The following is a 140,125-nucleotide window of genomic DNA, read 5'->3' on the forward strand; positions in this document are numbered from 1 at the left end:
TCAGAGAAGTTAACCAATCATTGATAGCTAAATTAACATGGAGAATTCTCACATCTCCACAAGCAATATGGGTAAAGTTATTAGAGGCTAAGTACCTTAAAGGAACAAGCTTCTGGTTAGCTAATGCTAATCAGAGGTCCTCCCCTTTTTGGAAGGCTATCAATACTTCTAAATTTACAATGAGAAAGAATGTTATTTGGCTAATAGGTGATGGTAGATCGATTAACATTCTTGCGGACCCTTGGGTCCCCAATTTAATCGACAATGTCCCAATGTTAGTTATGAATATGCCTACTAATATTTGTTGGGTCTCTGATTTAATAAACCAGGAAACAGGACAATGGAAGATGGAGCTAATTCAAAGGTATTTTACAACAGAGTCCATAAATGCAATTACAAATACAGAGATTGGTAATGGAGTTCAAAGGGACACCCTCATTTGGTGTCCGAAAGACAATGGCAAAATTTCCCCAAAATCCTACTATACTGAGATTAAGAATATCCCTATATTGTCCACTCAAGTTCAAGCTTTTCAATGGAAAAGGTTTTGGAATATACCAGAGATGAATCCGAAAGTACAGCTCTTCATATGGAGAATAATACATGAGGGTTTACCAACCCTAAACAACATAGGAAGAAGAGTTCAACATATACCTCAACTCTGCCTAATGTGTAGTGAAAACGAACAGGAAACTTCGATTCATCTTTTTGCCAAATGTTCGAAATACAAGGAACTTATTCAAATAGCAGGGTTGCAACACCTACAGTACATTCATGAAGATCCGGTAAGAACACTGAATAAATTATTGGAACAAAAAAATAATGGAAGAGAAAACTGGTTCAAGCTTACGTATCTTATGTGGGAGTGGTGGAAGATTCGAAACAATCGCCATTTTAGAAATGATATTGCTGATTTGAATAGATGTTGGTGGTCGGCCAAAGAGAACCTAAGGTATGTTACAGACCTAAATATTCCTTCAACTACTAACCCTTTCTTGCAGATAATCAACTGGATCCCTCCTCCGATGGGAAAAATCAAAGTAAACTTTGATGGATCTTATAGAGGAAATCTAGCGTCATGTGTTGCCTTAGCCAGAAACCATGAAGGGACGGTGATTGGAACGAAAAAATGGAGGTTGAACCCTAGTTCGGCTCTTCATGCTGAGATGAAGGGGCTAGAATGTGGAATGGAGCTGGCTCAAGATTTAGGGTTGCTAGGATTAATATTAGAAGGAGATTGTAGGGTCTTGATAGACCTAATATCAACGGATGAGATCGATCCGCCATGGAGACTTATAAGAGAGATCGACGGTTTAAGAAGGAGGGCTAATAGACAACAGCTGTCTCTTAGTTATTGCCCGAGATTCCAGAATGAGGACGCACATCTTCTGGCCATTTCGGTTTACCCCCCTCAAGCTTAAAGTTTATTATTTAACACCTTCAGCTGGTAATTCTGTTACGTTTAGATCCCATAGGTTACTTTCTTGATGTATTATTTCCTTTGGGGTGTTCGGATGTAACATTACTGTTTGTTTTAGTAAGGTTTTGACTCAAAAAAGAAATTTATCTTAAAGCCAACTTCACGTGAAGCATCTGATAGAACTGTCCGTGCTCGACGGACACGGGTTGTACCCTCGTTTATTAATATATTAGAGGAGGATAAAGACTTTAAAAGTTATGCATTTTTAGTGCTTCGAGAATATTTTATTAATGGCAAGTGATAGATTTTTTATCCATCACATATGTGAAACATGGTAAAACTAGGTTAAAGCTATCCAAGTCTAATACCTACTATGAATGAATTAACTTTCTCAACCTCTTTCAAATTTATTATCTTTAGATTTTGAGAATATCAATATGAAATTGAAGTTGACAAGTTAGCGATAGTTGTGTCGGTTGAAAATATCACTATAATCGTTTGAATGTAACATCGATACTTTGAGACAATTTACAATTGTTTATTATAACATTCCCCCACAAACAAATTAGGGAAATTTTATAGGCAATACCCTTTATTGTTAAAGGCAATGTATTTTGCAAAATTGACTTAGTCAATTCATAATGACCAATTTTGGTTAAAGGCAATGCTATTTTTAGGGGCTGCTTTTTTTTTCTCTCTTCTTCCTTCTTCATCTTCCTTCATCTTTTTCGTTCCTCCTTCATCTTCTTCTCCTCATCTTCCTTCTTCTTGTTCCCTCGCATCTCTATCTATTAGAAAACTAAACTCCAAAGAATGAACAACATGGAGAGAGAAATTGTATTTGAGGTACACACCATATTCGTATTTGTTGTAAATACAAACTAGATTAAATGAAAGAAAAGTTTAACAAAAGCATATTAGAAAACTAATAAGTACAACAAAGCATATTTAGACATGGAAAGAGAACTTTCTGAACTTTAATTGTTGACCTTTTTATTAGCTTATCAACGTGAACAACAATATCATTGATATGTGGGTGAAGTGTGGCTTGAGGTTGGAGATCCAATTTAACAATACCTTGTCGTCAGGCGATTAGAGAAAGATGTGAACAAAAAAAAAGATGAAGAAAGAATAAATAAACAGTCAGATTGGTGGTCGGACGATGAGGTTGTTAGGTCAAACATTTGTTGAGGCATTGCTTTTTAAACACGCATTGTCTTTAACCAAACTCGATATTGCCTTTAACAGCTTTGGACATTGCCTATAAAATCTCCCAACAAATTATTATGCGTCCACCAGCTAAGGAAAGTTCACCAAGGTACCCAAGGAAGAGCATCGAGATCATCGATCGAGGGTAGAGTAAAAGACCGGTTAGAAACTTAGAATCATTGGAAGTGTTTGTTTGCAATGGAGATTGCTTCTGTAACAACTAGGGTTTTAGTGGATTTTGGTGGGAGTGTTTGTTGCTCAGGTGATTGAGTTTTGGGGGTAAAATGGGTGCTAATGTTGGGTTCATAATCTCTGATTGAGAACAGAGCTAAAGTGGTATTTCCTTTTTTACTGAAATTTCTGGGGTTTCAGTGTCAACTTATATTACTTGCTTCAGTGAATCTTCTCTCTATTATAACACTTCCGATCAGCTGATCCGTTTGGGCATCTTAGGCCCCGGATCAGCTGATCCGTTAGGGCTTGGGCTGGTTCAATCCGTCCGATAAATTTTGTTTGATTTTGTGATAAACAGATGAAGGGTTAGGGTTAAGTTGGTTTTGACCGGTGGCTACATAGTTGTACGGTGCTAACAGAGAAATGAGCAGTTGGGTCTGGTGCTAATAGAGATGGATGCTAACAGTCTTTTGGCCCGGTGCCTTTAGAAGCACCCAACAATCTATGGGTGTTCTTCCTTTGGATTGTCCGGTCGAGATCTCCCGGGCATGTATGAATCCGAGACCATTTAGAATTTGCACATCAAATAAACTCAACACTACTTAGAGATCACTTAAAAACTACTCGAGATCAACCTAAAACTTATGATAAACTAGTATTCCCTTGTTTATTAGTTTGTATTAGATTTAGTTTCGATTAAATCCTCGTCAGATTGACCACCTAATACGTTCATTAGGAGGATTGCACCTAACCTCTGGAAAATAACTTAATCGCGGTAACAATTTGTTGAGCAAGAATATAGTTACTAAACTTTCAAATTTAAAAATAGATCATCTCGGTTAAGCTTAAAAAGTGTCTTAAACAAATAGTTGTGTAAGTTCGTATAAACCATGAAAACTATGCAAGGAGCCACATCATTATAACTCGCTTCGGACCACCAAAATGTTAATACTGCCCCAACATAAGGCTTGTCCTATCTACTTGAAAATCAATTTTCGTTCTAAACATTTATCTACTTTACAAATTCTAATTAATACAGACCGCACCGACCGTAAAGACATTTGGATAATATGACAATGAGTTCTAGTAAAAGAAAATTTATGTTTTGTGGAATCTAAGAGTCTACTTTTTTTTGTTGAACTATCCAAGAGTCTACTTGGTACTGGAACATGGGAGGGTAAGATAATCCTGTAAACTTATAATTATTTTACTAAAAAATTGGAGTAACATGAATATCTAAAAGCCAGCCAATTTGTTCAAGTAAAAAAATTACAACAATGTCAACTTAGACTTGTTTACTTCTATACTTATCTATTCACCTTTAATTATATTGTAAATAAATTATCGAAAGTAACGAAAGACTAGAAAAAGAAGACCTAATCGAAGTCTTCGTTGTTAATATTAATTAAACACATGATCAACTAATACAATCTAGCTATAAAAAGAGAGAGGTGATGAGATGTTAGTAACCCAAGATCAGTATGTAGATATAGTTATTAGGAATGGGGATAATGGGGGGAGGAAAGGGGGCCAAAATGGCCTCCTTAACCACACTTTTAGTTATACTGATCTTTATGAGTTTGCCATTAGAGGCTAAAGCTGATGGCTTTCATTATTCACCACCACCACCACCACCACTCAGACCAATCTCTCAATATAAATCTGAATCATTTTCATCTTCATCGTCATCTCATTATGTTTATGGAGGAAAATCACAAACATTACAACCTTATCAGTACGAATCTCCATCTCCTGATTCAGTTCTGTTCAACAAATCACTCCTATCTCACCCACCACCTCCTCGTGATCAAAATTTTAGGTCGTCACCTGTACCGAACATTCAGAAGTATTGTCCTCCACGGCTCCCTTGTGTCTCATACCGTATACCGAGGCCCCGCCCTCCACCGGAGCCTCCTCCGCGATCTTGGTCAGAACCGGCGGTTGAAAACAACTCACCAGCACCTTCGACACCGCCTCCTTCACGACCCCATATATGCACATTGCATTCACTTTATACCTCCTCTGGTGTACAAGTACTTTCCAACATTACATGTTGTGAAATAGAAAGTGGTGGATGAGAAGAAGGATGAAAGACACTGCAAGTGCACAAAATATAGGTCATGCATTGTGGCAGGCGGAGTTGATGCAAACTGCAGTAACGTACCTGAACAGAGTTTGAGAATAGCAACCAAGAATATAATGTCTAGGTCCTCTGCACTCATTGTCACCTGGTTTTGAGTTGGATGACCACAGACGTAATAAAGAGTCTATTAGAAAGCAAATCTCTCCTCTGAATTAAGTATTATCGTACTAGCAGAACTGCATGGAGTCTGAATCCCGTAGGAAATGGAGTTTTTTTTTCCTCTAAAGAGCTTAACTCTTAAGAGTTTTTCTCCAACTAATAATACCGGCTTTTTATTTTCTTAGAAGAACAATGGGCATCTATGCTTTGTACTTTTCAAATCTAAATTTGGAAATTGTCAAATAAAATGACTAATCACTATTTGATTTTCAGTCTGAAGTTCACATCTCCATGTTAATGTTAAGTGCAAGATATGAATGAACTATTTTGCTATTTGAGATGCTCTTATATTTGCTAGACTAGAACAATTTTATCAAATAACTTATCTAATTTCTCGTTTTTTTCTTTGTTACAATTTATTATTTTTTACTATTTACAGGCTAGACAAAACATATTAAAAACATATCTATTCACTGGCTTGACTGAGAATTTGGACGGTCGGATTTGAATAAGATCCTTTATACCACAATATCAAAGCTAACATTTTAACGGCAGCAAGGGTGGAGCCAGTTGGAATTAAGTTACCCCGGACTAGTCTGAAATTGTTTAGAAACAAAATTCCATTTCTAACGTATGTGCACTAACAAGTAGTATTTGAAAAACATTTTTTGCCGAATATGTAAAAGTGCATTAATACTTCAAACATAGAAAGATTAAGAAAAATTAACCTTAGCAGTTTATAATGTATGAGATTATTGTAATTTGGAATAAGAAATAACTAAAACATAACTTGGATGCAATTAAATAAAAGGGTTAAACTTGACTTCGCACAAAAAAAATGTAAAAAAAAAAAAAAATTAAGATCCACGTTATAATAGTTATTCTACTTCTCTTATACTTAATCATACCCTGCTGCAGCCAAGGGTCGCCACCCCTGGGCTCCGCCCTTGAACCGCAGTCTATCGAGGTGCACAAATATCAGAGAGAGAATCAGAGAGAAGAAGGGTGTGTGACACAACAACATCACAAGTAATACCGGCTCACTTTATCTAGAAAATGAACCTCCGACGTGGTGGTGGCCCGGCGTGACTGCACGACTCGCATCCCCACCATACGCTACTCTATTTATGCAAAACGTTTTAAACTTGGTACGAAAACCTAGACAGTTCCTTGGTGGAACTTTACAAAGCAATTAACATGTCATCTAGACTCAACTCGTCTAATCTTTCAACAAAAAAAAAAATTATTTTTGGATCAGATTTAATTTTCAGTTGAGGGTCCATTTGGTGTGTTTGAAAATATTTGGTGATAAAAGGGGAAGGAAAACCAAGTATCGATTAGAATTCAATTTTTTGTATTTGATATGCTATGAGAAAATATAAAGAAAACATCTAATGGCACCTGACGGTATTACAGTCAGCGTCTTTTTTTACGCATAAAGGGGTGCCAACTACAAGAAGATCTAGAAGTTCATAGGTTAGCTTCGAAATCTGAAGCAATAGGCACAACACCTTTTTTCAGTTAAGTTATTTATTTTATTGCTATTCTTTGTTGACAGGGTTCGATGGAGGTGTCTATGACAACAATGGCGATACTGATACAACAAACTTAGGGGTTTGTTAAACTGATTACTGAATGAATTTATTAAAGAATGCACCCCTGCAAAAGAACTCATTGGGGTTCGGAGTCTATCTCTGGAAAGTTCAACAATTAAATATGGACACAAATATTACAGGGGTGATGATCACACAATCATGGTTGCGAAGGAATCAGGGATGGTTTGTCGCGTAAAAGTCAAGCAATAGATTTTATCTAGGAAAGAACTTTCAAAACATCGTACATTTGCAATCGAACACAGCCTTAATGTTCTAGGTCAAAATCTGTTTCCACCTACGCACTTTGCCTAACCCAATTGATAAAACTTTGTTATAATCTTGTATCAGAATAAAAGAGAAGAGAGGCCTTTTTAGGGCTCGGTGGGGACATAAAGTGAACATTAAAGTTGGTAATACAGTACTTTTGTACTCGGATTCAAATTCATATCCTTTAAGAAACTAAATATCTTCACTGATAAGAAGTAATACATATCTTGGTTGCTTATTGCTACTGATAATATTGGGGCACTCCATATGATGTCGGCTACGGCAAGGCACCGAGAGGTTATTAAGGATATGAGGTTATGACGGGTAATCCTTCGATGCAAGCTGAAGTTCAAGAAACAGTTGGGAAGAAGTATTCCAGAGCTTTTCAGCAAGTTTTGTGTCATAAGAAAGTGCAGAGGATTTGATGACCCTTCCTCTTCCTCCAAAGAAGTATTGCCCAGATTCTTCCTGAAACCAACCGAAGAGGTCATTCAACTCGATCCAAATATTAGCAAGTTTTTTTTGTATGTCTAACTTCATGCGACTTCACATGCGAATATATTGACACAAAGATAATTGTCTTTCAACTTATTAGGTGGATGAGTAGTATGTCTAAAAACAGTAAGATTAAACAGACGGGCCTTTAAACAAGATAGCAGGAAACACATTTAGATGTAGCTTTATATAATAGTAACTAGTAGAAGCTTGTGAAACTTACTGGAGGGGAAAGAGCTGCATCAATAATAGATTCGACCCCATTATCAGGAGATTGTGAAAGACCCAAAGTCCGCAGGACCATGACAGCTAGATTGGAAATATGTGAAGGAACTTCTCGCATAATGTTGGATTCCACTACCCCAGGATCTGCAGCCCTGTGCAATTAAATAGCAAAGAGAGAGTAGTCAAAATCTGAAAAACTACTCTCATACCTCAAACAATTTAACAGAAAATAGAGTTTTGGTTCAAAATCTCGGGTGCATGCCAACTTGCAAAAAAAGGAGAATTACCGAATCAATTGGCATGAATACTCAACTTGGAAAAGTTCAAAGATACTTCAGTGAGTATAATATGATACTTGTACTGTTATACATGTATGTCATATGTGTAATTGTACATGACCGTGTTAAGACCACAGGAATACCACTTCTTTTAACTTTTTTCTGTGTACTTAAACAGAGATTGATCTAGAGGTAAGAAATTGCAATAAAGAACAATAATAACTTCGTGCAAACATATATAATCTCGTCCGTCTTTAACCAACATAACACTCCATGATAGGGTAAATTACGTTGATACCTATGTAACAAGGATACTGGTAGAACTATTGGTATTGATAATGCTTAGGACACAATTTGAACATACAAACTCCAACATTTTATGCAATTGTGACTATGTGAGTACCCTATTGTTTCGAACAAGTATTCAGCACAGCAAGAGCAAATGAATAACGAGCATACACGTTATATATGTTTGCACCAAAAAATTGTGAAGTATCGTAGAATTCTTGTTCAATGGAGCATTTATAACAATTTTATCAAATCTGAATAACATCAAAAAAACATAAACCAGAGACAGTGTAGCTACGTACATGACAGAGATCCTACGTGATTCATCACCCGAGCAAAATTTTCGATGAAGCTCGTAAGACAACAGCAGTAGTAGAACTGTGATAGGTTTTACATGTGCCAATTAGAACAAAAAGGTACTACAATATATAAACGGATCTTTAAGCTTACTCGTTTCCAACTTTACTTACTTTTGGTGTATTCATAAACTTGAGCATAAGGGTACTGTTTTGACACCGAGTGGTTCCCTAGCAATGTCTCTTTATCAACCTGTATATTAGGTACTGCATGGACAAAATAATGCAATTGAATATTACGTTGGAAATACAGGAAATTAGGCTGAAACCACAAATTTGAGTTGGTCATAGAAAAAAACGACATGCCATTTTTGTTTCGGCCTGTGCCTATGCAAGCTCGTGCAAACAACATAAATTGGAAATTTGTTGCAAATCTTCCTCGTGCGACAAAGGGAGTTGGGGCGAAAAAAAAGATAATTTGATAGGGAGTTTCAACCAATATTTACTTGAATTAGTTAATCAATATGGTCACGCAAAAGAAAATGAATAAAAATTGACAGATAGCTCAACATAAAAGCTGTAGTTTAAAGCTATGGGTAAGCAATTTAACAATAGTAACATAATTTCAACACTAAACCTACGTTTCATGTAGTTGTGCCAATTAGAAACATACCACATCGATGGGTAAAGGATGTAACATTTACTACGCGAGGGGTAGTGCGACTGCTTTTCAGTAGTGGTAAGAGAAGATTGGTCAGACAAAATGCACCGATGTAATTTGTTGCAATCATCCTGGGACAAGGAGTGAGTTATTAGCACATGAACCATGGTTCTAACTTTTAAGTACTTAATATGAGTAATGATTTTTTACTTAAAACAGAGTAGGCTAAAGTCTCGGAAGAAACAAGAACGAAACTAAGAAACCTACTGTAATCCACAGATAAACAGATAGATGCCTCCCAACAATCACAAAGAACATAGATGAAATTCAAATTACTGGAAGAATGCAAGGAGATACAAATTAAAATATCCCAAAAATGTTTTTCAATTATCCGTCTCAGTAATTACTATAAATATTAAATTAAATAAATTTTTAATTTAAAATTTGAAACAAATTTTCTCAGTCTATAAGTCCAAATTCCTTTTAAGTACCGCTTCGAAAATGGCATGTCATGGTTTCTCTAATTATCCAAAGAAATTGGAGATTTTTATTATGCACCGAAATGTTGCTTGTTCAGGAAAGCATTTTTTAAATATCCAGTTAGCGCTATTTTTAAAGAGTTGGTGATAAAAATCACGAGTTGTCCAAACTAACGTACTTGCGGCGAGGTTTCATCAACCACCAAGTACTTCTGTAACACATTCCTACGCATGTAAAGAATTTCACTAACACGTAATTGCAAGAAAAGGCAGAGTGAAGAGAAAGATTTATTAGAATATCGAGGGAAGGATAAATGCATGTAAACCTATTTTTGTTCCAAGATATGAAATGGTTACTGGTCAAAGCCTTCGACTGTGAATCGTTGTGTTGTTGCCAATATCCCAGCATTGTTCACAAGAAGTTGGATAGAGAAATGCATATTTGAATCCGAAAGCCACTGTTGCAGGGATCTTTTGAATAGCAGCATTGACTCAAAGGATGATAAGTCAACTTGAAATGCTTTGAGATGAGCATCTGGATTCCGATTCTTGATCTCTCGGACTGTCTGTTTAGTACCCAGGGAAAAGATACCACATCAAATTAATCAATGAAGGATTCACTAATGATAATATCGTAAACATTCAAATTACCTTATCAAGTTCCTCATAACTACGTCCAGCTGCAAGTATGACGATGAACTTATGTTAAATAGCTACAATCGTGATAGAAGACTTGTGATCCAATATATATATATATATATATATATATATATATATATATATATATCTATTATATAAAGCACAATGGTGTTTTTTGAGCTTGACCGTCGATTTATCTCTTGGATATTCACGTTCGTTAGATTATAATATGGAGTTAACTAATCTGAAGGTTAAGATTCATCCAGAGTTTTTAAACACTAACCGTGCTCAAATTCAGTTTTTCTCACGTCTGAAATCACTCTCACTCAAAGGATCAGTTTCATTTTCTAACTTCCTAACTATCTTTCTTACTTTTATACCCTCATTTTCATTTACAAATAACAATTATATTAACTTCTAAAAGTTTAGCACTTGGGCTATTATTGACATTGCAAAAATTCCTCCCTAATTTCTCTCCCAAAGTTTCTCTCCCACTACTAAATTCAAAATTCATCTCTTTCAAAAGACCCATTTCTCGAAATTCAGGTTGCTTTATCTTCTCTTTAATTTAAAACTGATTTGCTCTCTCTTCTTCTATCTCTTTCTCCCCTCTTATGACCGTTCGATTTGAAACCAGTGTTTCAGGTGTTTGAAGAAATGGCCCACAGGATTTCTTCCTCTCTTAGTAATGTCTTCATTCTTCATGACTATCACAACCATGTTTGTAATCTCTATGTTGTTTTTAAATTTCCTTCACTCTTTATAATGTTTGGTGAATTTCAAACTTGATCTGATCCTTATACTCCTTTCGTTGATTTTACAGTATTAGGATTTGAATTCTCTGTGTGGGGTTTGACTTTTGCAGGCCAACCAAACCAATATCATGGTGGGGAAGGATGAGAAATTTGGGTGGGAAAGATGACTTTGCAGGACATGGTATAATGGTTGTAATGTTTCTAGAAATCTTAATTGCTTGATACCCATGTGTTATTATATTCTCTTCAACCCAACCAACTGAAGTTTCTAATTCTTCTTATCTTTTAATTCTTCTCTTTGTGCTTCAACATGAATATGTTTTTAATTGTACTCTTCTTAATGTATCTTGATACTTTTGCTAATTTTTATTCTGAGTTCTTTCTTATTTTTTCATCTCTTTCTCTCTTAAGTGGTTAAGAGATATCACCGAGTTCTTATCCTTCTCCTTTTATTTGTTTGTTGATTTAGGTCATTCAGTTTGCAAATAACCAGGGAAAATTTGTTATCAATACATGTTCAAGATCTACTACAACAACTGTCATAGGGGGGCTATCATAAGATGGTCGTGAAGAGGAGGTGTTTGAGAGATAAAGGCAACAACACTTTAACAAAACCATTAGTTCTCTAGAAAGAACAATGTACTTTTCTATATATTTTTATTAATGTTTTGTTAGTTTAAGAAATCTCCATTTAGCTCTCTGGAGATATTACAGTCATGTTTATAATAATTGTTGGGTCTTAATCTTCATATGGTTATTGTTTTGGTTCAAAGCAATTGCCTCATTTCTTTGGGTTTAAATATACATGGCTTTAATTCTCTATCAATTTTGTACTTAGAGATTTAAGAGAATTGTTGTTTGATTATTTATATTTTTTAGGAGAATGATAAATTAATGAATGTAGACTGATAGTTTTGTCCAAAATTGAGGTTTTTAGTTACGCATCATCGTCTTCGCCTTAAATATTTGTGCTTTTCTCTTTGTTGTAATATTCTTGAAGTTTAGATGGTATCTTATGAGCTTATAAAACTTTTTAAATTCATAAAGATTTACTAACTGTACATTTTTTAAATTATAATATATTTTTTCGTAATTTTAATGAGCTGGTTATCCCTTCTTTTAACAACTAGGTGTCCACCGCGCCCTACGGGCGCGGTAGATCCCTTTTGGCTACGCCGTTATGAGTGCACAAAGATGAGTTGGATCATTTAGTGCACATACATGTCGCAGTGGAATCTATCTTAGTGGTATGTTTATATCAGGAGCATGTGTATACACCTAGACGTGTATATACCGCAATATTCAGTTCTACACCATCTAGGATCATACAGTGACATGTGATTCGCATAGAAGATGCGAATTACAAGTCCTGTTTAATGTTGGATGTTGTAGAAATAAATATTGAGGTATATACACGTCTAGGTGTATACACATGCTCCTGATATAAACATACCACTAAGATAGATTCCACTGCGACATGTATGTGCACTAAATGATCCAACTCATCTTTGTGCACTCATAACGGCGTAGCCAAAAGGGATCTACCGCGCCCGTAGGGCGCGGTGGACACCTAGTATATATATATATACACACATCATTACATTAAAACAGATATATATTAACTGGCGATTTTGCAATTTCAAGAGATTCTAAGTTGAGGGTACATCGTAGCAGAAGATTGACATATTCTCGCACATTATCATTTACTCAAGCATAGATCATATCTTTGACTAATCGAAACAAAAGATAATTTTAATTCCTGCTAATAACCTCTAGGTGAAACCAAATCACTACCAGAACTTTACCAGGCATCCCATGTGCAGAAATTCTAAGTGCAGTGACAGGAACTGCTTCTAGACATGGGAGCGACTTCATACATACAAATTACAAATCGATCATCTCATCGGTCATGAAGTAAAAAAGAAAAAATACCAACTTACGTAATTCGAAGATTGGTTAGACGATTAGTATGGATGGTGGATTTTGACAATTCGAATAGGTACTATGTGAAGAAGATAGGGTGTACCAATAGCAAAATCACATCCCTCACTACAACCTTTTGACTCCACCACCATAAATACTAAGAAATGTTTGCACATTCAGATAGTTCTTTTAGTAAATAGTAAGTGATTTCCTTTTCAAAATACTTACGAACTATGACTATCTACTTAATTTTTTTCTGCAAAGTTCATTAATCATCTTTATGTTCAAATGACCATTTTGACAACGAATTTCGCCTAATGATAAAAATTTGTCTTCCCACTTCGCTCCAAAAAGGCAAAGTGCCATCTTGACACTTACGTATTGATGCGTAAAAGGCATACACTAGATCTTTCCGAAAGAAGGGATACCACATTTATATAAATGAAAACATAGTGTAGTCTTTTTCACTTTGCGAATTAATATGAAGGTTTAAGTGTTTGACTAACGAGAAATATAAATGTTGTTACTTCTTATGTTGCATAAACTTAGTCAATGCTTGTATATTTTGTTTCTGCGTGTAGAGGCGCATGTCTGAAGGCGTACACATCTAACTGCCTTTAAAACATATTTTATCACATGACAACAAACTAAACTGTATCATTTTCTAGGGTTTAAACTAACAAATCCACAACTACTATGTATCTTCTATAAGTTCAAGCAAGGTCTAAAATTTTTCTGCATTCCTATCAAAATAAACATCCAATCAGCCTAATTTGTGAAATTGGATTTCATCTATTTTAATGTACAATTTCAATCTTCAAAACTGAGAAAAAAAATGACTTGGGTTAAAGGAATACCTAGAACGACGTAAAATCCCTCAAAGGAGAGAGAGAGTGCGGCTGCTGCACCTAAACCAGATGTGGCCTGCCATAATAGAAAACCATTACAGTCAAAATGAAGGGGGAGAGAGAGAGAGAGAGAGAGAGAGAGGTGAGGGTGGAAGAGATTACCCCAGTGACAACAGAGATGGGTAGTTGAGTAGATGGAGCAGAACGAGGGTAGGATTTGGAACTACGGTAGACAATTGTGTCCAACCATAACTGGAAGTAAGAGTAAATTAGAGATAGTGTCCACATGACACCCATTCTCCAGAACTGTACTGAGCAAACGAAATGCAAGCACTCACCAAACTCCATTATCGTCTTCTCCAATCTCTCTATCTGGCTATCTCTCTCTATGTATATATCAAGCCTCCTGGTATGGGAGGTAAGAATTAGTTTTGGGGATCACAGTATAAAATCATTTTTTTTCTTTTGGCCACCACTTTGGGGAAACAAGGATATTTGACTTTGTCATGGTCAACTTTAGTTGCCAATTTATTTTCTATTTTCCCAACTCCACTAATATTTTTTCTCTACTCTGGTAATAGTCGTCGACAAACAACCATTTCTGGCAACTTTTAATGTTTTTCTGAATCTTTCTTGAACTCGTCCACCACTATCACCACCATTATTTGTCTTTCATATTGTATTTTAGATTAAAAGTCCGGAACTAAAGTTAGAGTAGTTTTGAACTCTGCTACCCCCATTAAGTGCCATAGAATATGTACTTGACGGTAAGTTTTTTTCTTCTATCAATTTGAAGTTCATCAACTTCCTCATGAAAATTTTCCTCGATATTTGCCTATTTGGAGCTGCTAGCTAGCTAATTTAAACCTAGTTAAGTAATATCCTATCACTAGTCCTAAGAGGAAAACCAACTGTCAATCAACAATCAAATGAAATATGAATCAATAAAAAATGTCAACAAAACATGAATCATACATCAACAATTGTCAATCAAGAATCAAATAAAATATGAATCAATAAAAAGATGTCAATGGACAATTGGACAATGGACACCAACTAATGAACTAAATTTAAATTTAACTAAGATTTATAACTTATAAGAGAGTAAGAGGAATTTCATCAAACAGTTGGTCTACAAGACTACAACCAACCCGGGTTCTGTCCCGGGCCCGGGCTGGGCCTCTATTTTGGGACCGACGGGCTAGGCCCGGCCCGGCCCGGAAAAACCCGGATTGAGTCCGGCAACTTGTTTTTTTTTCCTTTTTCTTTCTTTAAATATTTATATTCCTCCTAATCATTTATATCCTATTTAGAAAATATAACAAACTTAAGTTGGAGAAGAAATTTTTGGTAAGCTTTAAAAAATCTTATCTAAAAATAAATTTAGGTAAGTTGTTGAGTTAGAAAGAAATATTTATATTTATGTTAAGGATTCATATCCTTATGTAAGTTTAGAAAATCTTTTCCTTTTTAAGTTAGAGAATATAAAAAGAATATAGGTAAGTTTCATTAAACCATTGTTGCGTAAGTTTTAGAAAAAAAAAAAAATTTCGAGTAAGAGAAGAAATTTTTAGTAAATACTATAAATTTTTTTAAGTAAGTTCCATTTTGTTTTAATTTACTTTAGGTAAGTTCGATTTTTTTAGGTAAATAGTCATTACTTTAATACTACGTGATAAGTTTTATTTTCTTTTAAGTAAGTTCTATTACAAATAGTTTTATATTTGTAATATTACTTTTTAATTTACTTTTAGGATTAGTTAAGTTTTAATTGAGTTTCATATTAAAAAACAGGAAAAAAAAAAAAAAACACAGATTAGCCTGGCCAAACCCGGATTTGGCCCGGCCCGGCCCGGATAGGCCTGGCCTGGGTCAAGTCACGGTCCCGGGCTGGGCCATAGGTTTAGCCAACCCGGGACTGGCCCGGCCCGGGGCTATTCCAGCCCGAGTTGCTTGGGCCCGGCCCGCAACCCGGCCTGGACCGTTCTATTTTAGGCCGGCCCGGCCTTTTGAGCACCACTAGCCGGAAAATTTACCTATCGGCGACCCTCTCCGGTGAAGACGATGAGGTGGCGAGAAGATGATGTGGCAGAGAGAGAAGGTGATGACTAGTTAACGGTGTGCTAACGGTTACTGAAAAAAGGGACTATATGGGAATATTTGATAAAGTTAGGGGCTAGGCAGGAAGCTGGTCACAAAGTTAGGGGTTATTTGAGAATTAACCCATATTTTTGTTAGTTTTATTCCTGTCTTCTTTAGGTTATATGAAGTAATGGGTTAAGTTGGTAGATTTGTATATTTCCTTCAATAATTTTGATTATAGAAATTTCATAAAGCTCTTTGATTTTGAATTGATTTTGAATTGATTTCGGATCATAGATCTTACTGTTATTAATTATTGATGTTTATGATCTGGTTTGGAAACAAAACCAGACGAGATCTCGTCTCCTTTCGTCTAGTTTGGGAAAAAAAAATTAATTAAGGTCGTCGGTGGGAGATTGCCCGTCGGCGAATTTCTGTCGGGTAGGTGAAAGCAACTCTCAAATGCAGAATTGTCTTTAACCAAACTTGGTCATAAAAAAATTGACCAAGTCAAACTTGCAAAATACATTGTCTTTAACAACAAAATACCCTCATTGCCCTACTCTCCTAAAAAAAATTTACGAAGCCCGATAATCTGGGTCGGTCTTCACATTACTCCGCTTCATTCAAGGTGAAGTAAAATAAATTTCATAAGGATCAAATCCATTATACGCTTAGAAAGTGCAATCGAAGAAATGTGGACAAGGAGAGATGGATGAGAACAAGGACATGAAGTAAACAAAGCTTAGTAACATGTTTCGGATTTTTTTATTTCCTTTTGACCGAGAAAAATAAATCTTTACGTGACAGCTTACCTTGTTAGCACGAGAACAATGATTGATCTTGTGTTGATTATGCCGGTGAACCTTGGATTTAGCAGGCTGGGTCTTAGAGCATCTCCAGACTCCAATGCAACACTCAATCTTAGAAACTCTAATTTCCACATATGATTTTTAGAATGTTTTTTTAAAAACTCTCTCCAATGCAACACTCTATTTGGAGTTCCAAGATGACGTGTCGAGGGTGGAATAGAGATATCTCAAAAGGATACTCTATTTTGAGAGTATCATCTTGAGATATCTCTAATTATCTAACTCATCAATATTTGATTTTCAACCAATAGAAATCAAGTCTTATATATTTTCTAAATAACTAATTATTTATTTACAAAAAACCTCCAATGCAAGACTCAATCTTAAAATCCTAAGTGTCACATAGGACTTTAGAGTTTTTTATAGAAAAAAACCTCTCCAATGCAAAACTCAATTGAGATCTTAAGATGATGTGGAAGCATTAAATTTTGAGATGTCTCAATTGCAAACTCTATTTTTGAGATCTCTTTTGAGAGTCTTAAGTGTCATAGTCATCAAATTTATATTTTGGACCAATAGAAAGTCTTTCTTTCTCAACCATTTTTTTTCCTATTAAATGTATGTGTGACATGTGTAACTATTAGACTTTTTTTGAGTGTTGCATTGGAGAAGGACTTTAATTAGAGACATTCAATTTAGCCATATAGGAAAGAAAATCTCTATTGAGACTTGACACATAAGCCTATTAGAGTTTTTTTTTTAGTTTTGCATTGGAGATGCTCTTAGATTGGAGACATAGAAAAATTGAGGATCTCTATTTTTGCCACCTAAGAGCATCTCCAATGCAACACTCAATCTTAGAAATTCCGGCCACCTAGGATTTTTAGAGTTTTTTCTTAAACATCATCTCCAATGCAACACTCTATTTGGATCTCTAAGATGACGTGTCGAGAGTAGAATAGAGATATCTCAATAGGACACTCTATTTCTAGAGTGTCCTCTTGAGATATCTCTAATTGTCCAACTCATCTATATTTGATTTTCAACCAATAGAAATCAAATCTTCTATATTTTCTAAAATAACTAATTATTTATTTACAAAAATAACTATGCCACATAAGTAAATAAGATAACTTTAGAGTTTTGCATTGGAGACAAAATTTTTTTGAAGATCTCTGTTAACTCCACGTAGGAGTGACAATCTCAATTGGAACTTGACACGTATGATGAATGGAGATTTTTTTGAGTTTTGCACTGAAGATGCTCTTATCGAGAGTCAAGTGAAAAAATCTCCAACTTGCGAAGGTTGTGCATTGAAAATGTAGGATAAGGTAGCTTAGATCATCTCCCATGCAAAACTCAATCTTAGAAACTCGAAGTTCCACATTGGATTTTTTTTGAGTTTTTTGTAAAAAATCATCTCTAATGCAAAACTCAATTAAGATCTCAAAGATGACGTATCGAGGGTGGAATATAGTGTTGTCTCCTTGGTTCTCTTTTCAGAGAATAGTTCTTAATCTTTCTGGTTTTTAACAAAACAGAGTACACCCACTTTTGTTTGTCTTTCTATTTCTTAAATCAGAGAAAGAGTTATCTTCTAACAATTAAGATAAAAAGAGTGATTATAAAAAAAAAAAAAAAAAAAGTCAAATGTAAAATATCCGAGTCGAGGATACCTCTGTCCTTAAGACAATTTACACCTTGTATATCAGTACCAACAGTAATGGTGTATGTCTCCCAGGATAAAACGGATTACCTATCAAAGTAAAGATGGTATCTCTTAGTTATGATAGTCTGACGAACTTGGTAAGTAATATGAACTTCTGAACAACGATCCTTAAACTCTAATGCTTGAAAATGAATGCTCAGAAATGCAAAAAACTAATTATTTGTTTGCTGAATTCTCATGGTATTTATAGGGGTATTGACACCACTTCGTATGGGTGCCAATAGTGAGTGGATGCTTCCCAACAGTCATATTTGACTGTTGGTTTTCGGGTGCCATGTTGACCGTCAGATCTTAACGGATATATTAAGATCTCGCGCATTGAACGCCCACCGTTAGATCATCAACGGATCTATCTTAAGAGCGCCAAATATCCTGACCGTCAGATCATATTTATGATCGTAAAATCCAAGGCTCCAATCGCTCCTCGCGACGATGCGTACGGGCGCCTCTAAAGCGCCCTAAACGCCCATTCGCCCACGCCGCGCGTGCGCGTGCGTGATGCGTGGTTTGCGTGGTGCAAACCACGCCAACCATCCCATCATCCCAACCAATCTATTATTAGTAACATAAGGAAAAGTCTATATAAGGAAGTAGAACTTTCCTTATTTTTCCAATACGGTACTAATAATAAAACTACACGTTGTAGTTATCCCTATATTTTCCCAAAATAAATCAATGATAACTCATTCATATGAAATCGGATTCTGACAAACTTTATGTCTAAATTCAAGAGCTCGATGAGATGAATCCAATGGTCCATCCTGATCTTGATTTGGACAACGTTTGGTTGCCCAAACTGACAGAAAACAGATCCGGTTTCTACAATCCCCCACATGAATGATTATCATGATTTTACCAAAAATTCAATGCAAACTGACTGACACTACTTAAACACTAATGTAGACAGACAGAAGTTCATATCCGAAATTTCGCTGCATCAGAAGAGGTGGCTTTTGGCTTTGAACCTTTCCTAGTGAATAACTACATGGTTTACAAGGACAACAGTGAACTTTAAGTCTTGAACTGAGTCCTGGTTATTGTAAACCAACATAGCTATCACACAGCTAGTTTCTTACTTACGTAAGTTCTCGGTTTTGTTCTTTTCGGCCATGAACGATCCCGGATTCTTGTGTGTTATTAGAAAATTCAGCCTAAAACGACATTCTCATAGAACCGGCCACAGTTCTCACACATATAGGTTTTCCTACTTAGGTATCCTGCTATACCTTTACTTTAGAATTTAATTTATTCCAAGTCTTTTCGGAAATATTAAAAGCTTTCAAGCTTAGCCTCTTTAATGCAGGCGACACTAATATCATCCTAGGAATGGGAAAGAGATATGCTCTCTTTAAGTGTCACTTTCGAGTCAGGATATAATTTCAGTTTCCCTTTGAACCTAGATCGTGGGATCTCCAGTCTTCTAGGTAGGGTTTCATCATGCCTTTACTCATTTTCTTTAGGCAGCAGTCCCATTCCTCTTGATGCAGCAATTACAAGATCTCTAGATAACCCTTTAGTAAAAGGATCGGCTAAGTTATCTTTCGATTTCACATAGTCAATTATTATGACTCCCTCAGTGAGTAATTGCTTTACGGTGTTATGTCGTCGACGAATGTGTCGTGACTTACCGTTATACATCTTACTATGTGCTTGTGCAATCGCAGCTTGATTATCACAATGTATATTGATTGCAGGAACCGGCTTAGGCCATACCGGTATATCTTCTAAAAATTGTCTTAGCCATTCAGCTTCTTCTGCAGCTTTATCCAATGCACTGAACTCTGAATCCATTATTGATCTAGCAATGCAAGTTTGCTTAGAAGATTTCCAAGAGATGGCAGCTCCTCCAAGTGTGAAGACGTAGCCACTAGTTGACTTTGTATCATCGGTATCTGATATCCAGTTTGCATCACAATATCCTTCAAGTACTTCTGGATACTATACTCCTTTGTATGTCGTAGATACCGTAATAGTCTGGTTATCGCAACCCAATGTGTCTCATCTGGATTACTTGTGAATCTACTCAATTTGCTAACTGAGAGAGCTAAGTCTGGTCGAGTACAATTCATGAGATACATAAGGCTGCCTATAATCCTTGAGTACTCTAATTGTCTGACTCTGGTTTTAGTAATATTCTTCTTAAGATGAATACTTGGATCTAATGGAGTCCTTGCTATCTTGTCGTCATTTTTACTAAACTTTTCCAAAATCTTCTCAACGTAGTGAGATTGGGACAAACCAATCCCTTCAGCTGTTTTGGTAAGTTTTATGCCAAGAATGACTTCAGCTTTTCCCAAATCTTTCATATCAAAGTTCTTGGAAAGCATTTTTTTAGTTGTATTAATGACATCTAAATTATTTCCAATAATTAACATATCATCTACATACAAACATAATATGACACATCCTTTTGTAATGCTCTTAGTGTAGACACATTTGTCTCATTCATTAATTTTGAATCCATTTGATAGTAAAGTATTATCAAATTTCAAGTGCCATTGTTTAGGAGCTTGTTTAAGACAATACAATGATTTTACTAGTCTACACACCTTCTTTTCTTGTCCAGGAACCACAAACCCTTCAGGTTGTTTCATATAGATCTCTTCATCGAGATTTCCGTTTAAGAAGGCTGTTTTTACATCCATTTGGTGAATTTCCAAATTATATAAGGATGCTATAGCTACTAACACTCTTATGGATGTGATTCGACTAACAGGAGAATAAGTATCAAAATAATCTAATCCTTCCTTTTGTCTGAATCCTTGTGCGACGAATCGTGCCTTATACTTTTCGATAGATCCATCTGGTTTTAATTTCTTCTTAAAAATCCATTTACATCCTAAAGGCTTACAACCAGCTGGAAGATCCACTATCTCCCAAGTATGGTTTTGCATGATGGATTCTATCTCACTGTTTACAGCTTCTTTCCAAAATGGAGCTTCTGGAGTAGTCATAGCTTCTATAAATGTTTGAGGTTCTCCTTCAATCATGAAAGTGACAAAATCAGGACCAAAGGTCTTTTGTACCTTTACCCTTTTACTCTTTCGAGGTTCAATTTCTTGTTCCTTGATTTCTATGTCATCTTCTTTAGATGGTTCTGAAATTTGATCACTTTGATCTCGATTTCTTTTCTTAGTTTCAGATTGTATTTCCTGGTTTTGTTTATATGGAAAGATATGCTCAAAAAACTCTGCATCTCTAGATTCCATAATAGTGTTGACATGGATATCTGTTATATCCGATTTGTAAACTAGGAAACGATAGGCACTACTGTTAATTGCTGGTCCTAAGTAAATACAATCTACAGTTTTAGGACCTATCTTAACCTTCTTAGGAGGGGGAACTAATACCTTAGCAAGGCACCCCCACACTTTTGTGTACTTAAAAGATGGTTTTCTTCCTTTCCACAACTCGTAAGGAATGTTTCCTGTTTTCCTATGGGGTAGTTTGTTTAATAAGTGGTTGGTTGTTAAGATAGCCTCCCCCCACAAGTTCTGAGGTAAACCAGAACTCAACAACATTGCATTCATCATCTCTTTCAAAGTTCTGTTTTTACGCTCCGCAATCCCATTTTGTTGAGGGGTGTAAGGAGCGGTTGTTTGATGAATGATTCCATTCTTTGCACATGTTTCCGCAAAAGGAGATTCATATTCTCCTCCTCTATCACTTCTAATTGCCTTAATCTTTTTATTAAGTTGATTTTCCACTTCTGCTTTATAAAGCTCAAATTTTTCAATTGCTTCATCTTTACTTCTTAATAAGTACAGATAACAGAATCTTGTGGAATCATCTATGAAAGTGATGAAATATTTCTTTCCTCCTCTTGTTTGAACCATTTTTAAATCACAAATATCTGTGTGAATTAAATCTAAAGGTTCTGTGTCTCTTTCAACTGATTTAAAAGAAGGCTTAGTCATTTTTGATTCTACACATGTGGGGCACTTCTTTCTGGATTCAATTTCAAATTTGGGTAATAGATCCATATTCATTAATTTCTTTATTGAATTTAAGTTCACATGTCCTAATCTCTTATGCCAAATTTCAGAAGAAGACTCAACAATATAAGCAGAACTCATAGCTTTATTATTATTAATATTTGATGCCTTAGGCATTACAGTGGTTACATTTAGTTTGAATAGACCCCCTGACATGTATCCCTTTCCCACATACATATTATTTTTGGACAGTACAAAGTTATCTGCCACAAATACAAGTTTAAACCCATTTTTACTTAGGAGAGATCCGGATACTAGATTCTTCCTTACATCTGGAGCATGGTACACATCATTCAAGGTTACTTCTTTTCCAGAAGTAAACTTTAACACCACCTTCCCTTTCCCTTGAACTTTGGCGGTTGAGTCATTACCCATAAACAGGTTCTCTTCATTATCTGCTTCTTTGTAAGTAGAGAACATGCTTCGATCAGAACAAATATGACGAGTAGACCCTGTATCTACCCACCATTCTCTCATGTTACCAATGAGATTAACTTCAGAGACAACAGCACATAGGTTCATATTTTCAAATTTCTGAATCACATCAACGACCATATCTTCATTGTCAGTAACAAGAGCACATAAATTCTGAAGTTCTGAATCTTCAATAAGTGAAGTTTGATTCTTCACTTTATTTGGTTTACTGCCTGGTTTAAAAGACCAGCAGTCCTTTGCAAAGTGCCCTGGTTTTCCACAAGTAAAACAACCATTAGCATTTTTCTTCCTTTTGGCCTTACCATTTGATTTGGTTGACCTTTTTCTTTTATTAACCTTGTTTGGTTTTGTTTCAACCACATTAACATTGGAGATTTTTTCATTTCTCCTTTCGGCACTTCGACTATCTTCCTCAATCCTTAATTTGAGGATTAGGTCTTCGAGACCCATATCTTTGTTTTTGTGTCTAAGATAGTTTTTTAAATCCTTCCAACCTAGAGGGAGTTTTTCTATCATAGCACGAACTTGAAAGGCCTCATTAGTAATCATGTTTTCGGCCTTTAACTCCTGTAACAACATTTGGAGTTCTTGTACTTGTAACATAACTGGTTTGGAATCAGTCATTTTATAGTCCAAGAACCTTCCAACAATGAATTTTTTCATACCCGCTGTCTCTGTCTTATATTTGTTGATGAGGGTATTCCATAATTCTTTAGATGTTTCTATAATATAATAAATATTATAAAGACTATCATCAAGAGAATTCAAGATATAGTTCTTACAGAGAAAATCACTATGCTTCCATGCCTCCACGGCAGACACATTCTGAATATCACCATCCTCATTTAGGATAGGTTTTTCTTCAGAAAGATATTTAACCAACCCGAGAGTGGTTAAATAAAACAGCATCTTCTGCTGCCAACGTTTGAAATCAATCCCCTTGAACTTTTCTGGTTTCTCAGCATGGTTCGAGGATGAAGCATTGACACGAACTGTTTCAACGTTTGTTGCCATTCTCTCTCTCTTAACAAAGAAACAAAGTAAGTTAATATTTTAAGAACTAGAAAACTAATTACATTAAATTGTCTTAAGATTGTTGTCTCCCTGGTTCTCTTTTCAGAGAATAGTTCTTAATCTTTCTGGTTTTTAACAAAACAGAGTACACCCACTTTTGTTTGTCTTTCTATTTCTTAAATCAGAGAAAGAGTTATCTTCTAACAATTAAGATAAAAAGAGTGATTATAAAAAAAAAAAAAAAAAAATCAAATGTAAAATATCCGAGTCGAGGATACCTCTGTCCTTGAGACAATTTACACCTTGTATATCAGTACCAACAGTAATGGTGTATGTCTCCCAGGATAAAACGGATTACCTATCAAAGTAAAGATGGTACCTCTTAGTTATGATAGTCTGACGAACTTGGTAAGTAATATGAACTTCTGAACAACGATCCTTAAACTCGAATGCTTGAAAATGAATGCTCAGAAATGCAAAAAACTAATGATTTGTTTGCTGAATTCTCATGGTATTTATAGGGGTATTGACACCACTTCGTATGGGTGCCAATAGTGAGTGGATGCTTCCCAACAGTCATATTTGACTGTTGGTTTTCGGGTGCCATGTTGACCGTCAGATCTTAACGGATATATTAAGATCTCGCGCATTGAACGCCCACCGTTAGATCATCAACGGATCTATCTTAAGAGCGCCAAATATCCTGACCGTCAGATCATATTTATGATCGTAAAATCCAAGGCTCCAATCGCTCCTCGCGACGATGCGTACGGGCGCCTCTAAAGCGCCCACGCCGCGCGTGCGCGTGCGTGATGCGTGGTTTGCGTGGTGCAAACCACGCCAACCATCCCATCATCCCAACCAATCTATTATTAGTAACATAAGGAAAAGTCTATATAAGGAAGTAGAACTTTCCTTATTTTTCCAATACGGTACTAATAATAAAACTACACGTTGTAGTTATCCATATATTTTCCCAAAGTAAATCAATGATAACTCATTCATATGAAATCGGATTCTGACAAACTTTATGTCTAAATTCAAGAGCTCGACGAGACGAATCCAATGGTCCATCCTGATCTTGATTTGGACAACGTTTGGTTGCCCAAACTGAAAGAAAACAGATCCGGTTTCTACATATAGATATCTCGAAATGACACTTTATTTTTAGAGTGTCCTCTTGAGATACCTCTAATTGTTCAACTCATCAATATTTGAGTTTCAACCGGTAAGAGAATGAATCAATTCCAACTGAGATATTCAGGGGTTGTTATCATTATTCCTGCTAATTCGATTTCTTTTGAGGGTTCTTTGTATGTGCCATCTACATAGAAGATGAGATCTGTTGATACGAGTATAGATTCAAATTGATCCTTCCATAAGAGATAGTTTGTAGAATCTAACTTGTGAGACACATAGTTTGTGATATTTGAGATTGGAGGTGATATAACATGAGCTCCATGACTCGAATCGGAGGTATAGGTTTTTTTTTAACAACATAACTTCTATTGATGATTCAAAATAGTTACATTAGAGTTATAATAGAAGAGTAGCAGTTAGGAATACTAGTTGAGGTAGAGGTTCCTATTTCTGGACTTAGACTAAACATTTCAAAATTTGGAAGGAGAGAATAAAAAAAAGACAAAAATAGTGGTAGTGGTAGCCGGAGTTGGTGGTAGGAGTTGAGGAAAAGATGTTTTTTTTTTCTTTTTAAAATTTGGCAACCTAGAATATTTGTCAAAATTCACAGTTTTTTTTTTTTATTTATGAGAATTTTTCATCATAATATTTTCAAACGGACCCTAAGATCAAGTTATGTAATCTTTTTTTTTTTTTTTTTTTTTGTTGAAATCAAGTTATGTAATCAGTAAGTTCAAAAAAAAAAAAAACTTATGTAATCAGTATGGAACCCCTTGAAAAAAGAGGCCAAATTTACAAGTAGAAAATTCAGGGTGGAGAAGAGAGAATAGGTTCATGAAAGAGGGGTCAAATATAATGAAAGCCCATAGAAAAATTCAAAAGGAGGTTTTAACTCGCCCCTCTTAAGTTATAAAAGCGCCATTTTCGCTCACAAACTCCCCCTAAGATTTGCCTCGAGGGAAGCGCTTTTAACACTAATAGTAGGCGTTTTTAAAACTCCCCAAATTTTTTAAAATCGTTTACTCTTTCTCTTTCCCGACTGAGCCAACTTCTCATGCTCAATAATCAGAAGTCAAAATATCCATCAGAATAATATCAAAACCCCAAAGAAGTTATTAGACTTCTTCTTTGAAATTTGGATAACGAAAAGGAAACATTCATCAGAACAAATATTCATACGGTTCGATTCCAACTCTTCTTCTTCTTCTTCATTATAATCTGTTAATAACTTCTCTAATCCTTTTCCAAATTCTGTTTCTATGACCAATGTTTCAACTTTCTGTATTTAATTCATCCAACCCAAACTTCCATATCTAGGGTTTTTCTTTACTACGCTGTTTTTTTCTAGCTATGGCGTCGTCACCACACAGCAATAATCAAACTGAACCTGCTGAAATCGAACAAATTATAACTGAGTTCTTTGCAAAGAGTCGTCACATAATATTAGAATCAAGGTCTCCTTCTTCTGTTTCTTCACGTAATTTTAGTGGAACTCAAATTTTATCTTCTCCTTCATCATCTTCATCTTCATCTTCAAGTTTTAGACCAAGAGATAAATGGTTTAATTTAGCACTTAAAGATTGTCCTTCTGCTTTAGAAAATTTTGATCTTTGGCACCAAAGTAATCTAGAACCAATGGTTATTGATGTAATTCTTATTCAAAAACCGATAAATTTCTTCGATTCAAACCCTAGTTCTCCTAAGAGTGATCATCTTTCATGGAAAGAGAAATTCCCCAATTCTTGGAATTCTGGGGAAGATGAGTTTTATCCAGAGATTAAGAAAGAGAAAATAATTGAGAGATGGGTTGTTCAGTATGAGAGTAAAAAGAGTAAGAATTCTAGTTCAGGAAGCAAGAGAAATCGAGGTAATAATAGTAAAAATTCTAGCTCATTATATCAGAAATCGGTTATATTGTTGAGGTCTTTGTATTTGATTGTGAAACTATTACCTGCATATAAATTGTTTCGAGATCTTAATTCGTCGAGTCAAATACTTTCATTTACACTAGCTCAAAGAGTATCTTCCTTTCTTGAGCCGTTTACTCGCGTAGAAGAAGTAGAAATGCAGACATTTTGTTTCGCTCCATTAGATACTTGTTGTGGAAGACTTTGTTTGTCTGTGTTATATCGTAAAACACTTCCTGATTTAAATTCGGGATTATTGACACCAACTATGTCTACACAGTTCATACCAGATTATGTTGGAAGTCCAACCACAGATCATATTAGAAGCTTTCATTCACTTCCTCTTACAAAATTCCAGTTTGATGAGTCTTTCGAAAGGCGACATAGTTGGAGTTATGATATTCAGAAAGGCTATGAACATTCGGTGTCTCCTTCTCCTCCACCCACATATTCTTATTCACATGATCTTGACATTGTCTCTTCATATATGCGTTCTCCGTCTCCTTCTCTATCCCCACCTAACCAATATAACGATTTTCGTTCACCCAATACTATTTTTCGCTCTGAAAGTGCTCCAGTAAGTATACCTAGGATTCCAGGAGTGATTAGTCATGTCATACCTTCATCTCCTCCAAGAGGCACAAGACTAGGTCCTTCCCAAACCAAAAATCTAAACAATCAGATGAGACTTGGAAATGATCAGACCGGGTTAAGATTAGAGAAGGTATAGTTATTAAACTTCTTTTGTATATTCCTATCTTTGCTGCGAAATATTAGCTTTATTTGTTGTTTAATTTTCTTCCTTCTGCTTTAAGATGAAGCCATCTAGGAGAGATGAGATTGGAAATCCTAATGAAGCAAATAAATCATCCAGCATTTCACCAAAAGTATTTTCATGGAGCCCTAGAAGGTTTTCCTCGCGTGAGACATTCGATTATTCGAAATTTGCTCCTCCGTTTGCTGTTGAAAAAGATTACACAAGTAATCCACACCCAGGGTAAGATTTTAAAAGACTACTTTGTGATTGGTCTACTTATTGCCTGTTTCCTATTCAAATATTTAGTGTTAATACACTCTCATTTGCATTGTTGTCTCGTTAATGCTCCTATTTGTTTTTCATAACGGGAGTTCGCTTATCAGAAGAAACGAAATATTATTATTTGCTCTCACTCTTTTCTAGCAGATATTTGACAAACTACTTGAATTCCAGACCAGAATCTTTTGACGAAAAAGGACATCTTCTCGAGATAGGAGGAGTTCTACCAATTATAAAATCACAAAATGCTGTTGTTGGTGCTCTTGTCGAGTTGTTGAGTACAGCTCCACCACTTCGGCAAGATTTCTCAAGTTCAATCAAGTTGGCAGATTCGGGGGAAGGAGGGATTCATGATTCTGCTTCGAATATCAGCTTAACAGGCTCTGGAGTTCAATTAGTTAAGACGACTGCAGAAGCATTGGAAGAGTTCCAGAGTTACAGAGATATGAAAGAATCATTGCTGAAGAAAGGTATTAGATCTCAGACATCAAAAACCGAAAGGGATTTTGAGCACTAATATTACTTATGAATTTTTATAAGAAGTCTTTTAAAAAGTATTGTGAAAAGTTGTGCAGCTTATTTTATATCGTGTTCGTGCATACAGAGGTCTGCCGTTTATCTCACCCTTTAGTTTCCGTATGCCGTGAGAATGGAAAGGAGGGCAAAAAATAACGGAAATGTATAGATTCGAGTAGAGAAAAAAAACAAAAAATTACTAGAAAGTTTTTTTACTAGAGGTCACCCCATTGTATATGCATAAACTCATGTCAGAATCAGTAATTCTCTATATGTTCCCATGTATAAAGAAATTGTCATACTTTGACTTGTTTTCATTGTACAGAGATTTTTGGAGAACAGATTATCTATTTATGCAGCTATATAATGTTTGTGTGTTTTTCTATTCTAATGGTAAGATTTAAGTTGGAATTGTCCTAATAGTATTTGTTAAGGGAATGACTTCGATATCCAAGTTTTGTCATTTGAAGAGAAAAACATATTTGTGTTCTTCATTTATTGTTCTGCTATGGAAAACTGCACAATATAACTTTTCGGAGGAAGAAATTTGATTCTTTTCTTATTTTTGGATTTTCAAAATTAGGGATGTTTTAAATGAAGTTCAAATGGACGAAATGAAAGGAATATTGAACTTCGATCGAAACCTTTACTGTAGGCTGATTTAAACTTGTTTTGTCGAGAGGAACTAAAGTTACCAGCTACAAGGACTAACATTCAAAATGAAAGTGTAAGAGCCCTAAAGTGTCATGATTAACAAGTTCGTGCAAAAAATGGCCATTGCTTTTGACATAGTTAGGCCTCTTATGTAAAATTGGATGTTGAATTAGCAAGTAATTAAGAAAGCCAAAAACTTCAATAGACTAGACTAGAGTGGGTTGCAAGAGAGTAATTTTTTTGACGTATCTCTCGCAACTATTGTGACACGTTGAAGAAGAACTGAGAGACCAGACAGAAAGTTTGTCACAAATTAGGGAACCAAACTGAGATTAAATTATGGAGAAGAACTAACTAGGAGACCAGGGGGAAACTTGATCACAGACAAACGAGATTAGATTACGAAAAAAGAATATAAATAGTAGTAATAAATTAAAGAATAGATTAAAAGGAAATAAACAAATAAATATAATGAGGATGAGCATACACTGTCATTCATCATTAATCATGCCGCATGCATGTCTCGAATAATATAGCATCTACATGTGCATTCATTCACTCACAAGAAGAGTAAATTAATGGCCTTGCATGTTACATGCATGATGAGAATCAATTCATGCTACCCTCTCATCATCCTTTTTCCATCTTGCAGATAGGTCATTACAACAGAAGACTATTTCTGGATAAAAAGTATGGAATGGGATAATCAGTTGACCAGAAATAACAGTTCCAGTGGATGTGTCTCATATGTAATAGATTGATATGATCAGCACTAACATTTGAGTGGAAAATTTTGGGTGGTGCTGGTGTCATATAAAAATGATGAAGGCGGGCCCTTTCGAGGAAGAAGTAATTCTTTCAGAATATAATGTACAAACTTTTGAAATTGTGAATTTCGTCAAATTTTTTGAAAAAACAAAATATCTCTTCTTCCAAATTCCCTCTCAGTTGTTACCATCGATCATCGATTCCAGCTACCATCGATCATCGATTCCAGCTACCATCGATCATCGATTCCAGCCACCACCTCCGACCTTATTTTAGAGAGAGAGAGAGGGAGCGAGTGAGAGAGAGAGAGAGAGAGAAAGAGAGAGAGAGAGAGAGAGAGAGAGAGAGAGATGAATCATAAAGGTACACAATCTCACACCATTTTTATTTTGGTCGAAGAAATCCTTAACTTTATCCAACCAAATCAGAGAACCCTAACTTTATTGGACCAAAGCAAAACAGATTCTACCACTAATCGAGACCCAGACATAATCATCATCTAAGAAGTGAACTATACCATAAAGAATTTAGGGTTTATACCTCGATTTCGGTTCCTTTCCTTAAGATGTTTAGATTGAGATGGGGAGATGCCACGATCAAGTTACATAGATCTATCTTTCTCTCCTCCATTTCATCACTCCTCTCTTACACTTCATCTCTCCCTCTCTCCATTTCATCTTGTTTGGGCAACCTGCACCTTTAATTTACATTTTTTTCGGCGAAGGGGGCTCCTTCAGAGAGAGGGGCAAGAGAAAGAAGAACAGAGAAAAAAAGAAAAAAAATAAATAAAGTTTAATTTTAAAGGTTGTGGAAAAAAAATGGTCGGATGACGACCTTTGTCAGAGAAGATGGCGAGGTAGAGAGAGATGAAATGGAAAAAAAGTGATGAAGTGAAAAAGATGAGGTGTATTTAAATATCTTAATATTCCTTTAAAATTAATTCTATTTTGATCTGTATTTCGGAAAAATTTGAAAAAAAAAATGGGGCAAAAATAGTCAGGGGGTTAGAAATTGGGGGTATTAACCCGTCTTTTAGTGACTATTTAGAGCAAGTCCAACCTCAGTCTGTCTTTGGCCCTTAAAAACTATTTTTTCACCCAAAATTTTCAGCCTAAGCTCAAACCCAAAAATTCAGCTCCAACTTCAGCCTCTCTTGAGGCTTAAAATTTGTGCATGTGGAAAACGCGTATGTGAAATTTTTGTAGGCATGCGAAAAATATTTGAACTATTTCGAACTATTTTCGAAATAATGTTTTTTTTTGGAAAATAAAAACTAATTAGATTAAAAAAAATCTAATTAGATTTTTAAAAAAAAAAGAACTTATTAGATATAAAAGGAAAAAGCAAAAACTAAATAGATTAAAAGATAATATATTAAAAAAAAGGAAATCCATGAAATCGATTCGATTCCACCTATTTTTAATAACCACCTGTTGGAGCGTTCAACCGGTTGTGACCCAGCCCCAACCGGCTGGGGTTGGACATGGGGGCTGAATTTTCAGCCCAGCCGCCCCCATGTTAGAGTTGCTCTTAGATGATGGGTCAAAACAGGGGCAAATGAGTCATGGTTTACAAAACCAGGGGATGGATATATCGGAATTTGCAGTTGGAGCGTTGGTTGCCTAAGCATTTACTTCCCTATAACATACTCTGGTTTCTGGACAAAATAACCTAACCGAAAAGTCAAAACTTTTCTGCTTTCGGTCTAAAAGTGGAAACTTATTACTATAAATAATCAGATTAAAATAAAAAAAAAGTAGTCCAATTTTCATATTAGGTCTCGTGAAATGAATTTAATGTGGTTTGGTGCCCGCCTGTACTTTTAGATAGATAGAGAAGCAGCAGCAGCAGGTCAAATACCGTGTCTTCACTTTCTGGTTTTCTGCTCTTCAATCTTTGAGTTTGGTTGTTTCTGTGGAGATTTTGGGGGTACAGATTCATTTCTTTGTCAGTATTTCTGCATAATATTTTGTTGTTCAGATCATTGTTGGAACAAGATCTGGATTTGATGTTAGTTGGATATTTCTACTGTTTTTTTTACTGATTTCTTTGTTAAGGTTTTCATACACTGCTAAACCCCATTTTCTCCTCCTTTTAGGGTTACGCTCTGTCTGCTCTTATTGTACAAAGATCGCAATTTTTTGTTGATATTATCTGGCTTTTTCGTTAGTTCAAATACTCACATTTATTTCTATTTTTAGGGTTTCTGCTTAATTTTGATTTTCTGTTGTGCTTCAGGTAGAAAAAATTTGGGGGTTGATTTTCAACATCTCTCTCTTGCTCTCACTCTGATTTTAGTGGAGAAGGTTAGTTCTTTGACATGAAATCTGATAAATGGAAGATTACAGGCAGCTCTTACCTTACGGCTCTAGTTAGGTTTTCTGAAAATTTTCATTTTTTAGTAGCTTTAGGAATTTGGTACCACCACCAGAAAGCTGCAGTTCTATCCTGTCTGTATTTTAGATCTGGTGGTCCTTTTTCTGCAACACTCTTTTGATTGGTTTCATTTGAAGCAATGAGAATTCAAATTTGGGGGTTTCTTAATATCTATTTGGGTTTTCTTAGTACTAATTTTGGTTGTCTAAAAAGTTGATAGCTTGATTAGGGTACATTAAAGTTGATACCTTTCTCTTATTTTAGTCTTTAGTTTGTGTTCTTATCTTCGCGTGTTCTTTTTTCCTTGGGTTGTGAACTTATGCTGTGGGAATTTGATTTATGATTTTTCTTTTTGCAGTTAAAGGTCTCTTACCATTATTAACCTAGGAAAAGAGTTAATATATGCGAACATTTTGAGGGGGAAGTTAGTAAATTGTATTTTAGGTCAAATGTCGTTCAGAAGTATAGTTCGTGATGTTAGAGATAGTTTGGGGAGCTTATCTAGACGTAGCTTTGAGGTGCGGTTGCCTGGAAATCATAGAGGGAAGTCTCAGGGTTCAGTCCACGAGATACATGACCAGCCATTGGTTGTCCAGCATAGCTGTTGGGCTAACCTTCCTCCGGAACTACTCCGAGATGTTATTAAGAGGTTGGAAGCTAGCGAGAGTACTTGGCCTTCTCGCAGGCATGTAGTTGCCTGTGCCGCAGTTTGCAGATCATGGAGAGATATGTGTAAAGAAATTGTCAGAGGCCCAGAGTTATGCGGAAAGCTTACCTTTCCTGTGTCGCTAAAGCAGGTAGAGTTTTTCTGTTATTTGATTTCGTCAGAGATTTTTTACGTTAGTCATTAAAACAATTGTTTAATGAATATGAGAATACCACTTACCGTGCTTTCATTCTTACAAAAATACAGCCGGGACCGCGTGATGGAACAATGCAGTGCTTCATTAAGAGGGATAAATCTAACTTAACTTACCACCTTTTCCTGTGTCTTAGTCCTGGTAAAGGTTTGCTCTTACAACCAATGGTTGAATGCTAAATTTTTCTCAATTTCGTTTTCTATGTTGTAGTAGATGTAGAGAATCAGGTATTCTTAACGGCCTGAAGGTTCGGCTCATATTGCAGAGGCATGATACCTTTGTGTTATGCAACTATAGTTCTGTTGTCTCATTAAACTTGTCGTTCAAAAGAAGTACTTGAAAAGTTTTTCATGTACCGTGTGATTCTTCACACGTTAAAGTTGACCACCAATAAATGAAAAGTCCTCGTGAACAAGTCAAAAAAATATTCGGTTTTCTGATTGATGAGGGCCAAGAATAAACTGTGTGTGCTTGTCAAATAAGGCAATTCCGTTTTAGTTTCCTCATTGCTCTTGGGTTATATTTTAGTGGAAATCAGAGTTACTTCTTGTGGATCCCATTTATTAGACTTCAGGTTACGTTCTGTTTACGATATTGACAGAAAAGTATATGACCATCATTATTATTCCGACAATTTTCTTTCTTTCATGGATAGAGTTATTATTGAAGTACTTCAGTTCGAGGTTTATGCCACCCTCTACGAGAAGTTTTATAGACTCGCGCCTAGTTTTAGTATATTTTATATAAATCAATCATGACTAAAAAAAAATGAGAACTATTAATTGGTTGACGAAGAATGGATTGCTTTTTAAGTTGCCTTGCTGTGGCTTATGGCTGCTTGTTGAGTGGTTCTGATACATTTCTTGAAATCGTGCAGCTTTGCTTGTTGAAAATGGAAAATTTCTTCTCTCTGCAAAAAGAAATCGACGGACTACTTGCACTGAGTATGTTATCTCCATGGACGCTGATACCATATCAAGATCAAGCAGTACTTACATTGGAAAAGTGAGGTAACAAAAGGAGATGAAACTATTTGTTAACTCATCCTGTCTTTCTTTTATTCAGAACAACTAAGTGTAAACCAAGTCTTTGGGTCTTTAGTTCACAAAGTCATGTAGCGTATCGATTGAGACTGACACATTATTAGTTTCTATAAACGATAACCCAAGTCTTCCCATTAACTATCATGTTCTTCGATATTTAATCCCGTTTTCAGAAGTTTTCATTAACTAAAATGGAAACTCGATCACTAACTACTTCTTTTATTACCCATATCTTGTTTTTTTATTCCTTGCGTACATCACTTTAGCTAAGATGTACTACAATACACTCCCAACAGTCCAACTGTTCATCCTCTCAATGTGGAAACCTATGAACAACTCGTTGCCCCTTCTCGGTGTGGATATTTCATAGATTGCAGCGAAGGAACACCTCAAATCAACCTGGGAGGAAGATCTTATGTGGTGAAAAGTATCTTCTGACAACAGCACAATAGTACTTTATGACCAGTTCCTCCAAAATCTATTGACTCAGAAACCTGCAACCTCAATTACAATTTTGTATCTCCTGTCATTTCCAGCTCAAACTTAAACCCTTACCTTGTACAGGTGCTCTGCATATTCTATTTCCTATCAATTTTATATTGACTAAAATTGCAATGAAAACTATAATCTATTCTCAGGTTACCCAGTTCGGTGATTCAGCAAACGCTTACATTGAAGTTGATGATCAATCTCTTCCTTGAGAGAGAAAATGCTAGACCTATGTGAGCGCAACAAAGATTTAGAGTAATACATGATTAAGAGCACACCTGAATTACTAAAACAACGTAAACAAAATCCATGATTAAGAACAAACCTGACTTTTGGATTTGATAGTTGAAATTGGTGGATTTCTAGGGTTATCGAGTTTTCTTGCTGAACAAATTGAAATTGGTGGATTTCTAGGGTTATCGAGTTTTCTTGCTGAACAAATTGAAATTGGTGATTTATCCATGATTAAGAACAAAACCTGAATTTTCGGATTTGATAGATGACATCGGTGAAGTTTCTAGGTTTTCCAGTTTTACCGCTGAACAAATCGAAAAGGGTGGAAGGAATTGGGAGTAAGGATGAGGAAATCTATTTTTCTATTGATTGTTGTCCTTGACTTTTGTTACAATTACAGTCAATAAGTTGGATATACATTGATAGGACTATCTTTTCTTAGATCAAATCTGAATAGCTATTTATAAAAGATTAAAAAAACCAAGCTATTTTATTATATAGATAGTGTTTTTAATATCCAACTCTTTGAACAAGCCTACTCACTCAGTTAATCATGTTCCATGTTTCAGGTCAAACTTCCTTGGCACGAAATTCATAGTCTGTGATACTCAGCCTCCATATACGGGTAAAGTGGTTTCTGAACCAGGAAAGACAAGTCGGAGATTCTACCCAAAGAAGGTCTCGCCAAAAGTTCCTAGCGGCAGCTACAACATTGCTCAAGTAACATATGAACTAAATGTGTTAGGTACTCGTGGCCCACGTAGAATGCACTGTACTATGCACTCAATTCCTACATCTGCACTCGATGCTGGAGGAGTCGTCCCAGGCCAACCTGATATACTTTCAAGATCCATTGAAGATTCGTTTCGTAGCATCTCCATGTCAAAGTCAATTATTGGCAATTCAATGGACTTTAGCAGCTCAAGATTCTCCGACATTATTCACGGTGACGATGACGAAGGCAAAGAGAGGCCATTAGTTCTCCAAAACAAGGCGCCAAGATGGCATGAACAACTGCAGTGTTGGTGCTTGAACTTTCGAGGACGAGTAACGGTTGCTTCTGTTAAGAATTTCCAGTTAATTGCTGCTACACAGCCTTCGGCCGGTGCACCAACACCGTCACAGCCGACACCACCAGAACATGATAAGGTCATATTGCAGTTTGGTAAAGTCGGTAAGGACATGTTCACTATGGATTATCGATATCCTCTTTCTGCATTTCAGGCTTTTGCTATTTGTTTGAGCAGCTTTGATACCAAGCTGGCTTGTGAATAAGAAAGTGTAACAAAACCAACAACAAAATGCAAGAGCTGATAGAAGCCGGAATTCTTAAATTATCAGTATTGTTTTATCTCTGTAGGGATTAGAAGGGGGAAGTCATGAAACTGTAAACTTTATTGTGACATTTCTGTAAGACTGTAACATCAAAGATAACTTCTTGCAGTTGACTGAAGGTAATGTTAGGTCCGTCTTGGTTCTCTATGGAAGTATCATTTGTTAATTGAGTTAGAAAACCTGTTACACTTGTATGTTTTGTTTTTGAAGAAATGAATCTGAAACTTAAATATTAATTTATGTGTACTTTTAGTTGTTTGGAAATTGGAATGCTTTTGCTTTCTAATGGAGTTAGAAATTGAAAAGACTTGTTTTAAGATTTTATTTTACTAGTAGTGAAACAAAACAATGAAACATCACAGGTTAGATCTTTTTTCTTTTATAATATTTAATTTAATATAATGCCCTAGATTTTGTTTATAACATTTGATACAAAGCAATTTTATATGGATAAAAATTATTAGACTCTTCAATGTAATGTGGTGGTTCATATATTCACTCTCACCACTAACTTGAGTAGCTAAAGTTTCTTTTGCTAAAGAATTTGCAACACTATTGTGATTCCTTAAAATGTGATAGAACATCACTTTATCTATGTATCTTGTTTCATACCTGATATCATCAATTTTTTTCAAATTTTCCAAGGTGCATGATTAGATTCGGTTTCACATGCGTGTGTGATTGTCTTTGAGCCTCGTTCTATTATTACTTTCGTCTTTAATAATCTTCTAACAAGTCGCAATCCAATCAAAACAACTTTTGTTTTTTATTTAAGAGCACTACCTGCAATATAGTACTTAGTTTCAGCTGCCATGAATGCCCCTTCAAAATTTCTAGTTACCGCAGCCTGAAGGTTTTCACCATGTTTGAAAGTTCCATCAACATTAATTCGAACTTCATCTTCCAATACATTTATCCCTTGAGCATGTTGTGGTTGTTTGAGAATATTATTTTTATTATCTTCTGTTTCTTTTATGTATTTTTCAGAGGTTATGAACAGGTCAAATGCTTCTTTAATTGTGATTATAGTAACCAAGTGTGTTTTCAAATATCATCATGTTCGTGGCCTTCCATATTGCCCATATGAGGTAAGTACTATGCTTTACTCGCTCATCTTCTTCTTTATTCTTTATCCACTCTTACACAGTATCTTGTATATTTTTACTTCCCTCAAATCGACATCCTAGAGGAGCCCTAAACCATACTTCCTTGGCAAATCGACACTCTTTGACCAAACGATTAACATCTTCCTCGTCCAGATCACACATCAGGCATAATTTAGTTTCTGAGTTAGTAAACATCAAAGCTTTGGCTTTCGCGGGAATTGCGTCATTCAACATTCTCCATATGAAATTTGCACCCTTGGCATCACCTTTAAATTCTTCCAGGGTTTAAGCCATGTGAAATCAGTGTTATTATCTGTATTAGCCTGCGAACTGGAGGGATATTTAATGATTCTCGATTTATATAATGATTTAGTGGTAAGTTAACTCTTCTCATTAAATATCTATATCATCTTATCTGCCGAGTCCCCCAATTGAATTTCAAAATTTCTCTAGCCAAGTATCTATCAAAGACTCTTTCAACTTTCGGTTCCACTTTTTTGCTGTTTTGGTCAATCAACTAGTACACTATAATCAAAGTTGGGCCGTCTTCCTCTTCTTCATTCTTACCTGGTTTAAACCAATTAGTACTAGGAGCCCATGGGTCCTCCCATATTTTAGTAGAAACTCCGTCACCTATGCTAATGCATCTTCCTTATTCAATTTTCTTTCTCATCTCAAGCATGTTTTGTCACGTGTTTGTTGCATTTGATTTGCAAGAATAAGAAAAAAATCACCCCATTTAAAGTATTTTTTCGTTAATAATCTAATCTATAGTGCATCTTTTTTCAGTTAAGAATCGTCATACTAGATTCCCCACTAAGGATATATTCACGATTGTCATATTACGAATGCCCAAGCCTCCGTTTTTCAGATCCTTCTGTAGTTTCTACCAACTTATATAATGCATTTTTTTTTGGCATCCCTATCTCCCCTCCAGTAATAGTTTCTTCTTTAATAAAAGATTTTTGTTTGTTCACGTATTAGTCATTTTTATTTTGAGAAATTTTATAGGCATTGTCCAAACTTGTTAAAGGTAATGTATTTTTCACCTATGACTTTGTCGAAAGGAGTTGATCATGTGTGGTTAAAGGCAATGTCTAAATATGAGGGTGTTTATCATCCACCTCTTTTCCTCGATCTTTTTCCTTCGGCAAGCTGTCAGCGACCTACAACTTTATTTTTTATTAGGTAGTCACCCAACGTCGAACGAACGACATCAAGTTTGGTCATTGCCTGTAAAACCTCCCAAAACCAAATGAGCGTGGGGTTGGTTTGGTTGTTATGTGTCTCCTAAGAAAATCTTTAGGGGCACCCATGAGAATGGGCGTTTTTAGTAAAAAAAATGTGCCGCTTTTTAACGTCCCCTAGAAGCAAAATCCAATCAAGTTAGGAAACCGGGTCAACCTATCAAAGGCATCATCATCATCATCATGTCGACGACGAACCCGTTTTAGTACCATCCTCTTCTTCTCTCTAAGAATAAATTCAAACCGTCCAGCGAAACTCACGCACGAAGCACGGAATAGATTCGATAGTTCGTTTTTCTTTGCAAACGAAAAACTTGAAACCCTAAGAAAGAGAAAGTTTGAACAACTAACCATATCAAGAACCCTAGTAATCGGCAGAAATGGCGTCGTCGAAGGTGATGCCTTCTTCTACTTCGCCCAATTCGGATCTAGCACGTCAATCTTCTACTTATTCATTATCAATCGGTGACCTTCAAGGTGATCAGAGCAAGAATTTCGGTTCAATGAACATGGATGAGTTTATCAAAAACATTTACGGTGATAATTCCACGCCTGAGATTATGTCTGAAGCTAATAATGGCGGAGGAGAATCAAAGGTTATTCCTATTGCTGGAGGAATTTCTTCGTCTCGTCAAGGAAGTTTTTCGATTCCAAAGAACAGTTCTAACAGAACCGCTGAGGAAGTTTGGAAAGATATAACTAGAAATGGCGATCGTGAGAGAATTGGAAGGGAACGAGGTAGAGAAGAAGAAGAAAAAAAATCGTTTGTGGAGATGACTTTGGAAGATTATTTGAATTCACATGGAGCGATGGAAATTGAAGATGTTAAGATTCCTAATGTTATTGGACCAGTTACAGGTTTTGTCATTGATTCACCATTCGATGGTAGATTTCTTCCTCCTAATCCTCCTCCTCAGCAACAACAGCAGCAGCAGCAGATTGAAGGAACGATTTTAGGGTTTGGAAATGGTATGGAAGGAAGAGGTGGAGGAGCTGGAAGGGGAAAGAGACGAGCAATTCAAGAGCCAACTGATAAAGTTGCTCAACAAAGACAAAGAAGAATGATCAAGAATAGAGAATCTGCAGCTAGGTCAAGGGAAAGGAAACAGGTACAAATCTTTCTTTATTTTTCTTTTGGAGTAGAAATCTGATCAGTTTTTTCTCATTCTGTTTTTTCTTCTTTTTTCTCTAGGCATACACAGAGGAGCTTGAGAGTTCAGTCGCTCGACTGGAGGAAGAGCACGCTCGCCTTCTCAAGGAGAAGGTATTCCCATTTCTTTCCTGTTTGTGTCTCTTCAATAGGTCTGATGAGTTCCCATTGTTCAGCTTATTCTAGTTGTTTCTATAAGGGGTTTCTAGTGCATAGGGTATCAGTTTCTTAGACTCTCAGGATCTCTAGGAGTAACACAATTTCGATAGTGATACACTTCGACATATCACTTTGATGTATTATGTATTGATAATTTGCAAATTCATGCATGCGTTTTAGTAACGGATCTCATTAGTTTCTTATCAGAACTCCAATTTTAAGTTTCTTTTGATCTTGAAATTCTCATCTAGATATGTTGGACTAAACAAAATTTAAATTGCAGGAGGAGCGAAAAAGGGCGAGATATAATCAGGTATGGAAAGACATGTCTATCCACTGTTTGTGTATATAGACAATATGTATGTTCTATTTTGTAAATGTATGCTGTTTGTTTGCTTTGTTTAGTGCTCTCGAACTCGCATGTTAATGTCTTGTTCTTCATGGTGTATGCCTCATTCTCTGTAAAAGTGTCCAAATCTGAATCACAAGTTGATTGTCTTCTTTTTTACGGGTTCTCTTCACGCTTCTATACTTTCAACTCTGGACATCTTTCATATCTACATGAACTGTAGTCATAGACTCATAGTAATGCATAGCTCATAAGCTGTATTAGGTTACTTGGTGTAGAAAAGGGTATGTTAGGTTAACTCTGTAGAAACTGTTTTCGGGTGTTTTATAGCTAATATGCACTTTGGCTATTCTTTTATATGCTTGCGAAAGCTTTTTGATGGTTGTAGATAAGGTTCTTCAGATCTCCATGGAAGGATCTCTAAGAGATCCCATTTTAAAAGTCTGGAGTTGAATCATGAGAAAGCAATTATGACTTCACTAAAGGTCTCTTGTATTTCATTTTACTGGTGCCAGCATATTTAAGGCTAATAGTATGGAAGAAACTACTTGATCAATATAGCAAAGTATATATGGATGGATTTGGCAAGAGGGACATAATGTCAATCATTTAAATACTTAGTTACTGGTATGGAACTGTCCTTGGTTGTAATCCGTAGATGCTATTGTATTTAGCGGTTGTATAGCTGAATGTTGTATGGGAAAGACAAATATGTACAACTAGCAGTTGATAATAGTTGAGCTATGTCTTCTTAGCCAGTAGTTCATAGATTTAGAGTTATGATTTGAATACTTAAAGAAGTTTGTAGAATATGTATTAGTTGTTTAGAATTTTGTTACCGATTCTCCTCTTACGTCCGTAAGCGACGTTGTGGAATGTTTGCGGATGATTTGGTTATGGGATGTGTCAAGTTAGAAACTAAAAAAATTTGGTGACTGTACTGGTTAGAAGCTGATCAACGAGGATATACAAAGTAATAGTACAAAGATGAGTTGACACTTGAACAAGGCTAACTTGTATTTAACGGCTTTTCGGCTGAAAACACCATGCCATCACTAGCTTATGTAGTCGTTTAAAGTAAGGAATGCTAAGAAGAATGATAAACATCTAAGGAGTAAGGATTGATTTTACATGCCGCATGCGTCTAACGATCTCTTTGTGAAAACCTTCAGAAAAAAATCATTTCATGTGAATATATAGAAGCACGTAGGTAGGATTAGGGGCGAGGGGTCCGTTGTGAAAGTTCTTTTTATACTTCAACATCATAAGTATTTCCGGCTGGAAGTTAGTACCTATATAAGAATGTGTCAAAACAACAAGCCGTTAACAGCCTTCTAGTTCTAGATGTACACAAACACAAGGAGTATATAGGGGAAGTAGAATATTAGTATAAAACAACAAAATACGTGCATATCTCTGGCCTGTTGTCTAAAATAAATTTGAGTAGGGTTTTATCAAACTAAACACCTGAGAAATGTTTTGTAGTGTAATTATAATGGTGCCATGTCTTGATATTGAAGAGAAAAAATGTTACATTATTTACTCATACTTAATTGGGAAACCGAGTTGGTTCTTATGGTTGTTTTGATAAATGCAGCTAATGGAAATTTTGATTCCAGTAGAAGAGAAACAAAAGTCATCACGTGTTCTTCGAAGGTTTGGTTCTGCCGAGTGGTAGGGGAGGAGTGTTCTTATATGCTGGCAGTGTACATGTTGGGAGAATAGAAAGTCTTATTCTTCCTTACTTGAAGAATCTAGATGTGGAAAAACAAACTCCGGATTTTGTCTTCATCTCGGGCGATGTCTTTATGTACAAAGAAAAAAAAGAAGGTTCGGGTAAGTTCTTTGATCAGATCACATCCATTCTGATAAAGGAGATAGTCACAGGACTGCATTAGTTGGTAGTAGTAGTAGTTTAAAAAAATAAAAACGAAGTAGAAGAACATATAGTAGTAGTATTAGGAAAAGAAATCTTTCGCCATTTCTGCTGATGAGAGGGGAAGAGAAGAATGAAATGAAAGACACTCTTCAGTTATATTCAATTAGTTGTTGACATGACCGATATGGAGTGAGTTCTTGTGCGTTTTTGTGCCCATGCCGTGTATGTATCCATTCACCTCTATTTGTTGGATGTTAAAGTTATTATTAAACTGCTTCCCATATGACAATCTTCTTCGGTTCTTCATTAGTTCCTCTTCTTCTGCTTCTTCTACTGGTAGTGGTGGTAGATCTTCTCTAATATCTTCGGGATAAGAAAGCTGCATTTTGTGTTATTTCTTTTAAATATGTTGAATACCATTGTTAAGTCAAGAGTGCGTAGAAGCTCTTTTGATCTTGTTTTCTCAATATGTAAATAGATCGGCTAATAACAAATCAGATGATGCTAAACATACTAGGAAGAACAAGATCTCTCAAGAATGGCACAGCGAAACTTGATGATGAATTGCCCTTAACATGTATATAAAGTCTTTTGTATAAATCTTCCACGTAGAGGTCAAGGGTTCGAGGCACACGTTGAACAATTCAAAAAAAAAAAAAAAGTCTTTTGTATAAATGGATGCAGGTCTCTGAAAAGACATACCATCCCTCATTGGACTCGGCTCAATTAGGGTTTTCCCTAGTCAAGTTGTTAGCCTTGAATGCTAGTGATGCTAGTGACACCTGAGTGAAGGAGAAAAGCCACCCATTTATATTTTGTATGGTTAAAAATCAAATGCCATGCGAACATTTTTTTTTCAACTCTTTTTGCAACCAATTGTAGTCGTTTTGCATCCCGTTTCAAGTTACCTCTCACTAAATTAAAAAATTTATAGGGTGCTTCGATCAAATTTTCCCAAAAAAATAATGAATTAGTAGTAATAAGAAAACATAGAACAAAGAGAGGAATCTATATAGCAAGGGAGGAGGGTATTTTTCTTTCAATGGGTAAGGTTACACCTCATAAATTTATCTCTAAAAGCGGAGATTATATCTCACCAACTTATTTCAAACCCTCTTTAAGACTAAGATTACACCTCTCAAATTTATCTTTAAATGTAGAGGTTATTATACCTCCCAAATTTATCTTCAAATGTACAAAAGAAGTACATATTCCCTATTGCCCTCTTGTTTGTATGTAATGTCGCCACTCAATCTTTAGACTTCTTTTTCAAATTTTGAACCATTTTTCTCTTTTCTCCCTCGCCTCTTTTCTCATCGTATCTAGCGAAATGAGATATTCATCTAAGATCTTCGACTTATCTTTATACATATCTTCTTCATGTTTTTTTGTTTAGGTTTCGATACCTTCAAATTTATGAAATCTCTATAATCTTTAATATTTGCTATTCATAAAACTGGAGATGGTGTAGTTGATTGTTTTTGTTTCGGGCATGGGAAATGACTAAATTTCGTATGTATCTCTGTTATTGTATGTTACTTGATGATTTCATATGAAAATACATTTTTAAATGCCAAGAGTTCCCAAATTTATTTCATGCCATATTGAAGAATCCCCCTAACCTCAAGTTACACACCATCATTATAAACAATGTCTCTTTAAAAATTGGTAATTAAAACAAGTTTCTTTAAAAAATTCTAAAATATTTCGTTTGGACTCTGAGTTAATTTGTTATTCTTGTACTTCAAAACACAATTCTGTGACCATGCTTTTAAGGTTTATGAAAAGTAAAACTTCTTCGACTACAAAAACAACATCGACTAAAAAACAATATTACTTGAGAGAAGGTTTTTTTTGTTGTTGAAAGACTAAGAAAGTGGGTTAACTGAAACCATTTGAAGGACTACTAAGTATGCCACCTAATATGTTGAATGTGCCACAACTAAATAGTGTGCAGTTGTGGAGATTAATTGCATTTCTTTCAATTTCATTAGAATCATAATTAACCATTTTCAATATAAAAGAAGTGCACGACAACAGACACTTAAAATTTTGCATTTTTGCGTACATGCAATTTTTTGACAGTTTCTTCAAACTCCGCATATTTTCGCAGATAGTGTGCACGTAGTTACGCAAAAAGTTGTTTTTTCTTAGTTTTTCATCATCTATCTCTATTCTCTAGGCCTAATTTTTGTGGCCGACTACGAATGGGTGCCCGACCTCAACTGGTCAAACCATTTCACTCTCCTCACGCCCTGACCAATTGGGGTAGGCTAGGCGGCTGCCCCACTTTTGGCCCTGCAGACCCAAAAAATTGGGCCACTTAACATTTTTGATCTTTGATATGCATTTTCTGACCTGTCTAAACCGAATTTATCTTTACCCCTTTATTTTTTGCCTTTTTACCCACTACCCCTTTTATAATTATCCATCATGCTACCGTGGCAAACCCGCGCCTACGTTCGGCAGTTCTTTCTTGTTCGTTATCCCCATTATTGGAGCTCAAGATTTGCAGAAGACAGGAAGAAGAAGAAGAAGAAGAGAGGCCTGATGGAATTGAATCAGAGGAAAAATAATACGACTCCATGAAATCTACTTTGACCTTCCTCTCACCAAGTTCTCCTTCATGCTACTGTTTTTCTTCTAAGGTTTTTGCTAAAACCAAGAGACTCGATTCATCTTCTAAGGTATCTCTCTCTCTCTCTCTCATTGTTTGATTAGGTCTCACTTAATTGTAGCAATTGAAATTTGAATGGATGAAAGAGATTCCCTAAATTATAATTGGGTAATTTGGAAGTTAAATTCTTAGATAACTTAATTAGAAAAATGAACATTTGAAAATTGAATCAGCTTATCCTCTACTAGGGGCACACAGTAATTGCAACTTCTCTATGAAGTACTTTGTGCTGTTTTTAGCTGAAAAAAGCTAGTAAAAAGAGTCCTCTTTCCTCCTGCCTTTAGAATAAGCTTTTATCTTTTTTTTTTAATATGGAGTACGATCTACGTTAGTCATTACATGACATTGATACATCATGAAGATGTGATAAGCAACAAACTTGTTTTTATACCTTTAAAAAACCCAAATTCAATAACCATGGATTATAGCCGTGCATAGAGAGTCATAGTTCCTAAATTAATATGTGTCTCTGTGATTGACAAGTTAAGAAACCATATTTTTATTATAGATCATAGAAAACATAATGAAGGTTTAAGAAATTATTTTCTTGGTTGTCTAAAGAGGTAATATTAACGGAAATTTAGAATCTATAGCATCGTTGTTATGGATGAGTATGTGTGTGTTTGTTTGCCTGCGAAGGCATCTAATGTATGTGTGTGTGTGTGTGTTCCTATTTGATCTGATCTAAGAAGTTAATTTTGCTAGGATTCTGATCCAACTCCTCCAAGAATTACATCAAATGTCAAGCAAAATTTGCAGTTTCTCAAGTTGTGGAAGGTAGGTTACTAATCTATACTCTATAAACTTATTAAATTGCAACACGACCCAAGAGTTTAACCAATTCTTTTTATTTTCACAATAGCAGTTGATGTGGATAGCACATTTAGGATTTTCATTTGGAAATAATTATGCTTATGACCATAACATCTTATAAGCATGTAAAGTGTGCAGAAATGATTGATAATTGGGCCTAACATCTGCTCACAGTTGTCTGCTATAGTATGTGGTCACAAAGTGTTAAATATTCTAATCAATTTCAGCTGTCACTTGAGTTGACACAGTGTACTGTCAATAGTTTTGGTCATGCTGTTTCGGTGAAATTGATGTGTTTGGGCTTTTAATTTAATATACCACGATTATTTCAGGAATACCAATCAAAAACATCCAGAACACCCAAGCCTGCTACTAGTTACCGCCGAAAGAAGGTGCACAAGGAGGAGCTCCTAGAAGATTTAGAGCTCTATCGAGATCCTACAATGAACCTTTACTAGTAAGTTTTATTTTCTAATGATGAAAGTGTATTATAGTTCTGGTACTCGACCCTGACATTACATGGATGGTTGCGTTATATATGATTCAGTTGACTCACCTTTGTGTTGCAGTACAAACCAGGGCTTGGAAGCTGCAGTTCCTGTCTTGCTTGTGGATGGGTACAACGTGTGTGGCTATTGGGCAAAGCTGAAGAAGCACTTTATGAATGGAAGGCTAGATGTGGCACGCCAGAAGCTCGTTGATGAATTGGTATCCTTCAGTATGCTGAGAGGTTTGTTCTTTTCGGCTTTCTCTTAAAGTCTTATTATGGTTTCTTTCATAAGTTAATATGGTGTAATACGATCGTGCAACTTTACTGGCTCAGAGGTTGTTAACTCAATTCATGAAAGAACCTACTTTGGCTCTTTGCGAGATATATGAAACAGTTGGTGTCAAACATTAACATCTATGGATCACGGAAGTTCTTAGACATGCCTACTAATGAACCATTTCAACTTCTAGAGTCATGGTTAAGCTATGTACATTTACTGCAAAGGATAAATCAACTTTCTGTCTCTTTCTCTTAGCTCTAGACACTCCTGTCCACAGTAGGGCACATTCATTTTGTTCTGCAGGTTCCTTAGTCTATGTACTAATCCTCCCAAACCATTGTAATTAATCAATTATCTTCTTAAACATAAAGTCTATCGATCTCAAACAAACTAACGAAGTAACAAACCCAGAAATGACTTCTCAAAGTTTTAGATCTTGCAAGTGGTTATATAGTTAGTGTACTTAGTTCGTGGCCCTAGTTAATACATATGCGGATTGTTTAGTTATTAGTGAAACTGAATAAATCATGAGGATCATTGTATCTAATAGTTTCCTTCATTTCGTATATTTGTTACATTCACAGTCCAGGGTTTTGACGTAATTCATAAATTCATCTTGGTGATCCATAGTTTAATCAATGATATAAATTGAAGTATGAACGTAGCGTGATATGTGGATTGGATCCTTGAAAACCACATTTAGACTTAAAAACCTTCTATCATACCATCATCTTTATAATATCGTGTATGGATGGTCAAATATTTGTCAGGATATGTGTTTAAGGTTTATATTCATATCCTCATTGCACAATCTTGTTGTCCATTTATTGACATAGCCACCATTCACCATCTATGAAATATTTACAGAGGTAAAAGTGGTGGTGGTGTTTGATGCCATGATGTCAGGACTCCCTACTCACAAGGAAAATTTTGCTGGGTATTTTTTGTGAACTTATTTATCATCACCTTTTCCCTTTATCTGTTGTTTTCATTCAGCTACTTCATGAGATCGTGCGGTTTGGTTCTTTTACAGTTTACTATTACTCGCAACAAAAAACTACATGTTTCTGTTTTGTTGAATTAGAACTTCTGTATATGATCAACATATCAAACATACACGAAACATAAACAAAAAAAAATAGTATTTTCTTAGTTCTTTTTGTTTATTTTATTTTGGTTTTAAGTTTTCTGATGATACACATCCTTGTCGAAGATAGCATGCACTAAAAACTTACTGAAAACTATATAGTCAAAGGTTACAGTCGCTCATTAATAAATTGGCAATGAGTGGAGAGGACCTATACTTTATATTCTTGGTTGCTAGTTACCCATTCTTCCATGTGGGACTATTCTCACACGCCGCCCCCTCACGTGTGCCGTTCTTTGAGCCTAACACGTGTTTTTTTTTCTTTACGGGTGACGTGGAGCACGTGTCGCTTTTAAGCCTATCACGTGTGGGCCTAGCTCTGATACCATGTTAAGTTTGTGGCCATCCAACTCAAAACCAATTGGCAATGAGTGGAGAGGACCTATACTTTATATTCTTGGTTGCTAGTTACCCATTCTTCCATTTGGGGACTATTCTCACAAAGCCATGGATGACATCCAAAAAAAAACAAGTATACCTAGCGAACCTTGATACTTCATATAATTTACAAAAAACTGAACTTAAAATATTACCGTTTGAGAAAAAATATCGAGTCTTACCCCACAGAATCTCAATCAAGGACTAATCTTGAAAGTAATCATAATTGTATACCTGTTGTGTTATATAGGTCTTTCTTTCACACTTTGTTATCTTTTATTTTTCCCACCCTCATGTTATTAAAGGCGAGCAATTTGATATTCCGGCTCTTTACAAATTTTGCCTTTTGCTCAATCTTTTTTGATATATGTACCCTGGGTTTCTATTTTTGCAGAGTTGATTTAGTATTCTCAAGTGATTCATGTGCTGATTCCTGGATTGAAAAAGAAGTAAGAAAAAAGAAGTTGATTGGATGTGTAAACAAAAATATGCTTAAACTTCCTATGCTTAAACTTACATAAGTAGGATCTTGTATCTTAATGAAGTATGTTTCCAAATCTACGTAAAGTGGAGGAAAAGATGGATATCTCAGAGGAAATGTACTAATTCAAATTTTCAAAAAAAAAAAAAATCAGAAAGAAGGAAATAGTGAAGTTAGGAAGGAAAAAGGGTAGAAGGAAAAAATTCTGAGAATGAAATAAAAAACAAAGAAAGGAAAGACCAGTACACATGAAAAAAGAAAAGAATGGAAATAATTTTCTGGAAAGAAAGAAAATAAGAAGAAAGCAAATTGGAGAAGAAAAGAACATAGAGAAAGAAACAGACAAACAAAGAAAGAAAGAGGCAAAATCGCTTTCAGAAAGAATGAGGAGGAAAATAAAAATAAAAACAGAAGGGAAAATTTCAAGAGGGAAAACTAGAAACAATAGAAGAAGTTCAACTCTGACTCGGTGGCTAGGCTAGTCTAGATGACTCAGTACTGGGCCTAGACTCGGCTGATTCAGCCGAGTTACTCGGCCAAACCCTAGACTCAGTGACTTGGCAAGCCCTAGACTCTAAGAAAATGCTTATTTTTCTTAGTCCTTAACATGTATAACTGAAGACTGGTGCAAGTAATCTGTTTTGTTGACCTCTTAAGTTCATTCATGCATTGTTGGAGGTTTTTAAAACTGGCTTTCAGATTCCTTATTGTGTTATGTGCACAGGTTGTGGCCTTGAGAGAAGATGGATGCCCTAAAGTTTGGGTCGTGACATCAGATCATTGTCAGCAGCATGCAGCATATGGAGCAGTAATCTCTCTTAGACTTTTACAATCTCGTCATTTTTGCTTTTAATAATTTTGTCTGAGAATAATCTTTTGATTCCATTTCAAAAGCCTTTTTATCTCCATTGTCTTTTATGTTAATGAATCTTAAGCTGCGAAGCCAATTTGTTAGTCTGCTTAGGTTATTCACCAGATGAGCATACCAAGACGCATCTTGTAATTCAAAACTCAATGCAGGAAATATATCTCTGACGGGGACATAGTTTTAGACAGGCAACTTAATCTAGGCAGCAACTGTACCTTCACTAGTTTCCTCTGTAGCTGATGCTTGCAACCATATGTGTACAGTGTACTAATTCTCAAACTATAATTTGCAGGGGGCTTTTGTTTGGAGTTGCAAGGCTTTGATTTCAGAGGTAAGACATTCATCACATCTCCTCTAAATTCCAAGTTAGCCAGGAGATGGTAATGAATCACATTCGTGGTTTTTTACTTTCCTCGTATTATTCTAGCACCACCATGTTGTTTCCGGATAGAAGTTTAACAAGTTACCTTTTAAATCTCTTATAGCTAAGTATAAAATGCAGCTTCATCCCGTTTTTCCTTGAATAAAAGTGAGAGGGTGAAAATTTTGTTCTCGTTATAATAAGTGCAGTTACACTTCCTCCCCGAGTAACATTGTACTCTTTCCATAGAGATTGCTATTAATAACAATAGTGCCGGTAGGACTCAGGAAACTGAGTTCAACTCGGCTTCTTCCCTTGGGCGGTGACCTGGGTTGGGATACATTAGGTAGTTTCCTAATGCATTCCACTTTGACAAGGATTTTATTTCTATTTCGTGTTTTTCTCTCGCCTTATGTTTATCTCTTTCCTTTACATTTATCTCTTTCCTTTACATTTATCTCTTAAAGATAGTTCCAATTCTTGTGAACTCTTTTAATTGTAAATAGAGATGAGGAGGAATCACAGTATTCACTCCATTACTGCAAAGTTGGTATCAGAGCCAAGAATTCAGTAAGCGGTGTTCATGTTGATTTAATCGTTCTGATTGAAATTTTTTTCAAAACCTCTGATCATCTCTTCCAAACAATTTCGATTTTGAGTTGTTACTCACCCTTATGGATCCTCAATCATCTTTCTTTATCTAAGCTAAATAATTAGATTGAAGTTGAATTCTAAAAAAATTCGTATGTGGAAGCCTCAAACTTTATTACTTCTTCAAAGTCAACAATTAACTTATTACTTCTTCGAAGTCAACAATTAACTTATTACAGTAGTGGATGGTGCTATTTCTCTAAATTGCGGATCAAGTTGTTTAGAAGATGGATTGTATTCTATTGTATGTACTTCTCTCACTCATGAAACCATGATTGAGATGATGGGTACTTCCTCGCCTGCGGAGTTTTGGCATCAATTAATTCAAACCTATGCAAATCCCCGTTCCACCCTTAAATTCCAATGAAAACAAGATCTTTAATCTATTCGTTGAGGAGATTCATCATTACCCGATTATACTCTTGAATTCTTCCAGAATCTTTGGCGTCTATTGGGCAATTGGTATTGGAAGAAGAAAAGGTATATTGGCATCTCAAAGGTCTTGGACCCGATTTCCGTCCTTTCTCGGCCTCCTCTTTTATCGTTCAAAGAGTTATAACCGACCGTTTCAGCTGACGGCGGAATCAAGAGAGGTTGTATCTATCATCATCAACGGTTATAAATTGAGCATACTTGGGCGACTCGAGGACTCGGTCCTCTCGGCCGGGTTCTCATATTCAGTCACTCGAGCGCCGCGACGCTCATTCACCCAACCAGCGCGACTCTCGGCCACGGTCAAGCCGAGAGCCACCAACATGTCAATGATGCAAGCGTACTGGTCACTCCCTTGTCTGATCTTTTGCTTTGACAAAACATCCACAAGCTCAATGAGCTTCAAAAGATCCCTCAAGCCAAAATACAACCTCTTCGTGAAATCAAGAGGTTCATGCTTCGACTGAGATGTCAATTTGATATGCTACCACCACCAATGCTGCTCTAACTGTTAATGATCCTACGAACCCCTCATGGTATGCCAATAGTTGAACATCTAGTAACATGTGTTCCCCTCCTGGTAATTTCTCGAGTATCATTCCCTCTGATGGTTCAAGTAAGGTCTTCATAGGTGATGGTACTCCTATTTCTCATAAGGGTGTTGTCCCTCTTAAAACTTCTTCATGTACTTTAGTATTATCTAATTCTCTTTTAGCCCGTTCTCGTCATAAGAATCTTCATTTTATTAGTAGACTCACTGATGATTTCGGTTGTTTCGTTCTTTTTCCTAAAAGTGGCTTTGTTACTTTTTCGGAAAACGAAAGGATAACGGGAATCGGAAGTAGGCAAGACAATCTTTACGTCCTCGATCAACATCATTCTTCTCTCTGTAGTTCAAATTTTATTTCTCTTAGAGCTCCTCACGAAGTTTGTCACATGTGTCTTGGTCATGTGTTCCTAGAATTTTGGATCTGTTACATCATTCTAGTTTGATTCAGTTAAGTAAGTTGTTTGTTTCAGTTGAATAAGTTGTTTGTGTAGGGCACCTTGGGGTCATCAGCTAGTTCAAGTATGGTAAGACCGCTAGGTGTGGGTTCAAATGTTTTTTGTCCGATCTCGACCTCCTAAGACTCGTCTTGTTCAAGACTTCTGAGATTTTACGAGGCCGATTCCATCTCCTCTGTACACTCGGTTTAAGGACCGACTTGTGGATGCTCCAGCCTCATCTACAGGAACTCTAGTGACTGTTGAACTTGGCTCTGCTACAGACGCCCCTAACGCGGCCCGATCGCTTCCGACTCCTCCCTCTTCGTTTGTCGCCTCGGGGGCGGTTCCTTTAACCCTCACCTCTCGGTCGCATCTAGCAATTTCAGCAACCGCGGGCAGCACCCCCGTGCCCGCGGTTGCTCCTCGGCTCGTTCTGAGTTCCGCTCCAAGCAGGTATCCGCGAGATCATGTTGTTCGTTGTTTATGATGATATATCATTATCAAGGACCCTCATGGATTTAAGACTGCCTCTTCTTTGCCTCACTGGCAACGAGCGACGGAAGAGGAGAGCAATGTTCTTTGTAAGCACGATACTTGGAGTTTAGTTTCCAAGACACCATATGAATGTGGTTGGTTTTAATTGGGTGTATCTAACCAAGTTAAAATCATATGGTTTCGTTGAAACCTATAAAGCTATATTGGTCGCACAGGGATTTAATCAGAAATTGGGTCTCGACTTTGTTGAGACATTGGGGTCCCATTGTCAAGCTCATGACTAATCGTGTTATTTTACTGTGGCAATTTCTGGTGGATGGGTACGTCAATTTGATGCCTTGATGACTAATCATGTTATTTTACCGTGACACCTTCTAAATGGTGCATTGAAGGATGAGGCATTTATGGCTCCACCACTGGGATTTCTTGACCCCTCATACTGAATTTCATTTGGCTCCTCAATAACACATTATATGGTCTTAAGCTAGCCCACCGTGCATGGTGTGATTGTTTTAGCATTTTTGTTTCTCTTTTGGGAGTTATTATGAGTAAGTCAGATACTTCTATTTGCATCTTGTCTGCTAAAGTGGTAGAGGTATTTCTTCTCCCTTATGTGGATGATATTATTATCAGGGGTGCTAATTGTGCAGTTATCTGTAGTATTACTAATCATCTTGCACAAAAGTTTGACATGAAGAACATGGACAATCTTCACTATTTTTTTGGGTATTGAGGCCACTTCTAACAAAGAGGACATGCTTCTAACTCAATCCAAATATGCATCTGACATTCTCACAATTTGAATATGGATTGAGTTTAACCATCCACCACAACTATCGTTTCCGACTCTCATCTCTCAGCTATTGGAAAGGCTCTTAACTATCCCACATTGTATCGAAAAATTGTGGGGTCTCTTCAGTATTTGACATTGACTCTCCCTGACTTGGGGCATTAAATTAATGTTGTTTGAAGTTCACAATACGCCTACTACTGCACATTTTCTGTCCGTTAAGCATATTTTACGATATATCAAGGGCTCTATTCATCTTAGATTACAGTCATATAAGGATTCTTCTTGTTCTTCTATTGCTCCTTATTTAGATGCAGATTGGGCTGGTTGCCCCAATACTAGATGGTCCACTATTAGTTTTTTATATTTTTATAGCCTCTAATTTGATTGGCTGGATTGCTAAGTAGCAACCAACTGTCTCTCGCTCTACTACTAAAGCTGCCTCAGAGCTCTTGCCACCACTGCTGTAGGTATTACTTGGATTTCTTTTGTTTTACGAGAGCTTGGTATCTCACTCTTTACAGCTTTCACGGATTCTTTGTGACAATAAGAGTGCTATATTGATGATTGTGAATCCGGTATTAGATGGTCGGCAGAAGCATATTGCCCTCGATTACCACTTGTTCGGAAAAGGTTGATGATGGTCACCTAAGTGTTCGTTTTGTTCCTTCTTATGTTCAGTGGGGAGATCTTTTTACCAAGTGTTTGCCCCGCATTCGTCTTCACGAGATTCATCCCAAATTCATCTTACGGTAACAAGCGTCGTTCAATTTGCGGGAGGGTAATAATGGTAGTGGCGGTGGGACCCAGGAAACCGAGTCCCACTCGGCTTCTCCCCTCGGGCGTTGACCCAGGTGGGGATACATCAGGAATTTTCCTATTGCATCCGATTTCTACAAGGATTTGATTTCTATTTTGTGTTTATCTTCCCTATTTATCTCTCTCCTTTATGTTTAGCTGTCAGAGGTATTCACTGTTCTTGTAAATTCTTTTGGTTATAAATAGAGATGAGGAATCATAGTATTGGCTCCATTACTTCATAATCTATTAGCTTTATATAGTATCACTGGACAAACCATAGATAACTAAATCTGATGCATATCTATATCTTTGTATTACATGTTCATATTACTCACATGGTCAATTTCCTTTTTTTAATTTAGATAAAAACCTCAGAAAAGGAGTTCGAGAAGATGCTTGACGAACATAGGTAAGCTTCTGTGATGATATATCATCTGATGTTTGGTCAGTAATATTGATGCATGATAAGGACAATTATAAAGCTTTTCATTGATATTTTAAGATTACACAGAGCACACCATTTACAAGTTTTTCAGGGGCAGAATTGGAAAATTAGTAAGATGTCTTTGATATAATATCCTCTTGACATTAGCGCTGAAATGGATAACTATATTGCTACAAGAATAGTGGTGAGCTGGTAAGGAAGGCGTATTCATCACACTCCCTTCAAGCTAATGGCCAAAGTTAGAACGTTAGTTTTCCACGAAACTGCAAGAAAGCAGCAGACCCTAGATCCTCTTTAAAAACCTTAGCAACCTGAAACTGTTAGGAGATAAAAGAAATCACCCTGAGAGACCAGTCCTGGAGGAAGTGGGGGCCTGTATGTATGTGTTTAAATTTCTTGTGTAGAATGTGTTTCCGAGCTAAACACATGTCTAGAGTAAGTAAAACAGCCTATGAACTTTCTTCATAACATGAAACTTGGCCTTATATTTTGCTTCAGAAGAAGACTTAGAAACAGTAGAATGTTTCTTTGAATTCAAGGAGATGAGGCTAGTGTTGAGAAAAATAACCACTCCAAATAAGTGATCAGTCTAGTTAGAGTTTTTCTCTAATGTGGACAACCAGGATCTTAGGATGCAATGGTGAATAAATCCAAGATAACCACGAGGCAAATAAAGAATAATGATACGCAACATTTGTAGAGGTTCGGAGCAAGTCCTACGTCCTCTTTCAGCCGCACCAAGCTCATGCACTATGAACTTGAAGTTACAGCATACCGGAGTTACCGTACACAAAGTTCAGTGCACTCTCCGGTTACAAAATATCTCACTACAACTTTCACCCTCACACTTACAAAGCTCTCTGTTGATATCAAGCTCTCTTTTGCTCACTTATACAAAGGAGACTTGAGAATGGATAATGAATTTGATGAATGGGGAGACTATTTATAGCTCCCAAATTTCATCCGAAGAAGTGAAGAGATTTAAATGCGTTGCCAATAAAGTCTTCACACCTATAACTTCATTTAATGTATAGGAGGCAATTTCTTCCTCAAATCCAGGGAAGAAATTGTTTGTCTTGATTTTCTTCTTCCAATAGCACGAAGAAAGAAACACATGCTTGATTGTTTCAAATTAAAAGTCTTTTGAACCCACCACATGACAGCTAGTATCGTAGTAAGTGCATGATTCAGTTGTAACGCCCCATGCCTTAGCAGTTGCCGATATTGTCCACGCTTTAACCACCTCACACAGGTACGGGGTTTTGTTCTTGGCGAAGGCATCACAAGCCCACCCAAAAGGCCTCGGTACTTACTAAACTTGAGCGTACACCTATAGCCCAGTCTCCGGACACTCTCGTGAGCGATGTGGGACTATCACAATCCCCCACCCTCAACGAAGAGCTGTCCTCAGCTCTGGTACCACTTTGTATCGCCCAAGCCTTAGCAGTTGCTGATAGTGCCCCCGCTTTAACCACCTTACACAGGTACAGGGTTTTGTTCTTGGCGAAGGCATCACAAGCCCACCCAAAAGGCCTCAGTACTTACTAAACTTGAGCGTACACCTATAACCTAGTCTCCGGACACTCTCGTGAGCGATGTGGGACTATCACAGTTGTGGACCTCCAAGTGTCAGGGTAACCAACCTAGTCTGCATCAGAGAATGCAACCAAAGAGAAAATAGGCTTCCTGTGTCCTAGATTTAGAGTCACACCAAGGCAAAGGGACCCTTTGGGATACCTCAAAATGCGTTTAACAGCTTTCCAGTTAAGCAGAGAAGGTTCTGCACGAATTTGCAGACAATTTACTGCATTAGTAATGTCTGGCCATGTGATAGTCAGATACTGCAGAGCGCACACTATGCTGTGATAAAGGGTGACATTGTAGAAGCTTTCACCATCCTCAATAGAGAGACATCAAGAAGAAACAGGGGTATTCATATGGTTACGCAACCGTATTGCACTTTTCACTAAATCATAGGTATACTTGGTTTATGTCAAGAGAAGAGAGTGCACAGAGACATGACAAGCTTTTATTACACAAGAGTTAATGGACAGTGTGGAAGCTTTCATAGCAAATCTAGTGTCTTGTAGAAATGAGTGAGTCAAGCATATTGTCATTCTGTTCTATTAGCAAGATATCATCAACAAGAAGCAATACCATCACACCAGCAAGCGATCTGTGAATAGAGAGGGAGTTATGGACCTTGCTTCTAAGGAACCCATGTTGGAGAAGAAATGTACAAAATGCAACAAACCAAGCCTATGGAGCCTGTTCGAGGCAGCGTACATTGGTATCAAGAGACTTCTCATAAATGAAACTACAGGATTGGGTGATGAAGACTTTTTCTTTCAGAGTGCCATGTAAAATAGCATTTGAAACATCTAATTACTTAACCACAGGACTGAAAGTTTCAGCAGAACCAATATTAGTTCTCTGATCAAAGCCCTCAACAACTGAGCTACCCTTGAAAACCCATTTGCAACCAAGAAGGTTCATGGAAAGGTTATAGCCTTGTAGGGAACTAATATCCAGGTATTTCCTTATGAATAGTTGAGAATTCATATTTCATAGTTGATATTATTCTGGATTAAATGGAGCTTGTTTCACTATTTTTGGTTCAATCATTCAATGGGTATGTTGGCAAGAAATATCGAGTAATCAGAGGGTCTTTGGTTTGACAGAATGTGTTTTAGACTTGCTTCATAGGATGATACTCAGCAGTTGGAACAGGAGAGGGATGCGAATAGAGGATTGGATAGATAGGCAGTGATGCAGGGGAACTAGGGGAAGGCAGATAAAGCAGGAGAGTTGGGAAATAGGGTTCACTGGGAGAGGAATTAGATGAAGAAGGCAGACAGATGGGAAGTCTAACAGTGGTGGAGGAATCATAAATAAGGTACATCAAAGCTGACGTACTTATTGAAATACGTATGCCCAAAGGATGAACCATGACGATTTTGACCATCATAGGATTAATGGTAACCAAGAAAATGCAGGAGATGACTAAGGACAATTTATGACTTCAATAGGGCCCCAAGTAAGGGAAGCATCTACAACCAAATACTTAATGTAAGTAATCAGGACAATGATGTAACATCATTTCAAAGGGAGAAACATTATTTAGGAATGTTATTTAAGACTGAGGATGGCAATCGGTTAATAAGATAAGTGAAAGTTTGAAAAGCTTCAATCCAGATTTAAGGAAGCAGCACATCACGTAAAGGAAGAGCGAAACCAGCTTTTGTTATATGTTTGTGCTTCTTCTCAGTGAAATCAATCAATCAAGTGCTGAAGGGCGTATGGGCAGGAAATATGTAAAGAAATACCAGATTTATCCAAAAATTGTTCAAGGGAACCTTGAATAGAATTTTCATTGATTGATTTAAAAATGGCTGAAATAAAGCATATTATTGATAATTAACTTCTTTAATGTGGAGAAAATAATAAGGCAATAAAGTGAAAATAAAAGCTTAGAGAAAAGAAAGCAAACTCGTAGGTAAAGCCTTTATGGTTCATGCTCGTCTACCTTCGGAATTGTTAAAGAAATATTCAACTATTCTAGTTTGAGTGTCCCAATTACCTGAACTTATTTCATCCTAAACATTGAAAAGAATTCACAAAAAAGATTCTAATGAAACAAGCCAAACACAAACGCACACAAACACCTAAAAACATACATATATGTGTGGGTGTGTGTGTATGTGTCTGTGTGTGTATATATATTGAGATAGTGCCCATTTTTCTTCATAGTGAAATGTCCAAATAAATTTGTCATGTCATAATCATTTAATAATTTTATTTTGTCATGTCATAGTTTTACAAGACTCATCTGGATGAATAAGCCTTCCATATCTGTCCACCACTCTTTGGTGTAGCGGTTGGACACGCCTCTTAAGCCCATGAGGTCGTGGGATCGAGTCTCGGTGGAAGCAGTTTGCCATCAAGATTTATCTCATGTAATTTAGGCAATATATAAAGTAAATAATATAATAAATTTGTCAAGCTTTAGGCCTCTTTCATGTTTTCGGGCTTTAGGCCTCTCTCATTATGGTTTAATTAGGCGGTTATCGTGCTCATCGCATCTTCATGATGTATCAATGCCTTGTAACGACTGAAGTAGATCGTAGTCGATTTCTCAAAAAAAAAAAAAAAGCCTTCCATATCTGGTTGATATAAATGGGCTACAAGGTCATCTAGTATAGTAAGATGCTGCAATTTTGGTTATTAAAATTTCATGAACTAATGTCGGGATTAATGTGATGGGGACATAATCAGCTTTGTCTCCTTCAGTTCGTTTGATTTTTTATCTTTTTTGGCGTGAGTTTGTGTATCAACTTCTTTGTCTAGAATCTTTATTTTGTAAACTTTTTTTTTTAATGTTTGGGTGAAAGTTAGAGGTTTAGGTAATTAGAATGGTAGAAGATCTTTTTCACAATCCCCAAGGCAGACGAGCAAGAATTAAAAAGACTACTACTTTCTTTCTCTAAACTTTTATGCTTACTTTCTTGGTTATTATTTTCTACACATAAGTTCTAGTGGTAAAACTTGTAAAAGAGTGAATAATCAGTATAGTGGCTATGCCGGTCTTGGGTGGAAAATGTATAACAATTCCAAATTTGAGAACTTCATGCCATGATATTTTTGTACATAGGTAGAAATTGGAGGAGCAGTTATTTTCCTTGGCGAAACCTAGCAATAGATAAAAAGTTGGTTCCTATGCTACAAACACAGAGGGGACGACAAAAAAGGAATCTGGTGTGGTGTATAGAGATTAGAAGTACCTTGGTGAGTGATAGGTGTCTAAGACCATTCTTCCTCGATAAGTATACCTGTTTTAAGGCTGAGTTCGCTGCAGCTGAGAGGAGCAGCTAACCATGTGATATGTGCCCCCCCTCCCCAAGTGTCTCACCCAATCCACTTGACGAGGTTGTGGAGTCTACCTGTGAGGAATCCGAACCTTTTTGGTCTGTTCTTCCCGCCGACAGACCTTTCCGGTCTGTCCAGTGGACGAAACAGACCGTAGTGAAGGCATGTTGCATCTGTTGAAGACCTTCAAAGGCATAGGCAGGTGGTGCTTGAGTGTAACTAGACTGAGTATACCCAGAAACAGATGGGGGAGCATAACTTGTGGGAGCAGGAGTGAAGGTTAAACCATAATAAGACAACTGAACTGGTGATGATTGAATTGGTGATGGTTGATGAAGTGGTTATGATGGATGGTTTCTCATAGGGAGTTATAGTACACGTATGCGCGTGACCATGACTTCGGTACTGAAAAGACCTGCGGTTCTCTGACTGACTTGGAGGTTTAAATCGAGCATAATAGTTGTCCCCATAGTGCATGTACATTTTGCAAATTTGGCATCATTCACCATAGGTTGGAGGGGTTGGGATCTTTGGTGCTTGGTAAGAAGTACTGAACTGAGAAGTTCGTGTAAATTGGAGTTACATTTGATTGCTATTTTCTTGTGAGAAGAAGGCAGTAGGATTCGTTCTTCAGCCATCTCTTGAAGAGTCTGATGTTCATGACTCAGAAACATGGATTTTACTTCTATAAAGCTGAGGATATTGGTTCGATTTTGAATAAGAATTATCAGATATATTTAAAACCTCACCAAGTTCCTTTAAGGTATGAATACTTCGGAGACTTTGTGATCGATTGTAGCCAAGCAATCTACAATTGCCTTGATTTTTTGAAGGTAGGTGGTAATGCTATTACTACCCTTTCTGGTACTTTGAAGGTAGAATTGGAAATAAGTAGGATATATGTTTAATGGAGTATCTTCCTAACATGAGGGCCGAGGTGGCTAACTGGATTACTAATTGAATATTCTATCAACAGATGGCTCACATCATTCTTACACCGAAGTTGCACCCATTGTACCTCACTAATCTACAGGAACAATATCAGGCTAACCGTGCAGTAGTATCCCTCAAAACAACTGTTAGTATATAATGTTATATCATGTATGTAACAAGGATTTCTGAATCCAAATCAAGTGGATATAGAGATGATTACAGAGTTGACTCAGATTCACTATTTGACATGCCTTTGTCTCATATGCCATATTTATAAACACGAAGTTGAGTCCGCCTAACCAATTTTACATTCTTGTATATTTGTATTGGTTCCGGATGTTCGAGTTATATTCAATCTACCATTCTTATCCTGCAGTATTTCAAGTTTGATTGTCTTAACCTTACAAATCAACTAGGCAGAGTTGAACATCAATGAGAGTCTTTATCCGATTTTCTTGTATTCTTCGATTAATGAGTTTGATCTGGTTAAACATAAACTGCAGTCATCATGTGTTACGTTTAGAGAACAAGTTGTTGATGAAAATGAATGTGCAAGGTTGTCGTTAATCCTTCCATATTTGGCAGGTCAACTTCAATGCAAGGAAAATTGCTAAAGCATAATCTTGAGCCTGAAGTGGTAAACGCTCTTACAGATCTGAAGAAGAAGCTGCTGCTAGACAACCAATCTACTTAGCTCCTCGACTCTGCACCTTTGTTCCTTTACATATTTACCGTTAATCAAGTACGTGGACATACGAGTGAAAGATGTGTATAACTCTCATTTCTGCTATTGCTACAATTTCACATTTAGTTACAGGACTTCTATTGATTCTCTGTATTATTCATTATGTATTTGAATCACTACATAAAAAAATTTCATCAATGAAACATGTAAATCTATTCGAAAATAAAAAATACTCTGGTCCGATGAAATGGTTGTTGTTATCTGGTAAGTTATCTAATTCTTTTCAAGTTCTCTGAACTTCAATGAAACGTGAGTCAAGGTTTGCATTAGACTGTTGAAACGGTCTGCTGCGCTACTGGTATCTTGGTAAATCCAAAAGTTGTTTTATAAACAATATCGGCCCCATAACAGGAATGAGCTTAACATGACATTGGAACTACCTGTAAGGGTAAACAACTGTTTTGTAGCTCTGTCAGATTTTTCCACTGCCTTGTGTTGCTTTCCAAGAACAAAACTCTCATAGAAACAATTAGAACTATGTAATTCAACCATATTTTTTTGAGATAAGAAATTTAAGATGACCGGAACGGAAAGTCCATAACCAATTTACATCCATTCAATTGCACTACAAGAAAATGCAACGAGATAAAGGGAATCATCTTCTACCGAATTATCATCTTGATTTATAATGACCAAATGCAATGACGACATTTAACTTTAGATTTGTCGTACCTTTCTTTAGTTGCAGATTCTTTACTATGAGTTCCTTCTTTTTTATCGGTAGGTGCTCCACCACTAGAACCACCATTTTCAAAAATAATCACTTTACTTTGAAAAATTTGTTCAATAGACCTTGCAAGAACTCTCTGGTTCATCTAGTGGTGTTTAAATGGAAGGGTCGGGCTACAGGTTTGGCTCAGCCAACCAAGGTTGAAATAGTTCCGGTCAGGTCTCAACCCTAGTTGGGTATACTCTGGCCCAGCCTGGGACCTGACTCGGGCCGCGTTAAGCCAGTCAGTGTTTTTTTTTTAATTATGTTAAATTCTAAAGTAAAAGAATATATATAAAATGTAAATTCATAGTTTAGGAGTGATTTTTTTGAAATATTTTTTCGTAATGTTTTTTTGGAATAATTAATGAGGTCTTGATTTACTTAAATAAAGTGTAGGAATGATTGTTTGGAAATGATTTTGGGAATAATTAATAGGGGATGATTTACATAAAAAAAAGTTTAAGAAGGATTTTTGGGAAAATGATTTTAGGAATGACTTTTTGGGAATAACTGATAGGACATGATTTACTTAAATAAGTTTAGCAGTTTTTTTTGGAAAGAAATCTTAAAGATTTCTTAAATAAATCGTTCCTAAACTTAAGTATCTTTTTTTGAATGATTTAAATTTTAAACTAAAGAAATAATTTCTTTTGGAAAAAAAAAATCTTTGTTCAATTATTCTTAAATTTAAGGATTTCTATTACTTAAATAGAAGGATTTATTAAAATAGTTTTTCAAAAGCCCATGGAATTTAGAAAAGAGCTTTTGCCCGGCCGAACAGGGCCTGGCCCGTCGGACTCAAAACAGAGGCCCAACCTTAGACCTGTTCAGGTTGGCTCCCAACTTTTAAACACCACTAGGTTCATCCTATGTTCTTCGAAACATAATGCACTTATTAAACCTTCAACTGACACAGTCGAAAGGTCTCTTCCTCAATTGCAACAACAACATAGTCAAAATGACCTATTAACGATCTCATAGTTTTCTCAATAATACCACATTACACGGAACTCTAGAGAAATAATTAGAAATGTTTTCAGAGTTAATCATACGAAGAGATTCAAATTCACCACGCAAAGTTTGCAACCTTACATTTTTTACCTTCTCATCACCCTTGTAAGATTTTTACAACAAATGTCAAACTTCTTTAGCTGTTTTAGCTTTCGATTTTTTTTCGAAACAATCTCATCAACAACCTTGATAGGGAAGAAACTATATCTTCATATCCTTTTTACTTCTTTCTCTCAAACCATATTTCTGGATTCCTGAGAAAGCTTTATGTGCTACCTGGTCAATTAATTTACATAATCAAGCTAAATAATGTTTTCATTTGGATACATCATTGATTAAAATCTTTTTGATAAAATTGCGGAAGCTAAAATTAGATTGACCCGTTCGTATTTGCAATTAGGTTAATAATTACAAAAAAAAAAGGATCTTAGCTCAGATATAGATCAAAATTACTGAACTCCAAATAATAAAAGAATAGAAACCACAGACAAAGAAAAATGAATTGAAACAACTAAATTTACTTCATTGACTTGGATTTTTAATTAGACTAATCTCTACGTTCTTATTCGTCATATTCAAATTTTATTCACAATGCTAGCAATTTGAGTCTCATTTAAATTTGTTATTTTTTACAATAGAAAAATGTATTAAATTCTTTTTTCCATTAATTTGTAAAGGAAAATTGCAGTTTGAAGATGCATTATAATCTTAAAATTTAAATAACTCCATGTAAATTTAATGTACAAACGGTTTGCTATATTACGTTAGTCTTGAAAAATAATGGGGAATAAAATATTTACGTCTACCGATAAAGAAAGCACTTGTAAACTGTCTAAATTTTTTAGGAAGCTTTCAGATTTTAAGTTCGTTTTGGGCCCCTGAAAACTCCCGACGGACCATGCTTCTTCAGTACGTTATTTTAAATTACAAATTAATCTTCTAGACAAACCATTTTTTTTAGACAAACCATTTTGATACTTTAAAGAGATATGTCTACTTACTCTTAAAGATTTTTTATCGATAAAAATTCAAACGCTAAATAGTTAATCTTAGATATTTAACAAATGCAAATCTATATTTAGAGCACCGAGTCGCTAAAGTATCCAAACGGTATCCACAATTGGATGTGGTACAGATAGGGTAAGTATATTTTGAATGTATCTTTTCGTTTTATCAAACACGAACGCTTAAAACCCAAGCTAACATTAGGCTCAAAACATGTAGATTTACGTAAAACCTCTCTCACGTTGTATTGTACAATTATAGATTAATTCTGACATTCCTTACACAACATACAGTCGTATGTAAATACTATATATAACTTAATTAGTTCGTAAAATTTATGAGTGATAATATCATTATTACAATCAATCATAAGAGGGATTGGTCTGTTTTCTTTCTCTTTGGCAATTATAGTTTGTCTTCTCTCCTTGCTAATAGTGACTTAGTGAGTAACCACAATATTTTCTAGATTACTCAACCATATAAGTTGTAGTTATAATGAGGTATTAGTATGAAATAAAAGGAAAATTGATAATACTATATCCCAACTTTCTCTCTCTTTAGTAGAAAATTCCTCACAAATATGGGTTTTGATATCTCTAATTTCCTTAATATGGAAATCACATTTATTAATTGATTCATCATATAGTATATCTCATAATTCAATTTGTTTTTGATTTTTAATAAATGATTTTCTCTTATTGTATTTGTTGTTATAGAAATGTAAAATTTTGCATTTAAATTTTTTCTACTTAAGAAGTAAGAAAATCATATATTTTTAAGAATTTTTCAATGCAAATTAATCAAAGCCGTTTTTATAACAACGATATGTATTATGTGATTCCGACCTGGCTTATTTTCTGAGCTGTAATATTTGAACTCGAATAATTAAATCTTAGCGAAAGACTTGAGTTCGGGTTAGATAGCTAATGTTCACCTTGGATGTCTAGTAAAATTAGGTTACTAATATTCATTAACTAGCCTCAGGTAAATGAAAGACAAAGTTGGGGTTGCCAAAGCTAGTTCATCAAGAATATATTTTTGCTTGTGTTTGTGTTCGTTTTTGTGCGAGTTTAACTTTTACTCGCAGGAAATTGTTCCGAGTGTTTAGGATGGAAGGTGGAGGTTTGGACAATCAGAATATTCGAACTCGAACAGTGAAAGATGTTTTTATCAATTTCAGAGGCAGACGAGCAGGAATTATCAAGGCTCTAACTACTGGTTTGCTTTTTTTTTTCTTTTACTTTTACGCTCGCTTTCTCATTTTTATCTTTTCTACATAAGTTTCTAAGCCAAAACCTTATAATGAGTTGATTACAAATATAATGGTTGGTTATGACAGCCTCATGGTTGAAATTATGAAAACTTTTTCATGTAATGATATGCTTGCTTTCTGCAGATGTGAAGCACTTCAGTGAGCAATGCTGTCTTGCAGGTTGGTTGTGTTCCCTAATCTCTCAGCATTTGAATTACAAAATTTGATATAATCAGTGAAGTTTGACTCAAAGTCCTACTTAAGCTAATGATAATATAATTTTTTTTTTTTGTTGAGAGAATGGTAATACAATTTAGTTCTCTTGATTTCAAATCACATAGATTTTGAATAAAATTGTTGGACGTATGTGGTCAAAATGTTTTTTGGTTAACCATTGAATAAAACTGTAAGAGATATTTGTTCTTTTCCTATGGTGATTCAGTATTTAGTGAAAAAAATGCGACAAATCAAAGCCTGCATCAAACGAAAACAACTATCTTTATTTTCAAGTCAATTTGTTTTTTCTCTCATAAATTTTTTTACTCTCTTTATAGACGGTTTATTTCTACATATATGATCTGGATATTTTTGTGGTCTCTTATTATTATTTTTTAAAATTTACATCTTTTCATAAGCATTAAGTTTCCTTGGCATTTACATAATTTTGGAGCCACCTACATTGATTATATTATTTTCAGCATTTTCTTAGAGAAATTTGACCAAAACTCATGAAAAATGATCTGTACTTTTTTAATTTACAACAGCTTTGCAACATTTTGACATAACTTTGCAACACTTTGCGATAGGTTTGCAACACCTTGCGACAACTTTGCAACACCGGTTCCGACACCTTTACAAAAAGCATTGGGTTTTTAACCAAACAAAATACAAAAATTTGGACTTTTAACCAGAAAAGTAAATAAATTTTGGATTTTTTAACCAAAAAAAATGTATAACATGTCTTTTTAACTTAAAAAAGTTTGAAGTTGGATTTTCGGCACAATTTCCTATTTTCATTAACCCTAAGCCACCTAGTCCCAAATTTATTGGCTTTCCAAAACATTTATTTAGTTTCTAAATGACGTTATCTTTGAAATTTACAATCTCATAGACGAAACAAATTATCTTATCCTTGTAAAGTCAACTGGTTTAAGAATAATGAGATAGAATGTTCATTTAAGAAATACCGTTATTTATTTGAACGTGAAGAAAAAAATCTTCTGCATATTGTTGTTTCCAAAAACAAGATCTCATAAATGAAAAAAAAAGGAACTATTTGGTTGTTTGGCGGTATCACCACTATCAACACAAAAACCACCTGCACACGGCCATCACCTCCAAAATGTAACCACCACCTCCTCCACGACATGTGTGGAGAGGTAACTGGAGAATAGCCCTACATAAGAGAAAAACGATCTAACAACTAAGAATATGATGTATAGGTCCTCTCCACTCATTGTTAATTAGTTTTGAGTTAGATGATCACAGACTTAACAGTAACTAGTTTTACGACAGTAGGACTCTAGGTGGACCCTGTGAAAAAGTTTGAAATTGGATGGCATTTTCAATTCATAGATAATCAATTGATTGAATAACATCCTCCCATATGTAATAAGGAGGCAAAGAGTCAAACTCTAGTCTCCATCACCAATGTGATAAATTTGTTCTATCTTTTGTCTTTATTTTGTTGAATTGATAATAATTATCTGAATATTTACATGTTAGAGCTGCCCTTAGACGGGCTATAAGAGATCTAAAAATGGGTGATGATGAAGTGCCATTTCGTGGGCTATAAATAATAAATCTAAAAGTAGTGAAGTACACTTTGATTGAGTTGTAACATGTATATCTCTCTTCTGACATAATAGGGTTCTAATATTCTTATTTCAAAAATTGAATATATAGATACAACTTTAAGAATTTTTATGATTAGGTTTAAATGGATTCGTGTGTAATTGATAGGAAATGATTATTATTGTGTTCAAAACATAATTTAATTTATGATTGCAGGGAAGGAAAGTTTGTGTCTGTTTGGATATCCAAATGAATCATGGCAAGTCAAACCTCCTGGAGAATATGTGCCTGCTCATATCCCTGAGCCAACAGAAGGAATAAACCATATGCTTAGAAATAGGTGGCCAAAGAAGGAGTGGCTAAAAATAGTTGCAACTCATAGTGATGCTTGGTTAGTTAGTGTTGCTTTCTATTATGCTTACAGGATTGGGTTTACCCAATATGAGAGGTACTTTTTTTTTTCTTTCTATTTTTCATATACATAAATAAATAATATGCTTAGAAAAGAAACTCTAAATACGGATTAATTTCAGTCGATCGCCGGAAGGATACAAACTCTTTATAGGCAGATGAATAACTATGTTTGTTAATTAACTTTCCATATTGTTCTTTCCATCGAAACATACGAGTTTCTAATTTGTTATTTTACTTCGTCATATATCTCACAACTTAAAATTCCTTAAATGAGGAATATCAATCAATGGGGAGTGGATAATTAGTAACTTTGTTAATCAATAAGTGATGATTAGAAAACACTTGAATTTGAGCCACTTATAGAGATATTGTGTTGGCCGGACTTCTAGGTTCCCAAGGATATTGTCCGCTCTAGTACTTAGAGCACTCGCTACTGTAAAATGGTTCACTAGGGAAATGTGCTTAATCAGAAGACCACATCATAGCAAAGGTTGTCATGTTGATGAAATATTATAGATTTTTGTGGGTCGACCTCTTAGAATGCTATCGGTATTGTCCGTGATGGAATCAGGATTTTTAATTGAAGGTGCCGATGTATAAATAGAATAACATATTACTTTCATTATAAAAAGATTATGGTTCTAGTGTAATCCTGTACTGACTGATATAGTCTAACTTTTTTCATTTTTGAAAAGTATCTCATCTCCTTGAATTGTTGTAACAAATGTTTTTTCCTTCAATTATGATTACAGAAAGAAACTCTTCGAAATGATCAATAAACTTCCAGATGTAACTCAAATTGTGACTGGTTTTGTCCGGAAGCGTGTTATGAAACCCAAATCAACAAAGAACAAAGTAATGGAACCTTATCCGTCTACCTTGTACTATTACAATGATAATTTAAACAGCAAAATAAAGTCTTAAGTGAAACGATGTGTTTATTTGCAGGAAGTAGAAAAGGAAGTAACCGAAGGACTAGAGATGCGTGAACGAAAAGCTGCCAAAAGTAAAAAGACAACAACATTATGTGGATTATGTGAGAAGAAATACAGGAAAGGTCAGTTCTGGATTCGCTGTGATGTCTGTATGAAGTGGTTTCATGGAAAATGTGTAGACACCACTTTTTCTAGAGCAACTAAAACTGTTGGGTTCGAATGCCCAGCCTGCAAGAAGGCAAGAGTACTTTGAAGAAGCCGACCTAAATGATTTCGTCTAGAGTTTTACTCAGAGACTATTTTAGCATCATATCATGACCTTTATACTTTCATCAATTGTTTTCAGTTTTCTTGAAAATCTGGGTGAGTTGAACGTCAATGGTAAGACTTCAAAAAACAAATTTTCTTTTTCAGTTTGTTGTTATTGATGTTGTGACGATTTCATACCCTTAGCTTGGATATTGAGGATGTTATTTAGTACTATTTCCGTTGAAATATTAGCATTTTAACTATCTGATTAATGGTGTTTCTAAATATTAAATTTATAGGACGAAATTAAACTTGTGGTGGTTGCAATCTTGAATTTATACGAGAGACTAATGTGTCTGAAGTCATTCGGTCGGAACAAATCTTCCATCCTAGGAATGAGATCGATGATTGTAGAAATAGATCTCCAATCATGTTAACTCTACTTTAACAAGTTTCAAAAGGTATGTTTGTGAAGTGCATTGGCATACTGTATTGTCCTGGAGAGTTATCATTCTTGGAGATATTTGATTAGTGATTCCACTTTAGTTGACATAGCTCTTTGCCCTTTTTTTTTTAATCTTCTAATCCCTTGGCCGGACTAGAACTAGTCTTCTTCTCTATTAGCAACAAGAATCCCAAACTGCTGAAATCAATTAGGCTATTGACATTGAGGTGAAGATGATGAAAGTGAATCCCTTGAAAATGGTGGTAGCATATGAGATAGTTGTATGATGGAGGTGTCGAACTCTCAATAAAATATGTAAAAATGAAGTTAAAATCCCCTCCCACACATCTCGGCGTTTGATAAAATCTACGTATATGACATTCCTCTTGGTTTTCTGTGCTTCTTCCCTCTCTATTCCCTTTCACGGCTGATTCTACAGCAAATCCCTGCTCTCCCGCTATTCTTTCTTCCCTCTCAAATACTACACAGTCCACCTTCAACAAACCATTTACAACAGGATCACTTTTGTAACATCCCAAAATTTCGTTTTCACAGTCCTGTTACAACTTCTGGATGTACTCATTTCTGTGAACCAAGAACAGTTAAAATTAGTCTGGTTCACACGTTCGGTACAGTAGATACCTGTTCTGAGTATCTCAATAACCGTTCCGACATTACATTAAAATATTTCTAAAATCCTTTTGGACGTCTCAATCAATTCATTACACCCGTTGTGTGACAGACAATGCAATGATTTTTTTTTCGAAACGATGTATTGATTTACCTGGACGAGAATAAAGATAAAACCCATTTCACCTGAACATAATAGTACCGACAAGAATGAAATTTTTAATTAGGGAAATGTATTTCTTTTTAATGGATTCGAAGAGTTATTACATCCAGTATAGTATGGATCCATCATAAATAAATACATGAATTGAATAAGTCTGATAACTACCATCACCAACAACATCTTGAGCCCTAAAGGAGACCCTCAAGGCAAGGCCATCCTAGGAGCATGAAAGGTCATTCCTACCTTTATTTATATCCTCCAACACAAGTCAATAAATTAACACCTTTAGTGAATCGAATCTTTGACCTCTGCATATTTGGAATGAATGCACAACTAAGTGTGGCCTTGTTAGCAGGAGTATCTTCAACCAAAAGAAAGAGAGAGAAGTATGTTCAATTCTGAAATAGTGAGGGTTCAATTCTCTCTGTTCCCCCAGTAGAAAGGTCACTTGATCTCCCAAGTACATTCTCCAAAACACTACAAATTCTCCGGGTTGGAATCCACCCTGATGAAACAAACTCGTAGGAAGAAAATTCAACATTGGTGAAGAAGGCGTGAATAGCAGCAGAGCTCGTGTTAGTGATCACAACAATACTTTTCCGTCCCACATAAGCTTGGTGCTTGACGCTAAAATAGCAATCACTTGAGTAATGTAGTTTGAGCACATAAATGGAGCCCAAAATGCTGTCCAGATTATTCATTCCTGCAAACTAAGCACTTGCTCTGACACTGCCTGATGTGTACACGTGATGCCAACTAAAAATGCCATTGTTGGGTATATATTTATCTGTCCCGGAATGTGGTCGACTAAGTTGAACTCATGTAGCACTAGGTGTTGTCGGAGTCTAAATTCTCCTTCTCGTTCTTATAGCCACAAGAGAAACTCTACTTTACCAGTAATCTTTACAAGAACATTCCCCATTTTTGAAGTGGTGAAACCTGTTATTGTCTCTCACAACTATTTCCCTCCCTACTATCTTAGATATCATCTTTATCGATCTATGACAATCCTCACAAACCCTTAAATTTTTTACCACTCGAATCACTCCCTTTACATCATTATGACTCACCACAAGAGCAAATCCGATAGCCAACTTCTCACTGTGAGTTCCTACCATCTCTTCCTTCTCTTCCTCCTCAACATCCCTTAAAACACAGCTCTTATCAGCAACATATCCCAAATCTTTCATCCTCCTCACCAGTTCTTTCAAAACCTTGTAAATCTCCTCCGAATATTTGTGAGATCGATCTCCAACTATAAACCGATGAACTTTTCCCTCGAATTCTACCCAACTCCATCCAGTTGCTTTCCTTACTCCTCTTCTGCTCATAAGTTCCCTGATCTTCTCCACATCTTCCCACCTACCCATTGATGCATAGATGTTAGAGAGCAACACATAATTACCGGAGTTTTCTGGTTCGAGCTCAAAAAGATTGTGTGCAGCTACTTCTCCAATCTCAACTTGTTTGTGAACTCGACTTGCATTTAGAAGTGCTCCATAGACTCCTGCATGTGGCTTCATTGGCATTTCATCTACTAACATCTTTGCTTCATCTAATTTACCTGTTCGACCTAACAAATCAACCATACAAGCATAATGGTCTACGGACGGATTTCTAATTGATTTAAAAATCTCTCTACCTTGTTTCAGTAATCCTGCATGACTACATGCTGTCAACACGGCCATGAATGTAATCCGATCAGGGTCAATACCTTCTTCCTTCATCTTCAACATCAATTCAATGGCTTCAGTTCCGTGCCCATGAGAAGCGAAGCCTGCTATGAGCGAATTGTATGAAATTACATCTCTTTTTGGCATATTTTGGAATGTCGCCATTGCGTCTTCCATGCTACCACATCTTGAATACATTGATATCAAAGAATTATATACTGAGATGTTAAAATTAATACGGTTCTCCATAAAGAAATTCGTTGCCCATTTACCCAATTCTAGAGCACCCAAATGTCCACAAGCTGAAATTACACTCACCATCGTAACTTCGTCTGGTTTCAAGTATTTGATCATTGTTGTCATCTCTTTGAAAAGCTCAATTGCTGTAGAGGATTGCCCATTTTGAGCATAACCAGAAATCAAAGAGTTCCATGAAACAACATTCCTTTCAGGCATCTCATCAAAGAGTTTTTTTGCTGATGCGAAATCACCATGCCTTGTATAAGCTGAAATCATTGCATTCCAAGAAACCGCATTCCTTTGCATTCCCATCTCATCAAAAATTCGTTGCGCAATTTCGAGACTCCCACATTTTGCATACATATCAATCAATGCCGTCTTGATAAAGCAATTGAGATTGATTTTCCTTCTATCAATCGAACTCACGAGTAATTTAGCAAGGTCAGGATCACCTTTTGCTGCACAAGAAGAAATAATTGTAACCCAAGTTGTTTCATCTGGTTTAAGATCACCTCTATCCATCATTTCTTCAAATAGTTCCAAACCTTCTTCAACAATTCCATTTTGTGCATAACCCGAAAGCATAGCATTCCAAGAAACAACATTCTTCACAGGCATCTCATCGAACACTTTCCGCGCATTTTCCAAATCACCAACTTTCGAGTAACCACTTACCATAGCAGTCCAAGAAACAACATTCTTCTCAGGCATTAACTCAAATAAATGAGAAGCTTCATTTTGGTAACCCCATTTCCAATACCCAGAAATCATTGAATTCCAATCAGCAATCTGTCTCTTAGGCATTTCATCAAACAACTCCCGGGCAACACTAATCGGCCCATATTTCGCATATACATCCATGATTGCATTACGAACAAACACATCAGAAGCAAAACCCAATTTAAGAACATGACCATGGAATGAAGTAATGAAAGATTTACCAGAAGATTTAATCAAAATTGGATAAATGAAGGCGTCAGGCTTGAGATGGTGGTTTTGATGTTGCATTTGATGAAAGAGAGAGAAAACGTGATGGTGATAGTGAGGACCCAATTGAGAGTAGAATTTGAGCATGGAAGTGAAGAGAAAAACGTTTGGGTTTGTGATAGAGATGAAGATGAGGTGAGTATAAGAAGATGGAGCACGGATTTGAGTGCATTTTTGGATGAGAAGGGAAATCCAGTAGTTTTGGGAATGAAGATAGTTTTGAATGATTTTTGCATGAAGTTGTTTTAGTTGATTTAAATCAGTTAGCTTAGTTTCACGACATAGGATTAGCAATTTAGTAAGAGTATCGGACATGTACGAAAATTCTATCAAAAAAAAGTTACAACTTGTTGTACACTAAATAATAATGAGAGCAGTCCTTCTTTGAGTACAAACCACTCTCAAAATCAAGAGGGATTTGTGTGTGTGTGTCTCTCTTTTTTTTTTTTTTTTTGATGAAATGTCTCTCTCTCTCTCTCTCTCTCTCTCTCTTTATGTTGTTATTACTCATCCATTCTCTAATCAAATGGTGTTATTTGTTTAACCCGATTAAACTCAAACGCATGATTTAGTGGGTGATGTAAGAATTAATGGAGGCGCGATGGGCGGAGGATACGGAGTTATGTGTTTGAGCAAGGGCGGAGCCAGGGTGGGGCAGTCCTGGCTGCAGTAGGGTCAGATTTTCATTACTTGTAGTATACATGTGAACATTTAACGTAATTGAGTGCCAGCTCGAGTGGTCGCTTACTCGGCCTAACACAGAAAAATGAATGTATAAGAAAAATTTAAAGTGAGAAGTGAGAAGGTTTTGTTGCAAAAGTATTGGTCATCATAATGTGGAGTTAAATTTTCTATTAATCATTTAGAGCATGCTAACTTTGTTCATTACGATGTTGGAAAAGGGGAAAACTCTTCTATTAGCTTGTAAAATTGATGAAGATGATCATTCAACAAGAGAAAGGGATACAACTTTTTCATTAGTTTGTAGTGTTAATAGAGAAGATCATTTAGAAAAACGGGTACTTGGATACATAGTACGGTAAGGCAGAAGATAAGATGTAGTGAAGCTTGGCTGAAGTTTTAACCCAGCTCACTTGTTGAGGATGTAATGGTGGTGAGTGAAGCGGATTCCATTGTGCTAGACGAAGAAATGGGTGAGCCCAATACAGAGCTAGTGTTCGGAAAAATAACCTAATTAACTTGTTCAGTAATATGAAGATAAACGATGCGAAAGTAAAAGTAGAGACACCAAGATTATTTAACGTGGCAAAAAACCCCTCCAAACTAAAAGGTAAAAAAACCACGGGACCTAGTCCAGAAATCTTCCACTATAATTAAATAATGGTTTACACAATTCTTCAAGATGTGTAGAAACACTCTTGGACAACTCTTCACCAAACCTATGGTGGATAAACTGAACAAAGAAACAAAGAAATAAAATCTCTTACTCCTTAGGATTTGAACAAATCCTAGATTCCTAAAGGTTGAAGAAGATAACTACAAACTAAATTGCTTCACAAGATTAATAATCTTCTTTTCTTCAAACCAATATTCTGCTCTTTCAATCTCTCTTGAAAGAACCACTTCAGAAATCTCTCTTTCTCTGACTTCTCTTTGTTCTGGAAGTTGTTGTGTAATAATCTCTTCCCTTTCATTCCCTTTTATAATGATCAATAGGGAGGTTTACCAATAGAAATAGGAATTCCTTTTTAGGCTTGAAAAAATAGAAACTTCTATTTTTTCCCCAAACAAGGAATAAGGGAAATCCTATTCCAACTAGGAGTCCTTTAATTATAAGGAGGGACCCCAACAAACTCCCCCTCCCGACTTATGAAGAGGGACCTACCATCCCCAAACCTGCAACACTGCTACATAGCTCATGTTTGCCTTTGGGTAATGGTTTTGTCATCATATCTGAACCATTGTCGTCAGTATGGATTTTCTCGATCTTCAACACCTTTTCTTCAAGAACATCTTGGATCCACTGGTATCTCACATTTATATGCTTGGACTTGGAATGGAAACTAGAATTCTTACTGAGGTGGATGGCACTCTGACTGTCGCAATGAATAACATAATTATCTTGTTTCATACCAAGTTCTTCTAACAGTCTCTTCATCCATAACATCTCCTTGCAACATTCTGTAATGGCAATATATTCTGCCTCTGTAGTAGATAAAGCTACACACTTTTGTAATTTAGATTGCCATGACACTGCTCCCCCTGAAAGTGTAAATAAGTAGCCTGATGTGGACCTTTTAGAGTCTACATCTCCTGCCATGTCTGCATCAGTGTAACCGACTAATACTGGCTTATCATTACCAAAACATATACGAGCTTTAGACGTACCTCTAAGATACTTCAGAATCCACTTCACTGCTAACCAATGCTCTTTGCCTGGATTAGCAAGAAATCTGCTTACTACTCCAACTGCAAATGCAATGTCCGGTCTTGTACACACCATTGCATACATCAAACTTCCTACAGCTGAAGCATAAGGAATTTTCTCCATTTCTTCTTTCTCACTTCTAGTTGATGGACACTGATCACGAGTCAACTTGAAGTGACTGGCTAATGGACAACTTACTGGTTTTGTCTTGTCCATATTGAACCTTTCTAGAACCTTCTCAATGTATCTTTCTTGTGATAGCCAAAGTTTTCCAGCTTTCCTATCACGAGAGATATGCATGCCAAGAATTTGTTTTGCTGGACCCAAGTCTTTCATATCGAAATACTTGTTTAATTCCTTCTTTAACCTGCTAATTTTATTAGCATCCTGACCAACAATCAACATATCATCAACATAAAGTAGAAGTATAATCAAATCTCCATCAGGAAATTTATGAACGAAAACACAATGATCTGAAGCCGTCCTGTGATACCCTTGATCCTTCATGAATGATTCAAACTTTTTGTACCACTGTCTTGGTGCTTGTTTCAGCCCATATAAACTCTTCTCTAACTTACAAACCAAGTGTTCCTTACCTTTAACTTCAAACCCTGTTGGTTGTTCCATATACACATCTTCCTCCAAGTCACCATGAAGGAAAGCGGTCTTGACATCTAGTTGTTCAATTTCTAGGTTCATACTTGCAGCCAATCCCAATACTAACCGTATAGAGGACATCTTCACCACCGGAGAGAAAATCTCATCAAAATCAATACCCTTCTTCTGCCCAAATCCTTTCACCACTAGGCGTGCCTTATACCGTGGTTGTGAATTTCTTTCTTCGGTTTTGATTCTGAAAACCCACTTATTTTTAAGAATTTTCTTATTCTTAGGTTTTTCAACCAACTTAAAAGTGTTGTTCTTATGCAATGATTCAATCTCATCTTGCATAGCTTTCAACCACTCCTTCTTGTGTTCATCATCTATGGCTTCTTCATAACACTGTGGTTCTCCACTATCTGTAACCATCACATACTCGTGTGGAGGATACTTGGTAGATGGTGCTCTATCTCTAGTCGATCTTCTCAATTCAGCTGGTGGTTCATGTTGAACTTCCATTTCCTGCTCAACATCATCACCCATAGGAACATCTTCATGAGCTTCATCTTCATGATTTTGTTCTTCACCTGCATTATCATGCATAACCTTAGAAGAGATATGTGGATCTAGATCAATGAGATCATTACTATGATTCTCATGCTTCTCAACTTTCCCGAAGTCCTCAATAGTTTGATTTTCAAGAAAGACCACATCTCTACTTCTAATAATCTTCTTATCGACTGGATCCCATAACCTGTATCCGAACTTCTCATCTGCATACCCTAAAAAGATGCATTGCTTGGCTTTATCATCAAGCTTTGCTCTTTGATCTTTAGGTATATGCACAAAAGCCCTGCAACCAAACACCCTTAAGTGTTCATAACTGACTTCTTTCCCAGCCCACACTCTCTCAGCTACATCTCCATCTAATGGTGCTGAAGGTGATAAATTAATCAGATAACATGCAGTACGCATTGCTTCACCCCAGAAGCTTTTAGGCAGCTTTGCTTCTGAGAGCATACATCTGATCCTCTCCACGATCGTGCGGTTCATGCGTTCTGCTACACCATTTTGTTGTGGAGTTTTGGGAACTGTCTGTTCATGTCGAATACCATGGGTTTTGCAATACTCTTCAAACGACCCGATGTATTCTCCTCCATTGTCAGTGCGAATGCACTTCAATGATTTTCCTGTCTCCCGTTCTACCATGTTGTGGAAATTCTTGAAAACTGCAAGTACCTGATCTTTGGTCTTTATGGCATATGCCCAAACTTTCCTGGAAGCATCATCTATAAAAGTAACAAAATACAAAGCACCACCAAGTGTTTTGACCTTTAAAGGTCCACAAACGTCAGAATAAACGAGCTCCAAAACACTAGATTTTCTTTCAAAGGGATGCATCTGGTGGACACTGATCACGAGTCAACTTGAAGTGACTGGCTAATGGACAACTCACTGGTTTTGTCTTGTCCATACTGAACCTTTCTAGAACCTTCTCAATGTATCTTTCTTGTGATAGCCAAAGTTTTCCAGCTTTCCTATCACGAGAGATATGCATGCCAAGAATTTGTTTTGCTGGAAAGACCTAGCTGCACCCATTGAAAATCACGGTACAAAACTGATGAAGATAGATGAAGAACACTGGAAGGTATTAGATCGTAAGGTTGTTGGATTTATTCGACAATGGGTAGAACCCAGTGTTTTTCATCATGTATCGACGGAGACTTCCGCTTTTAGTCTATGGAGGAAATTAGAAGAATTGTATGATCAGAAGACAGCTGCCAAAAAGGCTTACTTGTTCAGAAAGCTAGGAAAATTACAATATAAAGAAGGAACCTCAATTGCTCAACACTTGAATGAGATGAAAAGTCTAGTAAATCAGCTTTCTGCAATGAAGTTAGTTTTGGATGATGAGTTGCAGGTTGCAGGCCTTACTTCTTCTAAATTCTTTACCAGATAGTTGGGAGACATTGGTGGTGTCTCTTAGCAATTCTGCTCCTGATGGCATAATGCGTATGAATCACGTAACAGGTAGTTTGTTGAATGAAGAAACAAGAAGGAAATCATCGTCAGATGAGTCTCATTCAGAGGCACTTGTTACAGAAAGACGGGGGAGAAGTAAAAGTAGAAAACCTCATAACCGTGATAAGTCAAGGGGGAGATCAAAACCAAAGAAAGAAGTTAGATGTTTTGGTTGTGGAAAAATGGGTCATTACAAGAGTGATTGCAGGAAACCAAAGAAGGAAAATAAAAAGGATGATGAAAAACAAGATAATGTTGCGGCAGTTGCCTCAAGTGATGACATTATCTTACTCTCAGGTTGTGGAGACACTTGCTTAAGTATGGCTGAGTCAGAACCAGAAACGACATGGTTGGTTGACCCAGGTGCTTCGTATCATGCTATTCCATGTAAGGATTTCTTTAACTCTTACAGAACTGGTGACCTTGGCAAAGTCAGGATGGGAAACTTAGGTTTCTCAAAAATCGTAGGAATTGGAGAAGTGAAAATTGAGACGAGCACAGGGAGTACATTGATTCTTAAGAATGTGAGGCATATACCAGATCTTCGATATAACCTAATCTCTACCGGAGTATTAGATAATGAAGGGTACCACAGTCACTTTGGTGATGGAAAGTGGAAGCTCACAAAAGGGTCAATGGTGATAGCAAGGGGGAAGAAGTGTTGTACTTTATACAGGACTCAAGTAAAACTGTGTAAAGGAGAATTGAATACAGTTGAAAAAGATTCTTCCACTGATCTTTGGCATAGAAGACTCGGGCACATGAGCGAGAAGGGACTTCAAATCCTTGCTAAACGACAAGACTTACCGAACATAAAAGGTATAAATTTAAAAACTTGTTCTCATTGTTTAGTAGGAAAGCAACATAGAGTTTCCTTTCAAAGGAATGCATCAGCTAGCGAAAGCTAAGGTAGAAGATAAGATGGAGTGAGGCGTCTTAGAAGACATGATGTTGCCTTAGTGGTAGAGTGTCAGTTATGTGGGCAATACACTAACTGAGGTAGTCAGGTAAAAGATGACAGAGTTCTTGATGATTTACTAACGTATCTTTGCCTTCATCACAGAGGAGGTACCAAGCATGGACGCCTCCTTGATCTCCCACAAACTAAACTCGAGCAATCTAACAAAAACAAAAGAAACTTTGTCCAAGGGAACACAAGTACGGATATTGCCAAACAATTGGGAAAGCTTCTGGCCTGACGAGTGATCAAAGAAATACACTACCCCCATTAAGGGAACACTAGTACGGATATTACCAAACAATTGGGAAAACTTCTGGCATGATGAGTGATTAAATAAGTGGTCACTAACATTTTATGTCCGAAATCGACTGATCCGATGAAGTTAGAGACCGGTACCGACCGATCCGAACCGATTCCCACCCCTACACTACCCCCATTAGTTGGTCTCATGATTGGTGAGAGATTATCACAAGGCTGGGTAAGTTCAATGGGGTTATTCTCCAAGAAACTAGTTATTCTAGGGGGTTATTTCCATTAACGATTCTATATTATATAGAAGAGGGCAGTCATATATACAAGCCCTCCTCACTCACTGTTTGCTTGTTTGACCCAAATCACAATTCCATATTCTCATCGTTAGAGACAGATAGAGAGAGAAAGAATGGCGAAGCCACTAGGACCAACAGGAGAGTTCTTCAAGAGGAGAGATGAATGGAGGAAGCATCCAATGGTTGGAAACCAAATAAGGCATGCTGCACCTGGTCTCGGCATCGGACTTGTTGCCTTCGGTATTTATCTCATCGGTGAAGCCGCTTACAACAAATTCTACTCCCCTTCTTCTTCTTCTCATTCTTCTCACTAAAGGTTCTCTCTCTTTCTCTCTCTTTCTCGCCGCCAAAAATCATCATCGTCTTTTCCTTTTAATCTTACAACAGATTAGTATTTTGATTTGATTGCATATGATTATTTTCTTATCTGTTGATTACCTAGGGTTTTACTTTTGGGTACAGAAATCAAAATTGATTAGATCTATATTTTTATGTTTAGTTTCGAAAATCTGATCTGGGTAAGTAAATATTGTGCTTCATGGAAGTTAAACAATTAGGGTTTTCCATTTCGCATTTGTGGCGATTGGTAACGCCAATCATTTTGTTGGACAAAGGTTATCCTGTTATCATCCTTTGTAGGCTTGCAATAAAACCAGGTGGTTATGAGCAGATTAGCTCTAGGATCTCATATAATTCGTTAATAGCTGATTTTAGCTTGTACCCAATTTTAGATTTCTAGCCTATAAGTATTGATCAAAATGGAGTTATTTTTTATTGGTTCTTTATTTACTAGTGAACATTATAGATAAGTGATACTGTGATAGTGATCCTATAGTAGGCAATAAAGTTAAAAACTCCTGTTACCGATTAATGATAAGCAATTTGATGTGGAAATGTTATCGAGGATTTATATTTGATATCAGACCCAGTTACTTGTTTCTGCAAGGACGGAACTCATGGCTTGAGAATCCTTAATCCACTCTTCTCCCTCGACTCCCATCTGAGTAAACTTGCTAGATGAATTGAGTTCACGGGCAACATCTATTTTATCTTGTCGCTCTGTTCTGTTTAATGTCTGGATTGGGAACCAAATTCTGGATGAGATTTAAGATCCTTGCCTGGTTAGTTATGGACACTGAAGCCTCATCACTCCTCAGATTATAGGTGAACATAAATCGGAAGCCAAAATTGTGTACTCCCTAAGCTGTTTTTGACTATGTCTAAAGAAAACTCTAGTGTCCTTCTCTCCTTTGTAATGTTGATTGCAACTTCGGGGAAATGTACGCAATGTTAGACTTGTTAGTAGCATGCGATTTATGATAAATTCCTCTTCTTTGCTATGCTCTATGCAATAGTCGTACATCTTTTTTTTTTGTCGCTGGTATTGTGGGCATCTATGTAGTATGTCTCGGCCGAGATGATTGAGACCAACTATATAGGTGGGCATAATTATTCTTTCTTCTTTTTCCGTCTTTTTTCTTCCCTAAAGTCTTCTCTCATTTGATTCATTCTGGAAGTGGAACGTTGTCATCTTAGCAGTTGTCCTGGCACTGTTGTTACCTAGGTCATTCACGATACCTCCAGAAATAATTAGTGACATTACTCTCTTTGTCTCTTTACTGTTGATATTCTCTGCTTCCATAAATAGATCTCCTATTCTCCTTGTTTATATTTCTTAATCATTAATGGTGTAAAATTTTGAGTTAGACTAGTTTATAGCTTTATTGGTCTCAGTCATCTCCTGTCCGATAATTTTTTTCCCCCCTAATATCTTAATTATGCATATCCTGTCCGATAATTGAAATCTAAGTGGTTTATATTGCAGGTGAATGAATGCGTAGAGACAAGAGTTGAAGTTCTTGAGTTACCTTTTCTTTTTTGATATTCCTGTTTCTCAACTATGAATCAAAATCATTTGCTGTTGACCTGAACTGAGCACTCTACTTCTGTTTGTTAAATAAATTGTTTTTGAATTGCTGAATCAGAATTTCGTCAGCAGGAATTATGAAAGATTGTTGCTTCTGTGCTTATGAACTTCCATAATCTCTTGCTGCTTTATGTTCGCCCTTGTTAGCCCCAAAAGAACAAAATAGTAAAATGAACTAGTATTGCAAGATTGTCACAGGTCCCTCGTGTGTTTGGTGTCTTCGCATTACTAGTTAGGTGCCCTGAGTCTTGGGATTATTAATATTATTTAAGATGCGTCAACTAAATCTAGAAACCGCTTGTGCCAAGGAAGTGTGTTTGTTTTAATTCAGATCTGAAATCTGACTCGGAGTCTCGGTTGACAATTTGGTTTAAAAATGTTTGTTTTTGTGTCAATGTCTGCATCGTATGAGGGGCTGATTTAGGTTGATTTTCATTTTATTCTAGTCGAACGATTCAGATGTAGACAGGGAGTAGAGAAGAAAACAAAAGCCACTTTACAAGGGAATCAGATAGTCTTTCCTGTGAGTAGAAAACAATATCTTGCCAGAATAGTTTCAACGTCGCGAGGAATGATTGATGAACTTCTCTTCTCGAATCTGATGTCTAATCTGACGGTGGATATATGGGGTGAGGATGAAGAGAATTAGACGGTCAGATAACCTATGGTGGTTAAGTTTCGTCGGGTGCAGATATGCAACCGAAGTTAACACTCGAAGTGTGCCCGTTGGGCGCAGATAGTTCGCTCCTATTTATACCACAAAGTATGGCAACAAAATACAGAAATAAAATTTTTGTAGAGCATTTCTCATAGAAGCATTAGAGTTCTAAGTAGTCACCCACTACTCCAGAAGTTCATATTACTTACAAGTTTGACAAACTTCCATAAATTAGAAGTATCATCTAACATTTGAAAGGTAATGGCGTTTATCGTGGGAGACATACAATGGATTTGTTGGTACAAGAAACAAGGTATATATTGTCTTAAGTCAGAGACTACTCAGTCTCTCTCTCCTCCCTTCTTATTTTAAAATTATTATTTCTTTTATTTTATATCACAAAACGAATTTAAAAGGCTGTGTCTAAAACATAAATAAACGTTTGTTGAAGTAACGTTGTCGGATTTTAGGCTCTTTGTTGTCAGGCTTTGGCCTTGTTATCATGATGATCGCATTTTAATGACGTATCAATGTCTTGTAACGACTAACGTAGTCGTAGTCGATTTCTCAAAAAAAAAATGTCTGTTGAGAAATGTTTGTTGAACAAACGAATACAAAAGTCTGATTTCAAACAGAAATTTATTCGTCTATCCTTGAATCTTGATAGGGAGTTTTTTTTCGGTCTATTACCAAGTTTTCTAGTTTTAGTATACCACGTAAACTCATTTTTTGTGAAACAGAGTCGCTTAAACCCAACCACACAGGAGCGCTAATAACGTAAAGGGTTATTTCCCAAATAGCCCCCAATTTTGTGACCGGTTTCTTGGCTAGCCCCTACTTTATCAAAAATACCCCGATGACTCCCTTTTAAAGATTCCGTTATAACACCGTTAACTAGTCATCATTTCCCTCTCTTCCATCTCATAACCTCTCTCTGCCACTATTTCATCTTCTCGCCACATCATCGTCTTCACCGGCGAAGGTCGTCGGCCGGTCACTTTTCCGGCCAGCGACCTTCAAACATTAAAAAACAAAACAAAACTTAACTTTTTCCTCTCCTCTCTCTAAATTTTTTTTCTTATCTCTCTCTCTAAAACAGATCTAGAGAGAGATGATGAATAGTTAACGGTGTTACAACGGTCTGAGAAAAGGGGTCATCTGGATATTTTTGATAAAGAAGGGGGCAAGAAGCTGGTCACAAAATTGGGGGTCATTTGCTCAATGTGCACAAGTGTGTGTGAGGAGTAATTTCCCATATGAGCTTTCCAAATGGAAAAGATATAAACAAATTCCTTTTAAGTTTCAACTAGAATATATTGAATCCTCAAAACAAATTTAAAACCTTAGGTTCATCAACTGTTTCCTACTAAACGAAGAACAAAGAAATCTGGTGTAAAAACTAACTTGTAAAACATTAAAAGACTAAAGAAAATATTAGTACTTTCAACAAAAAAAAAAAAAAAAAAATATTAGTATATCATTCTAGTTAGAGCCTTGAGAGATGAGTTTTTGAGCAGCAATAACATCTGGAAGTGCAGGAATTGCTCCCTTTTTAGTTGTACAGATAGCTCCACAAGCATTTGCAAATTTAAGTGCATCTCTCAATTTCTCCTCATCCTGAAAGCATTTGAAATTCAAAGAGTTGGATTAGTATGTCTTGAAACAACTAACATTAAACCACCCGAAAAGTTATCCTAAAAGAATTAGTGGTACAAATCTTCCACCAGAATCAAAAAACATATTGCTTCGGTAGTTATAGTTTTTTTTTCCAAGTCAGTTTGAAATCTGACTCAAGGTCTGTATTGACTCGAGTAGCAATTCTGCATGTTTGTTTTCGGCTGATCTGTGATGTCTGATTCATCTGACTGGTTGGTTTGTGTTGATTTTGGGTCGTTTTGGGTCGTTTTGAGTCAGACGTTCAGATACAGACTAGTAGACATTCACTGAAATCTAACATCACCAGCAAAAGAGAACAGCAAACCTGAAAAAGGGAATTGTCTTTGGCCATTGAGCAAAGAAGTGATCCAACAAAAGCATCACCAGCTCCTGTTGTGTCCACTGTATTCACTGAGAATCCCTTCACACTTCCTTTGAAGCTCTGTCAATAAACATATATACAAAATTAACCTCCAATTTTTTCATTAAAAGCAAACATAAAAAGTATCTAGTACTTAAAAGTGGGGAAAAAACTAAACCTTAGTGAAGTATCTACAGCCCTTCTCTCCATCTGTGACAATAAGAAGCTTCAATCCTTCGTACCAAAGTGATAATACATTCTTTTCATCATCTGGATCTCCTTGTGTAAGGAAAGCTACCTCATCGTCGCTAACCTGAAAAGTTTTACAAAACACAAAGCTCATCAGGCTGTCTTATTCTATAAATCGAAACATACGTAAGTCTCAAAATTTTAGACACTATAGAAACTGCTTAATTGTTCAATTTGTTCCGTTCGATAGCTTTATTGTGTTAAAGCACGATAAAATCATAAAAGATAGATACACAAGCAAAAAAGTAAACGACTAAATAGAGAATAATCAAGAACGGAACTAAGCGGATTGTTCAGGATACTCTGGTGGACAGATTTTTTAGGGTAATTAGCATAAGCCGAAAAGCATTATACCTATTAGGCCCATCTGAGGAGAACCTCTAATCCCCTAGCAACGGTCTCGCTTGGATAGAGTGTGGACTAGCCTACTAAGGGTTCACTTCCCATCTAGAGAGACCATTTAGTTTACTATACCCATAAAGTGACAAGTATCACAAATTAAAGAATGGGAAAAATGAAGTGACCGATAACGAACAAAAGAAGAAGAAATAACTACCTTGATGAAATCAGCTTGGGTCCAGATACTCTTGATTCCTTCCCGAGCAGCTTCAGGTGAAGGCCAAAGAGGTAATCTTACATTAGGGTCATAAGAAAGAAGAACACCTGCATCTTTGGCAGCTTTCATGGCAGCTAAGTGAGCTGAACGAACAGGTTCAGATATCAAACTAATAGAACCATAATGAAAGATGTTAGATTTCTTAATCAGATCGAAATTAAGTTCAGATTCTTTAAGAAGCATATCAGCACTAGGGTTCCTGTAAAACATGAATTCTCTTTCTCCATTCTTCTTCAATGTCACAAATGCTAATGCTGTTCGTGCATCTTTGTCAAAGCAAACACCATCACTGTTCACTCCATTTTCTTTCAGTATATTCACCAACATATGACCAAATTCATCATCTCCTACCTGAAAATTCCCAAAAATTAAAGATTAGTTAATGTTCTGTTTGGATGAAAAATTCATGAATCCCAAGACTTTTATCTTGCCACTTTTGTATGAAAAAAAATAGATAGGCAGTTTTAAAAGCGCCCCTATAAAGTGTTACTAGCGCCCCGATGTATTTCATGCATCATAGATCTATACGTGTAACAAATACCCTCAGATGGTATTTTAATCACCGTTGGATTTTGACATTATTGAATCTCTATGGGTTTTGAAGAAACAAAAATTGAGCAATCTGAACAATGCCGGTAAATCCTACGGTCAGAAATCACCACTTAGTTTTGTTTTAATATAGATATCTTGTTTACGGGTACGCTACATCATCTCATAGTAAAGGAAAATATTTTCTTCGGATCCAAGATTTTGGCGCAAGTTAGCAAAAAATTTGATCGTCGTAAAGCAGAAAAGAACTTTTTCAGACTCATCATCCGTACTACTACTACTGTTACAGGACGAACCCTAGCGGAGAATAAAGATCTAGAGAGAGAGAGAGAGAGAAAGAGAGAGTAGTAATAATAATACCTTGCCGATGAAGGCACATGAACCACCAAGCTTAGTAATGGCGCACGCTACATTAGCAGGAGCACCACCAGGAGCTTTGAGAAAACCAGTAGATTCAGCAAGAGAAACACCAGCAACATCTGGAACAAAATCAATCAACATCTCTCCAAACGATACAATCGATGATGATGATGATAGCTTCGTCATCTTCTTCTTCGATCTACAGAGAGAAAAAATACCAAAAAGAGAAACAAAAATAGAGAAGCGGAGAGAGATGTATGGAGATCTAGAGAGAGAAAGTAAAGTATGAGACAGTAGTAATGGAGAAAACAAACGAGGTAGTAGTGTATTTATGTAGGGAGGGAGAGAGGAAGATAGATTTTGTATTGTACAAGGAAAGTAAACCGGGTAAAGATTAAAAGCGGATAAATAGGTAAGTAATTAGTGTTTATCCAAAATTAGATTGAAATTGCTCTTATCCTAATCAAAATAAGATATTGCGAGGAGTCCTTATAAGTCCTATCTCACTACTAGACTTTCCATCCAACTCTTCTCTCCGTCTATCTTTACTTAGGGGGGTAGTGGATCAAGACATTGGGGGACATTAGGGGACAATCAGAGACAAAATGTTCCGTGGACATTTCAAGATATTTCGGGACATTTGTCTGTAGACAAAATGTCTTTATAGACATTTCAAGACATTTGATTCGTAGACAAAATGTCTTTATAGACATTTCAAGACATTTGATTCATAGACAAAATGTCTTAAGAGACATTTCAAGACATTTGGTTCACGGACAAAATGTTCCGGGGACATTTCAACATACTGAATCCATGGACCAAATGTGTAGTGGACATTATTATTATTATTATTATTATTATTATTATTATTATTATTATTATTATTATTATTATTATTATTACTATTATTGTTATTATTATTATTATTATTATTATTATTATTATCTCATCATTGAAGGACAATTGGTAGACATTTATTATTTTAATATTGTCTAACCATATGAAATAATATATTTGTACTCATATTTCAAAAATATATTTTTAGACTTTTGTAGACAACCGTGGATATCTGAGGACATTGATGGACAATTAGTGGACATTTATTATTTTAATATTATCATTATTATATAATCATATGAAATGATATATTTGTACCACTAATCTGAAATATATTTTTTGACTTTCGTAGACATCCGTAGATATCTGTGGACATTGATAGACATCTGTAGATATCTGTGGACATTAATATAATAATAATATAATAAAATAAAATAACATAATATAATAATAAAATAACATAATATAATAATAATATAATAATAATATAATAATATAATATATCAGAATAATACAATATAATATAATATGATAATAAAATATAATATAATAAAATATTAATATAATAATAAAATATAATATAATAATATTATATTACTATAATAATAAAATATAGTAATATAATAATAAAGTAATATTATAATAATATAATAATAGTACAATATAGTAATATGATAATAATATCATTATTACTATAATAGAATAATAATATTATAATATAATACTATATAATAATACAATAATATAATAAGAGAATATAATAATAATATAATATAGTAATATAATAATAAGATAATATTATAATAATATAATAATAGTATAATTTAATAATATGATAATATTATATATATTATTTAATCTAATTTGATAATAATAATTATTTATTATCTTCCTCACTGAAATGTCCCCAAGTTTCCTCAAATGTCTTCCATATTTTGAGAGACATTTTCTCTCCAAAAGCTCTCCAAATTTACACTAAAATGTCTCCAAATGTCCCCAAAACTAATTTGTCTTGAAATGTCCCCAAATTCGTGTCCCAAACGAATAACACGGACATTTGGAGACATTTAAAATGTCCCCAACCAATAACACGGACATTTCGGGACATTTGAAATGTCTCCAACCAATAACACGGACATTTGGAGACATTTCGGGACATTTGAAATGTCCCGAACCAATAACGCAGACATTTCGGGACATTTAAAATGTCCCCAACCAATAACACGGACATTTGGGGACATTTCAAATGTCCCCAACGAATAACACGGACATTGGGGGACATGAAAATGTCCCCCAATGTCTTGATCCACTACCCCCCCCTTAAACTAGGGTATATCTAGGGCACGGATACTTGTATCAATCAAATGTTACGAAATTTAATTAAGAGAGAGATTTTTATTAGTTATTATATTTTTGTATTACTTTTTTGTTTCTTTTCTCTTAAATTACTTATTATTTTTTTGGTTAACGGAGGCTACTTGCCTACTTAGTTATTATTCTATTGAGAGAGAGAGATTTCAATTTCTTTTTTTAACCCTTGAAATTTATTTTGTTTCTATTTTTCTTAAATTAGTTATTTTATTTCTAAGAAGGAAACGATTAATGTTTTTTAAATACGTAACTTTATTTCTACAAAGGACTATATTTTAAATTTTGAGAAGGGCTTCTAGACAATATGTTTTATTAAAAAAGGATGTTTATCCCAGTCATCGTTTTCCCTTCTGTTTTTATATAGACTTGGGCATATCCCGTCCCTAGGGCACGGACACTTGTATCAATCAAATGTTACGAAATTTATTGTTATATTTTATTGAGAGAAAGAGATTTTTATTAGTTATTATTTTTTTGTTTATTTTCTCTTAAATTAGTTATTATTTTATTGAGAGAGAGATTTTAATTTTTTCTTTTAACCCTTGGAATTTATTTTGTTTCTTTTTTTTCTTAAATTAGTTATTTTATTTCTAAGAAGGAAAGGATTATCGTTTTTTAAATAGGTAATTTTATTTCTACGAAGGACTATATTTTAAATTTTGAGAAGGGCTTCTAAACAATATCTCTTATTAAAAAAGGATGTTTGTCTCAGTCATCGTTTTCCCTTCTGTTTTATTATATAAATAATGTACGTAAGAAATACAGTATATATTTGTTGGGGAGTCTATCGGCGCCCCTAAATTTTGCCCGCCCTCTTTATTAGATTTCCTCGGACGATGCAGTCTGAGGGTGTTCGGATCGGACTTATTTCGTGTTTAGTTTAAACGACTCGGGTTAGTGCGAGTAAGGGTGCACGCGGGAGTGCTAGGAGAGGGGCGGACCAATGACAAAATTTAGGAGTGTCTATAGACTCTTTCACATTTGCTCAATTGATTTTGCAACGTTAACGGTTCAGTTTAAAGTAGAAATATTGACTTGTGTTAATTGAGTATGATAAAAGTATCTTTCAACATTAAAAAAAAAAAAAGAAAAAAAAAAAAAAAAAGAGAGTGATAAAAGTATAGGCTTAGGCCCCACATGATGCATGTAAGGTTATGTTTGGTGCGCGGGAATAGTGTGAGAATGAAATGTGATTCTTGAGAATCACATTCTAGACTAATGTTTCGATCTCGGGAATGTCAAGGGGTAATGTTGTTCATCCGAGAACAGGAGGGGTAATAGCGAACCTAAAGAGGGGATAGGTTTGTGATTCTCATTCAGCTCCACTGGAATGATTTGTTTTAATATTTATAGACAAAATTATCTTTAATAGAATATTATAGTGACTAATAATAAAATCGTCCTTAATACAATATCACAACTAAAAAGATTTCATACTGTTTAAACTTTGTTTCCTTTTCTCTCTCATTTTTTGTTCACTCTAATCGATTTCATATTGTTTTAAAAGATTCTTTTTTTAGTCGTAAGCTTTAGTATGGGCAGATGGAGTTAGAAATCTGTTATGAATCGAATTTGTATTCATGTTCAAACCAAACATCAGACAAAAATAATCTGTTTCTCAAGAACCACGTTACGGGAACATGATTCCCAGGAATCACATTCCATTCGCCCACTACAAATATGGCCTAAGGGATTTTGTATAACCTTATTATTATTATTCCTTTACAAATACTACAAGGAAACTGCAGTTTCTATCACCTCACTATCTTATTATTAAACCCTAGATGGATGAGGAAGATAAAACCCCTCAACTTCACTCAACGATGTTTTTTTGTCGTTTCCATTAGTAAGAATTAATGATATTGATGATGTAAAACTGTAATTTTTATCATTTTATTATCATTTTTGTAGTTTGGAAGAATCGAAAGCGGTTTAATGAGCAAAATTCAAAATGAAAAAGAGTAATGCTACCAGAATTTTGTGAAAAATGAACAAACATTTACTACTATTTGTGGCGCTTTACTACGGAAATATATATCTTGTAGTTTGCCACGGAAACATAGACAGCTTTCTCATAATTTGCCACAAAACACGAGCAGATCTGCTTGTTGTTTTGGTACAAAAAATCAACTTTCTAGGATTTTATTTTTCGATTTCAATGGGTTCTATGGTTCATAAAGAAGACCAGATCTGTCATGGATTTGGTTGGTTTTGTTCAACAGTTCATATTTATGGAAGATTCTTCAAAAGTTTCCTTTGATATGTCTCCAAAGTTTTTCTCCGTACAAATTTTGTTGGTGATGATGAAGAAGAACGAGAAGAAGAAGTATAGGTTTAGGGTTTATGGAAGAAAATAAGACTTAAAATAAAAGCTTCAATTCTTAGAAGACAAGAGTGAAATATAAAAGAACGATGTCCGCTTAAAAACTATTGTTCTTATAAAAATTTTAATTTTTCTAGTTGTTGTAAAATAGTTTTTTATATAAACAATTGTGTGTCCATATCCTGTGTCACCAAAAGATAAAGAAGTAGTCAATTGTTGAAATTGACAAATGAGAAAATACAAAACAGATGGCCAAAATAGAAGTTGGCTTATCTATTGGCCAAACATCTTTATATATTCAAAGTGTTATGGAAATTAGGAACTAAACATATATGAACAAAAGGAGAGTTATTTCAGATGGCTGATATCGTGCTGGTTGAGGTACGGTGGTGGTGAATATACAGTGATGGTGTTGATATGGTGGTGGTGGTGGTGGTAGTGATGGCGGTGTGGAGGTATGGTGGTGATTGTATGGCGCTGATGAAGGAATGATGGCGATGGTGGTGGAAATATGCAGGTATGATGAAAGTGGAAGTATGACGGTGAATTTTTTCTTTTTCGAAAAAAATATCGAAAGTAGATCTTGTTAGAAAGGTAATGAAAAATCCTTTCTGAATTTATAAATTCTAATAGAAATCCGACGTCTCAAGAAAAAGTTATATAGATTTAAAATTTAAAAATTAGTTACACAAAATGCTTATATGTTTCTTTTCTTTTTTATAAGGTTATAGTCAATTTACTTTGAGGGTCCGTTTGATACGTGTGAAAATGTGAGTAAGAAAGTCGTTTTCTCGGAAAAATCAATTTTCTACTGTTTCGTTGGCCACTTCGGGTAAGAAAATCGATTTCCTAAGAACAAAAAATGTGCAAATTATCTGATTTTTTTCCCCACCTTTTAGATGGGAAAGTTGATTTCTCACTCTCTCCCTCTTCCCATAACTCTCTCCTACTGTAAATTTCTCTCTCTATTTCTCACCTATCGTAACTCTCTATTCATCTCTGTCTAATTAATAAATAGAACCGAATGAATAAATAAACAGAAATTCTAAAGACACCCCCCTTAAATTCTCAAGGCACCCCCTGAAGGTTCTCAAGTTCCTATTATTTGTGAAGCCTCTCTTTCTCCCTTTCACTAATTTTGTAGGGTTATTTTACAAAAGGACAAGACTATTTGTTATTTTACAAAGAGGTCATGGACTAGTATAGACCGTTAGATAAATGTGAGTTATTTTGCAAAAGGGACATAAGCATTGGATTTTGCGAAAGACATAACAATTCGTTATTTTACAAAAGGGTAATGGACTAACATCGACCGTTAAATAAATGTGGGTTATTTTGCAAAAAGGTCATCAAGAGTACCGGGTCTTGCGAAATGAGCATGACCTTTTGTTTTTTTTGCAAAGGGGTCGTGGACTAGTTGGCCGGTTAACTTCTAACACTAGTGTTGAGCAGTCGCTTTGCGCCCACAGTCCACCCCTCGGTGTTAATAGTGTAGGGTGTCTAAAGGGATTGACCATAATCAGAGAGGCACTACTAACACAAAGGGAGATGCCAACTAAACACACCACATTTTTTTTGTCATATATTTTGTTTTTATCTCGTCCTAAAACTCTGAAAAATACTCCACTTAAACCCTTGAGTCTGTTACATGGACAAAGTAAGTCCAAGTCCATTAGAATAGGAATTTGGTTTAAGCCCAAAATTCAACATTTCTGAAGACCAGCACTTCTAAATGATTTGATAGATTTTGAAAAGAACAATTCAAACCCTTTTGGGTATTTTCCTCCACTCTTTTGCCTCCATGAAGTATTTTGGTCAGACCCACTTCAACCAAATCTATATATTTATGGAGAAGGGGCTATGTTCATTAATACAAAATTTTCTACTCCCAGTACACCAAGCTGGCAGCTGCATAGTTTTACCGTGTGCAATTTCATCTGGTCGAGTCGTCAGAATGACTGTTATAGAAATTCTAAATGATTCTTTATCAAAACAACAACTTTCGTCCTTGGGCCTTGGTCTAATGGTCAGGACGGGTCGGGTCTAAAATGGTCACTTTGGGTCTCAAGTAGTCAAGGGCCTCATGTGTTTGAGCGTACACTGTCACTTTTGGGAGATGTTAGAGTGTCCAACTCGGTGCCCTAAAGGGTTCCCAGCTGACGTGGAATTCACTAAAAGACAAGGTGTTTCAAAGTTTAACTACGGCAAGGACCGCTTTAGTTTCTAAATGAGGAAATTTGAACATTTTACTGGACATTCTAGCTGGACACTCTATCATTTCCCGTTACTTTATAGATATTTTACTTTCGAGGGAAGCACGTATAATTTTGTATGTAATATGGAGTCTATTTGAGTTTGTATATTGAGTCGACTACATTGCCAATCACACAATTATTCTACTTCCGAATATAATTATAATTTCTCTTAATTATACATTACCAGTTAAATTAATGTTTATGTTCATCCATTAATTTGAATAAACTTGATATACTATGTATATATAGTTAGGCAATGTAGCCAAACAAATAAAATGCATGTTTAATATAAGCATATATTTCTTATGATGATGATGATGATATAATCTTATTACTTTCCATAACCCCAAAAGTCCATCATCTCTCCACGAAGTGAGAGTTGATTTATTTGCTGAACTGATGATGATGAAGCATTTGGTTGTTGATGTTGTTCATTTTCACCAAAACTCACTACCCCTTTTGAGGAAGAAGACTCCTCTTGATGATGACCTCCATCAATCCCAACTCCAAGCTGATGAAGATTATTAGTAGTAGTAGAAGTTGTGTTGTTATTAGTCATGACTAGTCTATCAAGCATAGCCCAATCATTCAGTCCTTGTTGTTCATTATCATCAACTCTTCCACCACCACCACTACCTCCTCCCATCATCTGTTGTGTTGCAACAGCCGGAACTTCACAAGACGATGTCGTTCCGACCAATTCTAGACCCATTTCATTTGCAGATCCACCAGCTTGTTGTGGATAGTCATGTACTTGTCCAGCTCCTGCTAACCCATCACTACCACTTTCACAGTCTCTTTGGTTTGATAAAAGTTGTTTAAGCATTGTTGGATTAGTTGAGTTGTAGTCATGGTAAGTAGATCCCATGGGTTGCATTTGAAGGAGATGGTCATGTTCAGTTTGTTGTGGTGGTGGTTGCAAGTAATGTTGATGATGGTCAGTTGGAGTTGACAGATGAGAGTAATGTAAGGCGAGGTCGGGTGGTTTGTAGAGATCAAAGGCAGTCGTCTGTAATTGTTGGTCTGTGTTTGGTGAGTGTCTACGAAGATATTGATGAATGTTGTTGTTGTTGTCTCTTAGAGAACTCATCATTAGGGATCTATGCTGATTGTTGTTTGAGTTCATGAGTAAATGGTGTTGATGATCCGCCCCACCAATGTTGTTGTTGTTGTTGCTACTGCTTCCTCCGTCTACCTTGAACAAATTCTTCTTCTTAAACACTCGACACACTACCCATCCATCTTCCTGCACACAAAACATGAACAGTTGATGAAAATATGTGATCAGAAATAAAAATATCTCACACCAGCTTGGCCGTCAAACACTGACTATTCTCTTTTAAATATGATTCACATGCATGCAACATTTTACTAAAAACCCTAGCTAGACTCTTAAAAGTAATAGGATGAAGAAGATAATTGTAGACTTCCATTGAATAAATTTAAAGAATGTATATTAAAGAGAGTTGTAGGGTAACTTAAACCCTAAGCCTGAAAAAGTGGGATCTGAATTCAGAAACCCATGACAATAATAACTTGGCAAATACTACTACTACTTGAACCAATATAAAACCAGACATAATTACAAAAGCAGATTCTTGCTTAATTAGTTGTAGAAATATAAGTAGTATGTAACTTCATCTTTACCAAACCTGTTCTAACTTGAAACTTACTAATTCAATTGACTTATCACATGGCTCATATGCATGTGCATGCAATTAATTAAACCCAATTTCTATTCATACCATTAACAACTTCAAATATCAAAAGTCAAATATTTTGCAATTAATAATCAAGTTTAATGAGTCTTTCTTGATCATCTAAATGAGCATTCATGAAATGTACCTAGCACACAATAGAAGGGTAAGATGCTCATTCCGTGATAATAGTCTCAGATGGGAAAAAGGCTATCTAGCAACCAAAAATATAATGTCTAGGTCGTCTCCACTCCTTGCCAATTGGTTTTGAGTTGGATGACCATAAACTTAACACATTAAACCAACTTGTATGTGAAACGTCGAGCCCTTATGTTGTACAACGTTGATAGGGAACTCGCCTAGGTCATTTCCTTATGTTATACGACCTAATTCAATATTGTCAGACTGGTAGACATATTTTTTTCATATGGTTTTTCTTTTCATTAATATTTTGTGAGTATATTGAAAATAAAAAAGGAAACGTGAAAAGTATAGTGAAATTTAAGGGCCATATATTTATTAGATATTTCTTATGATATATAGCACCCTCTAATTACTTACATTGACGTTGCTCTGAGAATCGTCGATGTCTTCAAGACGGTACTCATGCATAATCCAATCAGTTTTTTGGCCGTGTGGAGCTCGACCTCTATAGAAAACTAGGGTTTTTCTCATACCAATCTTCTTGAAGGTGTTTCTGATGCATTTGTCCCTCCCTGTTGCCTTCCAGAATCCAGCATTTGTTGCTCTATTTGTTCTAGATCCGGTTGGGTACTTCCTATCCTTATGGCTGAAGAAGTACCATTCATTCTGTGGTGTTGACCCTATCCTACACCTCTCTGTACACACACAAACATATCAATATATACTCATATCAATGCATATAAAACATGTCTCTTAATATGTTCAAGAAAGGGAAGTTTTTCTTAAATAAAATGCATGATTGCCAAATATTCATGCAAACATAGAAAACTTTATGAACGCTAACTGGAAAACTTTTGCTCAAATCTATATTTCTATCGAACTCCAACAGTACTTATCAGTTTGAGTGGTTAACATATATTATCATTCTTCAAGGCCCGCTTATTCCGTAGAAAAAATCTTTTTTAATCATATCTAAGTGATTCTTTGGTTCAAACTGAAGAGTCAATGGAACCCCATTGTTTAATCAATTGTTGTTTTTTTGTAAGAAATGAACTCATATTGTCTTTTAAATTAGCTAGTATATTAAGTTGTGGCCATTAAATCATTTATCAAATCTTCCACTTATATACTTTAGTAATTGACGAATCCGTCTTATCATATCCATTTGATGTATGTTTTAGAAACCCTAATACAAAAATCACCTAAACTCTTGAAAAGAAAAGGAAACTATCATATATCCAAAGAAAAGTTTTTTTTTAAAAAGACTCTCTATCTGATTTTATCTGCGTTATTGCCCGATCATAGTGAGATGATATAGTCGGGAAAATGTCATTTGGTCTGACAAAAAGTAGCTCAAATGGGCCAAACAAAATAATTTGATGAACCTTGAGGGACCATTGGGACCACTTTTATTTGGGTCAAATAGGATTGTTGTAGAGTCTAGTAAACATAGGATCACTTATCCAAAACTATGCATTGGCCCCACCCTGCTCAAATTGGATACTTGTACATGAAATTGGATAACCGGTTCCCCTAGTACAGGATCTGGTCGGATGACTAGAAATTGAGAAAAACAATATGAAGATAGTGAACTTATGAGTTTGGAACCAACAACTTAACAATTGTAGTTCAACAAAAAAAAAAACAACTTAACAATTGAGAGGCTTCCCAATTTAGAGAGCAATTCCTTTAATTTGGGATATTAAGCTAGTTTACAAATATTAAACAATTAAAATCAAAGTTTTCAAAATCTTAATACTTGAAAACTCAATTTGTTTAGGAAGAATTACCAAATTAACCTTGTAATTTAAACCTAGTAGCCTGCAACTATGAGTTCATTACTTTGTGTTAAGATTTGGGATTCAAGCTTCTTCAATGGTATCCAACATGAAGATTTACCATCCATGCATTTCAATTCTACATGCATGCCATGACATGATGAGAACAAAAAACTACTCCTAAAAGGGTAAAATTAAGAAATGTAGATGAAATTTACCTTGCAAGTCCCATGGCTCCATCTTATTCAAATCAACCTCTCTAATTACTTCCAAATCAAACTTCTCAAATGAAACCTTCTTCTTTAAATAATAATGAAGAAGTTCTTCATCCGTAGGGTGAAACCGAAATCCCGGTGGAACTCCTCCATTGGACGATGCCATTTCTTTATATTGACGATAAAATCAATCAAATTATAGTAGTATCTTCCTCTCTTCGACCTTCTCTATCGATCTTTACGTATATTATTGCACATCCATTTCTCTTTTCCTTATCTCGTTACTCACCAATGATCAATCATTTGTAACTAGTGTTTAGACAGACTTGTTTATATACAAATGTATGTCAAAAGTATATGATGATGTCAAAAAGTTGACAAAGACGGCAACAACGGCGGCGGGTTAGGCTCAAAAAGATATCGTAATAATCAAGTTAAGAAGAATGAGAGACTAAGAAGAAGAAAAATATGTAATCTTTCATGTGTTATACTTGAACTATTTTAATTAGTTAAATGATCCCGATGAAATTAAAAATGATTTTCTTAGGGGATATTTGATTGTTCTCTAAGCAAAAGTGCTTGGGAACAGCTGCATATATAAACCTCTCTTTCTTTCTTCATTGGGATTTCCACCTATGGACGGTCTAAATCATATTTTATTTATTAATCTAATTCTAATTACATTTAAATTTTCAAATTTTTTTTATTGGGTAATTTATCGTTTCTCTTTTTGAATTACACCCTACTTAAAATCAATTAACTAATAAGATCCCTATAAATTTATGAAGTTTCTCATTTCAATTAACAACAAACTAGGGTCCCTGAGTGAGCCCATGAATACCATTTCATTCTTTTGTGTATGTGAAAACTGTAAAGATCCTTAGAGAATATTTTATATATATATTCATATATCTATATATTATATATTATTGTGAAGATATTACATATTATTATGTTGCTGTAATTACTTAGATAATTATATTTTTTATTTTAAGGAATTCTCATATATATATATATATGAGCTATTGTATATTCAAAAAGAGTATGAATAAGAAATAAAAGAAAAGTTATTCATCACCATTTTCAACTTGGTACCAGAGCTATGAGTTCGTTCATAAGAAGATGAGGAAAAGATTTATTTTTCTTCAATTAGTACAGCGGGAAACAAGAAGAAATCTTGTCTTACAATTTTATTTGAGCACTCTGAATTTTCCAGAGCAATAACAAGTCCTGAAATTGGGATTCAAAAGAAAGAGTTGGGTATTGGATTAGAAGTATTACGTCTACAACCTCCATTAAAAGTAGGGTATTTTCTTTCTCTCTCTAAGATTATTAAGCTCCTTTTTTTTTAACCTCTCTCATCTTGTGTATAGGTTCTTTATTTACCCTCTTGTTCTGATTTACTATACAATTCAAATCTGAAGTGTTATAAAAAAAAAAAAAAAAAAATGAGTGGAAAAGGTATTGACTCATCTGGAACAAAATCAGTTCCAATCATGGTGCATTCAGAAAGTATATTTAATGCAGGAATCATTCTTACTGAATCTAATTATGATATGTGGTCCCAATTAATGGAGATGCATCTCGCCGAAAGAGAAAAATTATCATTCATACGAGGAAAGACAAAGCCACCCTCAGAATCAGATGATGGCTATGAGAAATGGTATGCCGAAAATCAGAAAGTGAAGAGATGGTTATTAATGTCTATGACTCCTGAAATCATGAAACGCTACATACGCTTACCCACCGCCCAAGAAATATGGAGTGCATTATCAAGGGCCTTTTATGATGGAAGTGATGAACTCCAAGTATTTAGTCTGAATAAAAGAGCATTTGCTGCAAGACAAAGTGGGAAGTCTCTTTCTGAATACTACGGGGAGATAACTGAGATTTTTCGTGAATTAGATCATCGAGATAAGGTAGTTATGAAAGATCTCGATGACATTGAAGCATATCAAAAATCAACTGAACGACTACGAGTACACATCTTTCTTGCTGGGCTAGATGGTGATTTCGAACAAATTCAAGGAGAAATTCTACGTAAAGATCCAATTCCTGATTTAGAAGATTGTTATGCTTTAGTTCGACGAGAAGCAGTACGTCATGCTACTTTAAAAGGAGATTCTGACACATCAGCCATGGTAGCTCGTCAACGACAAAACTGGCAAGATAGATCCAAGGCTAAGATGAACACTACTGTTGATAAAACCAAATTAAAGTGTCATAACTGTAATAAAATTGGTCATACAAAAGACCGCTGTTTTGAACTTGTAGGATATCCAGAATGGTGGGAGCACACCCGCGATCAGAAGAAGAAGGATCACAAACAGGTCTCAACAGCAGCTGTTGCTAATATAAAGGATGATTTTGCTGAAAACGCTTCCGCTTTAGTGGCTGCTACAGAAAGTGATGGTAAGGTTTTTTCTGCATCTGTTAAAGATAGTACATGGATAATTGATTCTGGTGCAACAAATCATATGACTTATGATTCTAGACAGGTGTCATTAGTTGGACAATCCTCACAAAAACTTGTTTCCACAGCTAACGGTAACACAACCCCAGTTACTGGGGAAGGGTCTTTAAATCTCACCGACACTTTACATTTAGATTCTGTCTTAGTTGTTCCATCATTAGATTATAATCTTTTGTCGGTCTCTCAAATAACTAAAGCTTTATCTTGTGTTGTAATTTTTTGGCCTGATTTTTGTGTGTTTAAGGACATCCAAACCAGACAGACGATTGGTTGTGGTATTAAGCGCGGACAGTTATATTACTTAGACTTGCAGTCTAATGATTGCGACAAATTGCGGCAAGCCCTAGTAGCGCAAGGGTCTGAGGGGGAGAAGAATAAATCAGAAATTTGGTTATGGCATCGGCGTTTGGGACACACTTCTTTTGGTTATTTAGAAAAATTATTTCCGAGTTTATTTATGAAATTCGATGTTTCTAGTTTTCATTGTGAAGTATGTGAACTAGCAAAAAGTCACCGTACTTCGTTTCCATTGAGTTTGAATAAAAGTCCATCTCCTTTCATGGTTATATATTCTGATGTTTGGGGACCATCTAAAGTCTCAACTATGGGTGGATCACGTTGGTTTGTAACATTTATTGACGATTGCACAAGAATGACTTGGTTGTACTTGATGAAGTCGAAAGATGAAGTTGGCTTATTATTTCAAAAATTTCACAAGATGATCAAAACGCAGTATAACAGAACGATACAAGTCCTACATAGTGACAATGGTGGAGAATATAGAAGTAGTGATCTTCAGCGGTACTTGGAAACACATGGCATTGTTCAACGTACTACTTGTTCATACACACCGCAACAAAATGGAGTTGCGGAGCGAAAAAATCGACACTTATTAGAAGTAGTCCGAGCTTCATTAATAACAGCTCAGATGCCACTATCTTATTGGGGAGAAGCAATTACATCTGCTGCCTATTTAATAAATCGGACCCCTTCAAGCTCAATCGAATTTCAAACACCTCTTCAAGCCCTGTCGAATATTGTCGTTGCACCAACTGTCCCAAATCTACCCCCTCATATATTTGGTTGTGTGCCGTTTGTGCACCTACACAAGCATCAATGCAACAAGTTAACTCCCCGTGCTTTACGTTGTGTCTTTGTTGGATATGCTCTACACCAAAAAGGATACCGATGTTATCACCCTCCAACTCGACAAATGTTCGTTACGATGGATGTGGTGTTTCATGAAGACACAATGTATTTTTCATCTGTGTCTGAATGTGGGGGAGAATATCATCAAGAAATTCAGACTCTTGACTATGTTTCTCAAATCTCAAAGGAAGGTGAATCCGAACTCTATGAATTTGAGAATCGAGAAATGGGTGAATTGGATTCGAGTGGTAGAATTTCAGAACCTGGTAGTGATTTACATCCAGAAATTGAAGAAAGAAGAGCGGATGAGATAGAAAATATAAGTCAATCCCCATCAACAAGTGAACAATTTGGGCCTGAAAATACGTGTACTACAATACCAAACCAATCGTCGTCTGCGGAAGGTGTTCTTAATCTAGAGTCTGAACCACCAAAGAGACAACTACCATCTCGTCAAACCAGAGATATTCCTAAACCCACATATGAACCTGGATTGTCTAGTAAAGTTAGGTATCCTATGAGTAATTATGTCTCTAATCATCGTCTGTCTGAATCAAACAAGTCATTTGTAAATCAATTATCTCTTGTAGCTATTCCTAACAGTGTGCAGGAAGCCTTAACGGATCCAAGATGGAAAGCAGCCATGAATGAAGAGTTAGAAGCATTGCAGAAAAACAAGACATGGGATCTAGTGGAATGTCCACCTGGAAAGAAGCCAGTAGGTTGTCGGTGGGTCTATACTGTGAAATATAAAGCAGATGGCAGTGTTGAACGCTTTAAGGCTAGACTAGTAGCAAAAGGGTATACTCAAACTTATGGGATTGACTACACAGAGACATTTGCTCCTGTAGCTAAGATCAATACAGTTCGAGTACTATTATCTTTAGCTGTTAATCTGGATTGGCCACTACAACAGTTCGATGTAAAAAATGCTTTTTTGCATGGTGAGTTGACGGAAGAAATATATATGGAACTTCCATCAGGATGCATGCCATTAGAAAAACAAAGTCATAAGGTGTGCAAACTAAGGAAGTCGTTATATGGGTTGAAGCAGTCCCCAAGAGCATGGTTTGGGAGGTTCACAAAGTCCATGAAGTCTTTTGGCTACCACCAAAGTAATTCAGATCATACTTTGTTCCTAAAAAGGAAACATGATAAAATTACAGCACTCATTGTATATGTGGATGACATGGTTGTTACAGGAAATGATCCTGAAGAACAAAAAGCTTTGAAGAATTATTTGTCTAGTGAATTTGAAATGAAAGATCTAGGCCCCTTGAAATACTTTCTTGGAATTGAAGTTTCCCGATCAAGTAAAGGGATCTTTCTATCTCAAAGAAAGTATGCCTTAGATCTTTTGCAGGAAACTGGAATGTCAGGTTGTCAGCCTATTGATACACCACTAGAAGAAGGATTGAAGTTGTGTGCCCAACCCAATCAAATACCAGCCGATAAAGGGAGATATCAAAGACTGGTCGGAAGACTGATGTACTTAGCTCATACAAGGCCCGATCTGGCATATGCATTAAGTGTGGTGAGTCAATACATGCATAATCCAGGTGAACAACATATGAATACGGTAATGCACATTTTAAGGTATTTAAAAGGTGCCCCTGGTAAGGGAATTTTGTTCACAAAAAATGCTGGTAACCGAGATATAGAAGTATACACTGATGCTGATTGGGCTGGTGCTGTCGATGATAGAAGATCTACCTCTGGTTACTTTACTTTTGTAGGTGGTAACCTTGTAACATGGAGAAGTAAGAAACAAAATGTTGTCGCTCGCTCAAGCGCAGAAGCTGAATTTAGAAGTTTGGCACTAGGACTTTGTGAGGCATTGTGGTTACGACTTCTCTTACAAGATTTGGGTTATCATTCTAGCCAACCGATAAATCTATTTTGTGACAACAAAGCAGCAAGTGACATTGCACACAATCCTGTGCAACATGATCGTACAAAACATGTCGAGGTGGATAGATTTTTTATTAAGGAGAAGTTAGATGAAAAAATTGTGGAGTTACATAAAATAAAATCAGAGGATCAGTTGGCAGACATCCTCACCAAAGCAGTCTCCTATAAAATATTCTCATCATTTTTAAACAAGTTGGGCATGAGTGATATCTATGCACCAACTTGAGGGGGAGTGTAAAGATCCTTAGAGAATATTTTATATATATATTCATATATCTATATATTATATATTATTGTGAAGATATTACATATTATTATGTTGCTGTAATTACTTAGATAATTATATTTTTTATTTTAAGGAATTCTCATATATATATATATGAGCTATTGTATATTCAAAAAGAGTATGAATAAGAAATAAAAGAAAAGTTATTCATCACCATTTTCAACTCCACTGTAAACGGACATAGAAAATTGGTCATCATTTGACTAAGATCAGTAAGTCAAGAAAATACCAAAAGTCTAGTCCGTTAACCGACATCAAGTCAACATGGAGGTTGAATCCGAATGAAGTCTGTCACTCAAGTTCAGAATAGGAAGTCGGTACGATCATCTTAGGCCTAAGTCCTGCCCCGACTCAAATACAACCAAGTCTCTCCTGGGGTATAAGACAAGATTAGGGGGTTCGCGTAAGTGGGTTCGAGACCTCAATCACGAAATATAGGGTAAAAGTGTATCTAATGTTTGTCGACTTAATCTGGAAATACTATCAAAGATCCCAGTAGGTGAGGATCTTAAGTACTTATTAAATTGGGCTTCAAGAGTCTTTCAAGGAGGAAACATCTACCAAAGAATCTACAAACTCGGATTATGTATCAAAAATCCTAGAACAAGGTATCTCCTAAATATCGAAGACACGAGGTCTCAACTGCCTCACCATCACCACCTCTAGACAGTCTGTCAAAGCAGCCTATATAAAGGTAATCAACTTGCTATGAAGAAGGCATGAGCGAAAGGAGGGAATCAACTCTCTCAATAAAATGAGTAAGTCTCTAAGGTTCACTAAATATTCAATATTTTAACAGTAAGAGCAATTTAACTGTCTTGAGCGTCAAAGAGGTTTTCGACTTCAGATTTTTCACCCCGGTTCATGAGGAGCAGATCGAGACTCAAATAGCAGTCACTATTCTGACTAATACCAAAAAGACAAGTTTTAACATCATTGAACATTACTGGTGGGTGTAGCCCTATGATTTCCGGAAGAAAAAAAACAAATGGTAAGGATTTGATCTGGGGACCTCTTATGCTTTAACTAAATCAATAACTACCAAGCTACAACTCCTTTTTACCATAAATTAGTACATAAATACATTAGATATAAGTCTTTTGTAGTACTATCAATAGAAAAATGGGAAGAGCGAAGGGAAGAATAGTCTCACACGAGAGAAGGGTGATCTAGTAACAAAAAATATAATGTGTAGGTCATCAACATTTATTGCTAATTGGTTTTGAGTTGGATGAAACATTAGATATATCTTATTACATAATAATACAAATTTATTCATTTGAAAAAAAAAAAAACGAGTAAGAAATATAATGTGTATCTTCATCAAAAAAAAAAGAAATATAATGTGTAGGTCACCAACATTTATTGCTAATCGTACGTACCTAGCTCTATCTTTTCCTTTAAATTGTCATTTTGTTCATTGATAATCTTTTCTTTTTGTTGAACTTCATTGGTAGTTCATTACGAAAGCAAAATTCAATGGGAAAGAATCAAACTTGCATTCCTTCCAAAAATGGTTGAATAAAAAGCTAAATTGAACTTTTCACAAGATAGATTGTTCCTCAAAGTTGAAATAGAAGTCAGAGCCAACCTATGGTAAAGGACTAAAGAAATTATCCGTACAAGTACCAAGGGTGTGTTGCTAATTACTCATAATTATAGGGACAAAACTAAGATGATTCTTCGTACAACCAAGATCATTATACCTAAAAGATGAAGCTGAAACATCTGAAAGTTTAACGGCTGATATAACAAAACTAAATTACTTCTTCACAAGTAAATTGATCTAATGGTTAGGATTACCTGTTGATAGAAGTTTCTAAAAGGGCATCCTTGAGTTATAGGGGTGGCACAATGAAATTAGAGTGGTGAAGATGACATAGGAACAAAACCCTAATAAGTTTAAAGTTATAGTTGGAGACGCAGCCGCCATAGGTCGAGCATCCACATGTTGTAGGACGACTTTCGGATGGGTTTCAGATTAATTTACTTATTAGATTCACCCGCACGCTTCTTTTCATTTTCTAATTTCTGCCTTTATTTCTATGAAAAAGTTTCCTTCATTTTTGTAATTTTTAATAATTTCGACTATATATATATCTCTTACTGTCAATCCAAGGTGGAGTTGTCACCAACTTATCCATCACTTTTTACATTGAATACCATAACTTATAAGGTAGATGAAATTGAAAATTCCTTGAGTAAGCGTCTATGTCTAATTCGGTTTGCAATCTGCAAAACCCCTTTCAGGAGGTTAAAGAGGAGACAATGGTGCCATATGAACTATCCAAACAATCAAGAATGACATGTTGAAGTTCAAGTGTGGAAATCGCATAATCTGAAGTTGCACGAGTGTTGGCTGAGAATCGTTCATGAGAATTAAACTCACGCATGGTTCGATTACACTTTTTAATACATTAAGCTCACCTTTGAAATGTAGTAAATGAGCCGAAGATTTTGATGCAAACTGTTGCTCCAATGAAGTTCAAACAACACATACGGTTTGACAACGGATAACATGACGAAGAACTGGTTCGGAGGAGACGATAATAACCACGCGGAGACTAACTTGCCCTCCTTTTGCCACTAAAGAAACACTGGATTAACATATCCATCACTTAGTAACGGCGATGGCGGTGATTTCGAGCCATCATCATATCTTCAAGATCAAAGCTTTGAAGGGATGGGAGTATTTTGAGTTTGCCACGGCAAGTAATTAGTAGAATCCAATAATGTTCACAAACGAATGTGGTTGAGTAAAAGGGAGGAATGGGATAGTAATTGATGGTGGGACAATGACACCAGTGGATTTTGTATGTTGGTCTGACACTTTGTTAAACTAATTGAATTATTGAACACGAAATTTACTGTGTCTTCACTTGATGAAGAACACACAAAAAATCAATCTATATTTATAGATATACAATAGACTCTAATTAAGATTTTTACTTGATTTACAAAATACAATTTTAACAATATTAAGAAACTACATATTTTGAGAAATGGAGAAATTAGAATTACACGGAAGTATAGAATCACTCAAGGTGGGTGATTTGGGGAAATAAATGAATTTTCCGGGTACAAAGTTTTGGGTGGAAACAAAACTTTTTGTTTCTCCCGAACACTTCATATTTTCAGCTTCTTCTCCCACTTCCACATGAACTCCGGTCACCTCCATAAAATTTCGGCGAACTTTCTCTCCCTCTCTCTCCCTCTTTCTCGCTCTCTCCCTCCCTCTCTCCCCCTCTCTCTCTCCCCCTCTGTTCTCTCTATTCTCCCTCTGTTTTCTCTCTCTATATCTATGGCGAAGGGGTTGAACCCCTTCGCTAGAAACCTAGTTTCCAGCGAAACTGATCTGGTTTCGTCTGAAAACCAGACCAGATGAGGATCTGGTCTCATCTGGTTCCAGATGAGGATCTGGTCTCATCTGGTTCCAGACGATACCAGATCTCGTTTAATCATCTGGTTTCCAGACGAAACCAGATCGATTTCGTCTGGAAACCAGAAGTGCGGCGAAGGGGAGCAACCCCTTTGCTGGAGTTCTCGAGAGAGAGACGAAATCGAGAAGAAAGAGAGAGAGTGTGAGTAAAGAGAGAGACACGAGAGAGGGACACGAGAGAGGGACATGAGAGAGAGAAATAATGTCGTCGGCCATATCCGATAACTCCAGTCGGCGATACTCTGCAGGCGATCTTAAGAGTGTGTTTGGTTCTTGTTTTTTTGGGTTTCCACATTTTTCTCCGAAAACTATTCTCGTTTCCTCAAAACACCGACCTCACTGAATTACAGGGTGTAGTTGTCCTCCTCAGGTACACGCCATAAGATGGACTCTAGTTGACTTTTAGGAACTTTTAGAGAAGGATTGTAATGTAATTACAGCCTATGCAGATTCTGTATTATATCAAATCTTATAGGTCAACATAGTAGACTTTTAACAGCTAGGGTTTCTTCTTTTATATTACTAATATATGAAAACAATACTTTATACGTATTTGGTAGAAAAATAGAGAGTCCAGCATGTGCAGAGGACCATATCCCTATATTGGTACATGTGGGAGATCAATTTGTTCACTGTAATTGTTAATTGATTTTCGACCATATGCTGATATTCAGGATATACGGATTATGGAGTTAAGGTTGGGGTCCTTTTTTGGGCCACAAGATTTTCACACAAACCACCAAGGGAGGCCACAAGGGGCCTATGGGGCACAAAGGTGAGAAAACCTCACCTCTCATCCCAACTCTTAAAGGTAAAATACAAATTTGGTCAATTTTACTAGCAAACTTCAATAAATTCAGCCACCATTCTTAGTTGAAGTGGTAAGAAGTTTAATCTTTCACGTTAAAAGACAAAGGTTCGAAGCACGCTGATAATTCGAAAAGAAATAGTAAATTCAATCTCATGGTTATAATGACATACACGCTGATAATTCGAAAAGAAAATAGTAAATTCAATCTCATGGTTATAATGACATAGCATGAACTTTTTCTTTATTATTTTCTGTAAGAGGCAGTTTCTAAAAATTGAAGAGGAGGTTTAAGAGGCAGCAATAGGCAGTTTCCAAATTGGGATGGTTTCCAATTTTTTGGCTCAATAGGCAGTTTCCAATTTTTTGGCTTATAATATATATAAATAGGGTTGAGTGCTTTGTAATCAACACATCAACACAAGCAACAACAACTCTTCTTTAGAGAGAGCTAAAGAGAGAGAAATTTTTTGTTCATAGTTTTGAGCGGTGTTAAATTTCTCGGTCGTCGAAGATTTAGTATAGAAGGTTATTACTATACGGTACCATTTTGGGACGAACTTGCGGGTTGTGTGAGTCGTCTTCATCTATCCTTCAATAAAGATTTCTTGTTCGCCCGAGGACGTAGGCTTCCAAGCCGAACCTCGTTAAATTTTGTTCGCATATTTTATTTTGACTTAGCTTTTCGATTAATCTTCATAATCAGATCAATTTCTAGGATAGGTTCGATAGCTTCCGCGACTTTTAGTTCTAACAATTGGTACCAGAGCCTTGTTGAGATTGAACGAAGAGAAGATGGGATCGAGAAGTGGTACGGTCAAATCAGGAAAATATGAGATAGAGAAGTTCAATGGGAAAAACGATTTTTCTTATTGGCGGATGCAGATGAAGAATCTGCTAATCTCGCAGAAATTACACAAGACGTTGACGGGAAAGAAACCAGGATATATGTCAGATGAGGATTGGGAAGAGTTAGATCTCGAAGCATGGGCTACCATTATGTTGTGTCTTGAGAGGGACGTGGCGTTCCTAGTGGACGAAGAAACAACGGCGGCGGGTGTGTGGTTAAAGCTAGAAAGCAGTTTCATGACGAAAACTTTAACGAATCGGATCTACTTAAAATCCAAATTATTCACATGTAGAATGGAAGAGGGTTCTTCTATTCAGGAATATGTGAATAGGTTTGACAGGATTATCTCAGATTTGAAGGATATTGATGTTAAGGTTGAGGATGAGGACCAAGCCCTCATATTGTTACTTTCATTGCCAAAATCCTATGAAAACCTTGTTCAAACTTTGATGCTTGTTGGTGATAGTCTAAGCATGGAAGAGACGAGAAATTCGCTATTAGCGGATGACCTTCGTAAGGTTGCTACTAGCAGTATGGCGTCGGGTGGAGTAGACAAGGATCAAGCACAAGGGTTGTTTGTAACGAGGGGGAGGAGTAATGAAAGGGGAAAGGGAAAGGGCGGGAAATCTAGATCCAAATCTAGAGGCTCTTTCAAGAAAACGTGCTTTAGTTGTGGTGAGCTTGGCCACTTTAAAGCGGCTTGTCCAAAGAGAAAGTTGAAGCAAAAGAACGAAGGTTACAAGGAGAAACAAGAGATGCAAGAGGCGGGATATGTGTCAGAAGAGGCGGATGAATGTTTCTCGGCGACAGAGGTGTCTGAGAAAATCTTCGATTAGTGGATGCTTGATTCAGGGGCGTCACACCATATGTGTCCAAATAGGGAGTTGTTTACTACCTATAGGAGTATAGATGGTGGTACAGTTATACTGGGTGATGATAGTATATGTAAAACTGTGGGACTCGGAACAATACGTATCAAGATGCACGATGGAGTGGTGAGAACATTGACGGACGTAAGACACATACCCGATTTGCGGAAAAATCTAATTTCCCTTGGTGTGTTGGAGCGGAACGGCTGTAAGATAATTATAGAGAATGGCTCCATAAAAGTCGTTAAGGGTTCTTTGGTGGTAATGAGAGGTACTCGTTACGGTAATTTATACAAACTTTTGGGGACAACAATTACGGGAGATGTAGCAGTAGGAATCAGTGGAAGGGATCCCACGGCTAGTACGAGGCTTTGGCATATGCGCCTTGGGCATATGTCAGAAAAGGGTCTATCTTTGATGTGCGGGAAAGGCTTGTTGAAGGACATGAAGAAGCCTTGCATGGAGTTTTGTGAGCATTGTGTGTTCGGGAAGGCACACAGGGTGACGTTCTCTACAAGTAAGCACAGGAGCAAAGAGGTGTTAGACTACGTACACACCGATGTCTGGGGACCGGCAAAGTTACCTTCCAAGGGTGGTTCCAGGTATTTTGTTACATTTCGTTGATGATCATTCGAGATTTGTCTGGCTTTATTTTCTGAAGCATAAGAATGAGGTATTCAACACATTCCTGGTGTGGAAAGCAATGGTTGAGAACAAAACTGGTCGAAAGCTGAAGACGTTAAGGTCGGATAATGGGACCGAGTACACGGATGGGGCATTCAAGGAGTTTTGTAATCAGGAAGGCATTGTGAGGCACTGGACAATAGTAAACACACCTCAGCAGAATGGAGTCGCAGAGAGATTGAACCGTACACTACTTGAGAAGGCTAGATGTATGCGCTCCAATTCGGGATTAGGCGTAGAATGGTGGGCAGAATCTGTTGCTACAGCTTGTTATATTGTGAACAGGTCTCCACATTCTTCTTTAGATGGCGGCATACCTTATGAGGTGTGGTCAGGTGAACATGCAAATTACGGGAGACTTAAGGTTTTCGGTTGTACGGCCTATTACCATGTTAAAGGTAACAAACTTGACAATAGAGCAAAGAAGGCAATTTTCTTAGGATATGCTACAGGAGTCAAGGGTTATCGGCTATGGTGTACAGAAGACAATAAGTTTGTAATCAGCAGAGATGTGGTGTTTGATGAGTCATCTATTGTAGCTATGGCGAAAGCTACGGTGCCTAGTTGTGGTGATGTTGGGTCTACTAAAGCTCAAGTAGTGGAAGTAGAAGCCGAAGACCAACGGGTTTCTAGGAATCATGATCAGGTGAAGCATCAGGATAATACTCAGGATGAGGAAATTGATGAACCCGATCATGAGGAGGTTCAAGGGGAAGGTACACAAGTTTTACAACAACAACAGCAAGATGTTTCGGTACACACTAGGCCGAAACGGTTATATAAGCCGGTACAGAGGTTAGGGTCAGACAAACCTCTTAGGCATTACGGGCAGGCAAATCTGGTTGAATATGCATTCTCGGTGGAAGACGACGAGCCGGTCACCTTCAAACAAGCTATTACCGCGGAGGAAAGAGAGAGTTGGTTGGTTGCTATGCAAGAAGAGATGGAGTCTCTTCACAAGAACCAGACATGGGAGGTTGTCCCATTGCCCGAAGGTAAGTCTGTTATTGGTTGTAAATGGGTGTACAAGAAGAAAGAGGATTCTTCCGAGATCAAGGGTACAAGGTATAAGGCAAGACTAGTGGCCAAGGGTTATGCACAGAAAGAAGGGGTCGACTACAATGAGATTTTCTCACCGGTCGTGAAACATACTTCTATTCGGGTGCTATTGAGTATTGTTGCTCACAGGGATCTTGAGCTGGAACAACTCGATGTTAAAACCGCCTTCTTGCACGGAGATTTGGAAGAAGAAATTTATATGACTCAACCTGAGGGATACAAGGTTGAGGGTAAAGAAAATCAAGTATGTCGTTTGAGGAAGTCTCTTTATGGATTGAAACAATCCCCTCGCCAATGGTACAAACGATTTGATTTTTTCATGCTAAAGCATGGTTTTCGCAGAAGTGACTATGATTGTTGTGTATACATCAAGAAACTTTGCGAAGGTGACTTTATTTATCTCCTTTTGTATGTGGATGACATGCTTATTGCTTCTAGAAGCATGGTGGAGATAAATAAGTTGAAATCTCAACTCAGTCAAGAGTTTGAGATGAAAGACATGGGCGCTGCAAAGAAGATACTGGGAATGGAGATTAAGAGAGAGCGGTCAAGTAAGAAACTGTACTTGAATCAGAAAGTTTACATCGAACGAGTAGTTTCTCGATTTGGGATGCAGAATGCGAAGGCGGTGTCAACACCTTTGGCACCACACTTCAGGCTCTCGGGAAAATAATCTCCCACTACTACGGTGGAGAAGGATCATATGGATCGTGTACCGTATGCTAGTGCAGTTGGCAGTTTGATGTACGCTATGGTGTGTACTCGTCCGGACATTTCACAGGCGGTCAGTGTGGTTAGTAGGTTTATGGCAAACCCGGGGAAGACACATTGGGAAGCTGTGAAGTGGGTCTTGAGGTACTTGAAGGGTACTGCTGATACGGGTTTGTGCTTTGGTGGAGACACATGTCAGATAAGCGGTTATGTTGACTCGGATTATGCTGGCGATCTAGATAGAAGACGATCTACTACTGGTTATGTATTTAGGGTACATGGTGCTCCAGTTAGTTGGCGATCGATGTTACAATCTACAGTTGCGTTATCTACTACGGAGGCCGAGTATATGGCTATGGCCGAGGGTGTGAAGGAAGCATTGTGGTTGTGGGGTCTTCTGGATGATCTAGGGATTAAGCAGGAGTGTGTAGATTTATGGTGTGATAGTCAAAGTGCGATCCACTTGGCGAAGAATCAAGTTCATCATGCTCGCACTAAGCATATCGATGTCAGGTATCACTTTGTACGAGATGTCATAGAGGAAGGTGATGTTTCTCTCATGAAGGTACACACAGATGAGAATCCCGCGGACATGTTGACTAAAGTGGTGACATGTAGCAAGTTTCAGCATTGCCTGAAATTGCTACAAATCGGCTCGTGTTAAGTTGCCCGAAAGGGCGTAATGGCGACAAGGTTTTCTTTATGTGAAGGGTTGGTAGAACTACGGTAGGCTTGATCCTGTAAAAGGGTACGTAGGCAGCCATGGTCATGTGGCGCAGTCGGATGAAGTCACAAAAAGAAGATATATCTTACAAGGAGTATCCTGGTGTTCGTCCAAAATTTGAAGTATATCAAATTGTGTACGAGGTGGAGAATTGTAAGAGGCAGTTTCTAAAAATTGAAGAGGAGGTTTAAGAGGCAGCAATAGGCAGTTTCCAAATTGGGATGGTTTCCAATTTTTTGGCTCAATAGGCAGTTTCCAATTTTTTGGCTTATAATATATATAAATAGGGGTTGAGTGCTTTGTAATCAACACATCAACACAAACAACAACAACTCTTCTTTAGAGAGAGCTAAAGAGAGAGAGCAAGTGAGAGAGAAATTTTTTGTTCATAGTTTTGAGCGGTGTTAAATTTCTCGGTCGTCGAAGATTTAGTATAGAAGGTTATTACTATACGGTACCATCTTGGGACGAACTTGCGGGTTGTGTGAGTCGTCTTCATCTATCCTTCAATAAAGATTTCTTGTTCGCCCGAGGGCGTAGGCTTCCAAGCCGAACCTCGTTAAATTCTGTTCGCATATTTTATTTTGACTTAGCTTTTCGATTAATCTTCATAATCGGATCAATTTCTAGGATAGGTTCGATAGCTTCCGCGACTTTTAGTTCTAACATTTTCTTTCTTTTTCCTTGCTTACTAATTTGCTAAACATAATTAATTATTTTTGTTTCTTACAAAAGGTTTTCTTTTCCTTCATTATTCTACAAAGTACGAACATAAATATATTTCAACTTTTTCGAAAACAAATTATCTTATTATTCTTTTTCCAAATACGATGAGTTTAAACTTTATCTCTCCTATACGTAGACATACTTGATGCCACCCAACCCAATGGCTTTCATTATTGTTTATTTTTGTCAATAGTCGGTAGCCCAAGTGATTCCAAAGTGTTGACATAAACTCTCGAAAGTTCTGGAGGTCCCAGGTTCGAATCTCAGAAAAGGTGGAATCTTTGGTTATTTGACTCGGGATTATTAGGATATAAATAATGTTGTTGGACTTTAGGCCATTGTCTTGTTGGGCTATAGGTCCGGTCTTGTTATCGTAGTCGTCTTCCAAAAAAAAAAATTACCGTTTACTTTTAGGTTTGAAAAACAAATAACTTTTGTAATATAAACCCAAAAATCTCTCATCTTAACAAAAAAAAAAAGATCTCTCCCGTTCGAATTTCACCTTAAATAATTTTGACAAAATATGTGAGTCTAAAATGTCTCAAATCTCTTGAAAGATATTATGATAAAATATCATACTCTGTAAAAGAACTCCGAAAGATGGTGTCATTTATGGTCCTTTTCGACATGGGTCTCTTCCACTGTTGTAAGGAATTACCACTGGAACAGAAGACAAACGAATGACTGATAACATGCTCACTCATTTTTAAGTGGTATCCTTGTGTAGTATTGATAAGTTGTATGCAATGTCTTACTTGTTTTAGACTTGGAAAATGAGCCATTATGTCATCTTCTATATAAGTAATTCTCAAAGTAATTGTAACATCTCCCAAACCGATTTAAAGACAGAAACCCGAATAAACCATCGAGAGAAAAACTCATCTTAAAATTTCCAAAGAAAGTAAGGCAAACGTATAATTACGATAGATGCAACTAAAAGAAAACAAAATACCTCGTGATCTATGATCCAATTTCCTAAAGAAAAATAAACGGGGATGAAGTTGCTCAACAATGCAAAGTAATTGGTTCGTCGACTTACGTAAATGGTATGTAAGTGGAGTAGATTTTGTTGCAATATTTATGTCAGCGCAAATGATTAATATCTTATTTTAGTTTTAAAACATTACGAAGAAACTGTGTTCACTACCTGATAACTAATGTTGAGTCAAATATTGGTAAATTTGACGAGAGCAAGAAGTCAACGAATTGACTATATTATAATACAAACGGGTTAACCCATGCACGTCAAAACCATTAGGGGATAGACCCAAAAGGAACCTTGCCACCTAAGTCTTGACATGGGATGTCAGCACGAGTCTACTAAATGTCTTGAACCCTGCTCTAGGTAGACGTGAGCCAAGAGGAAAACCAAATCAACTCTAGACAAAGCCCTGTCTCGGGTCTTAGAATGGAAATAGAGGTTTGCAGAAACCAACTCGGCACTTTGGGCCTCGTACTACCTCGATGCAAGTGGGACAGTGGATCCGAGATGAGGTTTACCCACCTTAAACCCTGACTTGGTTAGAGGCCTAGAGCAAAGTTATGCTGAAACGATCAGTTCTCCCGAGCCTAAATAGACCTGAATATAGCAAAGTGACGTGGAACACCAGAAAACGCCAATGATCCACTTTTCATACATGAACCTTTATAGTCAGAGGACCTGTCAGTATCAGAATACACACACTCATAAGAAATTATTCTCTAAATGGTTATCCACACGTGGCTCTCATCAAGACCAGTGCCTTACCACCGCATCATCTCAGCTGGGCAATACTACAGCTCATTCAAACCTATATAACCATATCAGATTTGCCCGAAGAAGGGATCAAAAGTCATCTTTAACTCAAGCTTTGAATTGTTTCACTAAAATTGCAAAAACACCTCACTGACTTGAACATCGGAGTGTCTTCAATAACTTTTGCAGGCTTTGTTTCATCAATCACTCGTAAGAAATTCATCATCTGACTGTAGATTTCGATCATCAAGAAGATAACCGAGTTCCGACATCACTAATTTAGGTTTAAAGAAAGGGGGATGACACTTAGTAGATGTCTGAGAACCGAGACAGAGCTTGCCTCAAACGTTTTGTATGGTCTTTCATAGTAATTGTGTGGCCTCTCATAGTAATAAGATGTCTGCGAAGAGCATGGAAGATGTACTCGCAAGGTTCTTTAAATATCGTCGAAATATATTTGCTTATTCAAAAAATATATTGGCCGAGATACCACGCGAGTGAAATCAAAATAATTATGAATCCAATGTTTCAGTAAATTTGTTTTGTCTGAAATGTTATATCTGACTCGTCTGAATTGTGATATCTGACTCATCTGAATGGCTAAATAGATTGATTTTAGTTGTATCTGACAGACTCAATTCAGATGGTGGGAAAAAAACAAACACCACCTAAAACTGAGATTAAAACCATAAACAGGGAAATTTTCGAACAGCACAAAGAAATCAGAACGATTCTGTGATTTTTAGTCTTCTATAGTTCTGTTTATGAACTACAAGAAAAATAAAACTAAAAATTTTGTAATAGAGCTTCAGAAATATCATGTACAATGGCATCTAAGTGGAACTGACACACCTTCAGGTTTCCTCTTTTCTCTGATGATTGCTTCTTTAACCATGGGCAATTTCTGATAAACCTTTTTCCATATGTGATTAACTGCGCCATCTACCGGAATTGGCCCAATGCCACCTGAATGCCCATTATCGTATTCAAAAATTGGTTGAATCCTAGCCATATTAGAGCGCATTATCTCTCTTTGCCTTTTAGAGATGCTTCTCAGATAATTCAGAAGCCAGTTGGGTTGCAAGGCGTTGCTAACCGACACAAAAACAGAAAACTCTGAATAGTCGACCATTCCTTCAAATGGGAGCTCAATATTGTCACTTACTATAACGGGTATGCAGAGACTAAGGGCAGCGTCAAATAGTCGGCAAGAAGTAGGTGTATCACCCGCTGGATGCAAGCAGAACTCTGAGTTCCTCATCCCCTTTATTGATTGCTCCCTGCCTGTTGCATTAGGAAAGCCTTCTTCCATAACAACATCCGGATCATTAACCAATAAGTCCCATAATTTCTCACGAACCAAACCACCCTGGCAAATAAGTAAGAGAATTTCAGGTAAAATAATGGAAGATATACTGTGTTTTTTCATTTGTAACTTGTTAAGAAATGTCTAATTAGATGTGATATGCAACGGTAAAAGTCACGTCTTAATCTCGGAAAGGACGAATATAGAGGTACTAGAGCTTTTCAGGTGCTCAATTATGCAATTTGTTTCCATTTGTGCAATAGAAAAGGGAAACCATAAACAAGTTGGCCTTGTAGCTATTGTTTTTAGCATGAAAACATGGGCTTACCAAGATTTGGAGAATGTGGAGGGGATTCATAATTGACAAATAAAGCGTACGGCTCATATCTTGAAAAACATGCTACCATTATTTTTCTTAGATAAATATAAGAAGATTACTTTGGCGTAGAAAAAAGTGAAAACCTCTTCTTTGGGGGTAGTTTCGGTTCCGTGCAGCAAGGAGGTCATATACTCTAATCAGGCTAATATAGATTATTCATCTTACAGAAACTCTCCTGGGCGGGCAGCCAGAACCGTACGTTCTATGCATCATCTCACCTTGTATTAGATAAATAATTCAAAAGTTGCGAAATCGTGAAGAATTAATAATAAGCATATTCTAAGCATAGACTTTAAAGAATGTTAAAGTTTTCTTAATCTATGAATATTTTGTGCACATTAAGGGTTAGAGGGGTACGGAAGGATCTGTAACTCAGAATTAAAGTAGGAACATCTCAAATGTTGTGTTATTTCACTTCAGTTTGGTCACTTAATTATCAAACCCTAACAATCCCACGTTTTAGAGAAAGCCCAACTAGGCCAAAGCTAAAATTGTTGTTGTCGTGTTAACAGAGTAACAATTCTTTAGTAACTTCTCCAAATTGGCAGAAGGAATCGGAGGAAGAATAATATAAATACTTACCCGGTGCCTGTGCTTGGCCCCTTTGAAGTAGAGAAGAGTCTTGCGATTCTGATTTTCGGACAACTGCAGCCTAGGAAGTAGATGAGTGTATGGAACAATTACATCTTTCAGCAGTGAAACCTGAGTGTGATGTATCATCTCTGAAGAATTCTTAGTGGATGTCTTTGAGTCAAGCCTGAACCATCCACCAAAATCAACCACTAGGAGAATCGCCGGAGCTATCTCGGCTCTAACATGCCACATGGCAACTGGGTCTGTCAAAGAACGCTTCAAGTTTTAACATAACCTGACAATCCAGAGACTAAACCATAAGCTGCTTAAGACTGCTTAATCTTCCAGCTTCTAAGTTCGATTATAGTCAGAAAAAAATATATTGCACAAACATGACAGTTAAGCTAAAATTGTGGAACCAAATACGTGGTACACAAGGTGGATAAGATATTTGGTAACATTGACAGTAACAATGGAAAAGTATCAAAGACTACATATAAGTAAATCAAGTGTATTATGTTAAACTACCGAAGTGCTCTGTGTCTGTATGACCAGTTAAAAAATCGATGGAGATGGATCCATAAAAAGTTCACTCGCCAAGGAATTCAACCCTAAAGTTTTTGCAATCTATACAAGCTTGTAGGACATTTGATCAAGTGTCTGAACACTGGTACAATCAAACAACGAACTAAAGCCCACACTCATTATTCATCTAAACAAGCTACGAAATCGTAACACTTTCAAATTGTTTGTCAAATTCTTTTACAAAATTTCGAAGGAGGAATCGTACCAACACTAATAAGTTTAATTATATAAGTATTAATCTAAGATTCATTACCAATTAGAGGAAGATATAATCAATGTACTATTTTGTTTCAATTGTTGAATCCATATTTTAGCATTTTGACAGTTTATTACATAAAAATGCTGTAAAAGTAAAGAAAGACAAGAGAGGAACAAACCAGTGAGGACGAAAACGTGATCCCGGCCACCCGAACGCTTCCAAGCCTTAGAACCCTTAATCAAATCCACAACCTCTTTCTGCCTCTTATAATCTTCATTACCATCAACCTTCTTTCTAAACAATCCCTTTTCAACTCCTAACTGCATTTCAGCACTTAGGGTAGCAAAAAAAGGAACAAAAATCACATCAGCATCATCAAAATTGTAAACCCTCTCTGCAAATGAATTTCCTCTTAAATTCTTAGGTGTCATGAGATCACCCAAGATCCAATACTCAGCACTGTACTGCTTAATCAATGGGTTCTCTGGGTAAGGAGGGAAATTAGGATTTGTTTTTATAAAAGAATGATCAGTGGGTAGATCGGGACTGTCGGCATTGGAGCCTAATCTTGAATCAGTGGTGAAGGAAGACCAGTACTTGTCTAATAATCCGTAGTTTAGTGATCTGGGGAGATCAGCAAGGTAAACTTTGATGGAAATTTGGTTAGGGTTTGGAGAGATATTATTGGAGAAGGAGAGGGATGATGAAGATGAATTTTGTTGTTGATGTTGTTGGAAGAGAAAGAAAAGAGATAGAGGGATTATACAGAAGATAGCAAGAATTTTTAAGAGAGTTAGGATTGTGAAAGGAAACAGATGAGAATTGCTATTGTTCTTTGGTGACATCCTCTCTCTCTCTTCTTTTCTTAGCTGAGTATCTTTCTCTCTCTCTCTCACTACACACAGAGTTGAGCTCTATCAGACTGCTAAATCAGTTAATCAGACATCAAAACTCAAAGAGGTAGGGTTTTTTTTTGTTGAAAGACTCAGGTAGTTAGTGCATTGTCTATGATATTTGGTGGACATTTTGAAGTGCACAAATGTAAAGACACTTGCTTGCCCAAGTGGTTGAAACTTGAAATTGTTGACATAAACTCAAAAACCTGAAGTCTCACGTTTGATTACCAGAAGAGGTGAAATCCATAATTTATTTAAACATGGGTTATCAAGGGTATAATAACGTAACAAAATTTGTCAGATTTTAAACCTCTTTCATGTTGTTGGGCTTTACGCCTCTTTCAGTAATGGTTTAAGTTAAGCAGTTACCGTGCTTATCACATCTTCAAGATGTATCAATGTCTTGTAACAACTAAGTAGTTGATTTCTCAAAAATAACGTCCCAAACCTTCTTGTGCGGTAGGGGTGGCAAATCAGGCCTACCCATCCAGTTTCTACAACACGTTGGTGCGCAGATGGGAATTGTTGTCGGATTCAAGGAGGGTTAGGGATAAGAGTGTCTAATAGTCCCTTAAAAGGTAAATACTAACAGGTGAAACCGAGATTCAAGAGAGAAGAGAGGGGAAAAAATGATGGAGGTGGTAGTTGAAAGTGGTGGATCACTACGATGAAATTTTGTTAAAAATTTACAAAACTCACAGTTTTCTTTTTGTACTGGAAAATCTTTTTGTTTCCCCAAAACACCAGCCATAATATGTACACCACCAAGGCGTAAAAGAAATCTGTATTCGCATACACCATCAAGGCGTACATAAATCTGCGTTCGCAAAAGTCAGGAGACATAAACATAGTCACCATTAATGTGGTTAAAGAAACTGCAACTGAAAAGCATATCTTCATCAATCACAGAACCTCAAGTCCAAAGAAGACTACTCAAACCAACAAATGACTGGTTATCAAGGTTGAAAACTACATAAACAATGGGATGAAGTATTGTTCATTTGTGAAATTTGTTCATAAGTTTGTGAACAAATAATCAATCTTTCATAAATGTAGACTAAGAGTTCTCATGAAAGATCAAATTTATTTGGGTAAAACAACACTAGTGGTACAGACCACAATGCAACTCAAGAGACAAGATGAGATTCATAATAAACCCTTCAAGAACAAAAAATGAAGGGTTTACATATATATTCACATGCTCATAGTCAGGAAGAATTTAGCGAACTACTAATTAGTAGAGCAACTCCTCAAAAACAGGATCGACGCTTTTTCCCCATTTTCCATGGTACAGCTCCAAAAGCTTCTCCGCAGGCGTAACACCTAATAATACAGGAAAACATCATTCTGTTAGCGAATTTACAAGTTTCATGCGTCTCCTGGTATAGTCTAAGGATCATTGTCTTCTCCATCGCTCTCAACTAAATATTCACATCATTCACTAATTCCCGACATCCATTTACACTCGCCAATAATAACCATCACTCCCCACACCCACCTTTAGTGAAACTAGTGCTAAGGTTTTTAGACCAATGCCCAAGGTCGTGGTACCAGTACGCGATATGGCACCATGTTAGTGTAGAGTATTTGATAGGGGTATACCTCCTCAGTGCAACAATTTTATTGTGTGTTTTGGACTATTTACCTAGACAATATCCTCTTTATGATGCATTTGGGATAGATACAGCTTCTCCGAGACATTCTACCTCCATAAAATTTAAAGCAATGTTGTAAAACACATTCATATGCCTCGAGACGGTTTTGCTCACAAGCGAGGCGGCACCTCGAGGCGTACCGCTTGATGCATAAAAGGTGTAAACTTTTTATTTTAAGGAAAACGATATCAATAATGTAGAACTCACTCAAAAACAGTGTGGGAAATCTTATACGCAAAGGGGAGGTGGTAGAGTATTCTGTAACATTGTATGTGACGGCTGAAGAGAACTCTAATATTAATTTATGGGAAAAGATCCATGACCCATTTAGCACATACATATGCCATGTGCATAAATTATAGGTTGTATTTTATCTTACGATTCTTACCTGTATTAACCACTTCCATTAACGCATTCAAGAAACTAGTTTCCTTGTATCCTCTTCTTTCCAAGCCATCCTGCAAAACACAGGAGGTGCCAGCTGCATTATATAAGGAAACCATAGAGTAGAACACTTAGAACTGTGAAGAGATTTTGGTACCTTCGCTAATTTGATAACATCTTCTACAACATGCCTTAGCTGCCCATCACGGAAAGGTGTCTTTAGACCCATCACTGGTACCTACTCAAACATCAACTCAAGGTTTAGAAATTCAGTCCCTCAAACCAGATTGCGTAAGTTTGTGAACTAGATACAAGTAGGGAATAAGTAGCAATAATAAAACTAACAAACTAGGGGATAAGTGTTTTCCATTAACAATTTAGAACATAAAGAATACTTTAGGTGTCACGTATCATGTCAAGAACCCATTGCCTAAAAAATAATCAGCTGATGACGCTAAAACCTTAATATGAGAAGCACGTCATAATGAGTCAGATAATGGTTAACAGTGACACGTCATTCACTTATCATGCAGAATTGTGAGAAAAGAAAGTCAAGTGTGTTTACTTCTTGGTACATCAAAAGTGAATCTGACGTCTGAGTGTTTATCAAAACACAAAAGGCAATTCCTGTATACATAAAAGAAGGGAACTCCAAGGATATACTTAAATGCTACATTCAGCTTCGAACATGATTACAGAAATATCAGGGTCCTATAAAAGGTGGACCCTGATAGGGGCGACCAAAAGAAACTCGACAACCCCACTTACAAGGTAGAGATCAAACCCTCGCACTTAACAGTTAACACTAGAAAGTAAAGATTCCTAGCCCACTTCAGTTCTCTACTTCAGTGGAACATGGTTGCTGGAATGATACGGATAGTCCCCTTGTTGTCACACCTCCTGTCCCTGAAGTTAATGTCATTCCTATCCATCCAAATCCCCCAGAATATGGCATGACGAATAATCTCCCACAGAACTCTCCTAGACTTGGGGCGTTTCAGGCCTTCCCATCACGGTAAGCAATCATCAAGAGTTAAAGGCATAGCCCACTTCTGACTAAAAGACTATGAAAAAGTCCCAGACCTCTGAAGCCACCATAGAGTGCAACAGGAGCTGCTGGTTATCCTCAACATCTTGTATAAGACTCGGGCTTAATGGTGGCATCCTTGTTTAAGGCTCATAACATAATCAGAATTCTTTAACAGCTAAAGAACTTGTTGTATTAATTTCTTTTTTCCTTTCGATAGCTTAACGGTGTTATACCATGATACACATATAGAAAATTGTAGAAATCAACAGCTTAATAGAGAAAAAATTGATGAAACTGATATCCATCAAGGCAATACTTTTATCCATTGAGGCATTATTATTTGCATTTAAAGTATTAAATATTGCCGAGGGAAGCCTCGAATCACAAGCCTCAACCACCTTTGTAAAACCAGTTCTGGCATTTACCTTATTCCTCAGCATCTGCCTTTCTTCTGGAGTCCAATCAGCTGTCATATCTAATACAGTTTGTAATGAAACCTCATCATATAGTATGCCCACCTATAAATAAAACAGAAATCTTCAAATAATGTGTTAAAACAAGCAGCTAAATATGTTTATACGCATGAGTTAGCATGTGAGAATGTCGTGCATGGTCAAGCAAATCCAATTATCTGCTATATGATTCTTTGGTATGCTTGAGTTAGCACGAGATGTGGAGATCTTACTTATTTGTATTTTAAGAGCACTCGTATACTCAAATTTGTAGAGTATGAACCTTTTACCATTCTGTGAAGTTCAACAACCCAAACTTGTTATCGGGGTTCTTACTTCTTAACCACCCAATATCATAAATTTGACTCTGACAAACACTAATGCAACAACATATATACTACAGATAGGAAATTTTACGTACCCAAAATGCTGGCAGTGCACACAATCTCCTCCAAGGACCTCCATCAGCACCCCTCATCTCCAAGTATCTCTTCAATCTAACCTGCATGACAACGAAACATGATTTGTAGCTGTGCCAAAGATCTAACCAAAAGAAGAAACAAAAGAGCGGAGCATTCATCTAAAGTTCTATAAATATATGCAATCTGATATGCAAATAAACCTCGGGGAAAATAGTTGTCAGGTGATTCTCCCAATCATTGAGTGTCGGGAGTTCACCAGGAATCGAAGGAAGTTTTCCTACCAAGAAATCCTGCAAATGCATGACAAATATCACGCCTCAATGAGAACCGTACCAATACGAGGACAAATAAAGATTCACAGGGCCAACATCAAAAAAAGAAAACAATTAGAAGTGAACAAAGAGTTAATTAGAGATCAAAGCCATATCAATACCCGGAACGACAGCCCTGTACAGTCAATGTACTTCTTATTTCGGTAGACAAAATACATGGGAACGTTAAGAGCATATTCTACATACTTCTCGAACCTGCCAAAGAGAAAATAACAATAACGACCATTAACCAGCTAATTGTTATAAAAAAAAACAATAAATATATGTGAATTTCATTTTAAAAGTCGTTTCAACATCCTCTCCAACCCCTTGTGTACCGCGTACCCGATTCTCTGTATCCTTTTTGAGTGGGTTCACGATCCAGTACCCAAAATTAGCTTACCGGAATTTTTAGTCTTGAATAACACAAAATCTTTGTAAAAAATTTTAAACTGGACTAGTTGGGGGGTTAACTAACTACAAGATTTTTTTAAATTATCTTATTAGATTGTAAGTTTTATGGAGGTAGGATGTCTCGGAGTAGGTGTATCTATTATAAATGCATCATAAGAGTATAAATTGTCTAGGAAATCAGTCCTAAAACGTACTACAATCGCAAATGGTTTACCGAATAAGTACATGGCGTAGCCGATACGCAATTGAAAGTCTAAGGGAGGTGATAAAGATGGTGAAAAAGAAGATGATAGCTCTCCAACTGAGCCGGTTTCGCGTAAAGATGCACTTGGAGCGGCCAAGACATTGTACAACTTCTTGTTGCAATATGAAATTGTACACCGAGTCTTCTTGCCGCATTAAGAAAAGTTGGAGATGAAATTCAACTTGATATAAATTTTTAAGAGAAAACAAGTAACACTTGATTCTTATTTTTCCAGGACTTCTTAAGAAAGTCGGAAATATATATGTTTAAGCATTATTGATTAGTTAATTAACATATTAGATGGAACCTATAGGACATTGAAAAAAGAATTATCATATAATTTTAGCAAATTACTAATTTAGCACGTTGGTCCCGAGTCGGAACCGGAGATAAATATTACTTTAGCGAAGTTATTATTTTATCAACTATTAATTTACCGAGGTTTTACTGCACATCAAGAAAGAAAGAGAAACAACAAGACCTGGTAAAGGCAAACCAATACTAGATAAATATATTATTCCTTGTTTCATAAAAGAATAACAGAGAAGTTCTATTGTTAGGCTTACCCAAATGAGTCGTCAAAAACAAAAGGAAGCATTCCTGTACGGTTGTTGTCCGTATCACTCCAAATATGGCTGCAACAAATCATTCATCAGATTCCGGAAAAAAGAAACATAGATAATAAAAGTAGGTAACTATAGAGATGCAACTGAAATCAACCTTCTCATGCTGAGGTAACCATTGGGCTTGCCTTCAGTAAAAGGTGAATTTGCAAAGAGAGCCGTAGCAATCTGTTTCAGATCCTAAGCATGTGAGATATATTAAATCAGATCAACTCTAAGTAAAACGTATGGAACGAGTTTCTCACAGGTTGCAAAGAAAGACCAGCACGAAATTTCCTGATCATGTCTGATTCAGAGCTGAAGTCCAGATTAACCTTCCAAATTCACAAAATTGGCATCCATTAGTTCTTCACTGAGTTCACGAATACTCTTATTTCTAAATCCATAAACACCAAAGAAAACCCTCAATTTTAAAGTAATATTCATTTTGAATTGCGAAAGGGAAATATAGGATTCTCTTAAACATCAAGAGCCTTGAAGACTTGAAGAAGGAAGGTAGAAAAGAGATAAGCACCAGAAAATATAAACAAAATCTCACCTGAACCGTACATGTCCTGAACATCATATCAAGTCCTAGAGAGCCAACCTTTGGCATATAATTTCTCATAATCTCATACCTTCCCTGAGCCAAAATGTTCTCTCCGTAAGGCAACAAATAAATAAAATTACATATTAGAAAATTTTCTTAATCAAAAGAACTGCAGCTAGGAATAAGTTTTTTGCTCATTTGGTCTAGAGCAACATAATAACTTACTGACTTTTCTCCAAGTGGGAGGTCAGAACTACCTAAAAATGTAGTTGATGGAACATGGTAAAATATTTTTCAGGTGAAAATCGAGTCAAGATTTGACGAGAATCTAGTTTTCAGTTTCTGTTGAAGGTAAGAAAGACAAAGATAAGATGATCTAAAACTCTAATAACCAAAGGTAAAATATTCGACAAACGCCTAGGCAGAGAACTAAACTCTGTCCTCGATAAGAAAACCTGTGCATGTGGAATGTGCATGAAAATTTGTGTAGATTATTACAAGTTGGTGAAACACTGAAACTTACAAACAGAACTTAATGTATGCTAGCCTCTGCTAGTAATTATGTGCCAAATGAGTTAGCAATTAGTTTGTGAACAGATAAAAAAATACCTTGGGCATTATAGGTATGTCTTTAAGACCCCATTTCGGCTGGAAACCAATGCCTAGAAATCCAATACCCATTTCCTCTGCAACAGCTTTAACCTTTTACAAGTTCACGTGAACCAATTAGTTAAAATCGAGCAGTATATCATCTCATGAGGGCATGAAGATCAACGCAAGATTTTCTGGAACAGCATATTGTCTCCCTCTTACAAAATAAAGAACATAAATGTAAAATACCAAAAATTGAGTACTCACTCAACACGAAAAAAAAAACACAGAATGTTCAACTAGAGTGATGCGAGGAGCAAATGAACCAAATTACAACAAAAACGACCCAGAAACAATACTCTTTCAATAACATCAAGCAGAGGGATGTTAGTTTGCCAAGTATCCTGCATGTCTTTCATGTAAACTTCAACTTTCTGTCTTTTTTTACTTCTGTTAACTACTTGATGCCCAAAAGCATAAGCCGGTCACCGATGTAAGGGAATCTTTCTTTGATGGTTTCACTTTTTTGTTTGTACAAGATTGAGTTCACCCTAATATTAGATGATATCCAGCAATCCTTTCTCCTGAATTAACGTTTCTTTTAAATTTAACTGTAGGAAAATCTTTCATTCCATTTCTACATCTGGGTCCCGCAATGCCGCAATCAAGTTCTTACAGAATTTAGTGAGGAAAGAAACTTTAGGATAAGAGGGAAGGGCAAGTTATATTCCGGAGTTACAACTGCTACTCTAGAAGAGGATGAGGCCTCACCTGATAAAGGTGTGAATTAACTTCAGCACAAGTTTGATGTAGTGTTTCAACAGGTGCACCGCTGAGCTCAAATTGACCACCAGGTTCCAATGATATGCTTTGGTCACCCTGCAATACACAAAACTCTTTTATGAAATCATACGAAACCATAAATTATAATATATATATATATATATGCTTTTCCCCATTTTAGCATATTTTTACATATTTATGGCACCACAAAACAGTGTCTGATACCGGTACTATATTTACGTCGATGACAATGTTACATGGGAAAAATAAATTCTGAAGTAAACACTTTCACCTGTTTCAGCCCAATAATGTGATCCCCTTCCATTACTTTCTCCCAATCAAATCTCTCAGAGAGACCATATAGCAACCCCTCAATTTGCTCATATTTTACCGGACGCAAACTTTCCAACTCAAAGCCAAATTTTTCATGTTCAGTGCCAATCCTGCGACCACAAAATCAGATTACATAAGGATTTGGGAGAACATTGATTACAGAAAAGCTTCAAAATACATTCTAGTATTCTACCTAAACTCCAGAGAAAACATTGTCGATGAACACCTCTTCTCTTTACAAATAAATCACTAGTTTAAAAAATAAATTTTCTTGATGTAGTCGTAAATTGGGAAGCGCAGATGTCGTGAATAGTCCTGTTGATTCTTTAGTTCCCTCTTCAGTCTTGTATATAGTTTTTTTCTATATTCATTCAAATTTTCAAAAAAAAAAGCAATTAAATGAAGTTACCTCCATTTCTCCTTCGGCTTGCATCCTGAAGCAAGGTAAGCAACAAGATCCTCTTCTGTAAGTGGTTCTGAAGCAAACCCAGATTCCTCTATAGGGGGGCTCGCAGCAACAACTAAACTACACCCTCTTTTGCATCTTGAGCCACCCAAGTGTGACGCTTTTCGTATTTTCTCAGCATTGCATAATAAGGAAGAAGAAACAAATAAGCCTACCCTCGTGTTATTTGATTTATTCTTCAGTATAGCATCACTTGCTATACTGTTTTCCATGTTAAAAAGCACATTTTGGTCTTGCCTAGACCGCAACATTTCTGGTCGAGCATAGCATGAGGGCCCAGGCTGCGAGATCAAAACCTTCATATATTCCCTGTAACAATATTAAACTAAAATATTAGTTCACCTAGATAAAAATGCCAAATTTAAAGTCGACCCAATGATCCTAACAAAACCTACAGAGTGCTTTGAAGTTCCATAGATGTGTACATCTCGAGGCGCGCCTCAAGGCGATTTGGTGTACACATCCAAAGGTAAAAGCAAAACGTTGTCGATTAAGTTTATGCAACATATAAGAGTAACTACGTTTATTCGTTAAACACTCGAGTCTTTAGATTATTGTAGCAAATTGGCAAAAACAATATTATGTTGTTACCGCTTTATATAAATGTCGTATCATTTGATTCTTCAAGAAGATTTAGTGTAAACATTTTACATCTTGAGGTGTACGCCTGAAGGCGACACTTTGTTTTTTTCGGAGCAAACCGCCTTGAGGCGGAAAAAGGTTTTCTTAAACATTGTCAGACTGTTCAGCAAATGAGTTTCAGTTGGTTTCTGGGGATGGCAATCGAACTAATGTTTTAAATGATATATGAAGCCCCCCTTAGACCACACCCGGTGGAATGACCCATTATTCGTAATATATCGAAGCGGAACGAGGGCTTACTAACAACTGCTATTCACTGCTCAGTGGGAGAGGTACATTGGAAGATAAACAATGCAGCTATGTTGGTTCATCTTTTAAAGACGTTAACATGGATCAGTGGCTCAGACAATGTATTCTATCTCAAATCTTGCTACGCTATGGTGTCCCCTGTTTTAGCCATCACAGGAATGTGTAACTCATCAATAATTTGGATGAAGAGGACCCCGTAGGATGAACTTTACTGTACGGACTGTTAAACTGTCCAGACTACCACAGTGGACTAACTGGTAAAGACTAAAGAGATGTGTTGTTTTGGTCAATCAGTGTATAATGCATCACAAAGGGATGGAAACAATACATCATATATTTGTGCATTGTTCTCTTCCTACTAAAGTGTTGGCCTTCATCTCTCGGTTTCTAAACTTGTTTTGGTTCAACCTAGCTAGCCTACAAGATGTGAACTCACAACCATCGCTCATTAACGTTCCTTTTAGAGGAGAAGAATCGTAGAAAGTTATTCTTCTTCATGAAACTATAGGAGTCATTTGGGAGACATGCAACAATGTCATTTTCGACATAATTACTTTACATTACATGGAGTAAGGCCTTGCTTGGGGTTTCTTCATTTCCTTTCAAAGAGTTTGTATATAATCAGAAAAGCATTCTTTCAAGAGTAACCCAAATGCATCCAGGGCAAAGTTCTCTATGAGATCTACCCCAACATAGAGTGGTCAAATTTGAGTCACACAATCCCACCCAAGCAAAATACAAGTACCAAATTATTCAGTGAGCTTTGAGCTCAACCACAAAATCATTTTGCACCATCCTAATTGGCTAATTGCTAAGCAAAACCCAAAATAGAACTTCTCATTTTACTTATACCCTTTAAATGCTTGATGATGAATTAGATTATTATCTTTACAAAATTATCAGCTCATAATATGTAGATTAACATTTTTTCCAAATTTTTTAATAATTTTTTTCTAAAAGAACAAAAGTGATAAAGAATTGAAAATAAAGATCGAAATTCAGAGAGCAGAAAATCAAACAAATATTACTGAAGAAGGTAATGAGAGTTACCTGGTTCGTAATCGACCGAGGAAATTTAGAGTGAGAGAAAGAGGATTTGATGGGTTTCAATGGTTGGAGATGATTGGGAAGAGAGAGAAACTAGGTTTTATAACGTAGAAGACTGTGAAGTGGGAGAGGAGTTTGTAAAGCAAGTGGCGTTAAATTAAAGAACAATCATTCCCATCCGTTGGATGTAGTTCGGGTATTAGTATTAAATTAAGATAGGAGAAAAAGAGATGTTTATTAGTAAAGGGAAATCTTGATTTGTGTGCCTAATGTATTAGGATGGTTTTCTAGGTGGATTCAGTAATGTGAGGATTACTTATTAGGTTATTTCTCATTCGACCCCTAATTCAGGGTCAGTTTTCCACACGCCTCTCTGCCTAGAAATATGGAGCAAGGGCGAAAAGAGGTCTTCAGAATTGTTTAGAGCTTTGAAGTTTAGCGTTACTGACAAGTTTAGCGTTATTGATTCGGATTCTAGAAACTTCTAAGTTGTGTTTAATTCATTCAAAACTTTATTTAGATTTTAAATTCATTTTTTGATGCACTTGTGGTGAAGAACCTTTGAAGGACTAGTCAATTCCCATGGTTAATCAAAGGATAACATTTGAGGCTCAATTGATTATGATTGATTCATGTGGTTAATGACTTCAATTCTTTCTCTTTCGACTCAATTAAGCGTCAATGAGTGTAGTCCTTTAACTAGGTGTGATCGCTCGGTACAGCCAACACTTTGCATGCACACCTTAGGTGGTGAGACGAGGTACAAAATTTTTTGTTGCGCTTTAAAGCTTCGTACTATCTTTTGAAGCTTTCATTTGTCTAGAAATTTTTTAGGATTAGATTTAGACAAAAATTTCATCTAAAAACGCATTCAGAAAAACAATTTCATCAATATTTAAATACAATTAATAGGTCATCCAAGATGATGAGAAGTAAGGGTTAATGATCTTCTTCATCAACACATAATCGGTTACAGGTATTTGATTCAAATAGTAATCTCCGATTATCTGCTTTCAGATGGATCATCTGGTTCAGAAATATAGGAATCCAGAAAGATATGAATACCAAATGTGAAAACGATAAAGATGACTTACAAATAAAGAAAAAAGAATTAGTCGAATTTTTTTTTCTGAGTAAGACCTTACAATCAAACAAAAGGAGTTACATAGTTTAGACCCTTTACAATAGTTAAACCTAGACCGTTACTGAGGGGTCAGATACATAACAAAGTTAACAGTAGAAGGTACTAAAAAAGCTAAAGTTAAACTTGAGGGGGGGTGAACCGAAGCCGCAAGCAAGTGCGCGTCCTCGTTGTTAATTCTCGGGCAAAAGCTGAGAGACAGATGTTGACTATGGACCCCCTCACGTACACCGTTGATTTCCCTCAAAAGCCGCCACGAGTCATCAATTTCCACGGATGAGATCAATTCGACCAGAACCCTAGAATCTCCTTCAAGTATAAAGTCTTCTAACCCTTGTTGATCTTTTTAGAGAGAGAAAACTGCCCGAAACTTGTTGATTTTAGGTGAAGGGACATTTTCCTGTTCTCAAAAATATTGTATACATCCAGTCATCCACCCCAACCAAACCAAATTATTTGCAACCGGTTGTTTATACCTTCCAAGAATATATCACATGCCTGGTTTAAACTTACCGCTTGGCGTGGCTGTGGCTTGTCTAACACGCCACGGCTGTCAAACGGGCCATGCCGCCACGTTGGCCACAACTAGTTTAACACCCACAAGAATGTCACTAATGGACTTGAACTCCATCAATCCTACGAGAAGAGAAAAGATTTGCATTCAAATAATTTCTCTTCTTATAAGGATCTGTCTGCATTGCACAGTTTTGACTACAAAGGAGTGCAGTTTGTTTGCAATGGGTTTTAACGGAATTATATTTTTGGGTTATAGCGTAGTTGCATTGGATTTGGAGCGAGTTAATACTGTAACACAGTACAGTGGTTAAAGCTACAATAGATTTGCATTGGGTTGTGTTGCATCGAATTTGCAGGGATTTGCAATAAGTTGCGGAGTGTCCAACTGAACTTGGGTTGCAGTGGATTTGCATTAGGTTGCTTTCCATTAGGAGTATACTGCGAACAAAATTAAATTTGCAATAGATTGCATTGGTTTGACCCAGAGGATCTTTTGAAAGTGTTTAGGGCCGCCGGACCGAGACAAAACTTTGGTTGTCTAAGGAAATTGGGTCTTCCCCCCAATTGCCTCATGAAATAGTAGCAGCCCGGATCTCTTTGCCCTTGTATCTCCAACATTCCAAATGGCAGCACACCTACTTCTACCTACTCTTACTATCTACTTTCATCAACTTGACTTCCTGCTCCTTCCAAAGGTGCTTCTCAAACATTAATAGGACATGCTCGAAAAGGTGGCCTGAAATCAGAGACGGATGCTAGATATCGCCGAATTAATCCAGAGAGAGACAAACGGGCATAATTTCGCATGTTCACCTTGGCCTTCGGCCAACCTTTTTTGGTATCCTATAATTTTGGCTTCCAAGAAAAGTACTTGAGCAATGCATATATTCCCTGCTTAACAAATTCCAACACCAATAGATCTGCAAACCAAATTCAGAAAAGCAGCACTACCCTTAGTTCATTGACCAGAGGTTTACAGATCTACCAGAGTTATAGGGGAGCGCCATTTCAGCTACCACCATCTGGAGTTGACCAGAGGAGTAATACTGTAATATATAGATCTTCAACGGATTTCAAAAAAAGTTGCATTATGAAGTTAACAAGAGAGTCAATAAATATGCTACAAATTGATTCGGTAGAAAATGATGCAAAATCTAAGGTCGGTGACCACCTAAGTCATCTTACCTGCAACAAAAAATCTAACACAACTTCAGTATTTAGAGTGGAATGCACAAGAAGTAAATCGTTGTTCAATAACATGTTCAAGCAACTCTCCCCATCCGGCGGCCATTAAAATTTTGCGCTGTGGCAGAAATGGCAACCAACAACCGTAGAATGAAAACCCAAACAACCTTTTTATGAGTGAAGACTACGCACGGAAAATGTATTCCGTTAAGAACCCTAAAGCAAAATAATGTTTAATCCTACTTCAATTGTACTTTTACAACTAGCTGCAATCATAGTTTTGCTAGATATTCACACAACCTGTTCAATTGGTTTTCTTCTCTTCTTCCGACTTTTCATCTGTAACAACAGCGCTGCCAATAGCTGCCTGGTCATCATCTTCACCGCCAAAGCCAAACTCATTTACACGTTTTCGGTCCACTGGATACACCCACCTTTGGTAGATATATATCAAAAAGATAAGATCTGCAGAGAAAAAAGGATAAATTCAGAAGGAAAAAAAGTCAATATAGATATGAGAAAGATGTAGAACATCCAAGTGAGAAACAAAAAACAACATCAATTAATAATAACTACAAGTAATATTTTGAACCCCGCCTTTTCTGATTTTATGCCTTTTCGAGTGGCAACACTACACTTCCGTTATATACTATGTACCTAAGTTATATGTTTATTTAACAGAGTAATTTACTATGTTCATGGCATATTCTTCAATGTAACATGAAATACAACCGGCATGTCTATATTATGTGGGCGACCAACCCCGCCCCACTAATTTTAGATTCCTTCGACAAGCCTCGATTTTCACCCTGACAACCTAGCCTAGCCTTCACAAACCAATTCAGAAAGAAGACCACAACATACAAATAGAAGATTACTTATAGTAGAGGTGCCATCATAAGTTATAAAGGTGGAGTTTTCATCCTTCAGACGTCTATCCGTAGTTATTTGTTAATAGGGTGAGTTTTATCCAAATAAAAGTGCAAAAGTTCATGCATCTTCCGTATTCGCGGCCCACCCAACGACGCGAGCAACATCAGTGCCTTCTAGGATTGTTTAAGTTGATACTAAAGATTCACGTAAGAAGGTCTCAAGTATAAAATAAAACACCTAATAACTACTACAAGAAACTATGTGTACGGGTGTCGGGCACATCCCAGTGTCTGGCTTTTCCAATCTGTTGTATCCACTATCCAGCGCCTCATACAAGTGTCAAATATTGATACTTCATACTCGTACTAGTTGCTATATTACATAGTCCATAACTACTCCAGCATATTTATTTATTTGAAGAGTAATGATTCTTGAATCTCTGTTATAGGATAATAGAAACATTAAGGAACCCTTGAAGTACTGAAATAGTACTTTACCGTAGTGCTGGACATTTTTTAATGTTGCAGTTATAGTATAGCATTAGATTTCAGAATAAATGAAAAAAGGGATTATTTGAGCTTACCGTCTCGGAACACTGAAAGCCTGTGTAGCATGGGCATCTTTATGACAAAGGCAAAGAGATCGTCAATTATTGTGTTGAGGAACTTGTATGTCATCTGTCTCCAGGGGAGATGGGCGACTGACTTGAGCTTATAATTTATGAAGAGTTGAGGACACATCATGATAAAACCTGTTAATTCATAGATATGGAGGTCAGGGTCTAGGAACAAAATATGAGTACAATATGTCATTTAACACAAATTGGTACAGCTGCATAGTAATTCAGGCAAGAACACAATTTTGCTCAATCAAGATTGATATAAACCAACTGACTAGCTTGATTGATTAATCTTAAAACTAAACAAACTTTTAGCAGCATCATGAAAAACACACAGCGAACAACTAATATCAGCTGTGACATTATTCACATAATCACGCGAAGGGATTTCACTTGTGAAAATGCTAAACATCAATCCAAACGACATCCCTTGTGAATACAATAATCCCTCCTTGACCACCACACATTCAAGACAAGACTTATATGTGTATTTTGGATTAATTGTCACATAAGGTCGGAAGCTAGCAAGGACAACTTTCGAACGCTGACACTATCAAATTTATCATAGACGAAATTCTCTCATTGTGGGACCATAAGACTGTTACTCAATAAATGTATTCATTCAAAGTTTCAAAAAAAGATGGTGCTTTTGAAGTATAAATAGAAGCTCAACCAGATGAATGTCATTATTATGCATAGCCATGTCATATTCAGATCACTCGCCAGTTGCTCAAATTATACATTCATGTCTAGAAATCGGAATCTTTTTACGCAGCCAAATAATGATCGCATACATATCTTATCATCTGGATTTCTTCTAGTGATTACGGTCAGAATCCCCAGCAAGTTTTCTTAGAGCGAGTGATTAAATGAAGAGTGCATTACAGACTAAGATAGAAACAGAGTAACAGACAAAATGAGGAAGATCCAAAGGAAGGAGCTTACCGAACATATAAACACAACTTGTGAGTGAAGAGAGGACCCACGAGTACCAGCTTCTGTGGCGCTCATACTTAAGAGAGTAAACAGAAGAGCATGCAACAAGGAAAAAGAGCAGATAGGACAGATATTTCATTGCCATATCGTCGTACTCCTTTGTCATGTTTCCTGCATATGACTCCCGGTCTCGGAATCTCAACATCGGTATCCTTCCACTTCTATCAACCTGGCAAAGAAGGAAGTTTTAGAAAGCACTAATATTATCTTCTTAGAAATATGGGTCATGTGGCAGTAGATGTGTGTGTTGTGAAGGAACACACCTCTATGTGCATGGCCTTGCCAATCTTCCAAAACTCAATGCAAACACCAACACCAGAACTACCAAGGATCATCCATGACGTATCATTGTCAAGCAAGTAGAGGAAAACAATCAACTGAGAAAAAAAGCTCCAAACAACTGTCTTTGCCGATAATCCTTCCATGGACTTATTTTTGTTCCAAAATTGGATATCTGCAGAAGGATAGAATCATAGAAAAAGTAATTCATGAATCTTGATGAAGAGCTTCTTAAAACCTAGTCAAACAAATCAGTTATTTAGCACATTCATCACTTACCGTTCTTGAAAGCAAGGAAATCAAACACGGAATGAAGCATTGAGACAACCATAGTGATCAGTAGGAGATAAGGATTTCCCTCCAAGAATACCCTCTGACAATAAGGAAAAGAAGAAAAAAGATTAGTACACATAAAGTGGCAACCAGAGCACTTACTCTGGTTACAAATAATAGTTGTAAAGGTACAATCTCTTGTAGCAATAATTAGCTAGATACGTATATACTTGTCACTAATCATGGAATCTTATGACTAAAACAAAGGTAAATAGATATTCAATCACAGATACCACATCCCATAAAAACACAGAAGAACAGATCTAATCCAATCTACTCAACATTCCACAAGATCCACGCTGATCGAACGTGTAAACACGTCAAAAAATTTAATTATGTTTTTTAAGATACTGAGATCATTCAGGCAGACGAAATTACAGAACCAAGACTCAAAAACAAAACATTGCCTGACTAGAATTTTCTCTCCCACGAGTGGAAAGCTGACGAGAACGAGAAAAAACTCCGAAAAGGAAAAGATTGATGCTAGAGTATTCAAGGACACGGGCCTTTTAAACAAAAATGTGTGCAGCTGAAATACGATGGCTTCAAATTCAGAGTCCAAAAAACTCAACGAATATTATAGGCTACAAGGACACCCAACTCGAAATAAGATGGCTTCAAATTGAGAGTTCAAACACTTTTCCTCTACAAGACTGCTATAGAAAGCACATATCAAGTACTTGAGGAACATGATGAGAAACAACGTGTCTAAACACAATAATACAATAATAAAAGTACTAAAGGGCATAGAAGTTCGATTTTACTTCAATATGAAGCATCATCTACCATTTCAAGCTAAATGGTAGGTCATATCAGAAAAAGGCAGTAATTGGTCCTGTGTCAGTAACTTATGAACCTTGCTTCAGGTTCTAAACGAAACAGCATGCCCTTTTGACTTTCTTAATAGTTTTTTTAATATTATAACCTTATACAGAGACAAGGTGAAGTACGCCAGTACCTTGAGTTCATCAGCCTCGCCGTCTATCATGCTTCCGTAACTTCGGTGGATCTGGAATGACTGGTCAATCTGTAAGAACAACTGCCACTTCGTCATACTCATTGGACTGACCTCCAAATTCAGAGGTACTTCTGTCACGGTCTCATTGAGGGCTATGAGCTTGTCTCTAAGCAACCAAAACTCATTGAAGAAAACTGTTGGATAATAATTGCCCGTGGTAGCCTCAACGTTCAAATCTGAGTACTTCAGTTAAGGAACTAATCGCAATCATCTCGAGTTCAGATTAGGGACTTCCGTTTATCAAAGACGCAAATTTGCCAAACACTACCATTTATTCAACTAGTGAATAAATTATAACTGAAGTATGGACATGTTTTGTAGCACATGGCCGAATCAAAACGAAACTATTGGAAAATAAATAAGACTATTAGTTGCACGTGATTGTTGCTTCATGCTACAATTTATTCAGAAAACATTAGTTTTCAAAAAAAATAATATATAAACATTACAAATTTACATATATTAATTATATTCTAGTCTTATGCCCTTACAGGATGTTGATTGCTATCCATGTCTCATTGTGAAATACATTGTATTTTATTTCTTTCAGAAATTTATGAAGATACGTAAACATTCATAACCTCTACGCAAATATAGCTGTTTTGAAAAACATTGACAATTTCCAAACTAAAATCACACAAAACCTACATCGAATCCAAGCTTATAAAAGTCAGCAACGTACAGAAAAAGACAAAGGGGCAATATCCTGACCCAAGAGTTCCCGATACCCAAGACCCTAAGAGAACATATGTCAAATAGCTAAATCCATTCCATCTATTACCCCCCATAGCCCATACTACTTACGATGTGGTCCACCAACTCCGACTGATTCGGCCGCCATTACCTGACTTAATCTGTTTGCGAACTGATTTCAGCCAACATCACCAATACCTCATGATCCCACCATGTCAATAACACCATCCATCACCTCTAGCTCTTCCCACTGCCTAAGTGAACCAATAACCACCTCCTTATTTCCTACTTACACTATGTATCAAAGACATCTCCTGGCCTAGGCACCCAATGCAACAAATGAAAAGCTTGATCATTACCTTTTTCTTAGTTTTCTACTTGAAGCTCAAAATTGTTAAACACTCCATGACTCCATGTTTTGATCGATGGTTACAGTCTTGACAAAGGTATGAAGTATATCATGAATATTTATGAAAAGACAATGGAAGAACATGCAGGGATGTGAACAGGAAATTATATCTGGTTGCCCTAGCCATGGGCCTAAAGGCTCACAGTTTGCCTCACTTGGTGGCGGAAACTAGCTTGTACTAATTGTCAACCCATCCATAAATTAGATTCCTCTCAATATCATTTGATCCTCCCTCAATTTGTAAGTCTTTGTTTTATATGGTTTGAAGTTAACAGAGCAAACAGAAAAGTTGGACCTACAAAATCTTATTCCTGAAAAACCTTTGTCTAACCAAAACATTTCACATGACATTTTGTAACAAATGAGGATTTGTGTCCCGAACTTGTCTCTATAATAGAGCTAATTAATTTTCAAGAAATTATGTTTCTCTAGTGTGCAAATCGTAATCGTAAATATCCTAGTCATGCTTATTAATCTCCTGATCTCTGAAAAAATCATCATTACTTACCAGTTAATCAGAAAAAAGTTAAGATTAGTTTTGATTAAAGTTTGTGAAAAAACAATTGAAGGCAATCAATAACCCTGAAAGATTTTGTATAAAAAATATAGTAGTTAATCAGAAACAAATATGAAGTACCGTACAACTGACAACCAGTATTGTTTTCAAGGATACAAGGAGCAATATTTGGTGGAACAGCATTCTGGGAATACCTGCAGATATTTTCAAGGACAAAATTAAGATGACTCGTGAACATGAAACAAAGAACAAGATAACACATAATGATCATCACTTATTCTTCCTTAGTAAGGAGGAATGGAAATGTGAAAGTGTAAAACACCTCAAAAACAATTTCCATATAACTGAATCAATCCTGAATTAAGAAACATCCATCGAGTGTTAATAACGTCAAAACTTGAAGGTTTAAGCTGGATTTCATTTCTTTTATGTTTATAGAACTGGAATTTATTTCTTGTTCCAGTAGAAACTTTCTAAACTGTGCTATACCATTTAACGGGTATAAAAAAGCAGCAAAGCTGCAATAGTGGAATTCTTCAAACTTTCTTCCTTCTAAAGCAATTTACTGGTAGAGATACCACTCACGAAGTACGTGACAGTAATAACTCTAGCAATTTTCAGTTAGGGACAGATGGAGCTTAACTATCATTCTTTCACAAAGAAATAATTTTTCTCTTTTTCAGGAAAAGTTAGAAAGAAAACATGCTTAGCATCAACAGGACTTTCACAGTGAACAAGGAAACTGAAACAATAAGCAAAATACCGTGTAAAGTCATCAACCAAATTGATTGTAATATTTGGTTTCCAGTACGAAATCCATTCTGGAGGACCATCATTTTTAGCATCAACAGGACTTTCATCAGTTCCCTAAAACAAGCACATATATCATCAAGAGACAACAAATGATATGAAATCCTAAAACTTATGAAAAAGTTCATGAAGAAAATAAACAATGAATCCTACCCGTATTTCTCTATCACCAGATGAGAACATTACATACTTAAGTAAAATAAGGAGAAAAAAAAACACAACACAAGTACACAGTAATTCCAGTACTTGGGTAACATAAAACAAACCTCAGCCACTTGTTCGGTCTCTTCAGAGTTACTAGAATCCCCTAACAAGCTCTTCTTGTTACTTATTTTTGACTTGGGCAAGTAAGTCACAACAGCTGAACAAAGAAAGAAAATAAATCGAACAGAAAGTTAAACTACAATGAGTCATTCCTTTATCGAAAGACAAAACAGAGTGACGAAACTTACGATGTGTTCTCCCAAAGGCACCCAACGGCTGATATTCAGGGTCGGTAGGATCTGGGGTATAACCCGATCGGGCGAAAAACACATGAGCATAAAGACTTCCATTATGCTTCACAAACTGGAAATACCCAAGTGTTTTAAAATGAATCAAACAGTTAGGGACCAAAAACCCAATCATAAAAAACGGAAAAAAAAAAAAAGTAAAATAATATCATAAACAATAAGAACTGATATAAAAATATGATTTTGATTGAAATAGAGGGTTATAAATTAAATATACCTCAGAGGGATGGTAAGTGAGTGATAAAGACCTAGTACTTTCTGATCCCCAAACAGCATAAGGAATACTAGTCTCATGCCAAATTAGGGCATCTTCATTACCAAAATCATTAAATTTCTGGTACTCAGATAAATAAACCCACATATCCTATTAATAGAACAACAAAAAAAAACATTCAATCAAAATACAATCATCAAAATTGGAAAATAGAATTAAGTAATAATATAAACCTAAACCTACCAGGGTTTCGCCTTTATTGAAAAGATTAGAGATCTGAACAGAGGGTTCTGAGCCTGTTGTTGGTTTCTTAGGAGAGAAAAACTTAGAAGCGAAGTACCAAAAAACAGCAATCCTAATGATTCCAGTTATTGATTGTTTAAAACCTCCTTGTTGCTGCCGTTGCGGCGGTGCTCCTGCTGCTGCTGCTACTTCTCCACCACCCGTTGGGGGCGCCATGATTATTATCTTCGAAGTGAGATTTCTCCAACTCAAGATTTGAGTTACCGGATCGATCACAACTAATAGAGAGAGGTGGAGAGAGAGAGAGAGCAGTATAAAATTGAGTGCTCGAGGAGTATTTATTTCGATGAGTTTTTGGGAATCGGGATTCTTATAGGCCAGCCCTTTCCGGAAAGATAAATAGTTTCGGGGCGTGAAGACTTGGTCAAAAATTGGTTAATTTTGTTTGACAATTTTATTTAGGGGAAAGTAAAATACTTCTCCACCTCAGCTCTCTCTCTCTCCATCTCACCTCACTCTCTCTCCATCTCACCTCACTCTCTCTCCACCTCACCTCTGTCTTCTCCGATTAGGTCGCCGGCCGGAAAATTTTCCGACCGGCGACCATGAAAAAAAAATTCACTCTCTCTCTCTCTCTAGAAACTCCGGCGAACTTCAACAGACCGGAACTCCGGCGAAGGGAAACCCCTTCGCCGGAGTTTCTAAAGAGAGAGTGAAATTCTTTTTTTTTTTCATGGTCGCCGGCCGGAAAATTTTTCCGGCCGGCGACCTAATCGGAGAAGACAGAGGTGAGGTGGAGAGAGAGTGAGGTGAGGTGGAGTGTTTTTTATTTGTTTCCCTTTAAAATTTATTTCCCCGGAAAATTTCTAAAATTCTACATATTCCCTTTAAAATTTCACACCCCGGAAACTATTTAGCTTCCCCCCAAAGCGCTGGCCTTCTTATAAGGCCGACTTTCACATCAGACCTCACTAAATAGCTCTAATTATATGAGAGAACCAACTTTTATCCATAACTACCCCACTCTCGGGATGTTTGCTCTCGCCAAGGAGATAAGTTAAAATATGTTCGGGGATAACCGAATAAGGGAGATTGTCCAAAGTTGTTAAAGGCAATACCGAGTTTGGTTAAAGACAATGTGTGTTTAAAAGGCAATGCCTCAACAAATGTTTGAGCTAACAACCTCATCGCCCGACCACTGATCTTGACTGTTTTTTTTTATTCTTTCTTCATCTTCGTCTTTTTTTTTTTGTTCACATCTTTCTCTAATCGCCTGACGACAAAGTATTGTTAAATTTGATTCTCCAACCTCGAGCCACACTTCACCCACATATCAATGATATTGTTGTTCACGTTGATAAGCTAATAAAAAAGTTCAACAATTAAAAATTCAGAAAGTTCTCTTTCCATAACCAAATATGTTTTGTTGTACTTATTTTCTAATATGTTTTTGTTAAAGTTTTCTTTCATTTAATCTAGTTTGTATTTACATCAAATACGAATGTGGTGTGTACCTCAAATACACCTTCTCTCTCTATGTTGTTCCTTCTTTGGAATTTAATTTTCTAATAGATACAGATGAGAGGGAACAAGAAGAAGGAAGGAAGATGAGGAGAAGAAGATGAAGGAGGAACGGAAAAGATGAAGGAGGACGAAGAAGGAAGAAGAGAGAGAAAAAAATCAGCCTTAAAAATAGCATTGCCTTTAATCAAAATTGGTCATAATGAATTTTTTTTTTTTTTTTGTTGAACTAAATTGGTCATAATGAATTGAGTAAGTTAATTTTGCAAAGTACATTGCCTTTAACAATAAAGGGCATTGCCTGTTAAATTTCCCATCGAATAATTCCAAAAATCCAATAAGTTAGACGAAAGAGTATAGGAAGCAAAAACATATGGAGAGGAGTTACATTCGCTATAGCAATGGCTAAATAATGTTGATTCAAGAAGATTACATTTGTGATTCACGTCACTGGTAATATGACGGAGTCGCCAAAGTGTGTCGTTTGAATGACTTGTAATACCTTGGATTATTGTGTTAACATCCCCTTCAATTATAACTCTACTGAAGTTGTAATTATCTATGGCAAGATCGAATACCAGTAAGAAAGTTTGAGTTTCTGCCATTTCAATTGAATGTTTATTTGTAATCTCTGGTGCAATGGAAAGAATGGTTCCATCTCGGTCTTGTGCGACTAATGACGTGGTTGTTGTAAAGCTTGCATCTTGATTTTTATTTGATTGGGCGGTGGGGGGATCCAATAACATTGAAGACACTAAACATATGAAGATATTGACATCGGAATGAATTGTGCATTAAGAAAACATTGATGCAAGTCAGACCGAAGATGGTAGTGTGTTGAATCACCGTTGCTTCCCATTGTAATTGACATTGTAGCACGTGTGTGGCTCGACCCATAAGGGTCATGCGGACTTGACGGCATGCCCACCTTCCT

The 140,125-nt window shown here is 36.4% G+C and overlaps 14 protein-coding genes and 1 long non-coding RNA gene across 25 annotated transcripts; 8 read left to right on the forward strand and 7 right to left on the reverse strand.

The window, feature by feature from the left end:
* Positions 1-6,957: 6,957 nt before the first annotated feature.
* Positions 6,958-14,944, reverse strand: LOC147551903 (uncharacterized). The gene is made up of 9 exons (XM_086670059.1): positions 13,957-14,944; positions 13,804-13,870; positions 10,281-10,309; positions 9,987-10,195; positions 9,163-9,281; positions 8,664-8,756; positions 8,496-8,571; positions 7,626-7,779; positions 6,958-7,375 (listed from the first exon to the last, which is right to left on the reverse strand). Exons 1-9 carry the CDS (start codon positions 14,140-14,142, stop codon positions 7,223-7,225), a joined length of 1,086 nt encoding a protein of 361 aa, XP_086526185.1. The 5' UTR covers positions 14,143-14,944; the 3' UTR covers positions 6,958-7,222.
* On the forward strand, positions 10,681-11,707 carry LOC147551904 (uncharacterized). 2 transcript variants are annotated; one of them, XR_015237914.1, is made up of 4 exons: positions 10,681-10,814; positions 10,906-10,988; positions 11,134-11,204; positions 11,493-11,707. It is a non-coding gene; the product is annotated as an uncharacterized LOC147551904 (long non-coding RNA). The 2 variants fall into 2 exon arrangements; XR_015237913.1 differs by lacking the exon at positions 10,681-10,814 and having other exon boundaries at positions 10,832-10,988.
* A 10,974-nt stretch (positions 14,945-25,918) lies between the features above and the next one.
* On the forward strand, positions 25,919-28,851 carry LOC147551905 (autophagy-related protein 13b-like). Of its 3 annotated transcripts, none has more exons than XM_086669480.1 (3): positions 25,919-27,632; positions 27,724-27,905; positions 28,119-28,851. In XM_086669480.1, the coding sequence occupies exons 1-3, from the start codon at positions 26,352-26,354 to the stop codon at positions 28,459-28,461; spliced, it is 1,806 nt and encodes a 601-aa protein (XP_086525606.1). In that variant the 5' UTR covers positions 25,919-26,351; the 3' UTR covers positions 28,462-28,851. The 3 variants fall into 3 exon arrangements, with proteins under 3 accessions (XP_086525606.1, XP_086525604.1, XP_086525605.1); XM_086669478.1 differs by having other exon boundaries at positions 26,036-27,632; positions 28,089-28,851; XM_086669479.1 differs by having other exon boundaries at positions 26,036-27,632; positions 28,092-28,851.
* A 2,704-nt stretch (positions 28,852-31,555) lies between these two features.
* Positions 31,556-36,455, forward strand: LOC147551906 (tubby-like F-box protein 8). 4 transcript variants are annotated; one of them, XM_086665930.1, is made up of 6 exons: positions 31,556-31,811; positions 32,121-32,192; positions 32,617-33,055; positions 33,172-33,259; positions 33,996-34,128; positions 35,454-36,455. In XM_086665930.1, the coding sequence occupies exons 3-6, from the start codon at positions 32,708-32,710 to the stop codon at positions 36,157-36,159; spliced, it is 1,275 nt and encodes a 424-aa protein (XP_086522056.1). In that variant the 5' UTR covers positions 31,556-31,811; positions 32,121-32,192; positions 32,617-32,707; the 3' UTR covers positions 36,160-36,455. The 4 variants fall into 4 exon arrangements, with proteins under 4 accessions (XP_086522056.1, XP_086522054.1, XP_086522053.1 ...); XM_086665928.1 differs by having other exon boundaries at positions 31,636-31,811; positions 33,172-33,265; XM_086665927.1 differs by having other exon boundaries at positions 31,639-31,811; positions 32,121-32,188; positions 33,172-33,265.
* Positions 36,456-36,952: 497 nt separating this feature from the next.
* Positions 36,953-42,392, forward strand: LOC147551907 (bZIP transcription factor 12-like). 4 transcript variants are annotated; one of them, XM_086670115.1, is made up of 5 exons: positions 36,953-38,187; positions 38,416-39,681; positions 39,765-39,836; positions 40,165-40,194; positions 41,828-42,392. In XM_086670115.1, the coding sequence occupies exons 2-5, from the start codon at positions 38,953-38,955 to the stop codon at positions 41,906-41,908; spliced, it is 912 nt and encodes a 303-aa protein (XP_086526241.1). In that variant the 5' UTR covers positions 36,953-38,187; positions 38,416-38,952; the 3' UTR covers positions 41,909-42,392. The 4 variants fall into 4 exon arrangements, with proteins under 4 accessions (XP_086526241.1, XP_086526240.1, XP_086526237.1 ...); XM_086670114.1 differs by having other exon boundaries at positions 36,953-37,072; positions 37,207-39,681; XM_086670116.1 differs by having other exon boundaries at positions 37,019-38,351.
* Positions 42,393-44,434: 2,042 nt separating this feature from the next.
* Positions 44,435-60,892, forward strand: LOC147551908 (yacP-like NYN domain protein). Of its 2 annotated transcripts, none has more exons than XM_086665932.1 (10): positions 44,435-44,796; positions 45,492-45,563; positions 45,932-46,056; positions 46,169-46,329; positions 47,237-47,306; positions 48,289-48,343; positions 49,100-49,183; positions 49,536-49,574; positions 54,123-54,169; positions 60,590-60,892. In XM_086665932.1, exons 1-10 carry the CDS (start codon positions 44,695-44,697, stop codon positions 60,696-60,698), a joined length of 864 nt encoding a protein of 287 aa, XP_086522058.1. In that variant the 5' UTR covers positions 44,435-44,694; the 3' UTR covers positions 60,699-60,892. The 2 variants fall into 2 exon arrangements, 1 of the variants encoding a protein (XP_086522058.1); XR_015236913.1 differs by lacking the exon at positions 60,590-60,892 and adding an exon at positions 55,818-57,625 and having other exon boundaries at positions 44,470-44,796; positions 54,123-55,398.
* A 3,694-nt stretch (positions 60,893-64,586) lies between these two features.
* LOC147551909 (PHD finger protein ALFIN-LIKE 5-like) lies at positions 64,587-68,273 on the forward strand. The gene is made up of 5 exons (XM_086668599.1): positions 64,587-64,695; positions 64,874-64,909; positions 66,740-66,971; positions 67,690-67,792; positions 67,886-68,273. Exons 1-5 carry the CDS (start codon positions 64,587-64,589, stop codon positions 68,123-68,125), a joined length of 720 nt encoding a protein of 239 aa, XP_086524725.1. The 3' UTR covers positions 68,126-68,273.
* A 1,139-nt stretch (positions 68,274-69,412) lies between these two features.
* LOC147551910 (Pentatricopeptide repeat (PPR) superfamily protein) lies at positions 69,413-72,768 on the reverse strand. The gene is made up of 2 exons (XM_086671272.1): positions 71,002-72,768; positions 69,413-70,923 (listed from the first exon to the last, which is right to left on the reverse strand). The coding sequence occupies exons 1-2, from the start codon at positions 72,572-72,574 to the stop codon at positions 70,250-70,252; spliced, it is 2,247 nt and encodes a 748-aa protein (XP_086527398.1). The 5' UTR covers positions 72,575-72,768; the 3' UTR covers positions 69,413-70,249.
* A 6,045-nt stretch (positions 72,769-78,813) lies between these two features.
* Positions 78,814-80,807, forward strand: LOC147551911 (NADH dehydrogenase [ubiquinone] 1 beta subcomplex subunit 3-B-like). Its single transcript, XM_086670061.1, has 2 exons — positions 78,814-79,095; positions 80,605-80,807. Exon 1 carries the CDS (start codon positions 78,893-78,895, stop codon positions 79,091-79,093), a length of 201 nt encoding a protein of 66 aa, XP_086526187.1. The 5' UTR covers positions 78,814-78,892; the 3' UTR covers positions 79,094-79,095; positions 80,605-80,807.
* A 1,850-nt stretch (positions 80,808-82,657) lies between these two features.
* On the reverse strand, positions 82,658-85,707 carry LOC147551912 (fructokinase-2-like). Its single transcript, XM_086670060.1, has 5 exons — positions 85,156-85,707; positions 84,187-84,597; positions 83,560-83,694; positions 83,346-83,462; positions 82,658-82,981 (listed from the first exon to the last, which is right to left on the reverse strand). The coding sequence occupies exons 1-5, from the start codon at positions 85,339-85,341 to the stop codon at positions 82,847-82,849; spliced, it is 984 nt and encodes a 327-aa protein (XP_086526186.1). The 5' UTR covers positions 85,342-85,707; the 3' UTR covers positions 82,658-82,846.
* A 6,355-nt stretch (positions 85,708-92,062) lies between these two features.
* LOC147551913 (protein BEARSKIN2-like) lies at positions 92,063-96,082 on the reverse strand. Its single transcript, XM_086669768.1, has 3 exons — positions 95,779-96,082; positions 94,200-94,477; positions 92,063-93,187 (listed from the first exon to the last, which is right to left on the reverse strand). Exons 1-3 carry the CDS (start codon positions 95,939-95,941, stop codon positions 92,273-92,275), a joined length of 1,356 nt encoding a protein of 451 aa, XP_086525894.1. The 5' UTR covers positions 95,942-96,082; the 3' UTR covers positions 92,063-92,272.
* A 1,217-nt stretch (positions 96,083-97,299) lies between these two features.
* On the forward strand, positions 97,300-98,530 carry LOC147551914 (uncharacterized). The gene is made up of 2 exons (XM_086672543.1): positions 97,300-98,187; positions 98,493-98,530. The coding sequence occupies exons 1-2, from the start codon at positions 97,332-97,334 to the stop codon at positions 98,528-98,530; spliced, it is 894 nt and encodes a 297-aa protein (XP_086528669.1). The 5' UTR covers positions 97,300-97,331.
* Positions 98,531-113,917: 15,387 nt separating this feature from the next.
* Positions 113,918-117,284, reverse strand: LOC147551915 (Exostosin family protein). Its single transcript, XM_086671153.1, has 3 exons — positions 116,420-117,284; positions 115,467-115,720; positions 113,918-114,568 (listed from the first exon to the last, which is right to left on the reverse strand). Exons 1-3 carry the CDS (start codon positions 117,084-117,086, stop codon positions 114,017-114,019), a joined length of 1,473 nt encoding a protein of 490 aa, XP_086527279.1. The 5' UTR covers positions 117,087-117,284; the 3' UTR covers positions 113,918-114,016.
* An 803-nt stretch (positions 117,285-118,087) lies between these two features.
* Positions 118,088-127,981, reverse strand: LOC147551916 (glutamate--cysteine ligase, chloroplastic-like). Its single transcript, XM_086670063.1, has 16 exons — positions 127,316-127,981; positions 125,318-125,683; positions 124,868-125,018; positions 124,564-124,671; positions 123,811-123,903; positions 123,211-123,294; positions 122,918-122,986; positions 122,770-122,840; positions 122,616-122,684; positions 121,514-121,607; positions 121,281-121,370; positions 121,080-121,160; positions 120,632-120,724; positions 119,334-119,414; positions 119,181-119,250; positions 118,088-118,460 (listed from the first exon to the last, which is right to left on the reverse strand). Exons 2-16 carry the CDS (start codon positions 125,674-125,676, stop codon positions 118,372-118,374), a joined length of 1,602 nt encoding a protein of 533 aa, XP_086526189.1. The 5' UTR covers positions 125,677-125,683; positions 127,316-127,981; the 3' UTR covers positions 118,088-118,371.
* A 2,057-nt stretch (positions 127,982-130,038) lies between these two features.
* On the reverse strand, positions 130,039-138,658 carry LOC147551917 (uncharacterized). Its single transcript, XM_086670062.1, has 13 exons — positions 138,608-138,658; positions 137,671-138,039; positions 137,431-137,577; positions 137,154-137,268; positions 136,968-137,062; positions 136,655-136,758; positions 136,048-136,085; positions 134,213-134,448; positions 133,201-133,294; positions 132,906-133,096; positions 132,592-132,811; positions 131,611-131,778; positions 130,039-130,619 (listed from the first exon to the last, which is right to left on the reverse strand). Exons 2-13 carry the CDS (start codon positions 137,884-137,886, stop codon positions 130,459-130,461), a joined length of 1,785 nt encoding a protein of 594 aa, XP_086526188.1. The 5' UTR covers positions 137,887-138,039; positions 138,608-138,658; the 3' UTR covers positions 130,039-130,458.
* Between the last annotated feature and the right edge of the window lie 1,467 nt (positions 138,659-140,125).

Source organism: Eschscholzia californica, unplaced genomic scaffold (genome assembly GCF_041429995.1).
Source record: "Eschscholzia californica isolate CP2 unplaced genomic scaffold, dmEscCali1.0.p SCAF_3, whole genome shotgun sequence".
Lineage (NCBI taxonomy): Eukaryota > Viridiplantae > Streptophyta > Magnoliopsida > Ranunculales > Papaveraceae > Eschscholzia > Eschscholzia californica.

What these genes read in the sequence shown, in the direction of transcription:
- LOC147551903 (XM_086670059.1), bottom strand. Translation starts at nt 14,142, where the DNA reads ATGGAGTTTGGTGAGTGCTTGCATTTCGTTTGCTCAGTACAGTTCTGG. An exon ending in GTTATGAGGAACTTGATAAG is followed by an intron (nt 10,196 to 10,280) that starts GTAATTTGAATG and finishes GGTACTAAACAG; the next exon opens with ACAGTCCGAGAGATCAAGAA. An exon ending in ACAGTCGAAGGCTTTGACCA is followed by an intron (nt 9,282 to 9,986) that starts GTAACCATTTCA and finishes TCCTTGTCCCAG; the next exon opens with GATGATTGCAACAAATTACA.
- LOC147551905 (XM_086669478.1), top strand. Translation starts at nt 26,352, where the DNA reads ATGGCGTCGTCACCACACAGCAATAATCAAACTGAACCTGCTGAAATC. An exon ending in CCGGGTTAAGATTAGAGAAG is followed by an intron (nt 27,633 to 27,723) that starts GTATAGTTATTA and finishes TTCTGCTTTAAG; the next exon opens with ATGAAGCCATCTAGGAGAGA. An exon ending in ACAAGTAATCCACACCCAGG is followed by an intron (nt 27,906 to 28,088) that starts GTAAGATTTTAA and finishes ACTCTTTTCTAG; the next exon opens with CAGATATTTGACAAACTACT.
- LOC147551906 (XM_086665928.1), top strand. Translation starts at nt 32,708, where the DNA reads ATGTCGTTCAGAAGTATAGTTCGTGATGTTAGAGATAGTTTGGGGAGC. An exon ending in TTCCTGTGTCGCTAAAGCAG is followed by an intron (nt 33,056 to 33,171) that starts GTAGAGTTTTTC and finishes ACAAAAATACAG; the next exon opens with CCGGGACCGCGTGATGGAAC. An exon ending in ACTTACATTGGAAAAGTGAG is followed by an intron (nt 34,129 to 35,453) that starts GTAACAAAAGGA and finishes TCCATGTTTCAG; the next exon opens with GTCAAACTTCCTTGGCACGA.
- LOC147551907 (XM_086670111.1), top strand. Translation starts at nt 38,953, where the DNA reads ATGGCGTCGTCGAAGGTGATGCCTTCTTCTACTTCGCCCAATTCGGAT. An exon ending in GGTCAAGGGAAAGGAAACAG is followed by an intron (nt 39,682 to 39,764) that starts GTACAAATCTTT and finishes TTTTTTCTCTAG; the next exon opens with GCATACACAGAGGAGCTTGA. An exon ending in CTCGCCTTCTCAAGGAGAAG is followed by an intron (nt 39,837 to 40,164) that starts GTATTCCCATTT and finishes TTTAAATTGCAG; the next exon opens with GAGGAGCGAAAAAGGGCGAG.
- LOC147551908 (XM_086665932.1), top strand. Translation starts at nt 44,695, where the DNA reads ATGAAATCTACTTTGACCTTCCTCTCACCAAGTTCTCCTTCATGCTAC. An exon ending in CACAAGGAAAATTTTGCTGG is followed by an intron (nt 47,307 to 48,288) that starts GTATTTTTTGTG and finishes CTATTTTTGCAG; the next exon opens with AGTTGATTTAGTATTCTCAA. An exon ending in AAGATGCTTGACGAACATAG is followed by an intron (nt 54,170 to 60,589) that starts GTAAGCTTCTGT and finishes CATATTTGGCAG; the next exon opens with GTCAACTTCAATGCAAGGAA.
- LOC147551909 (XM_086668599.1), top strand. Translation starts at nt 64,587, where the DNA reads ATGGAAGGTGGAGGTTTGGACAATCAGAATATTCGAACTCGAACAGTG. An exon ending in TGAGCAATGCTGTCTTGCAG is followed by an intron (nt 64,910 to 66,739) that starts GTTGGTTGTGTT and finishes TTATGATTGCAG; the next exon opens with GGAAGGAAAGTTTGTGTCTG. An exon ending in GGGTTTACCCAATATGAGAG is followed by an intron (nt 66,972 to 67,689) that starts GTACTTTTTTTT and finishes TTATGATTACAG; the next exon opens with AAAGAAACTCTTCGAAATGA.
- LOC147551910 (XM_086671272.1), bottom strand. Translation starts at nt 72,574, where the DNA reads ATGTCCGATACTCTTACTAAATTGCTAATCCTATGTCGTGAAACTAAG. An exon ending in TGCAGGATTACTGAAACAAG is followed by an intron (nt 70,924 to 71,001) that starts GTAGAGAGATTT and finishes TAGGTCGAACAG; the next exon opens with GTAAATTAGATGAAGCAAAG.
- LOC147551911 (XM_086670061.1), top strand. Translation starts at nt 78,893, where the DNA reads ATGGCGAAGCCACTAGGACCAACAGGAGAGTTCTTCAAGAGGAGAGAT.
- LOC147551912 (XM_086670060.1), bottom strand. Translation starts at nt 85,341, where the DNA reads ATGACGAAGCTATCATCATCATCATCGATTGTATCGTTTGGAGAGATG. An exon ending in CATGTGCCTTCATCGGCAAG is followed by an intron (nt 84,598 to 85,155) that starts GTATTATTATTA and finishes GGGAATTTTCAG; the next exon opens with GTAGGAGATGATGAATTTGG. An exon ending in GCTGTAGATACTTCACTAAG is followed by an intron (nt 83,463 to 83,559) that starts GTTTAGTTTTTT and finishes GTTTATTGACAG; the next exon opens with AGCTTCAAAGGAAGTGTGAA.
- LOC147551913 (XM_086669768.1), bottom strand. Translation starts at nt 95,941, where the DNA reads ATGGCATCGTCCAATGGAGGAGTTCCACCGGGATTTCGGTTTCACCCT. An exon ending in GGAGCCATGGGACTTGCAAG is followed by an intron (nt 94,478 to 95,778) that starts GTAAATTTCATC and finishes GTGTGTGTACAG; the next exon opens with AGAGGTGTAGGATAGGGTCA. An exon ending in ATTCTCAGAGCAACGTCAAT is followed by an intron (nt 93,188 to 94,199) that starts GTAAGTAATTAG and finishes TTTTGTGTGCAG; the next exon opens with GAAGATGGATGGGTAGTGTG.
- LOC147551914 (XM_086672543.1), top strand. Translation starts at nt 97,332, where the DNA reads ATGTGGTCCCAATTAATGGAGATGCATCTCGCCGAAAGAGAAAAATTA. An exon ending in GGCTGCTACAGAAAGTGATG is followed by an intron (nt 98,188 to 98,492) that starts GTAAGGTTTTTT and finishes TGTGTGTTTAAG; the next exon opens with GACATCCAAACCAGACAGAC.
- LOC147551915 (XM_086671153.1), bottom strand. Translation starts at nt 117,086, where the DNA reads ATGTCACCAAAGAACAATAGCAATTCTCATCTGTTTCCTTTCACAATC. An exon ending in TCACGTTTTCGTCCTCACTG is followed by an intron (nt 115,721 to 116,419) that starts GTTTGTTCCTCT and finishes GTTCTTTGACAG; the next exon opens with ACCCAGTTGCCATGTGGCAT. An exon ending in GGGCCAAGCACAGGCACCGG is followed by an intron (nt 114,569 to 115,466) that starts GTAAGTATTTAT and finishes CTTATTTGCCAG; the next exon opens with GGTGGTTTGGTTCGTGAGAA.
- LOC147551916 (XM_086670063.1), bottom strand. Translation starts at nt 125,676, where the DNA reads ATGAAGGTTTTGATCTCGCAGCCTGGGCCCTCATGCTATGCTCGACCA. An exon ending in AAGCCGAAGGAGAAATGGAG is followed by an intron (nt 125,019 to 125,317) that starts GTAACTTCATTT and finishes TTGTGGTCGCAG; the next exon opens with GATTGGCACTGAACATGAAA. An exon ending in ATGTTATCAAATTAGCGAAG is followed by an intron (nt 119,251 to 119,333) that starts GTACCAAAATCT and finishes TGTGTTTTGCAG; the next exon opens with GATGGCTTGGAAAGAAGAGG.
- LOC147551917 (XM_086670062.1), bottom strand. Translation starts at nt 137,886, where the DNA reads ATGGCGCCCCCAACGGGTGGTGGAGAAGTAGCAGCAGCAGCAGGAGCA. An exon ending in TTGGTTGATGACTTTACACG is followed by an intron (nt 136,086 to 136,654) that starts GTATTTTGCTTA and finishes AAATATCTGCAG; the next exon opens with GTATTCCCAGAATGCTGTTC. An exon ending in TTTCCTTGCTTTCAAGAACG is followed by an intron (nt 133,097 to 133,200) that starts GTAAGTGATGAA and finishes ATCCTTCTGCAG; the next exon opens with ATATCCAATTTTGGAACAAA.